The 142,845-nt window shown below is 39.5% G+C and overlaps 9 protein-coding genes and 1 non-coding gene across 13 annotated transcripts in view; 4 read left to right on the plus strand and 6 right to left on the minus strand.

Moving 5' to 3' along the window:
• Positions 1-6,323: 6,323 nt before the first annotated feature.
• On the minus strand, positions 6,324-38,202 carry LOC146473925 (uncharacterized). The gene is made up of 25 exons (XM_085117962.1): positions 38,094-38,202; positions 33,960-34,978; positions 33,216-33,406; positions 32,441-32,594; positions 29,389-29,492; positions 28,691-28,768; positions 27,599-27,772; positions 26,928-27,044; positions 23,320-23,412; positions 22,180-22,344; positions 21,606-21,659; positions 20,557-20,645; positions 19,754-19,911; positions 18,696-18,811; positions 17,818-17,927; positions 16,994-17,085; positions 16,566-16,693; positions 15,573-15,871; positions 14,479-14,559; positions 13,254-13,321; positions 12,998-13,140; positions 11,282-11,456; positions 10,456-10,605; positions 9,103-9,330; positions 6,324-8,810 (listed from the first exon to the last, which is right to left on the minus strand). The coding sequence occupies exons 2-25, from the start codon at positions 34,921-34,923 to the stop codon at positions 7,810-7,812; spliced, it is 4,932 nt and encodes a 1,643-aa protein (XP_084974088.1). The 5' UTR covers positions 34,924-34,978; positions 38,094-38,202; the 3' UTR covers positions 6,324-7,809.
• Positions 23,566-25,702, minus strand: LOC146473926 (uncharacterized). The gene is made up of 2 exons (XM_085117621.1): positions 25,324-25,702; positions 23,566-25,017 (listed from the first exon to the last, which is right to left on the minus strand). The coding sequence occupies exons 1-2, from the start codon at positions 25,532-25,534 to the stop codon at positions 23,828-23,830; spliced, it is 1,401 nt and encodes a 466-aa protein (XP_084973747.1). The 5' UTR covers positions 25,535-25,702; the 3' UTR covers positions 23,566-23,827.
• Trnav-gac (transfer RNA valine (anticodon GAC)) lies at positions 35,804-35,876 on the minus strand. The gene has a single exon. It is a non-coding gene; the product is annotated as a tRNA-Val (tRNA).
• Positions 38,203-39,155: 953 nt separating the features above from the next.
• Positions 39,156-43,136, minus strand: LOC146473928 (uncharacterized). The gene is made up of 5 exons (XM_085117970.1): positions 42,972-43,136; positions 42,724-42,864; positions 42,409-42,618; positions 42,128-42,301; positions 39,156-40,106 (listed from the first exon to the last, which is right to left on the minus strand). The coding sequence occupies exons 1-5, from the start codon at positions 43,026-43,028 to the stop codon at positions 40,038-40,040; spliced, it is 651 nt and encodes a 216-aa protein (XP_084974096.1). The 5' UTR covers positions 43,029-43,136; the 3' UTR covers positions 39,156-40,037.
• Positions 43,137-49,725: 6,589 nt separating this feature from the next.
• LOC146473929 (nephrocystin-4-like) lies at positions 49,726-99,862 on the minus strand. Of its 2 annotated transcripts, none has more exons than XM_085117973.1 (39): positions 99,633-99,862; positions 98,517-98,663; positions 96,977-97,043; positions 95,714-95,813; positions 94,321-94,379; positions 93,626-93,778; positions 92,936-93,003; positions 92,205-92,285; positions 91,832-91,888; positions 91,257-91,374; positions 90,730-90,872; positions 89,776-89,967; positions 88,360-88,610; positions 72,497-72,545; positions 71,910-72,028; positions 71,431-71,622; positions 70,280-70,345; positions 69,241-69,343; positions 68,583-68,726; positions 66,173-66,274; positions 65,223-65,334; positions 64,038-64,115; positions 63,120-63,255; positions 62,266-62,332; positions 61,470-61,532; positions 61,088-61,251; positions 60,198-60,256; positions 59,947-60,077; positions 59,050-59,139; positions 58,293-58,449; positions 56,592-56,677; positions 56,190-56,275; positions 55,454-55,513; positions 54,410-54,521; positions 54,143-54,254; positions 52,579-52,697; positions 51,882-51,977; positions 51,237-51,379; positions 49,726-49,883 (listed from the first exon to the last, which is right to left on the minus strand). In XM_085117973.1, the coding sequence occupies exons 1-38, from the start codon at positions 99,795-99,797 to the stop codon at positions 51,239-51,241; spliced, it is 4,245 nt and encodes a 1,414-aa protein (XP_084974099.1). In that variant the 5' UTR covers positions 99,798-99,862; the 3' UTR covers positions 49,726-49,883; positions 51,237-51,238. The 2 variants fall into 2 exon arrangements, with proteins under 2 accessions (XP_084974099.1, XP_084974098.1); XM_085117972.1 differs by having other exon boundaries at positions 61,088-61,255; positions 61,474-61,532; positions 99,633-99,860.
• LOC146473930 (uncharacterized) lies at positions 85,136-87,725 on the plus strand. The gene has a single exon (XM_085117971.1). It carries the CDS (start codon positions 85,351-85,353, stop codon positions 86,848-86,850), a length of 1,500 nt encoding a protein of 499 aa, XP_084974097.1. The 5' UTR covers positions 85,136-85,350; the 3' UTR covers positions 86,851-87,725.
• A 79-nt stretch (positions 99,863-99,941) lies between the features above and the next one.
• On the plus strand, positions 99,942-111,670 carry LOC146473931 (AP-2 complex subunit mu-like). Its single transcript, XM_085117974.1, has 11 exons — positions 99,942-100,184; positions 100,968-101,233; positions 102,990-103,072; positions 103,754-103,889; positions 104,673-104,823; positions 105,107-105,158; positions 105,634-105,710; positions 106,074-106,209; positions 108,141-108,238; positions 109,238-109,349; positions 110,638-111,670. The coding sequence occupies exons 1-11, from the start codon at positions 100,111-100,113 to the stop codon at positions 110,770-110,772; spliced, it is 1,320 nt and encodes a 439-aa protein (XP_084974100.1). The 5' UTR covers positions 99,942-100,110; the 3' UTR covers positions 110,773-111,670.
• An 8,704-nt stretch (positions 111,671-120,374) lies between these two features.
• On the plus strand, positions 120,375-124,920 carry LOC146473932 (uncharacterized). 2 transcript variants are annotated; one of them, XM_085117976.1, is made up of 5 exons: positions 120,375-120,529; positions 121,094-121,179; positions 122,668-123,085; positions 123,654-123,789; positions 124,706-124,920. In XM_085117976.1, the coding sequence occupies exons 1-5, from the start codon at positions 120,445-120,447 to the stop codon at positions 124,824-124,826; spliced, it is 846 nt and encodes a 281-aa protein (XP_084974102.1). In that variant the 5' UTR covers positions 120,375-120,444; the 3' UTR covers positions 124,827-124,920. The 2 variants fall into 2 exon arrangements, with proteins under 2 accessions (XP_084974102.1, XP_084974103.1); XM_085117977.1 differs by lacking the exons at positions 120,375-120,529; positions 121,094-121,179 and adding an exon at positions 122,189-122,319.
• A 2,274-nt stretch (positions 124,921-127,194) lies between these two features.
• On the plus strand, positions 127,195-135,049 carry LOC146473933 (dolichyl-diphosphooligosaccharide--protein glycosyltransferase 48 kDa subunit-like). Its single transcript, XM_085117975.1, has 12 exons — positions 127,195-127,381; positions 128,354-128,464; positions 128,778-128,864; positions 129,009-129,112; positions 129,765-129,859; positions 130,548-130,641; positions 131,548-131,651; positions 131,980-132,024; positions 132,814-132,961; positions 133,515-133,638; positions 134,040-134,146; positions 134,794-135,049. The coding sequence occupies exons 1-12, from the start codon at positions 127,216-127,218 to the stop codon at positions 134,947-134,949; spliced, it is 1,341 nt and encodes a 446-aa protein (XP_084974101.1). The 5' UTR covers positions 127,195-127,215; the 3' UTR covers positions 134,950-135,049.
• A 1,455-nt stretch (positions 135,050-136,504) lies between these two features.
• Positions 136,505-142,845, minus strand: part of LOC146473934 (forkhead box protein J3-like) — an 11,744-nt gene continuing 5,403 nt past the window's right edge. The window contains exons 5-6 of one of the 2 annotated variants that reach the window (XR_014866331.1): positions 139,725-142,608; positions 136,505-139,652 (exon numbers count right to left, since the gene is read on the minus strand). Coding sequence is in view for 1 of the 2 variants with exons in the window: in XM_085117978.1 (XP_084974104.1) it covers positions 141,941-142,608 (668 nt within the window). In the remaining variant the exon portion in view is untranslated. Of the gene's footprint in view, positions 142,609-142,845 lie in introns of both variants that reach the window. The other variant, XM_085117978.1, reaches the window with a different exon arrangement.

Here is a 142,845-nt window from a genome sequence, read left to right on the forward strand (position 1 = left end):
AATCTGCGATAAAACACCTCCCAACTTCAAATCGACAATCGCAAAAAAATGCAAAAATCAACGACGTTCGACGTTTACTAAGTAGGAGGGAACTTGATAATTCGCCACTTTTTTCAAATTGCAATCCGTTTCCATCCTAGCCTTTCCATCCTAGCCATCTGTGGCTAAAGACATTTAAAAACAGTTTTAATGCACTGGTATAGTAACTTGTAACAAAGCTAGACTGTTATTTTTGGCTTTCCACCGGTGAAAGTTTCAAAACCGACACAGCCCTTTTAAAGGATGAAGATTTGCTTTTGGTCACTGCTGTGTTTTCGGCGTTAAAACTGTAGTTTGTAATGGAAAATTTTGTACTTTTCTTAGTTTTGAACCCAGCAAGGTAGAATCTGGATCTCTTGACAGATGTCGCTGAGTAACGCGAAACCTTTACCCGCGAAAATAAAAGGCCTTAACTTAACCTTTTGGTGTAAAAAAAAAACCAAACAAAAACAAAAACAAAAACACAACAAGAACGTCGCCTCTGTCCAGTGCAGTGTAGTTTTCAATTCAGACTTTATCCACAGACTAAAAACTGCAAATCTACGGCTACAAGCTTAAAATTTCTGTCCGAAAAGAAAATTGTCACACATACCGAGTGTTTCTGTTTTGTTCCTCTTGACATTAGACAGGGGGAGTTCGGCGCGTGACAACTCGCGCGTGGCCACGCATTCAACATTCGCGCGTACGCGAGAATCAGTGCAGCCAAAATCGGCGCGTGCCGACAGAATATTACCTATTTCAGCCGGCCAAATTAAGCTAAATTTCTATAAGTGATACTGTACTGACAAGAGCACAATGGTTTACTGGATAAGTCCTGTCTCAACTGATTGCTTGCACTGGCCGCTGGCGCGTCGAACGTAAAGTATAAATAGAATACACTGCCTCAACTGCCGCAGGACTCATTGAAGTGTTGACGAATAGTACAGAACCGTGCTGACTCAGGCATTTCAAAAATGTTAGGTCACTGTCCCGAAACTGATCCATTGCGACGAACTAAAAAATGTGTTGAATCATTGAACAGTCCTTTAAAAAAAAAATACGTTCAGATTTCGAAAGGAATTTGCTTGTTTACTGCTGAAAAGCTCATATCCACTGGCATGAAAGTAGCACAACCCTGTGCAACCACAGGACAGCCGAGGTACAGCTCAATAGCTTTCATTTATAAATGGGGGTACTTTAGTACTTCAATTCACCATAGACTGAGCAACTGCGTACAGCATAACTAATAAACAGCACCACAGGAAAGTGCGGCTCATTGGATTTCATTTTAATGGTCACACTTATACATTTTAACCAGATTCAAAAAGCCGAAACCACATTTATAATACGCCAATTAAAATTTAGATAATACACTTAGGGGCCGTTCACGCGTAAAAATGTTGGCGAAACCCTTTAAATCGTCCCCGGGGGGAAGGGGGGGGGGGTACTCCCCTATATGGGCTATACGGGGACGTGCCGCTGGATAGGGTATGGTTTTTGGCCCCTCTGTCCTGAACAGGGTATATAATTTCAAGCGAGTCTTTCCCGGACCCGTTCTAGAAGGGTATGGTTGCAAGACTGCCGTCCAGTATTTGGCAATCCGAAATCAGAGACGTTAGTCTGCATTTATTTTAGTGAACAATGCTTCACGTCAATTGAGTTTCCACTTAAGGTTCACCGCTGTTAATGCGAAATTTTGGGATTTTTCGCCATCACTTCTGGGAAGTGTATTATTTTATCTGTTGTGATTGGTATTCGCGTTTCAATGCGTGGAACATCACGTCCGGTAAGTGACAGTGGGCCTTTAAATGTTATTACTATTACCAATAAACACTTGTGTAACACAAGAGCTAGATGTTGTACTCTGTCCTAAACAGGGTCTTAAAATTGAGGGCATTGTCCTACACAGGGTAGGTATTTAAGGTTATTTTCGTCCTAAACAGGGTCAGGGTTTAAAACCCCCAGCGGCACCCCTATACCCAAACATAAGTCAAATGCCCCCCCCGGGAAATCGTCAATGTCCAAAGAGAGAACCTGCACCAGAATTTTTTTCACTTTCACTAGAAAAGAAAAAAGGTCACAGAAATCGCCCATATGCTTTCGTTTTATTAATGGTGATTCCAAGATTCCTAGCTATTTCTTCCATCAAATAAAATGTTTGACCTTGAGAAGGGTAGCTTAACACTTGGGTTGGATTAAGGATATAAACGGTTTAGTAAACGATTACACAGCAGTATTTGACGCCTCTATGAGATTACTCCGAAGCACGAATTTTCAATCATGCAACAGGGTGCCTGTTGTTTTTTGGGTTAAATCTCTCGCGTTCCTTCCTCGATGTACGTTACCCTATATTGATAAAGAATCCAAACTATGCCCTAAGCCACACACAAAAAGACCGTTTGAATCCAGAAATTTGTTCGCAATTTGCGAAAGGTCACACACATCCGGCTCGAGTCAGATACGAGATTTATTTTTGGTAGACAAATCTGTTCTAATTGAGCGCAATTGAAGATGCAGACGTCGCATAGTCTACAACACGGCACCATAAACTTGACATATTTGACCCCGTTAGGCGAGATTGAAATTTTTCGTATTTATAGAAGCGGCGGTACTCTTTTATTTGATCAACGTCACTGGCGCGTTTCCAGACGGTCGCGGCGGTAATAAAGTCGAGATTGTTCTGAGGACTCCAACAATAAAATAGCCCTTGAACCCTAACCTAGCAATGAATTCAAGCCTTATACATAATATCACGTAGCAAGCTTTTGAAAGCGAACCGCGGCACGACAGCTTAAAAACGCTCGTCTCTGCCTTAAGACTGCTATGGGTTTGCATTGTCTGAAAACGGTATTACAACAACCGTCCCAGACGGTTTAATTCAAAAATTGATAGCCTGGGTAGAGAGCTACCACAAGTGTTTTGGCGCGTATAAAACCCGTCTATGGTGAAACATTAGAACCTCACAGACTATAATCAATACTGGCCTCCCCTCAGACGCGGTAATCCATTAAAATTGGCTGGAGATTCAAGAGGGCCAAAGATAAGGAAGAATTTTTTCGGAAGTGCCAAACGCGGAATGTTCGCCCATCTAAATCCGTAGTCCGGCCATCACGCGCGTTTCAGCTTCCGCGCGAACGAGGGTAGCGCGCGAGGCGTCCTCCTCGCGCTTTCTGCTTTAACACGAATAATAGCCGGGCAACCATTAACTTTTATCTGTCCAGCAAAGTCAAGCACAGAAAATGGATTTGTCATCTCGGTAGTGTATTCACTATTTCATGAGAACAAATTCAAACTGTTGTGAGCCAAGATTTTGCCACGCTATGAAGCCAACGTACATGACCTCTGACCTCGAAACGTGTGAGGAGACCATTTTTTCATTTTACGTTATTTTAAGTAGTCATCTCACCATGTCCGGTTAAGGGAGCTACGTGATGGCACTTCTAAGGTTGTTTTTTACTTAAAGCTGTGCTGTAATTAAACTCTTGCACACCAAAAACTGCACCGAGGAAAACGAGGACGAGGTTATCGAGTGATTTTCAACTTTTAGTCAAATTCACGTTTCAGTAGTGATCTTTTTCGACTTATGTTTGATAAGTTTAGTTGTAGCTTGGATGTTTTTTATTTCCATTAAAAGATTGTCAACGAATTGAGCCTCGTAAATGCGTTGTAAAAGCTGCTATTATTTACCATTTTTGTTTACGTTCAAATTTTAACGGTACATGTATCTTAGGAACTGTTTTATACGCTATGTCATGTACACTAGTTAACCATTAATCGTTTGTGTTAAGATTCAAATTTAAACTTTTAAAACCCGTTTTTTCTCTCATTGTAACTCCGTCCCTGAAGAAGACGAGTTGTACTAGTTGAAATATTGGCCCAAATAATCAAGCCCTTTGCTGCAGTGTCACCCGGAAATCAGTTTGAATTATCATCATCATCATCATTTATATTATTATTGTCATTCTTATTGGGAGGGAAAATAAACTACAGTCAGTTTAAAACGATTTTAACAATACAAAGGGGAAGAACTTGGAAAATGCAATACACTGATTTCGATCTCCTGGACAATCCATAGCTAAAGACACCTTTCATAGTTTAAGAAAAATGGGTATTACATAGAAAAAGACAATTATAGAGACGAAGAACATAATTCTTTGTAATATGGGAATTCACTCGTACCCCCAGGCACGAAATGCGAATAACCGGTGGATGATCATCATTAAACATTCGCAACAAACACTTACGTGGTAGCTCTCTACCCAGGCTATCAAACATTTCATAATGATATGCTCCTGGCAGAATAACATGCCTTAACTCCGTCCGACATTGTTGCAAGACGTTGGCTTGGCACTAGAGCAAGAGAACTGAACTGAATAACTTTATTTTAGCACGATAAAATCAATCTGCAGAGCTGGTGGGGTCATGCATTTAAGGCCTCAAGTTCACTATAGCCACCTCTCTTCTTTTCTCTCGCTAGAGCCGAAAAGGACCAAACCAAAATGCAGATGGATTGTACAGCATACATAAACAATTTTAAAACGACTGACCATTACTAGACCCTATAGTGGAAGCCCAACGTTAAATCTTCCTAAACCTAAACTTCAAAAATTCATTAATAATTTATAAGCCCATTGACCTATCAAATGGTCGATCACGTGCAGTGGTTTGAAAACCCGATAAAACCTCCTCCTTATTAGTATGCGGTGTTTAACGTTTTTCTCGTATGCCAATTTCCAACGTTCACAAAAGCATCATTGTTATGAACTCTCTTGACACACGCTTTTCCAGGAATTTTTTTGAAGCCGTTCAAAAAACTCACAGCACGTGTTTTATCGGGTCTAAAACCACTCGGCCGCGCCTCGTGTTTTAAACATTACATAACCCATGGGTTTCTATATCGGGTAGAAAAAATAATCGGAAGCAAGGCTGTTAGAGACTTAAGTCTTAAAAGGATTACTTCGTTGAGTTTGTGGTGAGAGCGCCTTACGGGATATTCTGAGTATTCAGATTTGTGGCACCTTCATGAGAGGATCTTTTAAAACACAAGGAGGTCCAAGAAAGGCGTATCATGTTGACGATCGTTAAATTTAATTAATTGCTACTTGATGGAGTTGAAATTAGATCGGTCCGCACGAGCTCCGTTAAGTGAGATGTACAGTGAGCGGATTGTGGCATCAGAAAGACATAAAATGGTATTGAGGAACTTGGCAAGCGGAGAGAAGACAAGCAACAGGATGGCATGATTGGAATGCGGTAACGAACTACAAAAACAGACAGAACAGTTTGGACAAAAACAAAAACGAAACAACTGTTGTTTGCATCAGCTTTATGATTGTAGACTCATTTGGTTTCATTAAATAACAAATTTGGACTCAAATATTTCAAACATCTGTTATCAGTGTGTCGACAAGGATAAGTTACCATTTACTTATACCTAATACGCGATTTACCGTAATGATTCGATTTAGCCCCCCTCCTATTGCATAACTCCAGTACGGAAGGCGTTTGATCGGGGGAGGGGCCCGTTCGAGTAAATACGGTTAACTCATAGTAAAAATTTTTTTCTTGTCACCTGAAAGATAAAAACTGAACACTGCTAGAGGACAGCCCTGCTATCTTCCAACTGAATAACTTTTTTTCGAACTTAACCATACTTAAAATGGATTTAAAGTCGTATAGTTAACCCTTTAAACCCTAACAATGTAATATCAATGCTTATTCAACCCCTGAGGTCACGAGAATTAAGGATATGATCACCCAAGGTGAATATGCTGGATATTTTAATAACTTCTCCCCCAGAACGTTTATAAGAAAAGTATGGGGACAAGACAGAAGAATTGGTTCTTTGATATTAAGGGTTAAAGGGTTAAGAATATGAGAAGTCCTATCTTGGGCTCAACCTTTGCTCCATGGCCTAAACAGACACTGGGAACAAAGTCATCTTGAGAGGGCCCCCTTAACTGTGTGATAAACAATAACAAAAAGACAGTTCTGCGGTTCCTTGAGCTAAAACTTTTCACTCAAATAATCAACGCAACCGGGGCGACCGTTGCAACATCTCACATTATTGGCCGAGAGAACGACGGAACGAACGAGACAACGCTCCTAAACAGAAAAAACAATGGAGTTGCAGGTTATAAGGGTCCAGTGATAGAGTTTAGAAAAGGTGCAAGTGTACTGACTCAACCGGTAAGCTTCATCCCGATACATGACAGGGATGAAAACCAGGAAGAAAATTGTCATGTAAACAGGCCCTATATACTATTAGTCTTTTAAAAAGTTCCCACTATTGCACAATTCCAGCGGAAATTTTTAAATTCCAGCTGTATTCAACAAGCCCCTCACCCGGTGCAACAATTTTACTTCGTGGTTGGTAAAGCGCTAAATCAAATCTTTACTGCAACTTTAGCTTTGAAGCAGTTATTTGTTACATTTAGCTTTCTATACTGTTACAGCTAATTCGTCTCACAATATCAACAAGGCACAGTCTTAATTCGAGCGCAAGTCACCGATTGTATACACTCAATGTCACTGTGATGGCGTCCAAACTTAACATAATCACATTTACCTGTAAAGGACCGTTTACAAGATTTCATCATTTGCAAATGTTGAAAGTGAAAACAATGTTGTGTGGAGGCCGTTCACTGAAATGGTCGGGCCAACAGTCGGTCTAAGAAATTCCGGCATTGCGAGGAATTGGGGATTAACTTTAGAACCTGTGCTTTTGTGACAAATGTTGAACGAACTGTTTAAACGGCTCCAACACCACCAACGTCTTGAAAGAACAAAGGATATGATGAAGCCATATTGAATGAAAGTTATTTGTTTCAACAAGCTTTCAACTTTTCTTTTCAACACTTTCGACTATGTTAAACGAATGCTGAAGCAAACGTTGGAACCGTTTAAAAGGGCCTCAAATTGTACCGCGGAGTTTGACTGGGTCCCACAGACATGACAGCTCTATGGGAAAACCAAAAAACACGATTACGTTTCCTTCAGACCACCCACATCAACTCAGACATTTCAAAAGAACTATCCTTTACCCACTATTTTAAGCTCCAATTCATAATTTGTTCGGATAAAATTATTTGACATCGGTTATCAGGTTTTTTGCCTTGTAAAAGCTGTTCTCTGCCGTGTTTGTTTTTTCAACAAGGCAGATTTTATCGTGAAACTTGGTCTATTTGCGATAAAACAGAAAAAATTGAATCCAAGAAAAGTCGATCCAGCTGGTTTACGAATTATTAAAATCACTGCTATGTTGGCATGTAGACATAAAATCCTCTATAAATCACTATCATGTCATAAGATGAAACCTTGGAACTTAACCTATCTTACATATAATTTTTTTCAAAAATTAAAATATGTGCATTTCATTTAAACTTTTCATCAAAAATAGCAAAATAAACTCGCGTTATTTCTAATACATATTTTTTTTCTGGCAAGTACATTATGGCAGTACAAGCCATTTGCATAGCTACATCCGACAGGCTCCCCAACTCTACCTTCATCCAGAAGGCGATAGAGACCAGCTCCTTCATTAAAACACAACAACGTCCAAGAAAAAGAGCTGGCACATCCAAGCAAAACGTATTTTCTGCGCGATCCCTGACCGGCTTTGTCATTATATTGGTTGTGTGTCTAGTTGTCCGGCTCTGGCGAAGGTGTCTTCTGTTCATGTTGCTGAAACATCTGATAGCTACTGATAACAGTCCCTTGCAGGGAACGATCACATCAGACAGTGAGAACGAATACATGAACTCTTCCGAAGATTTACCGGCAAATCCGATTCTAGCTAATCTGCCAGATCATAATCCTCGGCTCCTTATCGTTTTCGCTCGGCCTCTTTCGCCGCAAATCCACGTAACCCTCGCCTGCACTTATAAGGAGGACCGGAAAAGGTAGCCGTGGTTTCAAATTCTCCACCTTTGGAGTTGTTAATTTTCCGGCGACCTTGTTTGCGTGCATTTGGCTTCTTTCAAATATATTATAGCTATCGTCAAGGCGTGGACTATCGTAAATCACTTCCGGCGTCTTCGCAGCTTCCGGTGATTCCGTAGAAGCTTGGGAATCATCGAGGACCTCAACATAACTTGGAATTCTCGCTAAACCGGAAGTCAGTTGATTTCCAGTATCATTTTTAGTTTCCGGTTTCGATTCAGCTCGTTGTATCGAACTTAATGGCTCGTTTTTGTCTAAGGTAACCCCTTGAGCAGCGGCTTGTGATTCGTTTAGGTTCCCATACTCTCCAACAGATTTCACTCTTACTCTTAAATCCCCTGTTTCACTTCCGCTTCCGCTCGCTTGCCCATCGATTGTAGAAGCACTTCCGGTAGACTCCTCACTAACAGATCCAGTTCCGGTTTCTGGACCTTCACCGTAAGTCGCTCTCGGATCGTTGACCACAACAAGAGGAATTTGTGGAGGTTCGGGAATACTCGGAGTTGGGGGCGAACTCCCGAAGCCCTTGAATTCGGACAACATTCGGGCGAAGTCGTCCACTCGGAAGTGGGTCTTCCCGACAAAGTCACCGGATTGGACAGAGCTCGCGACGGAAGAAGGAGTCATGGTGGTCTGCTCACATCCCTCGAACCTCACAGTGAACGGGCCAGTACCTTTTCCTACGCTTGCTATTGGCATGCCATTCAACGTCTGCCTATCCTCCACAAAATTAAACTCATCATCAGAATGGACATCTTCGTCGGAGTAATCCTCCTCATCCTCTCCCCCTTGGTCGGCAATTTGTCGGCCAGGTGTTCCTGGGTTGTTAGATGTCACCTTTTTAGGGGAGGCTGTAACAGGAAATACGTAAAGGCGATCAAGTTTCCTTTTTAAAAAACACGAGCGTGGCGCAAACCTGCTTTTTGCTCGTCAAGCAATTTTCTCCCATCTGCGCACAAGCCACGTTCAATAAATTTATTCTCCCTACTTGCCTAGGTATATTCTTACACTAGAACGTGGGAGAATTCGTTTCCAATTCAAAGATCAATGCACTTTCATTTTTATGCCCCAACCCTTTTTGTTTCCCTGCTTAGATAATCATTTTCCACCTTGATTGTTTCAGAGAGGGAAATGGTTACTAACCTTTAATTTGATTGGCCAATGTGGGACCACGTGATGCATAGCCCCAGGCCCCAGAGACTCCTGGGTCTGTCTGCACGGATGCGTCTCTAACTTCATGCTCACGAAACAAGCCAACATCTGGTCTGTTTCCCTCGGGACCGTGACCCATCCCGAGGGTTGGGTTGTTCTTTAGCGGGTACATGCACCGCACACTGCTGCTGTACGAGTGAAAAGCAACACAAGCTTTGCCTGAGGGGAAAAATAAAAAAAACTGACTGAGAAAGCTCTTGTGATTTTGTCATTTTTGTTACAACGTTCCGAACCTGTTTCAGGCGAGGGTACAAGCGAGCGAGAAAAAGGCGAGGGTCAAGTTTGTTTTGTGAACATGGCGTAAACCTGTTTTTTTTTTTTTTTAACTTGACTTGCTTTTAGACACGTTAACCCTAAACAATAGCTCTCTTGATCCTTAGAACGTTTTCCTTTCTTTTGTACACTGATATGAGCTTTTCACTTGTGATGCCAGTTAGAAAAGGGACTTGATAGGAGTGATTCTCGCTAAGCTTTCGGTTCACCAGAAAAAAGAAGCTTCCCAAGTTTTACTTTCGGGCCAACTGAAAATAAAAAGAACGGATGGTTTGCAAGCCCCGCCGTATGTTTTGTTTGTGCTGCTATTGTTGTTTTTCCCCAAAAAAATGATCGAGGTTAAACAAAAACAAAACAAAGCAAGTTGTCACTTCCAAACTTGACTTGTACAAAAGTCGTGGTGTTGGTGGTTTGCATTGCCGCCATGTTGGTGTACAAAACACAAGAAAATTTGTTCATGTAATTTACATAAAAATGGAAGTTAAGTCCCAGAGGAAAAAAAATCTTATTGTTCCTGTACACCAACATGGCCGCCATGACGTCACATGCAAACCATCAATACGGAAATCTCATCTAGTTTTGTTGAATTCACTTTGGTGCCCAAGTTCAATAATGAACAAAAAATAAATGCGATGAAATGAGAAAATGTGATGAAGTCGCAGTGTTGCAACAAGGGCCTGGGGCCCGTTTCTCGAAAGACCCGGTAACTTACTGGGCCCGATAAGTAATTTTGGTGACAAATGTTTCTTAAAAGAAGTCAATTTTTGTTAGCTTTGAATACTAAATTTTAAAATCTTATTATTCTATGAAAACGTTGGCGAAGCACCATGTCTGTAATCGTTCTGTAATCGGCGAAGAAACATTTAAATTATATACTTAACGGGCCCGGTAAGTTACCGGGACTTTCGAGAAACGGGCCCCTGAATGCTGTTGCCTGTACTCATAGGCGCTTCACATTTTCTCACAAGATTCCCCATTTCATAGATACAAGCAGACAAAACATGCTCCTACCAGAAACAAGAGGAATTCCCTCCAGCCGGGGAAGAGGAAACACCAGGCTGACTCCAACACTTGTGCCCACCCACAGCAAACCCTCGTCCGCAGCCAGAGCCGTGACGTACACTTGGTCTAGTTTGGTCTTTTCCAGCTGAGAATCGATGTCTGAAAATAAAAGTGTAAAATACATTAGACATTTCAACTACACTAGATCTAAGGCGCGATCATTTAAATAAACGTTACGAAGCAGTAATTTCTATCTATGGCACCGTTTGTTATGCCGCACAGTTTGGTTTTAACACTGGGTTTGTCGACGAATGCTTCACATGTTTCAACCATAAAATTAAAATTTAACGAGGACAACTTTTTTTGCGGTGTTTTTCTTACGTTGTACAAGGCGGGCTCAACTTTTGAGTCCGCGGATGAAATCCTAAAGTGTAGCCATGCAAATGAAATTTTCTGAGCAATACTTTCCTGTAGTGCTGTTTATTATGCTAAACAAGGTTTTTCTACCTTAAAAAAACCGGGGATAAAATCCTTAAATATACCACTACGAAGTAAGATTCCTATAGTGCTACTCATTACTGCGCGGACTCTGAATTTCAACGCCAACTAAAGATTTACGTTTTTCACTGCTGTCAATCATAAATAGGTCGGCAACCGACTGACCGAAAAGAATACAGAAACCGACAAAGTGGATCGCAATCCGCCAATCACAGCGCACGAGCATGACCTTTAAACTTTTGACCCCGCTGAGCCAAACGTTTTTGTTTTCTTAAAGACGCAGTAAGCTTTACAAATGTTTCCAGCGTTTTTATCTCCTATTCTGTCCGCCTCTCACCTCGCTGCATGTTGGTGACAGGAGAAACGATACTGATATCTTGCACATGCTTCATTGTCTCACTGTGAAACAGCTTGATTGACGGCAATTTCCAGACAGACACCCACACACCAACACCATAACAAACGACATGTTTGATGCTGGTTTTTGGATTCTCATCCACTTCAATCACATGCTGCAAGAACAACAAAATGCTTTAATAAAGTTCGAAAATGTTCAGACCTTTTCCTTTTGGGCATAAAAACTTTCGACTTTATTCATCAATAAAGCCGCTTAAAAGGAGAGCAGTGTTATCACTACATTTTTCTTAGTTCATTAGCGATTTATTGATTCAGATGCCGAACGCGAGGTGGGCCGGGGGGACGGGTGGGAAGAAGGCCTATTCTTCCTTGCTTCCTCCCCTCGCGTTTCGTGTACGTATTTCGCGCGCTCCACGCTCGCGCGGGAGTCCCTCCTTCCCCACCCCTTTCAGCACCTACAATGCTCGCTAAGAAACTGCCCCAACATTAATTTCTCAGTTGTATCCACCGCAGTAAACCGTGCACAGTGCAGTATGCGATTACATCAGTAATAACACACATCCAAATGAGAAAAAGTGTTCTTAGTAAAAGGGAATTTTAGGAGTCATACAAATAGTTAATTTTGATGACGAGTACGATAGTCTCTTCAGCTGTTTATTGATTTGATGCCTCACGTTTCAAAAATCTTCATTCAAAATGCCTTTTGTTACAAACGTTTGGACGTTCAAAGTTTCGATGTTAAGTTTGGGCCGAAAACTTCGTCACACAACAGAAGGAGATGTAAGAATGCAGTAGTCATAACACTAGCATTCCGATAAAGAGTCTTAAAATCTCTACCGATTGGAGGTACTTTTTAGTGAAAATTTACTCAATGTCTTACATTAAATTGTAAAACTTTTAAATGAAGCTTTCAAAATCAACGAGAACTGAATTTCTGTTGAAGAACATTGTGTACAGAAAGCGATTTGGGGGTTTGGAAAGTTATTGGGCCTTTCGTTCGTGTGCCAGGTTCAACTTTATACAGTCAACTGTCGCTAAGAGACTATTTGCAACGACGATTTTCAGCGGACAGAAAAGCCATGCCGTGCAACACGAGCGCGCGGATGATTTTTGGCACAATTTTCATTGGATTTGGCGCTGAGAGGGTTTTGAAGCCGATTCAAAAACTCGCAGGGTGCTGAAAATAGTCGGCGTTCCAAATCGTGCACTTAACAGTGCAAACGGTTCGTTTTAAAGCAAGGTGTCTGTCTTAACTCTTTCAGCCCCAACACTGACCAGCATAAATTGTCTCCTAACCATATCACTACTTGCTCAAGCACAAAGGTTCCGAGAAAAAAGAAATTGGTCACCAAAGATCACTTATTTACCACTGAGTCACAAGGGATAATTGCAGTGTACACAAGCGAAAGTGTACAAACATTCAAAACATCACAACTATCTCTCTATATCACTCACGAATAGAAACTTTGGCAACGTCAAGCGCCCACGCCTGGTATCTCAGGAATCGCCTTCTTTCCTTGGGCCGATTGTATGTTAAAGCCACGCAATTTTTCAAATTATGACAATAGGCAACCCACCTTCCACTTCAAGTGTAGGTGGGCTGTGCTTTAGCGGTTACCTCTCTGCCTTGAATTCGGCAGACGGACCGAGGTTTGAGTCGTTGCCGGTGAACCATATTTTCACACAATTTACCTACCTTGACTACTTCGTCATCTTGGCTTATGATGAACAGTTTACTGCCACAGGAACACCAAAGATTTTCGCTCACAACAGCAATCGCCATAACAGGATTCTTTCCCAGACTCACAGCTTTTGGCTCACTGAAGTTCCATGTGCCTTCTGAAATAACACCAAAAGGAAAGAAGAAATGAGAGAAAACAAACAAAAAAAAGCTTTAGCTAGCTTGCATAAGGCCAAGCACAAAGAAAGAAATGGTATTATTCATTGTTCACCTTTATTGCGTTTGAAAATCACCACGCTTCCATCAGCTACCCCAGCGAAGATTTTCATGTTCACCGTCCTTCGAGAAATAAAGCAAACACATCAGCTGTGGGAAAGAGACTCCTTTTGCTACTGCGCATTGGTTCTGCGCATCTCTGAGATAGTGTCTCTTATTCCAAATGTATTTTTTGCGCGACTTATGACTATGAGGGAAAAGCAGAACATAGCAAGCGTTGCTGGAATCCAAAAAGAAGACTAGGGGTAACCATGCATTTTTCAGTGATAAGTAAGCGTCAATTTGGAAAAAAAAAAACGAGATACAGTGGAACCCCGATTTTACGATCGTCGATCTAACGATATTCCCAATTTAACGATCAACATTGTGTCCCGGTAAAAGTTATTTATAAATCGGGAGTTCGTTTACAACGATATCCCGATTAAACGATATGATTTTGCTGTCCCCTTAACATATCGTAAAATAGAGGTTCACTGTACATTGTTGCATGCTTATCTCTGACAAATGCGTGGTTAACCTTAAAAAGTATTTTGAATAGCCGTGGCAATTTATTGGAGTCGCTCCCGGATGGGTTTTTCCCGGGGCTGAGGGAGGTGGGGGGGAGGAATGGTCGTGGAGAGGGAGTTCTGATCGGTCAGTTCGTCACAAAGTTGGCTTATTTTGTTTACAACCCCTCTGTGTTCTGTTATTTATTTACCTCCCCCCCCCCCCCCCAAGTCCATGACCAGCATCAGCATACAAATTCTCCCACCGTTCTCCATGCATTGTACATTATTTTCTTGTGCTACTGCTTGGGAGAATTTGTTGAAACATCAACACATTTCAACTTTGGTAATTTCCTTCACTCTCGTAACCCGTATACTTGAGTGAGTAATTGTGTTGTAAAGAGAAACTGGATGGTGATTACTATTGGAGCTTAACCCTTTAACCCCTTAAACCAAAGATCAAATTCTCCTATCTCGTCCCCTTACTTTTCTTATAAAAGTACTGGGGAGAAGTTATTAAAATATCAAGAAAATTCACCTTGGGTGATCATATCCTTGATTCTCGTGACCTCAGGGGTTGAATAAGCATTGATATTTATTATTACAAGGAGAAATTTGACGCCGATCACTGTTAGGGCTGAAATAGCAGAGTGAGATTACCACAGAAAAGTAGTTGGCTCTCAGAAAAAAATGAGAATGGTGATATACTGAGTGTAATGAATAAAGAGATCTTACTTGATGGCCAGGACAGCATCAGGAAGCTTCACAGACATCACGTAACGCCGAGTAGAATCCACAGCATTGTAAATGAAAATCCTTGGAACAAAATAACAATGGCACTTTGATTCAGGACATTGTGTAATGAAGCATTTTCCCATTAAAGAACACAAGATGTAGATTTTAAATTTCCTGTTTTCCCTTTACAGCATTCCCTGGTAAGATCCTACACAGGATGACATCATAAGATCCCATACGCACCTAAATGGCAATAATACTACAGGACCCTACACAGTATGCTACAAGATTTTAGAGGATTCTGTGATTCTTGTAGGATCTAATGCTGGATCCTACAGCATCGAATACTCAAGGATCTAAGGAAGGTCCTTCAAGATCTTTGAAAACTTCTAGAGCTTCCTATCTTTAAGTATAGTCTTCTTGTTTTGACTGAAAACAGGAAAAAAACAACCAACAAAATTCTGACAAATTTTGACTGGAACTTCAATATGTTTGACCAAATACCATTCATTGTACACAAGTCACTAATGATTTAAGGGATTTCCTCTTCTCCAACCTATGCAAACCTCGAAGCCATTTGCAATAACGCACGATTTTCATGAGTTATCGCCAACACTGCACTTTTTGAATGTTGTCTCGTGACGTAAATGAAAATCACGTGATCGATTTTAACCAATGGGCGCGCGCGTATTTTGATAGAGAACTCAGATCGTATATTAATAACAATTAATCCACAAGTGCGCTTTTGATATGAGATGATAGATAACCAAAGACGAGTTGGCTATAATCATCTCATATCCAACAAGCATGAGCGCAATAATATTCTTGTTTTATTAAAAGCAGTCAAGAAAAATTGCTAGATCTTGCTGACTTCACTTCGTTTGAACAACCAGAAGATGGTCGCTATCTCTCCGGCATGAAACAGTGGCTCATATACCATGGCCACTAAGCCAATCAAATCCGTGGAATTGCATTATACAATGATTCAGTTAATAATAATAATAATAATAAACAATAGCTACAAAACCAATCAGAGCATGGGAATTTTAACAGTTATTGTAAAATCATTTTAGGTGAGAACTGCCTAACTTTACCTTCCTCCTTGTGTTCCTAGCCAGACGGTGGGGAAAGGAAAACCAAACCGCCCACTGATGGTCCCTTTGAACTTCTTCTCTTCTCCACAAGTGCGTTCAACATACCCGCCACACATGATGACAGAGTCACTGACATGGAATGACTCTACCACCTGGGGAGGGGAGGCCAGGGACACTTTGGCCACAGTCACGTGACCTGCATGGTCTCCTCCACCACAGAGTAGCCAGAGGGTGTCGTAGTTATCATGGATTCCTGGGAGAGACTCAGAGGTGTCTGGGACACTAACAATACCATGAACCTAAAAACATAAATGGATATACAATGGTTAAAATCGAACAATTCTAAATTTTCTGAAATAAGTAAACAAAAAACATCACCCGTAGAAAGCCGTGTTTTACTGCTGCTAAAGAGGCCGCAAACTTAAGGAAAGAGCTAAGCAAACTGCCTTGCAAGGCGATCAGTTTAGCTGGTTCATCATGTATGCGGTTAAGTTTTCATGAGTTTTTCGCCTTGCGAGGCCGTGAGGAAAATATCTCTCATGTTTGATATGTGAGATTTTGCCTTGTGAAGCAAAATTCTCACGAAAACTCAACCGCACACTTGAGGAAACAGCTGAGCTGATTGCCTCCCGATGTCTTGAAAGGCAGTTTACTTGAAGCTCTTTCCTCAAGTGTGCGGCAGGTTTAAAAGGTAAGAGCATTTTTGGTGTCTTTATACTGTTTTTAAAGATGAATGCATGACAGAGGCCACAAAACAACTGTGTGGCTGTGTTTGAGTACATGCAAACTATTCAACCTTAGTGGGAAATGATCATCATATCTCAACCTAAATGCCAGGGCCTCCTTTTCCACTAATCAAGACAGATTATAGAGAGGGACACCAGATTGGAAAAGATTGGAACGTCATACTTGTACTCAATCTCAACTAAGTTCATACTCTGATTCGAAAGGTCTGTACTGTCTTGTTTACTGCAACCTAAAATCCCTATATACCTTTGTTTTCTGGTTGAGCACAAAAAGACTTGAGTTGTCTTTGAGAAGCGGCATGTTTCGCCGCTGAATAGCCACACCTCCAGTCCCATCATCCTCTGGGAGATACCAACCGGGATTGTTCTCAGGTGCTGCAAAGAGTATTTAACATTTAAGACTATTGCAACACAATGTAGACCTGTAATATTTAGTTTGTCACAGGCCTGTATACACTCAAATAGAATGTATTGTGAACCTTGATAGGGATTCAAACTCAGATGCTCAAATACTTTGGCAGCTGCACAAAACACTGAGCTCTGGGGAGACTTGTGGTTCACAGCGACAAATGGAATGCAAAAGGTGCTTGTGGAATCTCTTATTGGCAGGAGTCTGAGTCTTGAAGAAATTGGAAATGAAATTAGCTGAAAGTAAGTAACTACAAGACTACTTACAGAGTCTCAGTTTGGATGTATTTAGAGCAGTGACCCATTCAGCTTTCACGGCTGGTGAATCCGTACTGAAAATGTAGTTAATGTGACCATGCCTGACAAAAAAAACAAAACAATTTATCACAGTCACTAAACAAACAAGTAGGTACAATGTAAGTATGTCATACTTTATGAAAAGGGTGGCCTCGTGGTTATAAAAGTATTGGAGGCATTTTTGGCTTTCACGTTTAGCAAAATCAAATATGCGGATTAAAAACATGTGAGACTTAATACTACAGTGTGTGACTAATACTTGATAAACCCAAATAATATTATTATTCGTTTCCACTCCCCCCACTGACACACCAGTTTTTTTAGAAACTAATCCCCTACTATATATGTGTAGTTATTAATAATAATTTATTTAGGAAGTGAAATTTGGGTGATCAAGAGAATGTTGCAATTAGAGCAGTTTCCAAAAGCAAAGTAATTACTCTGGCCAATTGCAACAGATGTAAACAACACAACGAGCCAATCAGAGTTCAAAGCAAATACATGTAACTGGTGCCAAGTGTGGGAAAATGCATGTGCCCATTGGTTGAGAAAGAGGCGAGAGTTTTGTTAACCAATCACAGAGCGTAGTAATGTAAACCTAAAGCAAACACAAAATTACTTCGACACTCAATAAATTGAAAACTGCTCTAAGCTGCATTAATTGAAAAATTATTAAAAACAAATTTCTTTTCACTGGCGTCATTTCATGTTACAGTGCGCTGTCTGCAGCCTACAGACAATTTTGCTTCACATGATTATGTTATCACATCTTAAATGTCTTAAATTCTTCTTACTTGGAAGGTAATGATAATTCCAGCCAGTAGAGGTTTGCTAGTCTCGTCTCCTCTTCTATCGTCCGCTGCACAGCTTTATGCCACCGTTGAACTTTTTCAGTATCCAGAACCTGCCAAGGAAAAATAGGTTTGAATACCTTTTTCTGGAAAAGATCAGTTTGTTGAATGTTAGTATGCCAAGCAGATTAAAATATAATATTTATTATTGGTCTGACTAAGATTTGAGAATTACCTACAAAAAGAATGGGTTAAATGGTACTATATTTCTAATATGATCTAAAGTCATCCAGTAAGCTTACAAATTGTATGCTTCTTTGGCAATATTTTTGTTAGGAAATAGTTTTTTTTTTAACAAGTGATGCTGTACATGTATATCACATCTATTGTTACAAAGTGAGGTGAAAATTTTGAGCAAAAGCAATACACACACATTTTCATGTGTAATACCTGAAACTAGCTGGTGAGCTGTTTCACTAAAGCTAAGCGTATCTACACAATAAACTTGACTTGACTTGACAGTTCCAGGTCTTTCAGAATGACAAATATTTTACGATTTGGTCAGTGGCTGGACTCCATTAAAACATTAAAATAGTTATGAGTGCTGGTTGTGCTAACTGTATTGCCTCACTTGCTCATTTGCAGACTGCCGGACTGTAGACTGCCAGACAGTGCCAGACTGCAGAAGGAAAGTTCCCTGCCACTAGTTAAAACAAGAGCACAAGGGGGGTGAGTCCAACAGTGACATGCCACCATCACCTAATGTGAGAAAAGGTGTTGGGCACAACCAGCTTGATCTTAGCAGTTGCTTAAGATCTTCGCACTGAGCTAGCCATGCATAGAGCTGGTAGCCAAAAAATCAAACAGAAGAAGAAATAAACCTGATAAGATCGCCGTAACGTTGCAACAAGTCCAGCTATCTGACCAATCACAGCCAAGTCCTGCTGAAGGTCTTCAAAGTGTTCACGGCAACCACTATACGCCTTTCGATACTGACCTGCAAAAAATAAAAATATATCTTAGTCTTACATCAAACAAATTTGAGAAACAAACCAGTACTCAAAAGTATAAATCAAAACTTGTAACAAAATGAATACATGTAAGTTGTGTACATACATACATACCTACACACATACATACATACATACTTACAACCTTTATTTATACACGATAAAAATATCAAAGCTAACAAGCTTGTGGGGTCGTGTACTAAAATAAGTATAAAAATAATTCTTACAAAATAAAAATTTTGATAAAAACGAATGAAGTCAATAGTTAAAAATACATAAAATTCTCCGATCTTTTGTTGATTATTTGTGGGGCTAAACCATTGAAATTAAAATCCTTAAAAGTGTGACAATTAACAACATTTTTCAAAAAGGATTTCAGGTCTGTGCACTCAAGTATCGATCTATCAGATCACCCTATAGCGTTCCAGAGGACAGCCCCTCTTTAGGAAATGGAGTTTTGAACGTATTTGGAGGTAAAACTCAGTGCTTTCAGCCCATGCTTGTGTACATGTATTACCACTGGAAAGTATACTGCTCAGTAGCTTGCCTATGAATAGTCACACTCTGACAACATTTCATACACAAAGTTTAAACACAGACCAGCATATATAGAAGAGCATAATGAAAATCCAGGATTGCCATAAATCCCTAACATTCCACTGGCCATAAATATAATAGAAAGAAATTTTTCCAGGGTTGCCACGGTCGAGGAAGAGTGAGGGACTTTTTGGTCAGGTTGGGGTAATTCTAGATTCTGCTCTCATCGTCAGTGAAAAGTCATTTTTCCATTTATGAATTATGTTACTGTGGTGTCTTTACTGCACAAGGATTTGTCACAATTTCATAAAAATTAAGTGAAAAAGTCCCTCACTCTTCCTCGACCGTGGCAACCCTGGAAAAATTTCTTTCTATTTTATTTAAGTTTATACCTTCTTTAGTATGGCTTATTGTTGTTCTGTAGGAACTGGTTAATATGTTAACTCCCGGTCCATACTCCACTATATTGACATCGCTCAGGGGCACATTCCACTTCAACTTGTATTTTGCTTTGGGGTCAATAACCAAGTGCATGGCACGATCTTTCTTCCTGAAAAAAGTTGATAAACCAAAACACCACTTCAGTGGACACTATGACTTGTACAGTGTCTGTGTTGTAGGTTAAAATGAATCCAGGTTAAAATGATTTCAACCTAGGTTGATTTGTATTTTGAATCCTTTGTTAAGATTGGGTAATTTACATCGGAAACAAAGGAAAATACAAATCAACCTACCGGTAGGTTGAAATCATTTTAACCTGGGATTCATTTTAACCTACAACATGTGTACGTAGAAAAGAGCTAATTTATTGAACTAAGAATTGATGACAAAATAATATACTTGGAATAAAAGGTTGTTGGTTTTCATTCAACCTCTTAGGCAACAAAATCAATAACATGACTTGTACACCAGTCAAAAATTGCAATTTAACATTATAATTTATGAAAAGCACGGTTTTACGGAAAAGTACTGCTTAGCAGCTTTCACTTTAGGATTAATATTAAAATGTAGGGCACATTACAAGTCCTTTTCAGCCGTTTTAATTTTTTGAATGGTACACTTAAGGATTTTATCTAAAGACTCAAAACTCCAGAAGTAAGAAATATGATATTGGTTAACACTAATCATTTTGGAATCCCACAAACACACACAAAACCTTTTATCTTCAGGACACATTAATTAGCACCTTGCTTACCCTTTAATGAGAGAAACACACAATAACATGTCTGACAGCATGATCACTCGCCGTTTCTTTGTCGCAAGGATTGATTCACCTTCAACAGTCTATAGAAGGTAAAAAAGAAAGAAAAATTCTGATCATCATGTAAAAACTGACAAGGTTAAAAGTCAAGGTGACACCCTTTTACTGCAACCTTTTTCCAGTCACCTCCAACAAAACTGACACTAGAAAAATGGGGTGTACCCCTGCATTGAATGCATGTAGATTACTTTCATTCAAGAGGTTGGCCAATTGCTAAATACAAATTAATAATTTGTAAACTGTTAATGTCCTGCATGTACAGTGTAGCTCCCACGAGTCTCCTGTAGCTCAGTGGTAGAGCATCCGAACTAGTAATCCGAAGGTCATAGGTTGGACTTCTGTTGGGAGAACTCAGATATTTTGCTTCTCCGAGTATGCTTGTATCACGGACTAAAAACTTGACTTATCAATGTTGACAGTGTTCTATTTGTTTGCTTTATCTCCTATGCAAAATAGACAAGAAATGATTTCACATGATCCTTCCACCTTTTGGTATAAATGAATGGTTCCAGAAAAAGAAATCTGTACCCCTCCATGGAAGATTATCAGAAATATTTCCAAGGAAAAGAGCGCTTCAAATGCCACAGTTTCTAAAGGAGAGTATGAAGCTAAATTGTATTTTCTAGAGCTGAGAAAAGTTGAGGGGGAGTGGGGGGTAGGGAATTCAAAACAGAATATCCTCTGCAGAAGGAGGCTGGATATTTTCCAGGACAAAACAATAAGTATCAGTGAATTGTTCAGGAGCTTATTATGTTATTTTTAATGATTAAGGACAACCCTCCCATGGGCTGGGACATCCAGCATGGAGTCATCATGCTTCAAGTTAGTTTATGGAACAGAAACTGTATCACACTAGTTTGTCTCTTGCCTTCAGTTCAATCCAGAGGACTGTAAATGACTCTTCCCTATTGCCTATGTTTAACTGATGCTCCAGCCCTGTGAATGCACTACAGAGCTCTTTTCAAATGTGAATATATACTTACACACTGTACGAAGTCATCCTGTCTGATAAAGTACCGGTTACCAGATGCAAGGGGCTGAAAAAAGAGAGAAAACATGAGTTTCTATGCAAACTCTGGACCACCTCAGTCAGGTGCAGATCCAGACTGGTTTCCACCGTTGTACAGAAAACGGTCAAATTTTTGACAATATAATACTATAGATATTTTAGAATAAATTAAAGAAAAATTCTCAGGTTAAAGTATGGAAAATGCCAGTCAGGGTGACTTGAGAACCCAAGAAATGCCACTTAAAGGAGTTAAAATTTAAAATTTTTCTGGGGGAGCATTCCCCTGGTCCCCCCCCCCCCCCACCCCTCCCTCCTGAACCTACTTGGAAAACGATTGTATTTATTCCAGGATGCAGGCCTGTCAGTCAATAAGCTCTTTGGGGTATTTGAGAAATTAATACAAACAATAGCTAATTGAGAGGCTTGCAAGAAAGGGGAAACAAGTAGCACAAATTTGGGAAAAAAAAGTTATCGAAGTTGTCTTGGTGTCGGTGCTAATTAAAAAAAAAAAAAAAAAATTCCATCCTTGCTATCATAGAGTGCAGTACCTTATGACTCTGTGCTATCAGCCCATCTAACAGCTTCACTTTGCTTCTTAGCTCTGCTTCTCTCTTCCTTTCTTTCAGATTCTCTGCCAGACATTCCAGCTGTGTCAGAGCAAGCTGCAGTGGCACACGGTCTGGATGATCCTTTGGTGTCACTAACAAAAGCTCCTGCAAAAAGAACAAAGCCAGAATCCTCAAAGACTGATCGAATCACTTGTTGGACAGCAGGAAAATGCATAACTAATATTTAACAAAATAATATCCTGCAAAAATCGTGAAAAATACCTCCTGATACTAAGCTCACAAGGCTGTACACCATGTTGGCTAAAATCATGGGATATTCTGCAATGTTGACTGAGCAGGAAAATTGTTTTATTTTGCAACACATTGATAACAAAGCACAGTTTTATTGCAGAAAAGCTGAATACAATCTTTATTTTGGCATTTTTCTCCCTGAAACACGAATTTACATATATCGCAGGATATCTGTTGACTACGGACGACGAATGTTCAGTGCACCATTGGACAATGTTACAATGTGTTGAATAATAAGCTGGGTTACTTGTGGACAGCATTCATCTTTCAATTGTGCTCTTGTTATCAGTTTTTTAAATTAGACTCAAATACTTTTTGCACAGCCTCAGGCTTACAAGTGGCAAACTGGCCAGGTTTAAATCCAAATAAAACTTCAAGTGATCTCTAATCTGTATATAAGCTGCAGTTACCATGACTTTCCATGACCTTTTCCATGACTTCTCCAAGTTTTCAATGACCTAAATTTGACCATTTTCTTGGAAAACATCTTTCATTTTGGGTATGTTTTTACTATTTTCTTCGCAAAAAACCCCAATTTATTTTGTACTTTTTAATAAACATCATTTTCCATGACTTTCCATGACCCACACCTAAATTCCATGACTTTCCAGGCCTGGAAAATGAAATTCTAAAATTCCATGACTTTCCAGGTTTACCATGGCACGTACAAACCCTGTAAATAATAATTATTGTTACTAAATTGCAACCATTCCTGGAAGGTGGTGAATGGCGTTAGAGGAAATGATGCAAAATTAAAGTTAGCATTTTCCACCTAATGCAAATTCTGAATTACCTCTGAGAAACATTTATTCATTACTAAAAACTTACCTGAAGAAGAGCTAATATTTGAGGAAACCTTTGAATTGGTTTTAACATCAAATAGTGAAGTGAATGGTGTTCACGGCTTGACTGTCTGCGAGCCTGAAAGGAAGAAAGATAACAATAAGAAAGATATTAAAGGCACGATTATTATTTTTTATTAAAGAAATAAAAAACGCGCCGAGTGCATTGTTGAGTTATATAAGCACGCGGGAACACTTGAGTGTTCTTAAAAATTCCCAAGTGCTTATATAACTCAACAATGCACGAGGAACAAGTTTTTTATTTCTTTTATAAAATATAAACAATCGCAACTCCTCAGACAAGTGCAAATTTTATTGAATCAACATCAAGTTTCTCCTTACACGTCAGACGCAATGTTATTGGTTCAAAATTTGACAGAAAACCAATGAAAAACGTTTTGTATCATTCACATGTGACGAGAATCATTTGAAGCGAAAAATTCTCGAAAAAGCTAAACAACAAGCTAAGGATTCTCTTCAAAAGTTCAAACACTTCACTTATTTGTGGATTGAGGGAGATTCAAGTTTATTTGAACCGAATTTATAGTGCATGAATTGAACATGCCACCCAGCATTTCACTGTGAATTACCGCGGTGTTGGAGGATGTTGATCGGTGTGATTCTACAACTGCGGATGACATTTCTCTTGGTTGTAGAGAAGAAACGGACTGAAATTGCTGGGAAGACATCTGCTGCATCTGTGTTGTCTGAATGGATCCTGTTAAAGCAGATGACAGAACATCACTGCACTTTCTGAGCTGAGTTGACGATGGCCGGGAATTGTAATGTTGGAGACTGGTCGGGTTTCTGTGGCCCGAAATGTGGCAAATGTGTCGATCTGCCAAGCCAGCTTCTGACCACAAGGTTATCGCTGTTGCCCGAACACAATGATTTGTGTAGACGGTGGACAGTACTGCCTTTTCGCTGATCTCTTTCATCATACTGCCCAGAGTGTTAACACCGAGCGGACGATTTTCGTACCAGACGGTTTGCGCGGCGCCGCTTGCTTCGGTCCAGTCGCGTCTAGGGAGCTGAAAGAGAGCTTCGCACTTTGGATTCAACTTGGACAGATACAACCTCAGAGCTCGATAACCATCGGTATCGCTGTTGGTCTCGTACATGCGAGCTGTTTTCTCGAAGGTCGCCGTGTCGTGAAGCCCACCGGGATGATTCTTGGTCGACTCATCGTGGGTCATGGTGATATGGCGCTTCCCTTCTTCATCCACCGCAAACTGAAAACTTGATGGTTTCAAGTTTCGCTGCCCTTCTCTTCCTCTTCGGCACCAGTAGAGAACCACATGGAACCACACGTTCCTCAGCAAAGACCATGGATTTGTCAGGCGCAAAACTGGGCCTTCCTTTAATTTCTTCAAATCGGCAACAGGAATGGCTTCTTTGTGCTGGACATTTTCCTTGCCTTGCTTCTTGAGACTCTTAATTTTGGCATTTAACATGCGGTTGGAATTATTAAATACAGCGGAACTTAGCTTTACACTTCTGTTATAAGGTGGGTTATTTAGATAACGCTCTATTGCATTTCTGAACGAAATTAGAGATGACTTGCTGTATTCTTCTCCTTTTTTGCTGCGAGCTTCTACGTAAAATTGCGCCAAGCTGCTGTCGAGTTGCTCGGTAGTCATTTCCTCCAGTTCTGGCTGTACAGGAACTTTTTGCGCACTCCATTCTAAGAAAAAATGTAAAATTTCGATTCAGGTTTAAGACTTATTGCTTACAAGTAATGTTATGAATGTTTTGGTGTATGATTTTACCGGAAAGTGACTTTAATATGACTTTTAATGTTGTAAACAATGAAGATTGCGGAGATAAATGTAACATTCGCGTTAATTAAGCGATTTCATTTTAACATGTTTACTGTTTTGTTCGGCGTTTTAAAAGTCTTACATTGTTCAATTAAATCGTTTTTCTTCAAGTGTTAGACATGTGTGTTCATGTGAACTACATTTACAAATATATTACTGTATTTCTTTACCTTTAAAAGCCTTTACTCCCCAGTTTGTCGAGCTCTTCGTCGCCTTAGCCTGGGTTTCCAACAAGAGCTGGTTTTTCTGTGTTTTGGTCACCTCGACAAAGCGTTTCTTTCCTGCAGTGGCAGCCTTATCAGACTCTCCTTCTACGTTAGTGTTTACCATATCATTAAGAAACTGGAAACCGCAGTCAAACGAGGGAAATTGCTCAGCCATAATGGCGGTCTGTCGCTGAATTTCTCAGATTTTTCACAGGCAAAAAATCTGACGTGTGCTCCGTGCATATGTACAATTATAATGCACGCACCATACGTATGCTTCGTGCATTGTGGAGTTATAAAGAACTCAGTTTGACCAATCACAGTGCTTGCTTGACCCTGGCTATTTTATATATTTTATAATAACAAATAATGACCTGTCAAACAGTATGGAGGGGGGGGGGGGGGGGGCGCAGGGCAGCCCACAGCATTTGGAAAGGTGATGGATCAAAAACACACAGCCGACCCCTTCAAGTCGGCACAAACTAACTGACCACCTCTTCAGTGAAGGTTGAAAATAAATTACATGACCCAACCCCATAAAAAAAAAATACGTGGCTGCATAATCCATTGAAAGCAATGAAATTGTGTCACTTCACATCCTCTTAACATCAAATTAAACTGTTCTTATGCTGTTACAAGGCACGGAATGTTTTACTGTGCAAAAGAGGTTTTAGCTTTGAAATGCACTCAGACGTCTGCTCTCGTATCACTCAAATTTTTATATTTATGTTGAAGCTAAGAGAAAAAATTATTTTCTTCTAAGTGAAAACATTATGATTACCACCCAAACAGTAAGGTTTGATAACTGCCAGCCAAACAAAACCAAATTAATGTGAAAAAAAGAAAACTTTTGCAGATATCGAGAAAGCAAAAGGGGCCTTTTACCCAGGAGGTAAAATTTAATTAGCCAACCATCTTTATACACTGTAACAACTCAGCAACTCTCATAACATGTTTTTTTCTTGTTTTCGTTTATTAGTATTTTTCATGTAAATTACTTTCCCCAGACATCCAGTTTCTGTGCAGTCACCGGCACCGGATAGTTGGTGTCACAGCACATTTATCAGCTTCAGACAAGCTGCTAATAACAATGTTATTCCTTTATGGTAGCTATGCTGAACATGAACTTGCCGCGCATTCAATGCACGCACAGCTCACTGGACTGCGGAGAAAAGTTGGGCCATCTGTTTGAAGACATTTTCGAATTCAGACCGGAATTGCACCCTTGCCTCCCTAAACAATGTAGTGCAATGTTTCAAATTATGTTTACACCTACATGTACCAGCATTAACATTGAGAGGGGATGGGGAAACTTAATTTACAAGTGCCCTGCTTGTCACATTAAATGGGCCTTTTGCACTAACTGGTCACATGGTACAAAATCCACCAAGAATGTAGTAGATTCGAACACAAAGGAATTCCAACCTGACAAGCTTGACTTTCCTTTGTTCTCGATGTCCCAGTGGGGGATGCCACGCTTTTTGCCATCCAGTATGGCGGATTTTTACCATGTGACCAGTTAATGGAAAAGGCCCATTGACAAAAGTTCCTTTTTACAACACACTTACTTTCAAAAACTGAGCAAATGCAAGATGAGTTCTGCAAGCAACTTTCACAGTATCCATGGCTTTGGGAAAGTTGTTCACATAACCACTGTACGCATCAAGAACCATGGATTTACAAAACTGTTGAAACAAATATTAATGAAAGTGGTCATTAACTCCTGAATAATGAGATTAATTTATACAATGTGCAGTTCCAGAAAATGTTCATGCCTACCCCATGGAAGGTCACTGGAAATTCCGAGGGGGAGGGAGTCCTCAATAGTAACAATTTTTAAAGGAAAGTATGAAGTTAAACTGACATTTCCAGAGAGGCGATGGGAGGAAGGTTTAGAACCAAGAAAGACAGTAGGCATGCATCTTTTCTAAATGTCTGTTTCCACTGGACCCTGGTAACCTGCAGCTACATTGCTTTTTAGCACTGGGAGCATTGTTCTGTTGTTCGTTCTTTTGTTCTCGCGTCTCTCTACTAAAGAAATTATGTGAGATGTGCAAATGGTGCGGGGTATGGATATTTGCTGGAACAAAATCTCCATCAGTGTACACTTGGATGAACAGTCCAGATTGCATTTTAAAACTGCTCCCTTGGTGAATAGAAAATGTGATTTATTATTATTATAGTTATTATTTTTATTAAATTTCAATTGCTTAAAAGGAATGCAGCCTTTTAAACTCACCAAGGCATATAAAATATCGCCTATTTTCTCCTCTGGTGTCCAGTCTACCATTCTTGCACTCAGTGCAATGTTGAACATGGCATGACACTGCAGTACTCTGTGAACATGCTGGAATATTAGGTCAATCTTTTTTGGTTCCAGCAGATCACGCTCCCTAATTGGCAGTTCATATTGCTATGAAAAAATAAAAAAACAACATTATATCTCAAACTTACAAGTTATTGGTAAATAGTTATCTCTAACAAAACAATTAAGTCTGCTGAAAATAGTGTATTTCCTTGATTAAATGCCCATCTTTGGTAAAGAAGATTGAAAAACAGGTGCTTTGAGGCTTAATTGGTCTCTGAATTTGCTATGTTGTTTCCTTACACAAGAAACTTTACTCTACATTCTCTCTTTTCACCCAGGAGTATATTAAATGGATACCAGCAACATACTGCTGGGGGTAACCCTGCAATGGACTACATGTAACATCCCATCCAGGGGGGAGCGGTAATACTCCTTGTCGCTTTCTGATGGGTGTCCTGTGATGGGCTAGTATGCTATTCAGGGATGAGTACAATGTAGTAATACTCCAAGTTGCTCTATGCTGGGTAGCCTGTGATGAACTAGCATGCCATTCAGAGTGGAACAATTACAGTGTATCTTGTAATGGACTAGTATCCCACCCAGGGGGGAGTAGTAACACCCCTAGTCACTTCATGCTGGGTATCCTGTGACAGACTACCACACCATTCAGGGGGGAGTAGGAATACTCCTAGTTACTTTAGGCTGGGTATCCTGTGATGGACTAGTGTCCCATCCAGGGTGGAGTAGTAACACTCCAAATCATTTCACGCTGGGCATCCTGTGATGGACAAGCACACCATTCAGGGAGGAGTAGGAATACTCCAAGTTACTTTATGCTGGGTACCCTGTGATGGACTAGCAGACAATCAATACTCCTAGTTATTTTGTGCTGGGTATCCTGTGATGGACTACTGTCCCATCCGGGGAGAGGGGTGGGGGGGGGGGGGGAAGTAGTAACACTAGCATTCACTCCATGCTGGAATCATATCCTTCCTTGACTGAGGTTTTTCAAATAATGCTCACCTTGCTGAGTTGATCCAGTAATCGCATGTAATCAGCTTCACTCTCCAACATAAACTTCACAATTTGATACCTTTTAATCTAAGGTTGCAAAAAACAATATTGTTACAAACTCCATTGTATCTTAAAAGGAAAAAAGGTCAAAATGCAGTAACTGGTAGTTTGAAGTCTCTGAAATCAGTGCTGTTCTGTCCTAGGCAAGAAGAAAGACTTTGCTGTTTAACTTGGTTGGCACATAGAAGCTGTCTCCTGACTTCATTGAATGGTTAACAACTTCATTCCTAAACCTGGCTGTTTTCTTTTCTTTTCTTTTCTTCTTCTTCTTTTTTTTGGTTCAATGTTTTTGCTCAGGTTGGATTATTTTATTTGGCCAGTGGCCATGAATTTAAGCAAACCACAACTTACAGCAAAGAAAACTGACAAACAATAACCATTACTCTTTCTTCCAATGTGTAGATGACCATTGCTGGGAAAATCTCTTCCACTTTTGGAAGATAGTTTTCTCAACATGACATAAATATCTGCTTCTTTTTCTGTTGTACATGTATCAGTTTGGAGTATGTACAGCGCACAACATGCATGTGAGGATAATGCGCAATGACTGAAATACCTCAGTCTATGTTTTCCCTTCTATTAAAGAGCTTTGTGTCAAAGGGTATGACAGCTCAGAGATGAGACTATCATTTTTTGAAATATTGTACCTGATCACAGCTGAGTCCACTAGGAATGGGCGGCATTACTGGCTGTTGATAATTTACTGAGTCCGTGATGTCTGGGTCCACATAAAGACCATCTGTTTCATCATCTGAAATAATACAACATATATGAGAAGAGAGCTCTAGTAACATGAAAATTGGGGATAGGGGCTTTGTCGGGACTTTCTGAAAGTGATCATCTTCCAGCAACACCATCTACAGCTGTACGACATTGTCTAAAATGGTACAACATACACAATTAATGTCCACATTACAACTTCACGCCGATTTAAGTGTGTACCCCAAATTTTGGGGTCGTTAAGTATTCATATATTCAAGCTATTGTTCTCTCTTTTGTCGAACAATTTCCGACAATAGAGCATGTTTCCGAAGATCGCAAAGCCTTTGAAGTAGGTGAGATATTTTATCTTTTGTGTTAGAGTTTTTTTGCTGGCCTGTGGAAGCTCCCTGGGGAGGCTAGAGAAATGAGTCACCATGATCACATCGACTCGCAACGCGCCGCTCCAGTATGGAGAGTTTTAAAAACAACTTCCCGTCCTGCAAACTGACGAATAACCAATTAACAAATTTCGTTCACTAAACGGATACATGGATTTGCCGATTTGTTTATCTGTCATCTTTAATGACAGCGATCTATAACAGATTCTCGCTTTTCAGCTCAAAGTTAGAGAATCGCTGAATATAAAATGTAAATAAGGTCAACTGAAAAGAGCGCGTGCCTACATAGGCCAAAGAGCCGGTGTTATTGTTTGTCAATGCGTCAATAAGTATAATCAGAATGCGACTTCCACGCCGAGTTTCCCTTTTTTTCTTCCTTTTTTGGTCTGATATTTTGGAATTTCTTCACTAGAAGCAAGTATTTTAGAAACATAAACTTAATTACGATCGACTACGTCTTCACTCGTTACAAACAAAGCGCACAACATCAAATACCAGTTTGCTTACAGTGAATTACAATTGAAACTCTTTTGACTCTTTCATAGCTCCTGACGTGCTTTCTTTAGGGAATACAAATCAGTGTTTTAGCTTTTTCGTAAAAAAGTTATCATTAAACAGATGGTATTGATTTCCACGCGTCGGTAAGATGATGATGCCATGCACAAATTTAATTAAGCATAATAACTTCGCCGCTCTAAGCACCGCTTAGGAAAAAATATCGAAACTCGGCTTACAGTGATCAAAACACCACGTTTAGGATCTCTTTTTAAAGCTCTCAAAAGACTCTTCGTTCACTGATATAAATAACAGCTTAAAGTATTTTGCGAAGAACTTAAAACCATCAAATGTCTGCAGTGATTCCTCGCAGTTCCTATTGATAACAAGAACAAAGGAATACTCTCGCAACTTCGCGGCTCAAGGCTGCTTAATTAAACAATTGTTCTTGTCTTTTGAATTCGCATCTTGGTCTTCCTGCAAAGTTCTCACCTTTTCTCAACCGAGTAAAAACAAGCTAATTTCGCGGCTGCCGAAGTGAATGCCCACAGGAATAAAGAGAGCCTTCAGGGAACAAAATCCAGCGGAGTCACCCATTTCTCAATGACACACTTAAATTGGCGTGAAGTTGTAATGCATTATGCTAACCACTAGACCACTGTGCCTCCACAGCACTTAAAAGGAATGGGGTCAAGCTTTACACTAATGACTATCTGGTTCATTGTACCTGGTTAGCTTAGTTGGTTGAGTACCAGACTGTGGAGCACTAAGCCCAGGTTCGATTCCTGACAGACCAACACTTAGGGCACGTATTTTTATTCACAATTCTGGGATGCGAATGGCCAGAATGTAAAATGCGCTCGTTTTTCTATTCCGCATTCTTATTCCGGAATGGACAGAATGCCATTCCATCCATTCTGCTCCCAGGGGCAGAATGAACAGAATGTTGCGAATGAAATCCAAGATGGCGGACGGCGAGGTGAGTGCTGTGGATTCAAATACGTTTCTACAAGGGAAAAAATCGGGTTACACTTTTGGACAAAATGAAACATTGCTTCTAATTTCATTTTACCAAAAGTACAAGCAAAATTGCTGCGACAATGGCTGCAATGGCAGCCTCTTCGTCGGCCGCCATATTAGTTACACAATGTTTACTCGGCTAGGACCGACGGGGGTTTTTTTATGCAGACAATCCGAATTATTCCTAGCATTCCGTACCAACCATTCTTATTCCAGAATTGTGGATAAAAAAACGCGCCCTTAAGGGTCTTTAAATAACTGAAGAGGAGAAAGTGCTGCCTTTGCTTTGACATCTGCAAATGGTTAGACTTCTAGTCTTCTTGAAACCCCACCCAAGGCTGTTGCCTAACAGGAGCACGGTAACCTGGGGTACCCTTGAAAATGCTCTGGGCGCCTAAAGTCTTTACAGCAGCACCTAACACTTCACATGTTGGGCTCCTAACTTCTTAGCTTTTGGCCTAGTGGGCTCCTTGAAATTTTTCTTAGGCGACAGCCTTGCCCCCTCACAGTACTTTCCCTTAATCTGACTCTGTGTGACGCAAAAGAACCACTAGGGAAGTAATAAATCTCTGGCCGTGACCACCCCCAGTGTCTATCTCAAAGTCACATTCACGTAAGGGAGAATAATCATAACTCATCACTTCATTTTAAACTGTAAACTGAAGCCATCTTGCAAGCAGTCTGGCAAAAGTCCCCCACACTGAGGGGAGTGGATAATAAGAAATTTCATGATGATTTGATTTGACTTGGTAGAAAAATACATAATACATATTCATCCTTGTAACAGAAGGACAAGTGAAAAAAATAGGGAGGAGAAGGCGATGTGGCTTACAGGTATTTTAAGTGTTCTAAAACACCCTTACGAAGTTTTACATTGTGTGGTTCCAGAAAATATTCATACCCACCCTGAGGAGGGTCATTGGAAATTCCGAGGGGAAGGGGGGGCCGCAAAGGCCAAAATTGTTAGAGTAAATTATGAAGTTAAACTGCAAAAAAACAAAGGGGGTGGGGGTACGAACCAAAAAACCCTCCGTGGGGGGAGTATGGATATATTTTGGAACAAAACATTAGGTATGATAATTACCTTTTTGGTCACGAGATTTAGGTTGATATGGCAAGCTGGATGCCTTGTTTAATCCAAGGCAGCCTTTAAGCTGACCTCTGAGTCCAGGCACTTTAAGAGATGTTGATGGCTTTTTGAAGGGTGAAAAGTTTGTAATTTCAGACACGAACTTGAACTGAGAGGAAAAAGCCAAATACGAGATCAGTATAATCATTTTATGAACGTTTGACACATTCTTCCTTCAGACTATAAAACAACACAAGTCAAAAGTTTGATACCTAGCTCATATAAAATTGATACAGCTCCGTTCCTTAATCTGTAGTTAAGATTGATATTGCAGACCTCAGTCAAAACGTACATGTACATGTATGCAAAGTGAAGATTTTGCCTCTATGTCCAAATTGCTCCACATTTTCTGTACTTTGGTATACAGACTCACTGATTATAATATATGTAGCACTTAGTTACAAATGCATTTAAATTTAGGGTGCTTCGATTGACCTTATTTCTGAATAGGGATACACACAATGATGACAAGAAATCCCTCTTAAATTATCAAGAATTTGCGAACATTTGAAAGAATGTCTTCCCAAATTAATTTAAGAAAGAAATGTAACAACTATTCTGCTTCTTCCTATTCCAGAATATGGTCAATCGAACGCAACCTTAAAGTATAAGCACAATACTTTTTAGCTTAAACCTAATCGTAACCCCACTGAAAACAGAATAATATTTACTACAAAATAAAATGTGAAAAAGACAGCAAAACTTCAGTCCACATTTCAACATTAGTTACCGGTCGTTTCCGTTGCATCACTGGACTAATTTCCACAGAATCATATGGATCCTCATCATCATCAAAATCTTCCTGTGTCCTCAGACTTGTTGCATCCGTCATGTCATCTTCTGTCTCGAAATCTGAACCCCATGGATCACTTTCCGAGAACTCGTCACTTTCGTCATCATATGATGGCATGACATATGCCTCTATTATGAAAAAAAAAAATCAATCATCAGTTATTTCCCGATCGAGCTGTATTGATTTGTAAAGTTGGATAAAATAAGAAAAAGATTGAAGAATGTTTTAAAATTGCAGACTGGCATATAAAAGGCCTATCTTGACCCAAAACTAGTGTTGCTTTTGAATTTTTACAGATGCATCTAGAACTTCTCTTAGCTGTTTCATACAATGTTCAGAAAAAAGAGTTTTACAATGCTCTGCAAAATGAATGCAAACAAATTTCAGCTATTGTTTAACCGAAAAATTGCCGATATTTTGTGCGAAGTTTCGTGATTTTTCAGCTGAGATTTTGAAGAGATTTCGGAGAGCTGCGCCAAAATTCAAGTACATTCCCCAAAATTTGCCAATCCAAGAACAATATTTTGAAGCGATTTTGCTTGTACCGAAGCAAAATTTTATATAATTTATAGAAAACTCTTAATCTTGAAACAAAAGTTTGCAAGGGTTAGAAGGGTCCCACTAGCCATTTGGGCCATGAATGGTCTAAGTGTGACTGTAACTCTTTTTTGTCTCTATTACCTTGATTGACTATAACCTCTTCATAAGTACTTCCAGTGTTGCTTTTCTGCGAGAAGCTTTCTGCGATACTGTCCTCCATCGGCACATCATCATAGAGACGGTCTTCTGAGCGTGAAAGTGCACTGCCAACCCTATTACCATCTCGCAAAATCGGAGATGTGACATTTGCGACAGAATTGACTTCATCCCCAGAGTACAGAAAATCATAAAATGATTCCACTCTTTTTTTAGAAGCACTGCTGCCTGGTGATGATGCATCAACGTACGAAAGAACTCTCCGGCTTGTGTCTAGTGTGTCAACCATTTCCACTGACAAGTTTGGAATCTCATCTTGGTTGGGGCTTGAAGTCAGCACAGGCTTACATACAATTTCTCTTGGCTTCTGCTCAGAGTGATCCCCTGAACCAGAAAGCTGATCATCAATAGTTGTAGAATCTGCTTCTGCATTGCTTTTCTCTGAAATATCAGGTTTTGGAGTCCCCACAGGTTTGGGTGGCTGTGGCAAACGCCTCCTTGGTGGTTTTGCAGGGTCGCCTCCAGAGCTTCCGCCCGATGAATTATTTTCTTCTTCCCCACTTACCTCTCCACTCTGTTCTTTAACTTCTACCTTCTTTTGACAATGTCGCCTTGGTGGCTTGGTAGGATGATCATCAGGTGAATTCTCCATAGCTTCATCTCCCATTTTTGCTTCTTCACTGATGTTGCTACCTGCATCACTTTTCACTGGAGTCCATAGTTCCTTGTCATCACTTTCTTTACGCAATCTTCTTTTATCTTCTGGAGATCCTTCATCAACAGCCTTCGTATCACAAGAAGCATCTTCCTTTTGTGATTCTTTCCCAGCCTCCTTATCAACACCTGCAGCGATGCTTTCTTTACTCAAATCTCCTTCAGATGCCAGATCATCATAAAAAACAGAATCCCTTTTACAGCCTGCGATGCTTTCATCCACTTCACTGTCCATGTTGGGCCTTCATGGGTCTTCCATCATGACAACAAATTATTCATGATTAAAAAAACTGAAAAATAATAAAATAGAATTTAATTAAGGAGATTAGGTTGCATACTAAATGATCTTTATAGATCACTGTTTTGTAAAGTCCATGTGAAGAATTTGAAAAATTCAAAGAATGATAAAGATCAAAGAATGATCACAATTTGCTGGTTGACTAAGTGTTCTGCAATTAACAAAATAACCTGACAAGAGACCTTTTGTATTGCATAATGTGTGTGGGTTCATTAAAAACATGATGAAGTTTATTACATTCCATCCACAAATCTAAGAATATTCCCAAGTCACTGTTACGCAAGGGATTTGAGGGATCATAAGAATAATTAAAATCACCTAACAAAAGACAAAACAAAATCACTTAAAAATTAAAATAAAAATTTTGATAATGCAGGAGGTCACTGTCACCTTCACTATAACCAAAATAAATGGTTACTTGACATGTACATTGTGTCTCAGATAACCTAAATGGCTGTGAAACAGTCAACAAACACAGATAATGCCGGAAATTTATATCATGTACTTTTAGAAATTAAAATAGCCATACCTCCATAGAAGGGATTTTCTCTAAGAGTAAAGACCTGCTCACCCCACTGGAAACTCTAATTTAGCTTCATACTTTCCTTTCAATGTTTGGCCTTTAAGGACCAATCCCCACCCCCCTTGAATTTTCCATCCCCTCTGTTGGGGTGATATGGATATTTTCAGGAACTACACATTTTATTGAAGGCATGAAAAATTCAAAGACTATCAACAAGTACATTGTAAATGCATGATCATGGTAGTTATGTACGCAACTTGCACAGTTGGGAAAAGAAAGCCTGGAAAATAATTCAGGCTTGAACGGGATTCGAACCCATGACCTCTACGATGTCGGTGCAGTACTCTACCAACTGAGCTATCAAGCCAACTGGGAGCTGGTCCCTTTGTAAATTCATAATATACCCAGACTCGTACCCAGTCGCTATTTACATGTTTTGTGGGGTGAGAAGATTGGAAACGAGGATAGATTGAGACGCGCGGGGTGTCATGGGAAGAGGCGCAGGAAAAATAGCGACTAGCAGATCTCGATCCAATATGGCGTTCGTCTGAAGAGTGATTTCTTTTTTGTTGGCTTGTAATGTCGTGCTGCCGTAAAGGCTTCTTCGCGGGAAGACAAAATATGACTGTGATACTAACCCTCGATCCACAATTCACTGAAAGAACTGTCCAAATCACCCACATCGTCTTCCTGCGAAGAAGCCATATTTACGGCAGCAGGACATTACAAGCCAACAAATAAGAAATCACTCATCGGACGAACGCTTTAGCTCGTTAAATACCAAACCAGAACCCACAGGGAATTTTGACTGCAAGAAATGTCTAAAATTACTCCGTTTTCTTGAAAAAAAAAAAAGCACTGCACGGTTCCATGCACAATTGCACGGATCTGTTAAACGAAATCTGGGAGTTGCTATTTTTCCTTCGCCTCTTCCCATGACACCCCATCCTCGTATCTAATCTTCTCACCCCACAAAACATGTAAATAGCGAGTGGGTACAAGTCTGTCATATACCCATACAGGTGATGAGATGAAAGTGAATATATGAAAATTCAGACATTTCAACTGCAGGTGAAAAAATGAATAAGTGAATGACCCTTGCAGTTATGTATGCAACCTATGTAGTTGCAAAAAGAAAGCCTGAAAAAAATCCAGGCTTGAATGGTATTTGAACCCAAATGAATCCAGAGATTCTGTATCATTATGTCAGCATGTCTCCTATTTAAGCTTACACACTGATCAATTCAAAACTTCAGCATCCTCCCCACCCCCTCCCAGCAGCCCCTAGGCATTTGAACTTTTGAAAATTAGGTTGTTGAGATTTCCACCTCCCAAGACCAAAGGCTGTTCAAATGTCCCACCATTAAGTGCTCCAAGACCTCTACCTTGAGGACAAGTTTTCAGCTGCAACCAATCACTATAAGTCTTTGCAAACAGTGATATATTTTGTGACACCTTCAAAAACTATTTTGAAATCCTTTTGAGTGCACCATCCACTCACAATGGTGAAATCCTGCCAACCAGGAAAAACCCATGTATGTATTCCTCTAGACTAAAAGAAAACCCCACCCTGATCAAATTTCCTATTTCCTGGGCACGATACACTGTCAAATGCCTGAGGGTATGCCCCCCCCCCCTGCCTGAAGGAAGGGGGTAGGGGGCAACTGTAGAAACCTATGCACAACTTTACGAGGATCCATAGTTAGTGTGACATTTTTAAATAGTTTTGTAGTAATTCTGATTTGAACCAACTTTTGAAAAGAAACGTATCATTTTTAATGACAGCAACCATCTTTCTCTTGCAAATGGTAAAATAGCCCATGGTCAGCTATTTCCCCAGGTAAAAGACTAAAACCATGCCTAATACATGGTAAGCCTTATTCCTCAAATATTTTAATACTATTAGGAAGCTATTTAGGGTAAAGGAACATTGCAGTCAGAATGTTGTTTCTATCTGTCCAAGACAGCAGAATTTCAGAACACCTTTATATGTTAATATTTACGTTCAACAAAATTCAAGACAAATCAAACGCCTCCGGGAGCTCTGAACAACTCCGGACTTCCTGTTGACTTGGGTGTACTGTCGTGACCATGTACGAATTCAATACTGCACATTTAAGCTTAATTTGCTAAGCTCATGCTTCAAATGTCCAAGTCCACATCTTAGGGCATAATTTGAAAACTTTACAAGAGAAAAGACAACGTAATGACAAATAATTAAATTGCAACCACAAGTCATTACAATTCATTTTCAACGTCAATTAGGAATGCCCGTGAAACTCGAGAAGTTCTATTCTCTCAAACACGTTCTTCAGCGCCAAAAACTTTATCTAAAAATTCTGCTTCGAAAACGTTTTTAGATAGAACCTTCACACAAAGCTACAATCTAATACGAAAACGAGGTTTTGATTTAAACGGAAATTTTGCTTGAGAGATCATCAATGTCAAATTTAGATGGCCGAACGTCGAGGAAAACCGTTTGCGCGCGTTATTACTTTGCCAAAAGAAGCCCTTCAAAACCACGCATAATGCGTCACAAACAGCTGAAAATACAAGAGAAAAATTACAGATAAGACCTAAGTACCTTTTTGACTGGATAACAGGTACATTCAGCACAGAATATCCACCAATATCGCCCCAAAACACATCCTGATCACATGAATGTAAGTATATCGAAAGAGCGGGAACTAGTTGGGGACTGGAACTAGATATAGATCCTCTAACGTCTAGAGTAGGGAGCGGAGCTAGCTGCCCGAAGCGGTAGGGAGGGTGGGGGATAATTTTATTTCAAGTCTCTTCTCACTGCACGGTGGCCATTACCATCGAAAATTACGTTGTTTCACCTTTAAAACGGTTGTCATAATCCACAGCTAAGTAAATATGTGAAAAAGAAGAATTTATGTGCATAGGGATGTTGTATCCCACACAGGAATGGGGGGGGGGGGGGTCTCCCCTGAATTTTGAGAGATAACCAAATCTACGCTTTTTTGGGAACAGTCCGTGGAACCAAGATGCATTTAACCCCAAATGCAGACCTCAATTTTGAGCTACAAGCAACTATGCGTTCTCTTGAAGAATTTTAAAGTCGTGAAGCACTGCAATTTGCATAATCTTAACAATGATGAGATTGACAAGAAGCGCATTGATTTTAACTGCAATCTTCAGCAAACTACAGTCAATATTATGCCTCACTGGTTGCAACCCCACTAAGCCTTAGGTTTCTATTTTATTTTTATTTTTCCCGAGAAGCTCAAACAGTACCTTTTAATGGCTGAGATGACTTAGAGTGCATGAAAGACAAGTTGTATCTTTTACGGAATCCTTCACTGCTGCACAAAGCTTTATTAACAAGTGGCAAGTCAGAATAACTTCAAGTCAAATCAACTGCAGAGAAGACCAGGTCCAGAAAGGGCTTTAAAAAAAATAATTTCAGTTTGTGATGTTTTGGAGTTATAGGATTTTAATTTCTCCCCCAAGAGATGTCACCAACTTCTACCCAGAAAACAAATCACTTTAAAGTGACATTTTGATGAGCAAAACTGTCAGTACCAAAGGTTTGACACACACCAGTATCATAAGTATACAAGACATCTCCTCTGCGGAGAAAATTCTTTACCACAAGAAGACACAAAAAAGGATCCAAGCATCCAGACAAAAAGACACTTTTAATGCTCTCAGCTTTGCTGCTTTGTAATCTTTGGGTCTTGAAAATGTATAAAAGCGAATCAATTTCCTCAACAGAGAAAGGTAAAATGTTAAAAGCTTAATAGATCAAGATCATGTAAAATGGGTGACAAATGGTCTTTGAAAGAAAGATGTGTCTTGTACAATTTCAGTCAAATTTTCCAGGCATCACAGTCTTTCTTGTGAAGCCCTGTAAGCCTCTTAAAAAGCTAAGAAAATCCTGGGTTTGCTGAATAGAATGCTACCCATGAAGTCTAAAAGTCTTAAATTTATCTTTTGCCACCTCTGGTAAAAGGAATAGGAAAGTGCATCACCCAATTGTGTGTATCTCTTTATACTGCTTGGTATGCTGTTTAAGTGTCAAAAAAGCAAAATACTTTGTGGCAAATACCATATAGCTGGGTGAAAGCGTAGCCACATAATTTTTTTCACGTAGAACATGTTTTGACATCAAACAGTGAGATTGGAATGTGCGTTGCACAAAACCTTTGACCAGGAAAACATTTGCTTTACAAACACCTCCAAAAAGTTGAGTTAATTTTAAAAGATTTATCTTAGCCAAGGTTAAGGACAGTTGGAATCGAAATTCACTTACAAGAATCTTACTCAAGTGCCAAAACTCACGTAATGGCTGATCAAGAACCCAAACATCACATGTCATGTTTAATACCAAACCAGGCCTTGTTTCTTGTGGTACGGCCATGTCTAGACCCCACTAATGGTACAAATGCTATATACTTTATGGCAGCTGGAAAAATGTTTAAATGTATATATAAAGACTGTACAATCAGTTCAATTCTGTACTGAAGTCACAAAGGGTAGAATATTAAAAATAGTGTGTGTTTTATGCTGTCACTTCTTCCTGGTGGTCACCATTGGTGGTTTTCTGTTTCTTCAGAAATTCTTCACCTTCCTGCAACACAGAGAAATAACAGGTAAGTAACAAATAAACTTCCCTTGTTGTTCAGCTTGGGCCCCCATTGTTCAAAGAGTTCATAACTTTATCCAGTGGATAAAAATTACTGCAAGGATCTTTCTTCTATTTAAAATGCACTCAAACTACTGGTAAGCCCCTCAGAAAAGTCGTTTCAAAATAAGAAGCCTCAGGCTTATTTTGGGAATTTTATAGAAAAGTAGAAATACAAAAGTTTCATTGCTGCCCATTGAGTTTGGATGCTGTCAAAGTTAAATAATAAAGGCGCTTAAAGTAACCTTCTTTTTCACGATGATATTATCAACAGTTTCTGGCCTCAAAAGTACAGTGGTGTCAGTGATTGACAAATCTGTCAAAACTATGACAAAACTTAGACAAATTATCGTGTTTGGCATGATGGGTTCCCCAAAACAGATTTTCTAAAATACAATAATTTGTTCATGTTTTGTGTTGTCAACTATTTTTGAGACAATAAAGATACTGTAAAATTTAGCATTACAATAGACCTCTTAGTGTTATTGCTATCGCTTTTACCCCGAGCAGATCTCAATTCCCGGCACACTCAAATTAGTTGCTGAAAATCGATCATTGGAAGACAATCAGTATATTCGCAAATAGTTTGGCCATTATTATTGATTGGTTCAATAATTTGATACTCACAACACAAACTCTTGTCACTAAAATTGATGACTGTCTGACAAAGAATACTCTCAAGTTCCAATGAGCAAACAGTACACCTGGCTTAAAAATGATTTTAAAGTGAAAGGAAAGGGACCCAGTTCCACATGAAATACCTAAAACAGTTTAAAACGTGGATTGGCTGCCAATCGATTTGCTGCTCACATTTTTATTGCCTCAAATTTATTTCCGAAATTAACAACAGGTCTGGATAGCAGTGGGCATGTTAAAAGTTTAAGAAAACCAACAACAATTTTGATTTATGAAAATGTTTCGACAGCTCTTCTCTATTGTCACATATTTGTTAATTATTCTGTTAAAGTTTTTTCTTGACATTTAGCATTTGTATGTACTTATTGTAAATTCAATTTGTACTTTGTTTGATTGACCGGTCTTTTATCAGGATAAACAAAGTTATTATTATTACTTTACAATAATTAAACTGAAGATGACAGAAAAGCTGTCAAAACGTTTTCAAAAATCAAACTGTTGTTTATCTTAAAATTGTTACTGATGTATAAAGGCAAGATTATTGGCCTAGTAAAATCGATAACGATCCATCAAAATCACTAAAAATCAATAAAAGTCTACATTCAAAATACAACATGGTTCACCTTCGAGTCTGGTCCCACTTGTGCATAAGAAAAATGGTGTATGAACCAAGGTGGGTGAGATGTAAAAATGAGCACAAGAGGCCTACTTTGCTTTCTTAAACCTGGTTCACTTGTGAGATAAGCGCAACCACGAAAGAAGAAAGAGTTTCCTTTCATGTGCTTATCTCACAAAATGTGAAACCAGCCGTTACTGATTATTATCAGCTGAAAACAGTCACATTTGCTGATTTATATTCAAATGTACTTGCCGTTAACTGAATTTTCATCACTCGTGCAAAACTAATCCGTGCACGTTTATAACCTACAAGCGTAGCGCTTTGCAAAGAAGTACAAAAAGCTGTTTGTCTCTTTAACAACAAAAAACATATTGACTTTTAAACAATACATATGCTTTTGAATTGAATGAAAGGAAGCCGCACCGGAGCGTGGTGAGCACATGCTGGATAGCGTGACAACTTTGTGAGCACATTTTCTGAAGTTGATCTACTTTCGTTTCGCGAATTCGCACATTGCAGGAAGCACCAGACAGCGTGAAATTTCTAAGCAATCAGAGCGACCATTTCGCAAAGCTCCCGATTTTTTGGCGAACGGAAATCATTTGCATACATCAAATTTCCATGTGACAATAGCAAACAAAACGAACACGGAATATTTGAGGACAAATGTCAACCGGTACCCGAAACAGCTTTGCAGAGTTAAGTTTCCTACCTCGATCGTTTCTTGCATTGTTCCTTTTCGCTTCAAGTCGGGCTTTTCATCTTCCTTGTCCCCATTCTGCTCGTCCTCTTCGCTCTTTTCGATCGCCGCTTTTACTGCTTCGGTTTCTCCACGTGTTCCGCCGTCTACCGTATGTCCGGCGTCTTCCAAAAACTTTTCGCCTTCCTGTGAGAGAAAAGTGCATTCGCGATCGATGAGCGTAAACCTGAAATAAGCTTGTAATTACAGCGCGCGAAAGATTGATTCGGGAAACAACGAATCGATGATCTCACCGTTGCAGTGACTACCATTGTCCCATCGCGCTTGACAGCTGGTTTGTCGGCACCGTTCTCTTCACAATCCCCGTTTTCTTCTCCACTGCTTTCGGCTTCTTCTTCTTCTTCTTCGTCGTCATCTTCATCGTCATCGTCCGCATCTTTCATGGCGGCTGTCTCCGATCGCGTTTTCCCGCGCTCTTCATCTCCAAGGAGATCGCTTCCCTCCTACATTTCAAGATGTAGAAAAGTACAAGCCTCAATTGTCTTCTGAATTTTTTTGAATGGGTGAAAGTGAATCTAATAAACAACTTTCGAACTTTTGATCATTACCTGAGCGGTCGCAGCCATGGTCGTAGTTCTTTTCAGTTTAGACGCAGAATCTTCTTCGGTTTCTTCGATTTCTTTTTGTTGAGCCCTAGTCTTCGCATCATCGTGAACTTTTCCCTGTTCCTCAAGGAAAGCCTCCCCCTCCTAATAAAAAAGAAAAAGAAATTCGTTCATCTTCCCTTAAAACTCTACAAATTCCGGCCCAATCTGAGATTATTTTCGCTCTTCCCGCGCGGTAATTTTCCATTCACCTTGGCGGTGACAGCCATAGTTGAATCCCTTTTGAGCGTCGGCGCTTCTTCGGCCATCCTGCGAAAATGAACTATCGAGAAGTAAAGAAAGAAAGGAGGTAAAAAGTCACAGCTCCGACACGAGACAAAGCCAGCAGCAGAAAGAGACAGAGGGGAAAATGTTTCGCTTTGAAAAAGAGTTGGGGTCGAAAATACACTTCAAAGCGCGCTAACCTCGCGCGCATTCTCATTGGCTGGATGGTTGTCAACAGGCACAATGCCAGCAATTCTCATTGGCTGTCCGCCATTTCAAGTGACTTCACGTGTCCAAAATTAGTTAGCTTCCTCAAATTTCCTGTCAGCAAAGCCTTCTATGCATATGAACACGAAAGCCCGCAAAAGCGCCTTGTTTGGTAAGATGATATTTACAACTGGTCTATTTGGCGGGAGAGTGATCAATTTAGCGATCAAATTTCTAAATGATGTCTCTATGCGGTTTTTCACTGATAATTATTGGACACTGAGCTTAAATACCCATCATTGAAGTTTGGGCATTTCTAAGCTTAGCACCTGGGGGCATTTTGTTAGAACAAAGAGCGGCCATAGTGGGAATACCTCTAACAAATGCTGCCATCTGGCGCTGCGATAAAAGGACTATTCGATTGGCCAAGAAACAGAACAATACAATGCAACAGCACGTGTTTTTGAGAGACGCGAAAGGTCCTGGGTAAAATGACGTCCAGCTTGAACAGAGAAACTTAACAACTTATCTAGAAATGAGGCTGACTCTTTTCCAGGGTTGCTCGAGCCAGTTAGTGGCCTCGTTTTCAAGCTCCATGGTTAATGACGAGATAGTTTTCTTTGTTTAGATTTTCTACCGGCTGTAGAGTGAGATTGAACGATAAACACGTAGGTAGTAAGGCGGTTACAGGTTTGACCGGGCGATTCCTGCCCCTTCTTCTTTGCGCTTTTATTTTTTCGCGTACGTAAGGACATTTTCACTATCGTCTGTTAGTCCCACCCTCTCCTTTCTCACTTCCGCTTTCCAACTTCCGAACATTGGATCTAGACTTCCGCGACATGAACCATTCCTTTGTATCCAAAATTAATACCACAGCCCAAGGAAACCCAAGGGCAAGGGTTGAACCTTTCCACGGGCCATTGCCATCTTTTTCTCAGAAATTACCAAAATGGCGAGGATTCGAGGCAGTGTTTTGCACTCACGTTGCTCGAGCCTCCATTGCGTTATGCGGGACAGGATTATGGCAAATCTGAACTACAATTAGAAGGCAACGTTTTATAAGCTTTCTTTATGGCTTTCTCTCCCCTGAACCATCCGGAATTATCCTCGTTTGTTTACGTTGTGTGACACAGTAAAACCTTATTTTCACAACTTACTTGCACAACTGACATGATTGATTGATTGATTGATTGATTGATTGATTGATTGATTGATTGATTGATTGATTTGAGCTTCAAAACACTATTACCATTTAACTATTGCCATTATTATTACCGTTTGACATGGTTTGAAGAAAGGAAGTTTTCTAATGGCTTAAAGTTTTATCCTTCTTCTCTGTGTGGATCATGATTTAAAAAAATATTCCAGAAACTTCGTAAATAAAGCCGCCAATTTCGGCAAACCGATTTAATTTGCATGATCTCAGATAAAGGAGCCTAGCAACCGCTTTCAGTATGACGTAAGAGTCACATTAACGAGAAATTTTATAACAAAATATTATGGAGAGGCGGCGGAGCGTGTTGAAACGTGGGGGAAGGGGGAGGGGGCTCATCTTTTACCCAGCCATGCGCATACCCCTACTCAAATATTCCAAAATGCCCAAACCTATTTGCAATCTTTACAGTGTCTAGTGTATCAGGGTATCCGAAATCGATTTGTGACAATGCATCAGTAGGCAGTTGTTCAGGCGGTCCTGCTTCATGGTGCTTCTTAGGTAGTTCTTGAGTCGTCTGAATGCAGAAAATATGCGCTCTGAAGTCGCGGATCGGCTACAGGTAACGTCAAATACATTCATAAGAGTTTGTGTTCCTCTCCTAAGAGTGTTTTGGTGACAGGAGTTTTGTTGAAAGCTTCGCACATGGTCCGTATAATTGTAAACTAACATACTTCGGGTAGCGCAGTTCACACTGCATCAAACGTTTTACGACATAGTAATCCGCCAAGCGCGATGCTGGTAAGACGATTTGTGAAAAAATCACGACATTGAATATTTTGCCAATTTTTATGTTGCGCTAGCGCCCCTGGCTAGCGATATTGTCGGCACCAAAACGTGGGGGGGAGGGGGGGGCTACAGCCCCCCTGCTCACGCCCCCCTGCTCCGCCGCCTATGTTATGTTGTCTCCCAGATCCTGAGTTGCCAGATAGTATTGTGGCTTTTTAAAGGCATAAAGCTGATATAGTTGATTGGTTTGGATGCTTAGGCTGAAAATTTAAGTTGCATAAGCGTTCTAAGGAAACGGAATCTTTAATTACGAGCTGTTTTTTGCTTTACGAAAATGTTAAACGACTTTTAGTCAGTTTCGCAGTTTTGACAAGAAATTTGCTCCTCCGAAAATGAAAGAAATCGTTTTGCCAGTATTGCAAAATTTGGGCTGACATTTTGTCCGGAGAAAAGTTTCGATTTATTTGACTTCCCTCATGTCCCTAATACTTGATCACCTTTTCAACCTATGATCAAACTTTTTTCAGTTTCCTTGGCTTCCAACCGACAGCAGCTACCATAGCAACAGTGACACAAACCCCTTCATTTTAAATAAAGTCGATTATCTCGTAATCATCTGCTAGGACACTTACAATAAAACTTTCAGGATTTGAATTACTCAACCTAGACAACTTGTGGGGGACTGGTTTCAGAAAAATCAAACTACAACCAAACTTATAACTTTTCATTTCTGTCCAAAGGTCTTTTTTCATAGCAAAACGTTTTAAACGTACATTGAGCTTCTTAATTAGGTGCCTGCGATTTTAAAATGATTGCGAAAATAAAGCACAATATATAATCGAAAAGGTCGTAATTTGCATAAATCGAGATATTTCAAAAATGTCATTGCAGAGTTTTCTTTTAAATTGTAAGCCGTAAGAATAATATTTTTTGACGTTGGAGCAAATTTCAGACCGTTAAGAGCGATTTCGGGTATCACGCAAATAACACTGCCTGTGTCGTTCTTCGTCGTAGGGTAAAAGGAAAAAACTGAACTGTGATTAAACGACGAGTCCACAAAACACTATCACACTCTGCGCATATTATATGAAGCCTCATTGCTTTACATCGAGAAAATGCCCAATTTGTTTCGCTGCCGGGCTTGAGGCAAAATTCTGTTTTCTGTTTAAACGCCGTCCGTTGTTTTTGCGCCCTGCAAGAGATTAAAAGATAAATACCAACTACGAGCCCAACTGCCGGAACGTAACCCGGGTTTCTGTAGCATGCAGTAACTAGGAGTATTGCTACTCCACCCCCCCCCCCCCTCCTCCTCTCCCCACCATCGCTACCTGGGTCACCCCCAGGAACATGCTACTGGTACACCAGGCTCGAACCGCTCAAAGCCCCATTAGCACTAATCCTGGGTTGACTGTGCACAAAACCTATAAATTGTTTTGGTACTTAACCTGGATTAGCGCAAATCGTGCTTAGAACAACCCGGCCGAGGGCTCAGTTCTTCAAAGCACGATGAAGCTAGCCCCTAGGGTAGCCTGAAGTTTAATTCCAGTTTCTTATGTTCGATAAAGATTTTTCCAAAGATTCTTGCCCTTAAGTTGTGACATTGAAAAACGTTAGCTTAAAATCAGCTTTGAAAAACATTTTCACCGAGTAAGATAAACACCTTGGTTAACTTCAGTAATCGTGGATTAGCGTTAATCGGGTCTTGAACGACCCGGGCCTGGGTGAAGAGAGACAGTGTGGAGACTGAAAGTCAGTTCTTGTCCAAGGAAACAACACAGCAATGAAAAGACCAACTAACCTACAATCACGGCTATAAACCTTGAAACAACTGATCCCATTCCCGCTTCCCCTTAATGTTGTTTCCTCCACAAAACAAGTTCTATTGCATCCCAAACCTGAAAGAGGCTGGTCTGGCCAGCCGAAGTGTTTTTAAAATGTATTTACCCGTTAATGTATCGGCTTTGCAGTATTCCTTGGACTTCTCATATTTTACTTTTATCAAGTTTAGCCGATTAGATCTCTCCCGAGATCCTACGTTGACTACTAGCAAGATCTTTGTCCACGGTTTCAGTTTTTGCAGTTTATTTGGTTCTATTCTAACAACGGTTACGATAAAACAACATTGAATCAACATTGGGTGGGGGAGACGGATGTAACCAGCAAACCACCACGCTTGCACACCCTACAAGAAAGCAAATGATTTATCCAAGATATTTTGTTTTCTCGGCACCTATCGTCGATCAGAGAACGTGACCAATGCCTAACATGTTGAGAGTTTTTTTTTTATTAAAAACTGGACCATTGGATAATACAATCCCAGAGTTTTGATTGGCTAAGCGGTCATGGGATATCAGTCGTTATACCATGCCCGAGAAATGGCGGTCATTCTTTAAAACGTCTCTTGGTCTTTCTTGCAAAAGAGAAGCGATAGGCAAGTTTTATTTTCCGACTATTACATGTTTAAGAGGAGAAACTGTTTGTTTTTGTTTTTTTCGATCGAATTGCAGATCTATGCAAACGTTCATTTTACACATTCGCAAGAGAAAATGTTTTACCTTCACACTGATTAGCTACGGTCGTCTACGCGAGAACGAGACCTTCATGCGTGAAAACGAGGTCATGCGCTATGTACCTGAGTTTCCTGCATAGCCGACACTGATTTGCTGCGGGGGAGTGTGGGGGATTTAACGGGTTCCCTTCCCGGGTTAATTGGTAAATGTTCTCGAGTACTCCATTAGCAAACAAATTACATTTAGTTAAAAACCTCAATGAATTGGTGATTTTTTTTCTAGTGTAAAATTGTACTCTGCTGGCAGAGCTTTCTGTTCGTCTTTTTTGTTTCCTTCTTTCGTAGTTTTGGTCGCATCCGTTCAACAAAAAGATCCCCAGAGTTCACCAGCGGCTGCTTTTGCCTTTCCAAAAATCCCAGCTGGCACATTTCGTACACTGCTGTTCCTCCTCAAACAGCTAAGCGAATTAAATGGAATTTTCCCATGATACGAAAGTTCGAGGTGACATCTCACCGAAGAATTTCTTATTTTTCATGACAGTTTTAAAATCATAGGCAAGTAAAAACTAACGATACAAAGTTCTGACGTTTCGGCGACGTCATGACGCCATTCTCAAGGAATGAATCATATAAGCGAGTTCAACGGAGTAAGATCTTAGATTTACATAATGGAGTAATTTAAATAAATACTTTGGCGCGGATGGAATCTGTTTGTACATCAGTTCAAGCGTGGTCTTAATTGTTTGATGTACAGCATTTCGTTTATTATATTGTAAACAATCAAATTTGTTCCTGCATTTTTTCAGTACTTTGAAACAGCTAAGGAGGTCTTCAGGGACTGCGCTCGCGTGATCGTTATCATAATGTTTACGCACAGAGGATGAAGTGCTGTTGTGGCCAACAACGCGCGCATGCGGATGACCACGAGTATAACCAACATAGCTACCTATATTGTAATTTTAAAAATCGGAGAATCAAAGGGCCGTTTACATAAGCGATTCTAGACCACTCTAGCTATTTTTTGCGTCCAATTGCTCGTTCCTAAGTTCAAATGGAGACTGAGGACGATTTTTTAAATTTTCATTTAATCAGAGATTGGAGTCCATCACAAGAAAGATCACATTAAAATTAGTCAGTTACCAAGTTTGAACTACTGTCGTTACACGGAAAAGGGCTTTCAAATTAGAGACTTTGTATGGATTTGGGGGACACCGTCTCAGAATAAGAGATATTTGTATGGAATTTGGCGACCTTTGACAGCCCCCAAACTTGGGAAACTCACTAATTTTTTTTGTTATCTTCAGCTAGCGATGGGGTTCATCTCTTCATATGACGAAATTTGAACAATGTGTAAACTAGGGCCCAGTCCCTTATGAGCTTCGGAACGGGCAATTTTGTGCGATTTCAAATCGCCTGCGATTGGGAATAAGGTAGAACGAATGAAACGTGAGCATGAATCACCACAAAGATCAGGGTACCCACAACACAGCTTTTAATTTATGCGTCGACATGCACTCTGCGGCTTCTCGCAGCAAAATCGCATTTGTTTACACGGCTGATCTGACATCTCGCTTAACGTCGCTGTTAAATTCGCATCAAAAACATCGCCCCGGGCTCGTACTTTTTTGGGCTTTTAAAATTCCATGATTTTCCATGACCTTTTCAAGTTTTCTATGACAAGAAACGTTTTCGAGTTTTCCAAGATTTTTCAAATTTTTGGCATTTTACAGTCAAAATGCGCAGTGTAAACTTTTATTGCTTGGTTCCTTTTGGGTTTTTTTTTTAATTTTTCATCTTCGTGCTTTTTTATTCCCTAAAAAAAATGTGTTGTTAGCAATTTTGTACCGTAAACATTATTTTCCATGACTTTCCAGGCCAGCAAAAAACGAAATTATAAAATTCCATGACTTTCAAGGTTTTCCATGACCCGTGCAGACCTTGATCGCCCTGTAAAAAATGACGGCCCTTGAGTAGATTAAAGATTCCAGCGAAACGAAGCATTAGGTCGGTGTCTCTGTTTTAATCAAAAGTCGGTCTTGTTTGGCGGGATTCATTATATCAGAAGTAATAAAGACAAGGCTCGTTTAATTAATCATAGTAGTTTATTTTTAAATAAATATTTGCATGCGCGTATGAAACTAGGCTGTCGAATTAAATATACAATTTACGATCTGTGAAATTATTCTGCGGCTTCGTCTGATCTGACATCTTGTTTGACGTTAAATCTGTTTCTTGTAAGTCCTGCAAATTGGAAATAGTGAAAAAAAGAATGAAAGTCAACGCAAATTTTACAAATGCCAACTATCCCTTTGAGGTCTCCCAGCATCCAAACCAAATATTGAAAAACAGGAGACACTAGTGTACTCGAGAGCTTTGGCTTCTTGGCAACCTGGACGAGTTACGTAAAACTTAACGGTGGGCGTAAATGCTATCGTCAGACGTTAAAATACTGAATGTGACTAGGCTGAAGGTCTGGCGTTAGCAGTTACGCCCGACGTTAAATTTTATGCAACTCACCCCTGGACACAAGCATGATACAAGCTGATAGAATCTGTTTAAACAGCAATAGTAGTCAACTTATCTTTGGCCATAATTTTACAATTATTCCACGAGCGCGCGTTGGATATGAGATGATAGATAGCCAACGAGGGAGTTGACTATGATCATCTCCTATCCAACAAGCGCGAGTGGAATTATTGTTTTATTAAAACAACCAAACAACCAAATCTTGCTGATTTCGCTTCATAAGAACAACCAGAAAACAATTTAATAGTCGCTATTTCTAGGGCATGGTATAATTGCTGATATACCATGGCGTTTCGCCAATCAAAACTCTGGATTTGCATTATCCAATAATCTCGTTTAAAAATGTCCTTTATTACAACCATTTTGAAATCACTGGTGATTCTTACAATCCGATTGGCTCTCAACAGTGCGATTTATTCACTAATCACAGCACTATATTTTTGCTTTAAATCGCATCCTTTTAACTCATCAAAATTGAAATGAAACCGGGTTTCCTGATGTGGATAAATAAACATTAATATTGACAAAAAAAAACTGTGTGATTTTAAAATGGCTGAAATAAAGTGGTAATTGAACTTCGCGTTGTGTAATTTTGGTCTGAAATCATACTTGTGATTTCATATCCAACTAATCACAAGTACGATTTCAGACCAAATTGCACTCCACTCAGTTCAATTACCATTATTTATTTTCATCATTTGCGTGTTCAATCAAGCAGTGATATGGTATGGAGAACTCCGACACTGATCATTGTTGAGGCTAAAAGGGAATAAGATGCTACGCCAGCCCACTCTCGGTCGATTTAGATTTCCAAAGAACGTAAATCATAAGGGTTGACTTCTGAAAGAGCAATCAAGATTTCTGATTTTGCAACATCAAAACAAAAAGAATTCAAGAGCGGCGAATGCAACAAGGAAAAATTAAATCGTTCTGAAATCTCAGCCTTGGCACTGTTCTTAGTATGTTCTTAAAATTTTGGATGATTCCAGCTTCAACGTTCTTACAAAAAAGTAAGTTTCTTTATATACAATGAACTGAGTGTAACACAAAGGAAAGCGATTCACGCACCGTCAGGTGTACACAGCACTGATGCTGAAGGTTTCTTCATTCTTGTCTTCTGCGTCGTTAATAAAGATGAGTATGTCAGCTTTCCCTGGGAACTGCTGTGGACTGAAGCGAAGTCCGATACTGTGCGATTCCCCCGGTGCAACCTGCAAATGAAAAAAAAAAAAAAAAAAAAAAAGACACACATTGAATAACCAATAAACAAAAATTCCGGCCATTTCGTGCTTTTTTTTATCTCTTTTGTTTTCCCTGAATGAACTAAAAGTTCATTGAGTTCAGGTGAAATGATATGTGCTGTTTGCATACCGCCTTCCCCGGCTCCTCCCATCCAGGGGAAAGGATGGGGGAGGGGGTAGGAAGAAGGCGGAGGGTTATTCCGTGTATTTAAGGTACGTGGGGACTAAAGAATACGTTATTTCAGCCTATTTGCTCTGAAAATAGGGTACTTACATTAAAGCTACTATTATTTGAGAATTTTACGCAAATTAAACTATTTTTTGTGAAACGCTAAAAGTAATTGAAGCATTAATTCCTACGCGCTCAATGTTGGGTCAGGTTAGCTTCCCACGCAGCTGTTCTTAGGAAAGTCGTATTACCCTTGGGAATGGGAGGCTACAGTCCTTACAAAAGAAGCTCCCAGGGTGTTACCTCAATGATTTCCTCTTTGAACTGCAGCAAGTCCGGTCTGTTGCATTTAAGGTGGAACGTCCTTTTTGTCGGATAAGGGTTGGTGAATGATACACGCTGAAAAGCACAACAGTTTCAGAAATTAAACAAATACACGACATGCTTATACAGATTCTAAAAGGACGATGACGAATATCAACATCCACGTTTTATTGCTCTAAAAAATCAAATTACTTTAAACTACGGCATGTAAACTGCAGAAATATAGAAACTTTTATAAATTTGCTTTCGTTTTCCTCTGGCTTTTTCTTTTACCAATATTTAATTTGATATAACGAATTAATATTTGCTTATCATTTAAAACGTATTAAACAAGTTTTACTTGTATCCGACTTAAACGTATTTCTTCCTTTGCTATCCGCTTCGATAAGCAATTTGGCCGTTTGTGAGTAGCAAGAATTTCTGTAAAAATTACGAAAACTAACAATTAAGTAGAAGCCGAAGTTGAAGCGAAAAATATTTTACGATTAGAGCTAATGCTCAATAAAGAGCCGTTTAATCATGCGCTTTGTTGACGAGGAAACTTGCATTAGTCTATTTACGACACAGTGAAGTGAATTTAAATTGTTTGTAATGAAATAGAATTATTTGAGACAAAGCGTCTGAAAGAAACATTTCAAAATACTCATTTTCACAGAATACAACAGAGAGCTCTCACCTTATTGGAGCCTTTTCCTCCTCCGACTTGAATTTGAAGTTCGAATGATTTAGAAATGACAGGCATTTGACAAGAAGCGTACACCAACCACGTACGAACAAGCTGATGAAACTCCACATCTAAGACGCGCAGTTAAGGACGAGTATTTTAATTCCATTTTATTATTTTCCACAGTTTTATTGAACGGCAGTTTCTATCAAAGCATCCAATTACGGTGCTATGCGTCATAAGGTACGGTCGCGCACGCACGCGTATTGCTACTCGTATTTCTACTCCCCCTGGATGGAATGCTATTCCACTATATCGCCGGTAACCATTATACACCTGGGTGAAGAGACACAGTGTGGAGCAAAGTTTCTTGTCAACGGGAACAACACAATGCGAGAGACTAGGCCCTTCAGATCTATGTTCACCGCGCTAACCACTAGTGACGAAATCACCACTCCTTAGCGAGAGCCATCTTGCATTTTAAAAGCAGAGGAAGACTGGGGAGAGTAGAAAGTGCTACCAAGGGGGTGGGTATTAGGCTCCCTAAGATTGTACAATTCCAACATGGTGGCTACAATTAACCAAGATGTCCTCCGAAAACGGTTGCATTGCAGGCTAGACAACTTTCAATTTGGCAGCTTTCTGGTGCCTTTCGTTTTTAACTTGCCAATCAAATTTCAGTACGATTCCCACGATAACGATCGTAACTGCCGTGAAATTCCGCTTACAAGCCCCCCCCCCCCTCCCCCGAAAATAATCTCAGACGTAAACATCCTTCCGATGACAATTCCTGCCGAATATAAACCCATGGATTGTTAGCAAAATGTGCTAAGGTGTCAGCTTAGTGATCCAAGCTTTTTCAAGCGCCTTTCTGAAACACAGAATTCCGTCCAATGATGAGCCTCTCTGAAAACAAGAGCCCATTTCCGAGTTCCTTGGAACCTCGCTATGAAAGCGAGGCTTCGCGCATAGTTTTTGTTATGAAAATTAGTTTTCATTCATACACAAAGCTCTGCACTCAAAAATAAGCCCTTAAATAAGCACCTTTGAGCAAATGTGAACCCAACGCTTACAGTAAAGTATAAAGTATAAAGTATCAATGGTAAACCGCGCAACAAAGATATTACAATGGCCAATTAATACAATGTTGAAATAAATGTGATTGTATATTTCCAGCCTGGTGAATGAATGAGAATGATGTATTATTCCAGAAAGTGACAAAGGCATACTCGGAAAAAAGACCTTCCGATTACTCTTTTCCGAGTTTGCCTGCGTCACTTTCTGGAAAAATACATCATTCTCATTCATTCATGAGGCTGGAAATATACCATCACATTTCTTTCATATACCACACGTTCGACATTCAAATCCTAGCAGTATGCAGGATGTTTGTCCCATGAACTTAGTTTAATGGCCTTAGCTCCCACGAGTCTCCTGTAGCTCTGTGGAAGAGCATCCAAACTAGTAATCAGAAGGTCTTAGGTTCGACTCCTGATAGGAGCACTCAGATTTTTTTTCCGAGTTTGCCTGTGTCACTTACATCATTCTAATATAATGTTGTTGTAGTCAAGGATACCAACTACGTTCACGTACATAAACCGCGCTGTCCCGGACGAGCGCGGGCGCAGCGTGAGATGAAGCTCATGGACGGCATTTGCCATCAACATGATGGGGTCAGACGGTAAAACCTGCAACAGAAATACAAACAAAAACAAATCATAACAAATTGGCCCAGAACTTTTTTTGTCGATCAACGTTGCGATTGCAACGATTTAAATATCGGCAGTATCGGATCGATTTGATAAAACTGGTATCGCCTGACCCTCATCAATAACGCACTTACCTGTAGTTCCTCGGGGTGGGACGAGAAGCACTGTACAAGGCGACTGGATTGAGTTCCACGTAAAATCACCGACAAACGGCTGCTCTGGCCCTCTACGGCGCTCATATCAATTCTGAAACAAGATAAATTAAACTTGCAAAACGATGCACAGAAAACAAAACTAAACTAGAGAAATTAGGGTTTCTTCCTCTCGTTCGCCAAAACTCCTTCACTGTAAGGGTGCCTTGTTGCTCTTCATGTTTTACCATAAACACACACTTGGCGAAGGCCTTCCTTTATAATTCCCTTCAAGAATCTGGAAGCAGAAGCCTGTGTCATCAACGAAGCTGTAAGTCAGCGCACTGATAGCACGTGCCGCACGTTTTAATTTTCTGCCGAGTTGGTTTTGAATTCCTGCGTCGCTGTTTCCCGAGTTCTCGAAACAATTCTTTTTTGAGTTTATCATTTAGTTGACTATTCTCGAAACCTTCGTTCAATTTGGTTTTTCAAAGATTTTTGCACGCAACGTGCATTACAATTCCATCGATTAGCGAATCCGGTGAACTTCTTCCTTATATGGTACGACAAGTTTGATTGACAGAAGACCTTTGCCAAGTGAGTCTCGATTTCAAAGGTCGGGTAGCACTGAAATGGACGGTAACTTAGTTGAGGTAGCCTTTATAACAACCGTCTTTACACGGGGTGCGTACATCACAAGTAGTGGTTTTCAGAACGGTCTTGTAAAAAGTGAAATTAACAAATAATAACAGAAATAATCATTAAAAGCTATACAAATAAGGAAAAATCAAACTCCATTTGCGGTCTTTTCTGTTTAAAAACAGCATTCATCAACATGATGCTGCTTTTTTCACCTGCCCAGTAAAGATGACCTCTGATGAGGCCTTTTAAATGTTCGACCACGACACTATTTTTTACCCCTTTTAAATTAACCATACCGGATGATCACCACGAAACACTGATTCTCCTGCTTTGAAGTATTGAGTATTTCGCGAAGGGAATAATATTATGTGAATAAACCGTTTTTCTTCTTTTTATCCCACGTACCTCTGTAATGAATGAACATACAACTGCCACGTTTGACATGGTTGCGAAAGAAAAGGATCTCTGGGAAAGAAAATAAAAAGAAAAATGGTTAACCTGGGCAGTTAAAATAAAATATACCGGATAATGTACTCAGAAGGAAAATGGGGAGGGGGGGGGGGGGGGGGGAGTGGAACTGCAAAGAAAGACCAAGGAAAGGGGCCAGGTGGTGGATTAGCAGACTGGAACTCCATCCTCCACCTGAATCCACTCCTTACCGCCTCTCCCCTCCCCTGGAACGGATTTAAGGGAGTTTTTCTTGTATTTTATTTAAGTCTTTGTAAGCGTCTTTCGAGTGGTATTATGCACTCAATCGTTTTAAAAAAATCTTCTTAAAGTCTGTCTTCCGAAGCCTTAACTTTTGTTTGGTCTCAAATGCTCCCTTAATTGCTTTAAAGCTAGCCTCCCACGCAGTCCGGTTTTCAGATGGACAGTATGGGGGGGAGCTAATACGAGTCCCCTAAAAACGACTGCGCGCTGCGTGAGAGGCTACTGTAAAGCAGAATCTCCACAAATGTGAATTTTTTCATTGGGGTGAGGGGTGGGATTAGGGGGGCTTGCGCGCTCGCCACAATTTCTTCGGCCTCCTCTTTCTGGATTCGCCCCTGCTGCCCTACCCCCCCCCCCCCCCGCCTCCCCCGCCTCCGTGGATGAAGGCATTTGAACAGACGTACTTAGAATATTCACTATTTGAACTTACATGTACAGAAGAACGAAGAACCTCTTGACAGAAGGTGAAGGTCCACAAGCGATCTTGAGAAACACATCCTGTGGTTCACCAGAAGGCTACAAACACAAACAGTATCTCAGGTCATTGTTTGCACCAAATGTGCAGTTCATATTCCTTAATTATTCTTGGAGAGGTAATAAACTGCACAACGTGCAATCTCTAGTGATAAAAGTAGGCTTTAGTACTTTATCTCTTTTGATAAATAATTGAAGAGTCAAAGCTGTTATCAACGTAACGATAACTACAGAAATGCAACACAAGTTGCAGGCTGCAACATATCTTTCAACACTGCCAACAACAGAAGACTAGTCTACTTCTCCTGCAATGCTATTTTTCGTTGCAAGTAGAAATTGCTAATGACTTAAAACTCACCAATTTCCTTGCTTCACAAACAGCATTCACATCACTGCATCGTACGTGAACTTGAGGTTGTGTATTTTCGTCCAACACTGGTGCACCTAAGCAACAAACAGTGAAACATTTCTGGACACTACGAAGTAAATTCCAACACAAGTTCCCTAAACTAGAACTCAAGAGTAAAGTAGTTTGTAAACCGCAATGTTCAGTTCTTGTCACGCGTCACTGGCACGAGACAATGGATATGTATTCAAGCTTTGTGGAGGAATCTTGTTTAACCTCGAACGCTAGGGTTTGTGGGCTTGATAGACTGTTCACGGTCCTCTATATTCCTGCGTTAGTGCCGAGTTAAGTAGAACGAAATCTGGGAGGAGCATTCTCCACCCTCCAACCCCTCCCCCCCCACCCCCCTCAGTAATTTTTTAATCTCTCCAGCGGTGAGATTCCGCTTGGCGTTCTATCCATGATGGCGGCCCAACAAACTGCGCCCACCACACGGGAAGGAAGGAAAGTGTCAACAGTCTATAGGATCATCAAGCCCGAGAAACGCTTGCATAGGAGATTATACGATGTTAAAAAAAAAAATTGCAGAAAGAACCAAAGAACTAAAGCTGCGTTCACATTAACACCAAGACTTATTTAGAGAAGTAAAACCTCTCTTGGTAAAAACAATTAGTCAGTAACATGTTCTTCCTAAACTTGTTCGTAAGTGAACTGAATGTTCATATTAGGTGTCTGTTTTAGACACGTCACATGTCTGTTTTATAATTTACGCGGTTTCACGTGCATGAGATCTTTGTCATTACACTGTCTTACACCGAAAAAAAAAATCGAGTTCGAACTTGCTGTTACATTCATTCCGGCTGTGGTTTAATCTCACTTGTCAATCCCTTGTCAAGTATTCATTTCCTCACTCTCGGCCGCAATGTTTCTTTAACGGATTCGTCTTACATTGGTAGCATACACCAGTAACGCCTGAGGTAGTTCAGTTAAATTATTCTCAGAATTACAAAGTTCGATCAAACTTGTTAAATGCACCAACTGGTGTGACTTTCCAAAACGACACATGTTAATACTGTAAAAGTTGTGTATTCTTCGGGATTTTTGGTATCAGGCAAAACATGTTTTGCCCTAGTGCGAACGCTTTAAGTTTGAGAGTGCTTTCCATTTGTCAGAGCTGGAGGACTGATTCTTCGAATTCTTTAAAATGGCACATTCTGAGAGTAGCGTGCACCATTCTGAAGCAATTAACAAAAGTGGCTTCAAAAACTCATTAATAATTCATAAACCCATTGACCTATCAAATGGTCGATAATACATCACGTGCAGTGACTTTATATCGATAAACCTCCTCCTTATTAGTATGCGGTGTTTTATCAGCTGATAAAACACTCCTCATTAGTATGCGGTGTTTTTCTCGTATGCTAATTTCCAACGTTCACAAAAGCATAATTGTTATGAACTCTATTGACACACGCTTTTCCAGGAATGTTTTTGAAGCCGTTCAAAAATCTCGCAGCACGTGTTTTACCGGGTCTAAAACCACTCGGCTGTGCCTCGTGGTTTTAAACCCGATAAAACACTCTTGCTCGTTTTTAAACATTACACAAACTGCCGTTCAAATTGGTGCATCCCGTTTGCAAAATAATTGAACTGACAGATGGTAGGTGCCCTTAGTCTTAGTTGTGATGATTGACTTTGTTGGGGCGTTATTACCTGGTAAAGATCGCCAGGGCGGAAGTCTAATGGTCTTCTTTAAGAACGATTGCTCTGCGTGATAAAATCTAAATGTCCTGTCAATCACATGAGGTCGAGGCTCCACTTGAACCGTCAGTATGGCGATAGGACACTCGTCCTTGTTCATGAAAGACACCTGTGGGGGGAGGGAAGGGTAGAAGTGGTTAGTTTAAGTTTGTGGTGATCTAAGCCATGTCTTGCATACTGTACTATTATTATAATGAGTTGGAAGCTCTGCACTCGTTTTGTCAGAGTATAACACATAGTAAATCATATTTTTTCAGACCTTTGAGACAAACCTTAGAACAGAGGTTATAAGGAAGAATGTTCTTTTTATTTTTTATTTATTTTTATTTATTTGACTTCGCCTTCAAACTTAAAACTACAAACAGAACTACGATTCTTTGTAGAAATTCCCTGCGAACTGTATCAAAGTTTTTCGTTTTCAAATTAATGAGTGGGGTCCGTCTATCCACCATTAAGAATCATCCTCCTCAAAACTAATAGAACCCCTGTTAAGAAAGTACCTACCCCAGCATGTGCTCTCTAAATTCCTGAACAAGCTTGTGTGTTAGATAAACCTGCCCCGAACATTTAAAATTCCAATTCGATCTAAGTATTGTCTCCCATTAGCCATCTGTGTCCAATACCGTTGATAAAGTAAATTAAAAGTGATTTATTTATTTTTATGACGGCGTTTAAAAACATGCCATTCGTCCAATCCGGCAATCTTTACCTTTATTTGCCGTGGTTTCAAATTATTGTCTTCTGATGAGCTTGTCTTCAGGTACGTCTGGGTTTGCTGCTTCAGTGGATGAGACGGACCCTGAAGGAAGGAAAAGGCGAACGTTACTGATGTGCAAAGCACAGTCAAGAGGAATATAACCAGTTTTAAGACCCATCCGGTGACTGTAGCGTCTTATTTCGACTTAAAGTATCACTACTCCAACAAACATAAAGTTCATCGCCCGGCTGTTCGAAAGCCGATTAACGCTAATTCATGATTAAAAGTTAACCGAGGTTTACATCTCGCTTATTAAAAGCGGGTTTTGAAAGCTAATTCAAAGTTAATGTTAAAGACAAGTCTAAAAGTCAAAACTGAGGGACAAAATCTTTGGGAGAATCTTTGATGATTAGTCATTAAATTCCAATCAAAGTTCACGTTAATCCAGGATTAGTTTAATCGGCCTTTGAGCAGCTGGGCCATGAGAATAAAAGACAAAACGAACAAAGTAAACTTTGACTTTTTAAACAAATTCTCTCAACTCACAGAGATTTGACACTGAATTGAGTTCCTTTAAAATAAAATATAAAATAACCTTTATTTACCCTCGGCAGTGTTTAGAGCACAAGTGCTAGTGGGGCCGAGCATTAAACTTCATAAAGAAATAATACAAATTGAAAATAACTTGGTTAAAAATCCCAACTGGCAGGAGGCAGACTAGCTGGCTACTTACAAGCGCAGCCAAGGAGTTGAACTTGGGGCTACCGAGAAACAACTCCAGCTAGCGGTCAGAGCGGGACTTGAACCCGGGACCTCCGGATTCCAAGTCCGGCGCCCTAACCACTCGACCACGCTGCCTCCTCCTCCTTCGCGAACAAGGTTATTTTACTTTGAGTTCTGTCACTGTACCTGTTCAGGGACACTGTGGTCCGCTCTGAAGGTCTGGAACTTAAACGGGATGTGTACAGTTTCTTTGGGCCTCAGGAACACCTGTGGATAGGGGCTGCTAGAGGAGGTATCAAACATGTTCTCTTCAAGAGCTGGAACAAATCAGGATATGATAGAGTGAACAGAAGGCACACAACATGACCGTAAAGAGGATACTCAGCAGAAAATTGCGTAAAAGGCCTAGGTGTCGCATGAAAGCACTCAGGTGTTACCTGAACGAGTCTCGGTTTTCCTTTTAAAATGCCTCCATTCTCTGGTGTCCGTTATAACTCTACAAAACAAAGCTAAATGCATTAACATTAAAAAGAACAACATATAACAAAATTACGCTTCTCACCCCATTTAGTTTAAAAGCATCCTCGGAGACCCAGGGGCAGTCAGTTGGGAGCGACCGACTGACTGACCCTGGGTCTTCGAGGATGGTACAATCATTGATACAATCATTGATACAATGATACAATACAAATGATACAATCATTGCATAATTGTATGAAAGTTAGTATTACCCTCCCATCCCCTACTGTAAAGGCGTAGTGATCACGTAGGCAAATTTAAAATCAAGCCAATGTTGGACAGCGGTCACTTCAATATGCGGGTGGGGGGGGGGGGTGTGGAGGGGGGAGTGGGTCCAAGGACATTGCCATGTGCTTTGCGTTGCACTGCTTTGCCTGTACTGCTTGCTCGATTGCTCCTTTGTTTTAAAAGCTTGTATGAAGATTGGTGATTCGAGAACTGCCCGTGAAAAAGACCTAATGTATTAGTTGACATCTACATTACCTCTCTAGCCAAGGAGGGCTTATCGTATTTAAGGGAGAATGGGCACTTAATCGAGGAAATATCATAACGCCTTCCACAATAACTTTATAACAAAAGATGAGCAAGTGGTTGTCTCAGGGAAATATTCTCCGAATTTTACGCGATCAGATTTTAAGCTAGAGAGAGTCTATTTTATTGAATGGATTCAACAAGCGACAAAGAATGTTTACTTAACAAATACACATTTTTTCCTCTCCCGTGTTCATGCATTTCGGTTTTTTTTATAATGCTTGACGATTCACGAGGACACAGGAATTACTAGCAGCCTTGACGTATGTTGACATACCTAAGTTCCCTGTCATCGCAGTGAATGGTGACATTCTGGTCTGTGGAGTAAGGATTTCTGAGGACAAATTCAAAAAACTCTGCTCTTCCAAATGAAGGATAGATTGTGTGGCTGGTGGTGATGTTTCCAGCCAAAGAGGACAGAATCTTCTCGTGCCTCAGCCTCTCTCTAAATAATAATTTAAAAATGGAAACAGTGAAATTTGACAAGAAACGTAGCCTACATGAAGACATCTCTTTTTTCATTCCCTCATTTCTTTTCATGATGAAGGAAGGATGTAGTTTCCTGAAGGCTTCCTTCAAATTTCGAGGAGAAATAAGATGTGGGTTAATCTTGGTTGAAATATCCAGCAACTGGCTGGAGATTTCACGACAATTTTCACTTGCCTGTAGAGCTGAATGGTCTTTAGATCTCTTGCTCTTTGTAACTTTTCCTCTTTTTGAATCTACATTTATAAGAAAAGAGAAACAATTACACACAAGAGGCAAGTCTTTCATGTTCTGGCACTTTGAGAAAATGCCCTGCAAAAGGAGCAGTTGGCAATACTTGAGTGCCACAATCAGCAAGCCTTACGGTTTGTTATAATGGACGGGATGATAAAATAGTATTAATAACGAAAGTAATGCCAAAGGAAACGGTTGAGTCATCTCGTCTCGGTTGCAAATCGATAATGACCAAACTTAGCGAATGGCGTCATTGCCCAGAGGTTTGGCTTCGGAGAAAACTCTCTCCTGGAGAACGAGAAGATCTGAGTACGAGATTACCGACTAAGCCTGCAAGCGTTTCTGGGAGATTTTCAGCGTCTTTCGCCTTTTGATCGCGCGAAAGTTGGGACGAGGGCAAAAAAATGGGAGCACGGGGGTCAAAATACAAAAGAGATAGAAAACCACACGGGAAAGCTTGCTACGCAGGCTAGGGCAGACTTCATGTCTAGAGTCCTTAATTGTGGGTCACACTGCGAGTTAAAGCTATCAAGGGAAAACTTTAAAGCGCGTCTTTTGAAGGCTGCTTATAATCTGGCACACCCGCAGACACCGTACACAAGGACATAGTGGGTTGAAAATGTTTAACATGAAGGAGACGAGTGGAAGGAGGAACTGCATATCACAACAAGCAGTGTTTTCGGTGTTGAATGTGATGGAACAAACCAGAAAACATGCGCCAAAAGCTACACTTACTATTAAATTGCCTGTTGAATTATCAGCTACATGTGTTTGCCGGACGGCTTGCATCCTTTCAAGCTTCCTGATGTAAGAAAATGGCAGAGACAAGGTTTCGAATTATCAACAGCAAGGACGTGTTTAAGCACAAATTGCGCTCATGCAATGCATATTAAAATGTTTTAGAACACATAAACGCATGGCGTCCTATGGCGTCCCACGTCCTCGGGATGCAAGAATCTGTATGTACATTCCACTTAATGGACTTACAAATCTACTCTGAAAAATCAAAAGCTTGTAAAGCAAACTAGATGAGATTTCTCCACTAAGTAGTGGCTGACGTATGATTGAATGATTGAACAATGCTGAACGGTCACGCGCAAAATGGGCTGATAATGGCACTACAGAAAGGCAAGTCTTGATTGAGACCCAAGTTGGGATTCAGAGGAAAGGAAGGGGGGGGGGGGGGGGTTCCAAGGACACTATATTTTTAGGAAACTGGTCATAAGTTTGTTTGAAGAGGACCTAACTTGTCTGGGATGGGGGAGTATCGAGGACACCACCTAACTTATGAACATCATCAACAAAATTTTATTGGCTTTACAATTGGAGTGAAACAGAAATATTCAGCTAACAAGAGTCAGCATTGCTAGATAAACAAGAAAAGTGATGATGGATAGAGAGGTGGCTATGCAATAAAGACATAATCTTTCGATAGTGAGGAAGGGAGGTGCAGACAGACAGGCAGAGACCAACATCAATTTTGTGGTTTGGTGGGTCCTGTTTTGACCACTTCCCTTAAACTTGCTGCATTCACACATGACGACCAAGATTTACAAGAAACGGTGACTAGACCAAATTTCAAAATTCACCTTTTCCTAATGGCGTCTGTTTCTCTGACAGGCTGGTCATCTTTAGCTATCTTCTCATGCCTACTGAACAGCACTGCAGCCAGTTCAGAATCACAATCAGCCATCTGCTTCGCTTTGATTTTGGTGGACTTGTTTCCTGAAAATGATTGAGGTATTAAATAAACAACGACGAAAATTGTTATCCTAATCAATACTTGTAAGGTTTCCCCAACCTTCAGCAGTCATCAGCCAAAACATTACCGATTTTGCAGTTGACATTATTTTCTTTTCTTAACACAGCTGAAGAGTAGCCACAACAAAACGTAATCTCTTACAACGAAGCATAACGTTAACATAGAAATTTTACCAGAACTCAATGGCACTGGTTGGTAGAATACAATGGAACCCCACCTTACGAACACCTCGTTTTTGCGACCATTTCTTTTTGCCCCGAAACAATTGAAGGTCCAGTCATTTCTTTATTTTTTCAGCCTCCTTAATCCGACCACCCCGTTATTACGACCACATTTTCACGGCCCGAAGGTGATCATGTTAAGGGGGTTCCACTGTATATACAAAAAACTGGATCGTTACTTTCGATTTTAGACATTTGAATGACAAAATAGAGAGTACGTGAAAAAGCTGCCAAAACTGCATATACAATAGTGGAGGCTCGGGGAAGGGAACTGAGAGAGCAATAAAACATCCACAGGCCGCTCAATTCTCCAACAAGGAGCCTACAAACCAGCTATCTACAGATAACCGGCAAAACAGCCCCCTGTGAGCTGCAAGTGCCACAGGAAAGAAAAGCACCAAACCTCGTCCCCAGGTTCTTCGCGATATTCAAAATGGCGATACGAAAAAGACTCTGAAACATGCTGCAAAAATACTCCATTTATCGACCCTAGGGACGAAGTTGGAGAGCACTCGACTACTCACCCGCTACACCATTCAAATTTCCTGTTTCTCTTACTGTTTCCGATATCACAACAGTAGAATGTTTCTTGGGTACAGCGCCTAACAAACAACAGGAGATTAAATCAATAAAGTGATGGTAATGAAAGCAACTGGACTTGTGGGATGTGATTTGATGAAACGGCCTGCCTCTTCCATGGGCTCTTGACTTCTTAATCAGAAATCAAATAGATCAACTTTGTTTAACCAGGGTGACACTTAACAGTCTGTCACGACTGACAAACCTGTGGCCCTCAGATTGCAGATCGAATTGAAATTTGAAAAATTTTGGCTTTGAGGACTCAGAGAAAAACCTTTCGGAGCGAGGACGAGAACCAACAACAAACTCAACCCACAAATGACGCTGAGTCCGGGAATCAAACCCGGGCCACATTGGTGGGAGGCAAGTGCTCTCACCACTGCGCTATTCCTGCTCCCCTTCCTCTCAGGAAGTGAGAGCGAGAAATTGGCCGTGAATGAGGACTGGGAATTATTCTGCACTATACTGCTTCCACTTTGTCATACTGTGTAAAGCCTGATAACATTTCTGTAAAAATCTGTAAACAGATGTACTGTTGTAAAAGGATTGTTGCTGATATTGTTGCAAACAATCTCATTTACCACTGTCACAAAACTCGCAATTTTCTACTTGCTCGATTGAAAATGACAGCAAAAAGCTCAGTGCGTTCTCCTAGGATAGCAAAGCATTGTCTTTTCTTTTGTGAGTGCAAAACAAATTGATCTATTCTCACAGCGTACATTAGCCCTTCGTCAGAGCGAAATGCACGAAACGTCACAGTCAGCTTTCGAGTCTCTTTACGGTGGACAGATTACCTTGTTGCCAAAATTAATAAAACCAAATGTTTGTTTCCAAAGATAAATTCTGAAAACTTTTTCATGTCATGAAGGAAGAATGTTGGTTTCTGTATGGTTATATACCTGTATGATCACAAAATTGCGGAAGTTGATCACAGTCAATCACTATGGATGGATCACGACTTGCTGGTGACCGTAAAACAAGTGAATAATGAAGAACTGGAATATCACATCTAATCACTGTTATATTTATTTTACGACCCACCATCTCTCGCATCACCAGACAGGCCTGACTGATGACAGACTCAAGAGAACAATGAAAATCAAGCATACAACTGATAAGGCTCTACTAACCAAGCTTTTCTTTTGGTCCTTCACTGGGGTGTCCAACGTTGGCTACACGGAGATGTAACTTGCCTTCTACTGCTGACTTGATACCAAGTGGCCGAATGGTGCCAGTACGAGTCTGAAAATCAAGAAATTTGTATGGTAAGATGGCTGGGTAATTGATGGGATGCGGTAGGAAATGCTAGAGAGAAGGCAAGCCTACTTCTACTGCCTAACAAAAATTCCAGTTAGCACAACGTTCAACAGCTAAATAAAAGCCCAGTCCATGTTAGTTGTCTGAGCTACCAACAAAGATTCCTTGAGGGGTTTGAGTTAGCCTCCGAAGAAAGCATTTTCTTTTGGCGGGTTGGGTGGGGGGAGGTCAATGCAGAAGAGTTGAATTGAAAGCAAAAGATTGAAAAGAGACAATTTTTGTGAGGTCAAAAGGCAAATAATCTTGAAACCCACAAAAACGCTTGCTATCCAGGGTAGGCCTGGGTTACAAGGCTACATTTCTAGAGATGCCCAGCAATAGCCTTGGAAGGTTATAACGCATTTCCTAAAAGGGTCGATGGTTCGATTTTGTAATTTCTACAGAATCTTTACCATGAAATAGCCCAGAGGAAGGCAAAGTTGGTCCCTAATGTGGGTCAAGAGAGATTTGTAACATTGAAGCTATGTCTATACAAGATTAAAACGTGACAATGTATTGTACACAGTGACACTGCAAACTACATCATCATTCATCTGAATGGTGTTACAAAATAGTTATGGGACCGGACCAATTCCCGTTGGGCACTCATATTTTATTTCTCTGGTATTCGTTACCACATACTTAATACTACATATTTCTTTTTTAGTTGATGACAGAGCTTAAATTGATCATCTTCCATTCTTTTGACCACGAGACAAATATAGATGACAAACTAGAAATTATTAAATTTCATTAAAATCAATAGTTAATTGAGTGCCCTTACCATGTCTCCAGCTATTGCAGGAGATTCTTCAGAATACTCAGTAGAAACCACATCCAGCTCATGAGCAACAGCCACAGCTTCACGACCCTGACGTAACAAGTGCTGACATGAAAAGAAAACAAGACATTTAAAATTTAGCAACTTTGCGGTCACTGACTCTATTGTTGGCTTCACACTACAAGCTAAGTTAGTTTCAAGTAAGCACTTGATTCAAGTGCACTTGAAAATCTCAAGTCGCACTTTAGAAAACCTGGTGACAAAGTATACACTTGAAGCACAAGCTGTCAATCATCGTTCGCGGTAAAATCAGAAATGCGACTGCTCGCCGGAAAATCATGAAGCCTTTACAACGGAAAAACGTTTTGCGTTGTTTACTCTTTATTTTGTCTTTAATTTTAACTCAGAGAGTTTTAACATTGCAGGAAATGCATAGGTACTTCATTGTTTACGAGTACTTGGCGACAAAACAAAAGAACGGGCGACATCTTCTGAACTGAAAATCGATGGTTCAGGCTGTCCGTAAAGATGAAATTCAAATAAGATCGTAAGTTTAAATCGGCTTTTCCTTCTTTTTTATGTTTACTTACAAAAAAGACTGTTCCATGGAGTCCTCAAACTGCGAGGCGTATCTCCAACCATCCATTTTGATTTTTTTTTTTTTCTTAAATTAATTTTAGTTCACGGCAAAATGTTTATCTGTCCTGGCACCGCAGCACGTGGCTTTCAATTGGTTTCCCTTTCCCTATTGGTCAAGTACGTTCTCAAGTGTGGTGTTGGCCATACTTGGCGGCGTACTTCGGCTTCTTTGAACTGCGAAAGTTTCCATGGTCACTAAGTAAAGTTCAAGTTGGTAGGTTTTACCCCTTCACACTCAAAGTAGGTTTCAAGTGCACTTAGATTATACTTACAAGCTCTAGTGTGAAGCCCCCTTATATCCATAAGTTTTGGTTTTGAAACGGAAGAATTACAACCCAAATTTCTCTCGAATCTCTTTACCAGCAAGGGGTTTCTAAAACAACTATAACGTTTCGACTTCTCTCCAGACATTATCAAGTTCAATTAAATATAAGTTAATTTTTATTCTGAACAATGAATCTCTTTATGTTGGCCAAATTACCTTATAAACTCTGCTGATAAAACCAAGTATTCGTTTTCACTCTCCCATTAACACAGCACCACAGTTTCTTTAGAAACTAAGTAACCATTTAAAAATTTCACATCTCTTGGTTCTACTTACTATTAACCTCATTACCAACTAAAATTACACAAATGAAAATCTGAAGAAATGTTCTTTTAAGAAATTATAATACTTTAGCAAAATACTGCAGATACTACTTTCCACGTTCTAATACTAAGATTTTATGCACATTAAATAGTGGAGAAACAGCGGCATCAAGGTTAGCAAGGTAGACATCCGATTTGAAGGTCAAGGGTTCGAGACCAACACCTCCAGACAGTCTTACTGTGGCAACTTAATGTGGCAGCAATTTTCTGCACATAGCTCCCAGGACAGACTATTGAAAATAAGAGTACCCTTTTGCAGTCAATCAGATTGTGGATTTCCTCTAAATCTTTAAACCCATAATGAACAGAATGTTAAGGACGAGAGTGTACAGTGTAAGAGTAAGAAGCAAGACAAGGGAAACAGTTCGAATGAAAGTCCACGAGAGAGCTTGCGAGTTTCGGAACAAACAAGGTTGTTCCATTTTGTTGTTTTAACTATCATATTCCCTGCAGTTTCTTTTAGATATTTTTTAACTTATTGTAAAGCACATTAGATCATATAGAAATAATGAATTTTGCACTATATAAATATAAATTTATTTATTTATTAAGTCTCCTCGTAATACCAATACCGGAAGAAACACAGAGTTAATGAGAATAAAGCAACTGATAACCAGTGAATAAAGATAAATTGCCTTTTTGTTTCAACAACATAGTAAATAGACCCTTCTCCAAAATGGCAGCCGAAAATTCGAATAAGTTAAAATTAAAAACGTATACCAGCACTAGAAAGGGCACTTTTACTTTAGTAACCCTGCAACGTTTCAGCGTATCAAGTGTAATATCAGCTGAGAAAATGTAAGTTGAAAAATGAAAAATTTACAGACGTTTATATGACTGGGGGTATGACATATACCCCCAGTCATAAAAACGTCTGTAAATTTGTCAAATTGCATCTTACATTTGCTAAGCTGATATAACACCAAATATGCTGAAACTTTGCAAGGTTACTAGAGTAAAGGTGCTCTTTCCAGTGCTGGTATCAGTTTTTCATTCATTTCAGTTTTAACTCACTCAAATCTGTTATCACCATTTTGGAAATGTACAGGGAGGCAAGTAAGGAGACTTTCTAAGTTGATATCATGACTTAAAAGTGTTCTATAGTCAGTGGGGTGGGCTATTGTACCTTGAGCTGCAGTGAAGTGGAGCCTATAAGAAGAAGCGAGTCACCATCCCAGACATCAATGTGAAGTGCTTGGCCCAGTAGATACTGACTAAACACACGTCCCTCTCCTGGCTGCATATATGAAGGGTCCAGTAAATACCGCAACTGCAAGCACGCAATACAGGTCATGTACATTGATCAGGGAAGGTAAAGTAGTGCAGGGCAGCTTACTTTATTGTTCTTGCAATGATGACAAAATTACATCCAAACCTATAGCAAGGAGTCACCCTTCAACAGTTGTTTAACTCAGACCTAAATAAACAAGACACTTTTTAGAAGTCTTTTAAATTTAAGTTCCACACACAAGCATACCCGGACTCTCTCCATTATAAGCCCCCCTCAAAACCTACATGAAGTTTCACAGCCTGTGAAAAGTGCCCCTCCACTCACCTCACTACATTTCCCTTCCCTCCCCTCCCCTTATTCAAATACTACGCTTGAAAGATTTACTCATACGTAATTAATTAAACTTTGAAATTCCAACAATCAAAGGAGCAAGGGAGGGTGTATGGTATCACATCCTGCCCAGTGACTACTGATAAGTCGTATTATAGGATTTCATGGTACATGTATATCAACCAAAATAATCAGCGCTCCCGATAAAAACTGTAAATCTCACCATCAGTCCAGGAGGTTCATCTGATAAGGATCCATCTTTCTTAAACTTTTGTAACACACATGGGATTCCTAGAGACTGACTGTCTGTGTCTTTAAGGTACACCCTGTTAATTAACAACAGTGGAGTTTAATTTCAGTTCAGACATGTATCGAGTTATGTTCCAGGGCACTTCATTGGGTGAAAAAATGTTGAAAATTAGTGTGTTAAATCAATGTTAACCTAGGAAATCCTAAATGCTAAGACTAGAGTTGTAGGTGATACAAAACTATACATAAATATTGTTCAGTAACACAACAACAACAACAACAACAAGAACACCAGATAACTGTCACATATTGGACCTGGAACCTGAAAGTTTCACTCCTAATCTGGGGTTGCAGTCAACTACAACAACATCTGGAAACAGTTCTTGGGGGAAGCAGGGATGGCGCAGTGGTGAGAGCACTCGCCTCCCACCAGTGTGGCCCGGGTTCGATTCCCAGACTCTGCTTATATGTGGGTTAAGTTTGTTGTTGGTCCTGCTCCGAGAGGTTTTTCCCCGGGTACTCCAATTCCCCCTCTCCTCAAAAACCAACATTTCCAAATCCCAATTTGATCTGTAAAGTGTCCTCAATTAGTGCTCTGCGCAAAATACATTGATACTAAATAAGGTTACTTATTTTCAATTATTTTTATACAAAAGTCCTTTCCAGTACAGTGTCCTCCCATCCAAACACAGCCCCAGCTACCCATTGTGGATCAAAAACACATCATTCATTGCCTTGTGAAACTGACTTTATTGAAGAAATTATACCAATAAAAATTACCAAAGAAAAACATATCTTGCACACAAATAGGTAGACATGATATGAGACTTTAGTGTCTTTTCCAAAAATTTAATGTTGAGTCTATGTTCTAGCAAAGAGAGAAACTAACTTGAGCTTTCTCAATACTAAACTTGTGACTTTATTTTCTAAAACTTAAAACTTGGAGATGCACGTTACATGCTGCTGTTTTCAACGCTGATACAAAAAATCTGCTTCAATTAACATTTAATTACCTTTCAGTAGTAACTTGAGGAAAGCGGTAAAACTGAAATGAGAAAAAGGCTGTTCTGTTGTAGCACCTAAAGAGATTTTAAAAAAAAAGAACGGGATATAATATAGCTCTGTAATTATTAATATCTGCAAAAGCAACTTTTCTGAAAGGATTATAAACTCCAAGGATTGGCTGTTTCTCTTCAAGGCTTTGATATAACATGAACGTCTGGGACACAGCCAACCCATGCCAATTAAAACCCCTTAAAATAAAGATTAAAATAAACTGCCCCCACTTTACTTTGCATTTCTTTGCCTCTTAATAATAAAATTGATGTCCACAACTTTGTTATAAGCCTTTGAACTGTCGTGATCAGAGACGTAGACCAACAAAATGGATCAAAATTTGTTCTGCAATGAAGCTTGGGACCTTAGACAATATTCTCTTCAGCATTAATCAAGACCTATTAGAAAATGACTATGTAACAATTTGCCCTAAAACATACAGGAATTCTGCCTACACAACCCTCTCCAATTTGATCACTATTATTGCTATATATGCTGAGGCTTCCCAAATTATTCTGTGCAAAGGATACAGCATTGCCAAGAGAGGGAGCTGACATGTACATGAAAGGCTACCCAAAAGCACTTAACATTATGGCATGGACTTAGAGCATCGGGACTGTTGGATGGGAATGTTGTTGATCCAATCTGCCACTTTAGAGTGCTAGAAGTAATATGTGAAAAATGAGGGTGTCCTTTGTCAGGGGGTCCAAACACCGAGAAACACTCAGGTGAAAGCACATGCTGTTATTGTTACAAGGTGTTTGGAAACCTTGATGCAGCACAAAAAGTCAAGATTTTGACATGATGTCCAAAAAGAAAGTTCTGAATAGAGAGCATCGACTTGAGCTGTTTTTTTACACAAAAATAAGACAAGCCATGCAGTACCGATGAGTGGCAGTTATCACCGTTCATTGTTAGAAAAGGAAATTCCACAATGCACTCAGTTAGTCACCTGCATTTTTACAAATCTTTGCATTTACTGTAAGCCCCCATTAATTTTTAGTACTACTCTTTCCCACAAGAAAAAATAATTAATAGTTGGTTCATGGTACCAAATTAATCAATTATTAACAGCCATTTCACTTTTAAGGATATAACATGTACACACCTTGAAAGTGCAAGAAACTGGATGATAATCTCATTACCAAGCAGTTGATCCATCCCCTCGCTATCCAAGTTAAATGGCAATTCCTCTTTGGGATCAATTACAAGAGGAGGATTCCCACGTTGATCAACAATGGATGGAAATCCAGCGCTGGACAGTCTGGCATAGGAAGCACGAGATACTGTTGTCGGGACACTAAGAAAAGGAATAAAATACTTTTATTTGCCAATAAAACGATGAATGAAAATCCTGAAATGTCATTAAAATATACATACGAAGCAGTTTTGTACACTCAGGTTCATTCAGACTGATTACTCTTTCCTGGATACTATTGAGATTATGACAAAAAATAAATAAAGTTTATCATCATGGGTTATGGCAAGATTTCTTAACACATGGTTAGGATCAGCCAAAATGTAACAGCTGATATGAAAGCCCCAGCCTTGAAAGAGCTTTTATATCCAGTCAATTAATACACATACCTTGGGTGACCTGTTCCTGTTCCAGTGAGAATCAGAGGTGAGTGCACAGTGCTGTATGGCATCTCAGATAAGTGAGTCACAGGAATGGGAGCACTGGGACGCATGCTGGAAGGCATGTGCTGATGAACCAAAGTAGACATTTTTTAAACAGGAAGTCATGGTATAAAAGGGGTCCAGCCTAGCCATTCAAACTTTCAGTTGACAATCAGCTGCCTTTAGTTTGAATTTGTTACAGTTACAGTGGAGAAATTAAACAACTTTTTGCTGCTACCTGTGTCTTTGTTGTTAGTCTTCGTGTCTGACTCAATAAAACATGTGTCTGTGATGTTTTCTCTGAGAGCCCTCTTAATATGGACACCCAGACAAAAGTTCTAATTTGTTGAAGTTACAGTTACAGTGGAGAAATAAAACAACTTTTTGCTGGCATAAAAATGTCTGCTTTAATCTTTGTACCGACAAAACATGTCTGACGTTTTTTGAGAGAGCCCGCTTAACATGGAAACCTGGATGATACGGACATTTTAGCATGTCCCCTTGGTGTCCATACTAACCAGGTTACACTGCACCTTACTTACGCATTAATTTACCTGAAGGAATGGATCTCGTGGAGGTACCACTGGGAAATCCTCTGATAGCCTAAAATAAAAAAACTAAGGTGAAACCCTTTCTCAGACCTTCACACATGGGAAAAAAGTGAACGCATTTACAGCTAAACCTATCGTTATCTTCTTATATTGCACACAAACAAGGGGGGTGGGGGTGGGGCGACCAAAAGAGCCATAAAAGGGGGAAGCAAGCAAGGGAGATAATGTGTATTTCCTGTAAACACTTTTTTCGTTACTGATGTTTTTTCCTCTCTCAAGCCTAATTTAACTACCAGAGCTCTACAAACAGTGTTATAAATTCTACCTCCCCCCATTTTATTTGTAACTGTAGAGAGGTAGTGGCCAACACGAAAGCCTTGCTCCTTTGGCCACTACGCACTTCTTCCCTAGAAGGTAAAATCACTTAAATAAATTGCCCTGCCTGTTTAAATCTTTTCTTTCTATAAAATATACTGTATTTCGTTCGAATAAGTGTGAATAAAATTGAACTGAATTGAATTGAACAAGGCAATGGGAGTAAACCAGGAGGAACCAGCCAAGAGAAGTAAACCAGGGGGAGCCAGGGAAGGAGAGTCAAATAGGGGGAGCCAAGGAAGGGAAGTCAAACAGGGGGAACTAGAAAAGGGGAGCCAAACAGGGGAAACCAGAGAAAGGGAGTCAAACAGGGGGAACCAGGGAAGGGAAGTCAAACAGGGGGAACCAGGGAAGGGGAGTCAAATAGGGGGAGCCAGATAAGGGAAGTCAAACAGGGGGAACCAGAGAAAGGAAGTCAAACAGGGGGAACCAGAGAAGGGGAGTCAAACAGGGGGAACCAGGGAAGGGAAGTCAAACAGGGGGAACCAGGGAAGGGAGTCAAACAGGGGGAACCAGGGAAAGGGAGTCAAACAGGGGGAACCAGGGAAGGGGAGTCAAACAGGGGGAACCAGGGAAGGGGAGTCAAAAACAGGGGGAACCAGGGAAGGGGAGTCAAACATGGGAAACCAGGGAAAGGGAGTCAAACAGGGGGAACCAGGGAAGGGAAGTCAAACAGGGGGAACCAGAGAAAGGAAGTCAAACAGGGGGGACCAGGGAAGGGAAGTCAAACAGGGGGAACCAGGGAAGGGAAGTCAAACAGGGGGAACCAGAGAAAGGAAGTCAAACAGGGGGAACCAGAGAAGGGGAGTCAAACAGGGGGAACCAGGGAAGGGAGTCAAACAGGGGGAACCAGGGAAAGGGAGTCAAACAGGGGGAACCAGGGAAGGGAAGTCAAACAGGAGGAACCAGGGAAGGGAAGTCAAACAGGGGGAACCAGAGAAAGGAAGTCAAACAGGGGGAACCAGAGAAGGGGAGTCAAACAGGGGGAACCAGGGAAGGGAAGTCAAACAGGGGGAACCAGGGAAGGGAGTCAAACAGGGGGAGCCAGGGAAGGGGAGTCAAACATGGGAAACCAGGGAAAGGGAGTCAAACAGGGGGAACCAGGGAAGGGAAGTCAAACAGGGGGAACCAGAGAAAGGAAGTCAAACAGGGGGGACCAGGGAAGGGGAGTCAAACAGGGAATACCAGAGAAGGGGAGTCAAACAGGGGGAACCAGGGAAGGGGAGTCAAACAGGGGATACCAGAGAAGGGGAGTCAAACAGGGGGAACCAAAGAAGGGAAGTCAAACAGGGGGAACCAGGGAAGGGAAGTCAAACAGGGGGAGCCAGGGAAGGGGAGTCAAACAGGGGGAGCCAGGGAAGGGGAGTCAAATAGGGGGGAGCCAGGGAAGGGGAGTAAAACAGGGGGAACCAGGGAAGGGAAGTCAAACAGGGGGAACCAGAGAAGGGAAGTCAAACAGGGGGAACCAGAGAAAGGAAGTCAAACAGGGGGGACAAGGGAAGGGGAGTCAAACAGGGGATACCAGAGAAGGGGAGTCAAACAGGGGGAACCACGGAAGGGGAGTCAAACAGGGGGAACCAGAGAAGGAAAGTCAAACAGGGGGAACCAGGGAAGGGGAGTCAAACAGGGGGAACCAGGGAAGGGGAGTCAAACAGGGGGAACCAGAGAAGGGGAGTCAAACAGGGGGAACCAGGGAAGGGGAGTCAAACAGGGGGAACCAGGGAAGGGGAGTCAAACAGGGGGAGCCAGGGAAAGGGAGTCAAACAGGGGGAACCAGAGAAGGAAAGTCAAACAGGGGGAACCAGAGAAGGGGAGTCAAACAGGGGGAACCAGAGAAGGAAAGTCAAACAGGGGGAACCAGGGAAGGGGAGTCAAACAGGGGGAACCAGGGAAGGGGAGTCAAACAGGGGGAACCAGGGAAGGGGAGTCAAACAGGGGGAACCAGGGAAGGGGAGTCAAACAGGGGGAACCAGGGAAGGGGAGTCAAACAGGGGATACCAGAGAAGGGAAGTCAAACAGGGGGAACCAGAGAAGGAAAGTCAAACAGGGGGAACCAGGGAAGGGGAGTCAAACAGGGGGAACCAGGGAAGGGGAGTCAAACAGGGGGAGCCAGGGAAAGGGAGTCAAACAGGGGGAACCAGAGAAGGAAAGTCAAACAGGGGGAACCAGAGAAGGGGAGTCAAACAGGGGGAACCAGAGAAGGAAAGTCAAACAGGGGGAACCAGGGAGGGGGAGTCAAACAGGGGGAACCAGGGAAGGGAAGTCAAACAGGGGGAACCAGGAAAGGGGAGTCAAACAGGGGGAACCAGGGAAGGGGAGTCAAACAGGGGGAACCAGGGAAGGGGAGTCAAACAGGGGATACCAGAGAAGGGAAGTCAAACAGGGGGAACCAGAGAAGGAAAGTCAAACAGGGGGAACCAGGGAAGGGGAGTCAAACAGGGGGAACCAGGGAAGGGGAGTCAAACAGGGGGAGAAAGCCAGGGAAGTCAAACAGGGGGAACCAGAGAAGGAAAGTCAAACAGGGGGAACCAGGGAAGGGGAGTCAAACAGGGGGAACCAGGGAAGGGGAGTCAAACAGGGGATACCAGAGAAGGGAAGTCAAACAGGGGGAACCAGAGAAGGAAAGTCAAACAGGGGGAACCAGGGAAGGGGAGTCAAACAGGGGGAACCAGGGAAGGGGAGTCAAACAGGGGGAGAAAGCCAGGGAAGTCAAACAGGGGGAACCAGAGAAGGAAAGTCAAACAGGGGGAACCAGGGAAGGGGAGTCAAACAGGGGGAACCAGGGAAGGGGAGTCAAACAGGGGATACCAGAGAAGGGAAGTCAAACAGGGGGGACCAGAGAAGGAAAGTCAAACAGGGGGAACCAGGGAAGGGGAGTCAAACAGGGGGAACTAAGGAAGGGGAGTCAGACAGAGGGAGAAAGCCAGGGAAGTCAAACAGGGGGAACCAGACAAAGGGAGTCAAACAGCAGGGAACCAGGTAAGGGAAGTCAAACAGCAGGGAACCAGGTAAGGGAAGTCAAACAGCAGGGAACCAGGTAAGGGAAGTCAAACAGGGAACCAGATAAGGGGAGTCAGACAGGGGGAATCAAGTAAGGGGTGTCAAGCAGGGGGAATCAGGTAAGGGAAGTCAAACAGGGGGAACCAGTAATGTGGATTCAAACAGGGGGAACCAGGTAAGGGAAGTCAAATAGGGGGGATCAGATAAGGGAAGTCACACAGGGAACCAGATAAGGGGAGTCAAACAGGGGGAACCACACAAGGGAAGTCAAACAGGGGGAGTTAAACAGGGGAAACCAAGAAAGGGGAGTCAAATAGGGGGAACCAGGGAAGAGGAGTCAGACAAGGGGAGAAAGCAAGGGAAGTCCAACAGGGGAAACAAAGCAGGGGGAGTCAAACAGGGGGAGCCAGGCAAGGGCAGTCAAACAGGGGGAAACCAGGAAAGGGAAGTCAAACAGGGGGGAACCAGGCAATAATTAAGAGAGGTCAAACAGAGCAAACCAGAAGGGGAGTGAAGGTGGGGAACCTACTATGTAAATTGCACAAAGGGAACCAAACATTGGGGTAGGTTTAGGGAGTGAAATTGATTTGTCGGTATTTAGCTGTGTCCTTTGGGTAACTGTTCCTTTTTGTGTCTACGGCTTCTAGAGAAGCGTAGACACTATGTCATCGGGTTGAGTGAAAGAGTGAAAGAGTGAAAGAGTGTAAGAGTGTAAATGCCACAGGAATCCTAAATGGAATCCTATCGGAAGCCGACGCTAATCCTCGACTGACCGAGATCTAAGCGATTGTATTTCCGGATCAGGACAATGGCGACAATACGGTAAATGATGTTTTCTGATGTTGATTTGCTTTTTACAAATAGTTTACAGTCAATCCAGGTCACGCGTGAACAGTATTTCCAAGAATGAAATAAACATTCGAATTTCTCTTTGTAATGTCCGACGTGTGAATGGAATGTTGGACATTTCGCTGGAAATCGTTCTGAAAAAGACGCATTAACTGAAAAAAAGATTCAAAATACTTGGGAAACAATTGTTATTCTTGAAATATTCAATTTTGCAATGTAAAGAAAAATTCATAGCTTTATACCGTCAATAAGCTAGGGAAATTTATACGGGAACTCTGAAATCTCGTTTGCGATTTTCAAAACTGACATGTAAATTTCAAAACTCCGTTCAAATTTCAAAAATATCGTTCACGCGTGACCTGGGTTGACTGTAAGTGATGATTTGAACAAGAATTCTGTAACTTCTGTAATTTTCATCGCAAACATACCCGAATTTACTGCGAGTGATCGCTTTGAACAAACACGCCCGGAGTGTCTTCAAATTTTACATGCGTGTTTGCACGCACGCAAAAAAAACCGAAAGTTTTTTGCCTCTTATAACAAATGCATCGTTTATTTCAATAAAATGTTTTGTTGAAAAAGCTTTTTGTTGATTTTTGTGTCTTTGTCAATTCATATATGCGTTTGAAAAGCGACAGATGCTAGATGCGCAATCAAGGACAATTTGCATAAGCGGGTTGAAATTTGATATGCCAAAGGTCTTCATCAACACGCCGTGAATTTTAGCAATTTTTGCGTTCAAGTGTGTTTTTCGGCAAATGATTAATAGGTAACCATATTATTTTACGTCAGAAAACATTTGTTTTTAACCGCTCTACGAAAAAGTTAATTTATGCGAAAACTATGGAAACACAACAGGAGTCAAAGAATGATACTTGCCACACATAAGTTCAGTATAGATTAATTAATAGTTTCTGTTGCATTTTATGCCTACGTTTCAGATTAGAACTTTGCTTTCAGTACTTTATGTTTAGAACTCTGCTGCATTGCTTTCAGTACAAAGTTGTGGTTCACGTTGTAAGATTATATAATATATTGTTTATGTTGGAATAAAGTTACAGTTCTCTTCAAACAAAATGTTTGTGGTAAACAATACCAGCTTAATCTCTTCTCACCAGTATTCTGTGCAACATTTTTACAACCATTTTTTTATCTTTATCCTATTTCCACTCCTCCCTCTTCGTTTTCTTTTCAGTCTTATTTCCCTTTTCTTCAATTGTTTTATATCACATTTCTACACCAGTGCTGCAGTAGACACATGCAGTCTGAGACTGCCTATTTTTTAATGGTTTGAGAAGCTGTGTCAAACACTGTTTGATTTGATTTTTAAACATCTCAAGTTCGGTCAAAAAAAAAATCAGCTTCTCCTCGCTTTTTCAACCAACTTCTCAAATGAAACACTCTTACAGTCTTACAGGTGTTTAATATTTTCCACACATTTCTTAGAGATAATTAAGCAACAATTATTGTAAAAAATAGTAATACAAAGTAATCATAATGTATGGCGTTTTTTTTACAAATGGAAACTTAAGTATCTCTGAAAAATGCATGGTTACCCCAAATATTCTTTTTAATAACAAAAGCACTTGCTAAGTTCTACTTTCTCTGCATAGATTAAACCGTGCGAAAATATCCCTGTATTAGTAGGCACCACCCATAGGAAACCCAAGTATCTTAGATGCACAGAACGTCTTGAGATGCACAGAACGTTTATCATCATCATCATCATCATCATCATCATCATCATCATCATCATCATTATCATCATCATCATCATCATCAGTGGAAATTGTTCTTTTATCTTCTGAACCAAACCATATGAATTAGCTTTTATATATAAGATGTTGATACTTTACAATTTTATGACAGCAAACTGTTAAATTACTCAGGTTTTAATTGAATCAAACTGTATCTAGTAGATTTTATTCTTGTAGATAATAAAGTTATTAATAGATTATTTAAAAATATTATTATTATTATTATTATTATTATTATTATTATTATTATTATTATTATTCAAAATATTGAAGAAGAAACTAACTAGGAAAAATATTTCATTTCAATTCACACATACACAGATTTTTATTTTCTCACAGGCTCTTTCTTTAAGAAGGACGTTGAAAAAGGACCAGTAAAACTAAAAATTCAAAGGAAAAGTTCACCAAATTTTTTGATTATTAAGATCACATTTTCAAAACCACCTTGACAGTATTGATGTTTTCTTTTTCTTATGCATTATTAATGAGTTTGGAGTTTCTGTATTAGTTTGTTAGGAACATCATGTACTGATGTGAAAAAAAAGCCACGCAGGCTTAATAAGCAGCTACATTTTATTTCCACTATATTTCTCGTAGATTTTTTAAACCTTTTCTCAAGGCCAACTGAACTAATTGAATAGTTTAAAGGCCGAGTTTCACGGATAAGCGCATGCGCGAGCAGCCCGGCTCAAAAATAAATTGTACGGGTCGACACTAAATGAATGATTTTCCAGTAATCAGAGACCCATGTATGCGCAAAGGATTTTGGGATCGCCAGGGGGCAAACATTGCTAGTCGCTAGAAAGAAATGTATGGCGTAAAGTTGTTTCTTTGTCAAAAGCAGTGGTTTTGGACAAAGAGTAACGCATTTTCGCCGTGATTTTGTGAGAAGCGGAGGTGACTAATGTTTGTGCGTGGAAATTGTAAGTTTTTGTGTGGTTGATGCGATAAAATCTATCGATAAACACTCTTGCGTAAGGTTGATTGTGAAATCTACAGAATCTACATCAAGTTATTGTATAGAAAAGGTACAAACTTAGGCAGCTTAGGTGTAAATTTGAGGGGACTGACTCAATAAAGCTTTTCAGTTGTAATTATGTGTGTCGAGATTGTTTTCTTTTTATAACTTCATAGCTGCTGAAATTTTACCCAAACAAAGGAGCTGAGAAATTATTGTGCGAGGGGATGGAAATTACCGAGTGGAGGGGGAAACCAGTGATAGTTAACACGGGGAAATCTCCCCTGGCCAGAGCAACGAGAATGCTAACTCAGGATAATTGTCTAATCATTCTGTGGCGTAATCAAAACACAGGAGGAAAATACTAACTAAAGCTCCCACTACACAAACCTCACAGTTACAGAGCGGATCGGCGAAGCGATATTAACAAAAACACAACCGTGACTAAAGAGGACTTAAGCCCTCAATTTAACGCATTGCATAGCTTTCAAACAATTAAGCTACAATGATAAGAAAGGATCAAAAGACAGATAGCCGTGATAAGAAACACAACATCTTGCGACAACCGCAAAAGCAAATGGCCGGGCTCAGCAACACAAAAGGTGCAAGATACATACATGTACACCGTTCAAATCCTATCCTTATAGTGATAAAAACAGAGGCTATATCGTCACCGGATGCATTGAAATGGGCCATACCAAACCTGAACCAAATGCCACAAAGTACATAAGAACGGCAGTCGCTAAACAGAGACAACGAGAGTTCTAACAAGATGCCTGCTTTACTGGCATTACGCGTGATGCTGGGGCTGATTCATTTTTTCCAACTGTATGCTTCCTCGATTGATAAAACTATCCTTGCTAATGGAATAGTTTGAGTCACGACGATCGCGTTACGTTGTTTTCCTTGTGTAACGCGACTCAGACTTTCACCGGAAATGTGTGGAATTCCATTACGATAACGTAAGCTTCTCAATGACCTCTTTTTAGTCTCGCGTCGTGGTCAAGGACTGTCAAACAAAGCACGATTCCTTCGCCATGAACTCACCAATTTCCACCGTTTTAAATGTCGAGTGCTTCTTAAAAGTTATTCTTTCGATTTGCCGCTTCAAAATGGTGAAATTTCCGTTTGAAAACGGCACACTTGAGTCCAGAACATGTTATAAACAATATGGCGCCAAATTTAATCCGTGTCAAATAAATAGATCAAATGATGCGTTGACGTCACACAGGTAGGGGTGAGTGGGTCCCCTCCCTGGCGATGTAAGCGACAAGAATGGATTTTGATTGGCCTGCTTCTGTTAAAGACAATCAGAACAATACACCCCGAGTAGGAGAGGGGTGAGTTTAATGAATAAATTAATGTACCGATTTGAAGCTACGACGAAGAAAAAGAAATCGTCCCGTTTTTAGACACGGTATGCCCTCTCAGGGCATCCCGCGTAATAAACGATACGCATAACCCAGAAATGACCTTTGAGATAAAAATACAAAACATGCGACAGTGACCATCACGCAAATCCTACAAACCATAAATGGCATTTAATAAGAAGAAAATCAAGCTCTTAAAGAAAATTTACGGGGGACACCGCTCATTTCATAAATAAGAGGGTGTTCTCAAAAAGATATACCCGTGAGGACAAAACTAAAACATGCACGTGAGCGCGAGGGCTTGTCAACCCTATATTTATACACCTCATATAGCACAGTGATCACCACCTGGCATAGCTTGTTTTATCGGCACACATACAATTACAACTGAAAGGGCTTTATTGAGTCAATCCCCTCAAATAAATACCTACGTTTGTATTATCTTGAGACTATTGCTCACCATTACTTGGTGTAGATTCAGTAGATTGCACAATCAACATTTCGCATTTATCGATAGATTTCATCCCAGTTATAACACAAAATCTTACAATTTCCACGCACCAACATTTGTCACCTCCGCTTCTCACAAAATCACGGCGAAAATGCGTTATTTTTTGCCCGAAATCACTGTTTTTGACGAAGAAACAACTTTATGTCATACATTTCTTTCTGGCGACTTGCAATGTTTGCCCCCTGGCGATCCCAGAATCCTGTGCGCATAACATAGGTATCTGATTACTGGAAAATCATTCATTCGATACGAGCAGTGTATTGATTACTATAGTAACAAGGACATGTGTTACGGTTACCTTATGTGAAACTACTGCATGCTACAGCATGATGTGAAAGTACTGTTACTGAGTTGAAGTAGAATAATGATTGTACTCCAATACAGATAATTGCTTAGTGAATAAAGATTATTACATAGAAAGCAATGGAAGAGTGTGTGTCTCCTCACTTAAGTAGTAAATGACTACACAACATGGTGGAACAATCTGTAGAAATCGCGCCCGAATTTGGATCATCCGCTCTTCGTTCTTCACTTTTTATAATCTTTGTTTCCTGTTGTAAATATAAGTTCGATTTTTGTAAGGTTAAAAGTGTTTTAGCATCCGAAAACGACATTTTTGTCGATGGATCGGCAAGGAGACGTCGCGGCCGACCGGCGACGGGACGTTCTGTGGACTCTCTGGAAGCACAGAAGTTAAAGCGGACAGAGTGGAGTGGATGTAGAAATCCTGTGTGGTTAACAAGATACGTCCACCAAACGTGGAAAATTGGTAAAGAGATAAGTCTGTTTAAAATAGACAACGATTTCGCGACACATCTGCTTTCGCTGGAAATGGCAAAGGTCACCAACTGGCTTTGGATGAACTCGCGAGGATTTTCTAGATTTCAATCGTACTGTTTGTTCATATGGAAGTCAACTGTCAAAAACGGAGAATTCGAAGGACAAACAGCATCAAACATCAGTGTTTTGCTTTGGATGGAAAAAATTGTACAACACTGAGACGCGAAGCGAATAAATATGAGATCAAATGTGCGAGTTAGTTGTAGTCGTCTATTAGCGGGCTCGAATAGCGGGCAGTAGAAAAAAAATCCAAAAGATTTGCGGCAAACTACAAAACCTATTGTAAGGTATTCATTTATCTATAAAATTATGGTCATTGCGAATGGCAAACGCAGTTTTGATTTGTCACCATGGCAGAGTTTTCTCAAATGCATTCCGGCATCTCGGAAGGACGCTCAGTGTTGTTGTTACTAAACGATCGCATCGCTTCTTGAAGAGGCCCTGCCAGGGGGGGCTCCCGTGTCGCTTGTCTGAATTTTAAAATGTCCCGTGTCGGTGTTTTGTCAGTGCTTCATGTCGCTGTCGGAAATTTAATGAAAATAGTTTGTCCTTGTCGGAATTTAAGGTTAGGAAAAACGGTGCGTGATGCGGAAAATAGATCGCGAGCCGAGGTTCTTTATCACCTCAGACCCACACACGCTTACCTTGTGGAAAGGTCTGCTAATGATGCAAATCAACGGGAAACGTATATGGACGAAGGCTTCACCACTCGCGAGTCACGCCATACTCTGGATCGCCCTTGCTCGACTTTTCACTGTCTTTATTTTTATTGGTCAAACTTTCCCGTTGTTGGCCTTTACATCACACTAAAATTAGCGTAAAAACATATGAAATCACCGTTCTTTGTCATTAATTCTCAGCCTTATTGTCACTGTCGGAGTTTTGTCGAGAAAAGTTGTCTTTTGTCGCGCATTTATTTCATGCGCTGTCGCTACTTTTTGGGCCATGTCGCTTGTCGGAATTTACCCTGGCAGGGCCTCCTTGAAGCTTGCGGATTTCTCGTTCTTCGCCCTCTCGCTGGTCTAATAAAATCAGGCTATCGAGCGTGCACACTATAGTAAGTAATAAAATCAGGCTATCGAGCGTGCACACTATAGTAAGTTTATCACTGAATGCTGATGAAATACTGGATTTAAGCACGTAGGTTTGAGGGAGCTTCTCGGCTTTTCGAATCGCGCGTAATAAAAAGAGGTCGATGCCGCCAGATATCGACATTGTACTAAAATAAAACCGTATACGTTCGCAAAAGTTCTGGCATTCTCACGAAGCGGCGCTGCAAAAATCTCCATGTGTTTTACATGGACAGCCTTTTTGTTTCCTTCTGAAACGTGACCGAAACACTGGCCGGTCAGTTTTATTTTTATGCCAGCAAGTTATAAGACTTGCCCGCCGTATCCCGCCGGTGTTGTGTACTCGCTTCTAATTGGTCCACAGGGAGTCCACAAAAGTTGTGAAAAAGAAATAAATTAATAAATTATTGACTTACGTTGTTCGTTTCTTGCGGTTTTCTATAGTGTTCATTTGCATAAAATTTACGCGACAGCACTAATGTCGTGTACTGAGTTGTGCGCGAGCGGATCTAAGCTCTGCTGACTTTACTATATATATATTGACAAGGGAGGCAACTTTTTCGAGAAACAATTTGAACACACTCAGCAAAATAGCTTTGAACGTTCCACTCGGTTCGCTGTGGTCAGTCATCGCTCCCTGTTTAGTCACAAAATGCACGATACCGGAAAAAATTTTCGGCCGACTTGTCGTGCAAACCTAAAGTTTGTAAATAAAACCAAAGTAGAATGTCAGTTCGCGCAATTTGTGACTAAACAGGGAGCGATGACTGACCATAGCTGTCGCGCAAAAACATCTTTGCGAGGTAGGGAGAGGCGACATTTCGCTCGTGATGGCGCGTAAATCTGTGACGTCTGCGCCAAGGTAACTGGCCGCAGCTGTTGCGAAAAAATACACCGAGCAAAACTACGATAACGGAGCTAAAATGCAGGCTCAAAATTGTTTCTTCTTGGGATTCTGACAGGTAAGTGTGTTCCCAAATTTATCCAGCTTTCATTTGATAAGAATTTGGTTGCAAACCAGCGAACAAGTGGAACGTTCAAAGCTATTTTGCTGAGTGTGTTCAAATTGTTTCTCGAAAAAGTTGCCTCCCTTGTCAATATATATAGTAAAGTCAGCAGAGCTTAGATCCGCTCGCGCACAGCTCAGTACACGACATTAGTGCTGTCGCGTAAATTTTATGCAAATGAGCACTATAGAAAACCGCAAGAAACGAACAACGTAAGTCAATAATTTATCAATTTATTTCTTTTTCACAACTTTTGTGGACTCCCTGTGATTGGTCCAAAAACAATTGGCTTGACAGCGCTTACGTTATCGCTCGCGCACGCGCCGAACCGTGAAACTCTCAAAAAAAGATATTGTTTTGTCTACTTTCTGTTACGCTACATGACGTCACACCGGATGTTCTGACAATTTATACAATGACCAGTGTAAAACTCGCGTTGTGATTGGCGGAGCGGAGTTTGTGATTAGAGTATAGACGCACGATTGACGTCATCGAGTGGTGTGACCGGCGTACGTGATCAGAGTCTAGAGTCCAGCCAGAGCGACTAGTCAACAAAGTTTTGCAAACTGTTTTTGCGAGTAGCAGTAAAACAAAGGCAAATTTTCGCAAGAAAGGAAAACTATCCTATGAAAAATTGGATGAAGGCCGCTGAGAGTGACCTCAACCAGGTTTAAAGAAAACTAGATCTTTGTTGTGTCGTGGTAAGAACATCGGTCACGCTACTCGCCTGCGGCTCGTAGCGTATTTCTTTGTTCTCACCACGTTTTGACGTCATCTGTGCGTTAGCAGAGTGACGCACGGGAAAATGGAATCTATTTGTTAAGTAATGACGATGCGCCAATGACGATGTGCCACAGAGACCACGCTTCCAATATTATTGAGGACACCCGCTGGACCGCAAGTTAGCGTCCTTAATAGCGAGAGTCCGCAATAGCGGGAGTTTATTTCAGTCAAACGTCTGTACTCTATGTTAGCCGGGGATTTAGCTGCTGTCCGTGCTATCGGAGTGTCCGTGTCCGCTACTGCACAACAGATCAAATTAAAAATTTCGCTTCAGGCGAGACGCCATGTCCTCGTCTAAATTCAGCTGCGTACGTTCTTGAATCTTGGTTAGAGCTGTATGGCTTTTGCTTGGAAGGGGATGAGTGAAAAGAGTGGAAAAGGTAATTCCCTTGGGAGAGGAGAAGAAACGCCAAGCACTTCTCCAGACGTCGATGGATTGGAAGGTGAATTTGCAGAATTCGGCATTAAAGACCAAACACCTCAGAAACAAAACGATAACACTAAACGAAAAGATTGTAGTGAGGTACAAAGAAAACTTTTCGACGATTCAAAAGAAGAGACTGATGATGAAGAAGCTACAGACGGTGATGGATTGCTGCAGAATCACCCGTGGAATAGCAAAGAGCCAGATGGTCAAAATTTAAAGATGGCTGATACTGTTGGAAAGTCTGCTGATTACACTGTCTCGGGAAAATGGCAGCGTGGTGAGAAAAACGTTGATCTTAAAAAGATCTATTCTAATCTTCCAGCGTTTGTAAGTGAGATGAAAGGGCTAACAAGTCGGGAAGAGCTGGAACGCGTATTATATAGTAGTAGCCTAATCGAAATAGTATCGCTGAACGAGGTTGGAAGTCCACACATGAAAGAAATTGTTCAGAAGAAAGCGAAAGTCAAACCACAAGACAAGCGTTCCCGGCCTGGTAAACAGCGCGAAGAGTTCATGGCTTATTCTTTGCCACTGCCAGAAGATGACGCAAACCAATTTCAGTTACCGCAAGAAAACTATTGGTACCTTGACTGCGAATACATGCTAAAGATGTATTTGCCTGAAAATTCATTGCAATGGTTCAAGACCGAAAGCGGGGAGCCCATCAGAGAAATTAAAGAGGGCAAGGAGGACAAGAGATGGGTTTTTATTCCCTCTTTCCGCCGAGCAAACATTGCTCTGTTGGATTGGCCACAAGATAACGATGAGATTGTAACACTAGAGTCCACCCTTCGAATACTTGTTGTAAGGCCATCCGAGTTTGAGGAGTATGTGCAGTGCTGTGGCCGGTACAACTTCCCTGTCATCAGCCTCCCACAAGACGAGATTGGGGCCGGTTACCCGAGATTGTGGATCCAAAAAATTGCTCTGCGTTTAAGGTTGGATTTCATTTGGATGATTGACGACAGTGTGAAGTGCTTCTATGAATATTACCCGAAAAAAAAACCCCCTAACGGCTTATACAAAAAATACAGACGCCGCCCATTCGGAAGCGTTTTCAAGCGTATTGAAAACTTCGTCAAAGAAACAAAAGATGAAGGACGTCCCATTGCAGCCATGAGCCCAAAGCGATTTATGGGTGGAACTCCGGTAAAAGATCCATTTGTTTGTGCACCTCCACGAATCGCTGTGTTTCTGAACATAAAGGCACTGAAATCAAAGGAAGTATATTACCGACCTGAGCTTCAAGTAATGGAAGACATGATCTTTGGATACGAATGCGAAAAGAATGACCTCAAGGTTTTTATTGATAACCGTGTTCACCTTCAGGATCGTCAATGGAAAGATACAGGAGCTAGGAGTCCATCCGTCCAACAACACCAGCCAGAAGCAGCCAAAAGCAGCCAATGATAAGTGAAACTAAGAAAACCTTCTTCATCTCAGCCGGTCAAATTTATCAGGACAAATGTATGCATGTTTACAGATTTGGGCAATTGCAACCGAGGACAGCATTGAGATAAAGAGTTGTGAAGTTAATGTTAGGATGCTGATTCAGTTGTGATTTTGTTTAATGTAATAATTTTCGGTAATGTCAGTTTGATCAAATTCAATATGAGCACTTTTGGCATTTTTTCTGTTTTCCCCAAATAATGCAAGGAAGTTGTGCTATAATCAGGTTTGACACTGCCGATCTCTCCGAATCTTGACCACAGGCTCCTCTAAGACTGAAGCTTGAAACAGAAACTTAACTGTCATTGTTCTGATACGTCCTTGTGAAGAGAGAGTCACGTCCAAACATGTTTACAACAGCACAGCAAAAAGAGGTTGATAATCAAGGTACAGTAGCTTTGAGTCCTGGGCCCGCTTGCATAAAACATCTTAAGATAAGCCCGAGTTTTCTGTAGTCGTTCTATGTCTTCCGAAGGATTTCAAGAGGACTATATTGGATTACTCGGCTGAAGGCAGTTTCTTGAGGATAGGGAAGACAACAAGAGCGCAAGAAAATCTTTTGAATACAGGGAACAACTGTAGAAAACCCCCGGCAGCCTTCCCGCTAGCTAAACATAGGGATAACAAATGTTTTAATGTTTATAAATCATTTCCTCGAACTCAACTGAGCCAAACTTATTAAAGAGGGACAATGTTAGAAAAACCCTGGACACTATTTGAACCGTTAATCAGTAAGTTTGAGATTTTGTCTGCATTAGATTAAGCAAATTATACTCAATACTTTCTGAGATTCCAAGAAATATTCTGACTTTTCATAAGATGAAATTCAACTGCAACCTTTATAGCCTCCCACGCAGACGTTCTTAGGGGTTCGTCACGCGTTCCTGCCCCACTCGTGGGGCAGGAACGCGTGACGAACCCCTAAGAACGTCTGCGTGGGAGGCTACAACCTTTAGGGATTAGGTGCTAGTTCTGATGCTTTGTGATTAGCAGGCTATCCATCCCCTCTTTGGCTCAGAATTAGTAAAAAAAAAAAAAAAAAAGAAACAAAGTGACAGTTGAACATTTCAGAAGAAATGCCAAATGTTAGGCCCATAAACCAGTCAGTATATCAGTCAGACACATATTCCATTGGAATTTAGCACTTCAGAAAATTTCGTGTAAATTAGAGGAATCTCATATTTGTGCAGATAACTTGATAAAGGAAAGCTTTTTGCTCTAGACAAGTATCATGCACCATTAATTTGTTAAAATAAAAACATATCTAGTAATACAACATAATTACACATGTAACAATTTCAGCCGCAGGTAAAGAAATAAAAAAAAAATAGAAAAAAAATATAAATGGAGGTGAAAGGTTGAAAAGTCAACTAACTAGTGACTAAACAATAAATTAATTGTGTTAATCTATACAATGATCATACAGTTGTAGCTCCATTTTAAGTGTATTTTAATAAGAATTTCTGTTACCTATTTGCCGGTGGGAGTGGTGGTCTGGATGCTACTCCAGGTGTAAGCGGCATTCCTGGCTGTCCACCATCCACCATCCTTCCAGGAGAACTGAACATTCCTCCTTTGTGATCAAAGGGGCCTGGAGAGGGTAGGCTAGGGGATGTGGAGACCATAAGCATCTGTGACCCTTGGGTGGAGGAACGTACACTGCTTGTTCTTCTGCGTTGCTGAGTGAAGAGGAACTTAACAGTCCCACCAGACTTGGGTGCCTAGAACAGAAACGTATGGTAGATTTATAGACCGAACAGTGTTCAATTGAGTGTCTTAGAGTGGATTTCAATTGACTGTTGAAAGAACTTAAGTAATTGCTATCGTTTTGCTTTAGTTTGCTCTGTGATTGGTTAGCAAACCTCTTTCCTCAACCAAAATCAAACCCAACCCTGGCATGCTTGCATGCATTTGCCTGCACTTGACACTCATTCTACAAAACTCACGCCACTTTCTCAACAATGGGAATCCAAACCAAAACCAATCGTATTTTGGCCGCACGCATTTTCCCATACTTGGCACCAGTTACATGTATTTTGATTTGAATTCTGATTGGCTCATTGTGTTGTTTACATCTGTTGTGATTGGTCAGAGTAATTACTTTGGTTTTGGTTTTACGACACTCAATTGGAAACCGCTCTAATGCCTTGTAGGGTTTTGGGTATACGTACAAAATCCATAGTGTACCTACAGCTAACACTGAGCAAGTCTGGAGCATTTTTCTGACATTTTGGCCAAAACTAGCAAAATACACCCCTTTTGCACAAAACCTTTCAAATGCTGACACACTGAGACTTCTGGACTTGAAATCCATTGGTCCCAGGTTCAATTCCGGCTCTAACCGCTAGCTGGAGTTGTTTCTTGGTGGCCACGCTTGTAAATAGCGAGCTAGTGTGCTTTTTGACAGTTGGGATTTTAACTATGTTATGTTCAATTTAAATTATTTCTTTGTGAAGTTTAATGCTCTGCCCCACTAGAACTTGTGCTATAAACACTGATGAGGGTAAATAAAGGTTATTTATTTTTTACTTTACAGGGTTTCTAAGGCTTAAAATTTACAACTTTGTCATGGCAACAAGGAAAAAAACATAAAATACATGCTGCTAATTAGATCACCTCATTAAATTCCATCAGGTCATATAACGTTTTTTTTTCTGTCTGGACAGTGTATATTAATTTAATATAAACACAGTGACTACATTTTTGGCCTTCCATGAAGAGACACCTCTTCAAAGCAGACACTTAATTATGCTCCCAAGATTTCAACTTATTTCTAATGTCAGCAAAATGAGACGTGACTGTAAATGTTCTTCTACAGAGTCCTTGTTCCAACATTTTGCATTACATTGCATGCATTACAGCAGGAAAACAAAACAGAATTCAAACCTTTATGCCAGTTCGTAAAGGAGGGTTTTCAGTATACACCAGTCTGTGACTAGGAAACCCTTGACAGCCTCCAGTGAGTTCGACTGTCGTCTCTCTCTCATCACGACTTCCACCATCAAATGGAAGCCACAGCGCCCAGCGTAATGTTACAGTTTGGTTCTGAGACCGCATTAGACTCCCAGACAAGGATGGCTGATACAAATAATGATAGAATTATAAGTATTCAGACAGACAGATAGGAAAACACTTGTTTCAAGGTCTAAATGCCATCAATGATGTATCATTTTGCCAGTTCAGATTTTCCCAGATATGGCAGCAGTGCCTGGTTTTCATACATGACACTAACCCCCCTCCCCCCCCCCCATGTTGTTTCTACCAGTGTTAAACACAAACTTGGGATTTTACACTCACAGTGACATCTTTTTCTAGCAAAGCCAGATCACATTTTCCAACCAAACAAAAGTAATGAGTAGCAACCTCATCTGGGTTAACTTTTGGAAATATTTTCAATAGTCAGGGCTGTATATAGGTCCCATGATCACAATAACCCTCAAATTATCCCAAAGACAAGAGTGACCAACACCTGGAATGACATTTTAAAGTCATCAGCATACAGGACCTTCTTTCCTGCAGTAGGGCTTTCTACAGGATTCTGTAGCGCCCATCATAGGATAGGGGGGGGGGAAGGGGGGAGAGTCCTGCATGTATCCCCTCTCGTCTTAAGAACAAATTTCCAAAATTGCCAAGGATAGATTATTGCGACAGCAGTTTGAGCAAAATAACATATAAGAACGACTGCTAATTCTCTATTGTCTTATTTTATTAATATATTGGTCGCATTTAATTTGTCTTACAAAGTTAACCAGTATTGCATTGAATGCAGGTAATATGATAGCAAGCTATTCAAGGAATACTAACTAAAGGTACAAGAACTTACAGAAAGCTGTTACTGACCTTTTTCCCCTTGGTCCCAATCAATGGCTGAGCAAAGGGTTCGGACATGACATACTCCAGTTCAAATACAATAGCAAACAGTGGGTGGTGAACAAGTTCCTTAAGCTCCAGTCGACTTCTAAGAACCAAAGAAATAATTTTACCTGACAAAAAAAAAAAAAAAAAGACAGAAAAGAGAATATTTGCATTTAGTAAGACACAACCTCTGAGCCTTCCATTATTCACAACAATATTAAAAACAAAACACAGCATTCCAGGTAAGAGAGGTGTCTCAGGGCAAAAACCTGAGAAAGCTGGATTTGGAGCTCTTGAATCACGCCTATTGACCCCCCTCAAAATGTTTCATTGACACCCTGCCTTTGAAAGTTATCTCGACTAGAACACTACAAGACACCAAAGGCAGATTTAAACCATGACATACTAGATCCCTGCACAGAGCTGAATGGAAGATCTCCTGTCTGCAAACTGGTTTTAGGTGTATTTTGAATAATTTATTTTTCTACAAAGTTGCTTAGAACTAAATCTACCTCGTAAAGATGACTGGGATGCTGGTGACTTTTTTCCTGATTTTCCTCCTTCATATTCTGGCTCCAGATACACAATGTGAGGCTCACTTACAAACTTCCAACCATTATGCACTGAAACCTGTTTAGCAACAATATACAGTGTATTAACACTGTACATAAAACACCAATGTTCGGTGGAGATGGGGTGGGAGGTGGAAAATTTCTAGTAATGCTCAGGGAAAATTATTTATTATAAAAATAAATTACACAAATGTGTGAAAGAACAATATTTCTGTGCCAGTAAAGATATCATGTATCTAGGATTTCCAAAGACTTCTATCAGGTTCTGTAGATCTGCCAGGATGACAATAATCTTAGATTGGAAACAGTGGGTAGTAAGTAGCATTAATTTTGTATAATGTATGGACTAAATTTTTTCACAATTCACTAGGCCAACATAAAACACTACAACTGTGAAAAAGTCCCGTCATGTATATAAAATGGAGGAGAATGAGCAATAAATAAATAACTAAAGACATTCTGCAGGTCAAACAATGCATATTGACTTAAAATCTGTATCGCAGTTACAAACAAACCTTGAGTCTCCTCTCAACAATTGAAATTTGGAGTCCATCATCAGGAACTATGTTGTTCTGAAAAATATGAACTCCATTAAAAGTTGGTGCATCTAATTTTAATTATGGCTTGAGCAGCTAGTTAAGAAAATGCTGGATTTAAAGAGGCATGGCACACAGCAGGATTATTTACAATCATGGCAGTTTAATGGTTGCGCTTTATCAAAAATATCAGGTTACAAATTAAAAGATAATTAAAGGGCTTCCCGCAAAAGGGGCCTATATTGCTTTTTTGGCGAAAATTTGATTTTTTTTTCACAGGATCTCACTAAATCTTTACCTAATTTAAATACTTTGGTATTAGTAGGCACTGTCCTTAATTGGAATTGTTTACCTTATGGAGCCTGTCTTGATTAAGAATCTGTCTCAGTTCATCCTCAAACTCCTCAATTGATGGATACAGAGCAATGCTTAACTACAAGGAGAAACATATATCCTTTACTTACATGAAACCACTTTATGTGCTCTTGCAAACAAATAATATTATAATTAAATACATGTAATTATTAGGCAAATATATTTTCATTAAATTTATTTCAATAATTTTCTCTTCAAATGAAGAATGCAAAATTCAAACTGGATTCAATTCATCCACCAGGCACAGGTTTTCTGTGTGATGGTTATAATCTGTCTCCCATTAGGTCACCTGCATTTTTAGTCTTTCTCCTTTTGTCTTTACTTCAGCTCAGTCGGTCTTTTTCCCTCATAGCTCAGTTGGTAGAGCAATGGACGATCAAATCTGGAGGTCATTGAGTTCAATTCCCGCTGAGGTCAAAGAATTTTTTCTTTGCCCCACAAGCATGGTCTCCCATTTCCTTACAAGGACTAGCACTCAGTAGGATTTTCATGGGTTCACCTTTAAAACACTTTAACATACACTATGTACAGGGTGTATTCTCTGTTCCATCAGATGTAGATAGACCTCTTGTTTACCAAGGTTTTAGGTAAAAGGATATCCAGGCAGATACACTATGGACAGACACTTTTGAAAAAATTCACTGAAAATTAAATCAATGATATGTGAAGCCATCAAAGAAATTTTCACATTTTGAAATTTCTCTATACCTTATTGATAAAACTTGCAGTGGTCCTAGCCAACCTGGGTTTCTTTAAAATGTCAACCATTCCAGAACCTGGTGAAGAAAATATAAACATATATCAATAAATAATTATTCCTCCAAGAGAGGTTTTTGGTTTGAAAACTCTGAAAATTCCAGCTTAACTTCCCCCTATTTCTTAAAAGTTTTCAATTGGCTTTTGACGAACTACTCTCATTGGAATTTTCAGTGAACTTCTATTAGGTAGGGATGGACAATTTCTGAAACTACACTGTAAGACAGAACTTATAATAATTATTTATTAGATACTGTACAATCATATACTTTATTAAAAACAGAATTACTTTTAGTTACTACATGTAGTAATAATCAAAGATTAGGGAGTGTGTTCGATGATCTTCATCCCAGGTTCTCTCTCCTTTGCCAAGTTTGTGATGATGTCATTCTCCCCTGCAAAATCTGTGGGGGATGCCAGATACATGTCCCAAGATCCATTTGTTGATTCTTTAGTCGATTGATTGTCCCATACAATCTCGACTCCAAGTTATTAGGAGTGCGTTCTTTCTACGTCGAACCCAATTAATAATTTGCTCAATGAATCAATTTTTCATGAGTTATTGGATCTGAGATGTTATAAAAACACCAGAAGCATATTATATAGTGTGAGAATTCATCACAGAAGTCAGTGGAGACTAACCATCAGGTTGTGGTTCCAAAATTCCAGGCACAAAGTCATCACCACTCAAGAGAGCATTTTCAGGAATCAGATGAAAGACCTTCTCAAGAGGTGGGTGGACTTGAAGGACGTAAGTTAAACTGCAAGCCTCCACAGGAAACAAACTAGATGATTCTACACAAGCAAGAAAGTAATTTGAAACAAGACAAAAATTAATCAGGGTACATGCAGACTCTGGTTAAATTTCTCTTCACTACACGTCTTTGTGGGCACAGGGAATAACTGACCTACAGTGCATTTTAGATAGTTTCTTGTTGTTGCCTTCATGTTTTACCATTTGCCGGGGAAAGGTGAGGGTAAGAGGCAGATGACGTAAGATGTCCGTGGGGAGAGGAAGAGAAGAAGAGATATGAGATGGAATGGAGGGAATAGGATTGAAAAGGGTGTGATGGAAAAAGGGGAAGGGAGGTACATGTGGCTCTGCTTATTAAATTTTGTCCAAAAAATAAATCATCTTACTAGTATAAGCTTTTGACAAGGCTTTGTATATACATTTTACTGTAGATACTTATTTATAAGTAATTGTTTTAATTAAAATCATAAATTTTTCTGTTATATATAAAGTTCTCAAGGTGCAATAAATTTGTTCATAATTGGTATGTAAAAATATAATTTATTATTATATTTTTCAACCTACAGTAATTAAATGTACATACCTTCAATTGTTTCCGGAATATTGACCAGGCCAGCAGGGGAGCCATAGTACAAAGGAACACTGATTTGAAACAAAATTCAATACCGACAGTTACTTTACCTGGCATTCTGTGGCCAGGGAAAACTACTTGTTCCCTTGAATTTGGGAGAAAGCAGGAGGGACAGTCAGGATTGAGAGCACTCACCTCCCACCAATATGAGTCGGATTTAATTCCTAGACTCAGTTTTATCGCTATGTTGTTGCTGTTGATTCTCACCCTTGTTCTAAGAAGGTTTTCTATGGGTACTCCAATTTTCCCTCTCCTCAAAAACCAGCATTCCAAATTCCAATTTGATCTGCAATTTGAGGGCCATAATTTTGACAGTCGTTGGACTGTTACTGGCAGGGTCAGAAATTAACTTTTTCTTAAGGGAGCCAACTGGCGACTAACCCAAAAATTTTGGTCGCCAGATGGAAGGGTTTGGTCGCCAAAAGCAAGTGTTATTGTTTTTTGTTGTTGTTGTTTTTTTTTTTGGTTTCTTGCTTGCCATGCCACGATCGCGGCTTCGCCTCTTAATTTGCCGCAAACTAAAGAAACCAATCTCTCTGGCCAGGGTATAATTTACCTTAATTTAGAGTAAAGCACAAAATTAAACCTTTCAAGAAAATGTTATCATTTAACACAATAAACATAAAGCTATAAAAGGAGACTCACAAAAGCTGTGTAACGGTAACAGAGCCCTACATCTCAAAAAGCGTGTTTGCCAATGTTCTTGCGAAGGCTTTGGATTTCTTTCTCTTATTACTTCCATTTAGTTGGAAGTATGCTGGTATCCTATTAAGTTCTATGTTCAACACATGGGGGCCCTCTTTCTATACCTAGACTCAACTAAGAGTGCAATTAAAGTATCTGTTCTTCGCTGAAACGGAACGAAAACGCAACGGCAATCAATAAGCTAGTGCCAGACCCTCACACTTTTTTATTGCTCAAACCAGTCCCCTACCACGCAGGACTGTCACTATTTATAAAATAAGGATTTATTTTTTATTTATTTATAAACTTATAAAAATCGTCGCTTCGTTTTACTACAACTGTCCACGGGAGCTTTATGTTTTCTTTTAGAAAAAAAACCCTTTTACCTTGGAGTGTCAATTGCCGATGGGACGAAAGTTTAGTCGCCTGCTGGCGACCAGTTCTAAATTTCTGGTTGCCAACACCTATTTTTTGGTCGCATTGGCGACCAGTCAGTCGCAATTTCGGACCCTGACTGGTCACCCTCAAAGTGGATTTAATTTTCCTAAAAGCCAAAACATGTCTTGATTCAATACATGCATTGCAAATACTGTATTTAGTAAAACCATAGCATCATAGTCGCAGATTTAAACACTGAATACTTCTAAGTAACTCTCACTACCTTTTTGGCACAGGTTGCCTCAAAGTTGTCTCGGTGAGCTCAGAGACTCGATCAAAAATTCTGATTAAAGTCCATCCACATCCAAAACTCTGACCATTCACTGGTGAAATTAACAAAGAAAATATTCATGTTTCCAAACAGTTATATAGCAATACATTCAAGCTGTTCTGACAAGAAATCATTGTGGACACACAAGCGAGTGTTTCCACTTCTGTTTCAATAATTATTCACCCAGAATTTCCTGTATCTATACAGACAAAGGTTAAAATGAATCCCAGGTTAAAATTATTTCAACCTAGGTTGATTTGTATTTTCCTTTGTTTCAGATGTAAATCACCCAACCTTAACAAAGGAAAATACAAATCAACCTAAGTTGAAATCATTTTGACCTGGATTCATTTTAACCCACACAACATGCACAAAATGCTTTGTTTTCATTTTTCAAACCAGTTTAATATTTGTTTTCCTATGTACATGTACAGTATTCATTACCATAAGCTGAGACACATGGAAATAAATATCATACTGGTTTGAAAATTTATAAACCAAAAATAAAAAATTGAACCACATATACATGCACGAGCATTTCCACATATTCGTCCACTAGAAACATCATTTTTTACTTAATATTAATTTTTAGTGTTTTTTTCAGTGTACCTGGCTGATGTCTATTGGTACTAGTGTTATTAAAATATCTGGGAGTAACACCCAAGTTGTTATGATAAAAAAAAACAGACTGAACCATTTTTTAGTGTATTTTATTTCTTTGCAGCAAGATCCATGAGGTCCCAAGGGGCTACTTTGAAATGAACTAATTATATCCTACGTGTACATGTACGTATTGTTTAGAACTATTAAAGAAAGTAAATAGAATACATCTTTTGAACACAGCTCTATGAATCCAGCCCTGATTTGCTGAATAAGTGATAATTAACCTTTTGGAGATATGACCAGAAATGCATGCTAATGAGATGCATGAACTGTATGATAGACATTACAAGGTCCCTTAACTTTAATTCTTACTAAAAAATCAAATAATTCTGTCAAACATGAAGTCATACAAAAATGACAAAAAGGTTTGTCTTATATAAAGGCTTCAAATTCGGGGTTACAGCTGTACGTTCATTTATAAGTGTTTTTTTTTCTGACATGATTGCTTATACCCGAGGTTTATAACATCACAATGCTTGATAATTGACCATTGAAAATGCTAGTTTATATGCAAAGGAAGTTAAAAAATAACTACAAAAAAGCAACTCTTACCTTCTCCCGTAACTTCAATCACCCCGACACAAGTAATGTCATGCAACGATGAGTAGAAATAGACTAACTATTTTCGAGGAGGAAAGAAATTAAACAAAGTCAAGAGTTTAGTTCTTTCAAAGATATACCATAAATCCTGGTTATAAGCACGGTCCCACCTATATGCCCCCTTGGTTATAGGCCATCTATTTGAATGTACACAAAAATGTCATTCCGGTGATAAGCCCCTCCCTTCCGAATATACAAATGTAGGCCCATCTTTTTTAAAACAACCCCCCTCCCCTCCTCCTGCTAAAAAGAGGTATGGTATTCCTTTATACACGGTAAGTAACCCTGCTTATAAACCCCCACACCTTCTTTGACTTGTTACTTAATTCACAGAACATGTCAGAACAAGTAGAGTACAGAACAATGATTCAAAAGTTTCATAAAATGATTTTTTACCAGCAATATCTGAGATTGAGGTCCAAACTTGAGAATGATGATTATTCCAGAAAGTGACGCAGGCATACTCGGAAAAAAGAAATCCGAGTGCTACTATTAGGAGTCGAACCTAAGATCTTCCGATTACTAGTTCGGATGCTCTACCACTGAGCTACAGGAGACTCGTGGGAGCTAAGGCCATAAACTAGGTTCATGGGACAAACATCCTGCATACTGCTAGGATTTGAATGTCGAACGTGTGGTATATGAAAGAAATGTGATGGTATATTTCCAGCCTGGTGAATGAATGATGATTATTCCAGAAAGTGACGCAGGTTTTGAGTGTCGAACGTGTGGTATATGAAAGGAATGTGGTGGTATATTTCCAGCCTGGTGAATGAATGATGATTATTCCAGAAAGTGACGCAGGTTTGTCCCATGAACCTAGTTTAATGGCCTTAGCTCCCATGAGTCTCCTGTAGCTCAGTGGTAGAGCATCCGAACTAGTAATCGGAAGGTCTTAGGTTCGACTCCTAATAGTAGCACTCGCATTTCTTTTTTCCGAGTATGCCTGCGTCACTTTCTGGAATAATCATCATTCTCATTCATTCACCATTAAATTAGGTTCATGGGACAAACCTGCGTCACTTTCTGGAATAATCATCATTCTCATCCATTTACCAGGCTGGAAATATACCATCACATTTCTTTCGTAGGTCCAAACTTGTTTTGTTATGTGCCAGTTTCAGTCAAGGTGAGAGTTTCGAAATACATGTAAAGTACAATTTGTTATTGATCAGCCTGTTTCAAAACATTTATTTTTATTCTACTTATACATGGGAGTACCCCTGTCCCCTTCCTGGATATAAGCCCACCCAAAACCCCTCAGCTACAAAATTGTATAAGCTCAGAGCTTATAACCAGGATTTTACGGTAGTTTGGCTGGCCTTTTGGGGGACTTGAGATTCCAGTAGACCTAGTTACCAAGAGTGTAGATTACATGTAAAGCTGCCTTACCTCTAGCCTCCCTCACAGACGCTCTTTTGGCTCATCACACAATCTTTCCTCCTGATTGCATGACAAGCCAAAAGAGCGTCTGCAAGGGAGGCTATCTTACCTCATCACACTTGACGCTGTGCCTTCCATTTTCCAAACCATTGCTTGGAAAATAGGGTCCTAACCATGTACTCCCAAAAAAACATCTGTTAGCCGCATCATACAATGTTAATCGCAGCTGGAATTCTACACCCTGGGAGTTGACATCCTGAAAACATTAATCATCCAAAGCCAATACAGTCAACATCTGCCTTGCTGACACCTCGCTATTACAGAAATCCCATTACAGTCAACTCCTAATAACTCAAAGTGAAACCTTCAAGGGAAATCAGAAAAAGGTCAGAGTTTCCAGGAGTTTGAGCTATTGGGGGATGGGAAAAATTAACTGGAAACTGATTAGGAAATAGAACAGTATTTTGTTCCCACATTTGGTTGCTGTTCAAAAAATAATGTGTTATATCAGGTCTATGAAAAAAAAGAGTAAAAAACAGACTGGTGTTTTGCTAAGAGAACAAAACTCCCCACTAGTTCCTTGCAAATTGTAGTTAATGAATTACACAAAGATAACTGGTTCATGATTCAACTTCATTGTATGATTCATGCTTCTCAGATCATGCAGTGCTTTCACTTCAACTAAAACTTGAAGCTGTTAAACCTTAGGGAAGATACCTGCCAGGTGTATATTCCCTAAGTTTTCCAAACCGCCAGTGGTTTTGGAACCAATTTGATGGCTGAAAAACGATGTTATTTAATTGCTCTATTCCCATTGATAAATGACGAAATCGATAATCGATGAAAATCAAAAATCACAAAAACTTGCGCGTGTGATTGTTCATCAATTATCAATCACTTAATTGATCTTGATTGTCATCGATTGTTATCGATTTTCATTGATCATCAATTTCACTGATTGTTCAGGTCCTGATGATTGGCAGGTATGTTAATTCTCCCCTGTGTGTAAAGTTAATAATTAATTTTTTAACTTTATCCTTACTAGTCTAAATAAAAAAAGTCATAAATTTAATACATATATATCGTTTTGTGTCTTGCAACATTAACATAAAAAGCCTCATTACCTAGTATGTACAATCATGAAAGGAAAGGATGCGTTTCTCAACACATCAAAATATAAACGATTGTAGTAGCTATAGCTACAAGTAGCTATTTGAGTACTTACAACAGCTTGAGGGAGAGAAATTCCGATTACTGACTTAAACAACAAACGGAAAGGAACATTAGGTTTTGATTGCGATACCGACGTTCTTCTGTTTGGATGCACTGGAATGAGGCGATTATTTTCGAAGAATTCCGGCCAATTTTCTTCCTCATCCGCGTCCGCCATAACAAACCATGGCGCCAATTTGAAATACACATTCCAGCCTCACTTCCAAACACACCGCGAGCAAAAGAGGAAAAATAAAAGTCTGGGCTCTAAGGTTTATATCCAAATATGGTAGGATTTTCCTTATATGGCTCAAACAGGGTGTCTCTCCTCCTGTAAAAATGGCGGCCTGAAGACAGGCGAACACTTGTAAAGTTTGCTCAAATTCCAGGCTGTTGTTGAAGTTAATTCCTGTGGAAATTGCTTTTTCTATCACTGGGACATTGGCATTTGATACTGTAGAAGTTATTCTAGCTAGGCTTTGTAATTCACTATGATTGGCGGTGTTTTCGTGTACAATCACAAAGGAGAGGTGTTGATATCTCGAGTTTACCGAGATGATATTGGGTAAGTTGTTCATAAGCTTTGATTTATTATGAAGTTAGAGAAATCAGTTCCTCGACGCGTCTGTTAATCGAGCTAAACATTTAATGATTTGTGTAAATATGAGTGGTTTGTGAAGCATAGGTGAAGGGTTTTCAGAGAAGTAGACAACTGGTCAAAGTTGGATGAAGTTGTACATGTGTCAAACTCCAAACTACTGGGGCACCACTACATGCAACAGCGCCAACTTTATTTTTACAGAGTTAAACTAGATGCGAAAATTCCACACCATCTGGGTATATACAAGGCTATTCCATTTGGGTCATGTGGCATTATTTTACCATTCATTGAAGAGGGTGTACTTCAAAAGCTAACTCCACACAAGTCTTACAAAATGCTGTGTAGTTCTCTATTTTAAACACAGAGGAGAGTTTGCATCATGCAGCTGAACTTTCCATAATTGATAAGAACTTAATGCAAGCCTGCAAATAATTTTTGTCAATAGGGAGGTCATTTGTTAGGCCAGGGACAAGCTTTGACGGGACAAATAAAAATCAACTGGTTGATACAGATAGAAAAACACTGTCTTACATGTTTGGCCACAAACTTCAAGTTAAATGATCTTTTCATCTGTGTCAGAACTGCATGGTCAGAATGTCTGACCAGGACACGTATTTGCCGGTTAAAACTTGAAATTTGCCGGACAAATGTCAGATGACCAGCTGTTGTTTGCAGGCTTGTAATGTCATGTTTAGGTGGTTTTTATCAATCAATCCTGAGAGCTTTGTATTTCCATGTTGTTTTTAGCCGAAATGCAGTGGATGCCTTTCGTGTTAATGTCATCCATGCTAGAGGCCAAGTGCGTTCCCCAGTCACCAACATAGCAAGGACAAGCTTTTTCCACATACGACAAGGAAATGTGTGGTTAGCTGCTGTTACCAGGCAGAATGTTAATGCCGCAATGGTCTTTGAGTTTCTGAATCGCACAGTGGAGATCATGATTTCTTACTTTGGGAAAGTCACTGAAGAAGGAATCAAGAACAACTTTGTCCTGATCTATGAGCTTTTAGACGGTGAGTCCAACATGTTATCCAGTGAACCGTTAATAGCACTTTGCCACTCTAGGAATTGTTAGAACATTACTGGAAATACCAGCCAGTCATTGAATTGCCAATGCTATCAATTTAGCAGTTCTTTCATGTGAACAAGTTCAAATGTGCTTTGAGTCTAACAATGTGAGGTGAGAATGGACACCGACATGTAATGATGCTTCTAGAAGACTTTATTAGTCCATTTGTGATCTCACCCCTCCAAACCGAGCAAACATCAACATGAATGTGCATGTATTCTCATTGTTCTCTGTAATTTAGTATCCAACTGCGCTTTGTACTGTTCAAATAATGAGCGAATGAGTACAAATATGATGTGAGTATTTATACAGCTAGTCATTTGTATTGTATAAAAAAATGGTTTGGTTTTAGGCACCCAATGTTCAACTTCTGGCCAAAAGCCTGTATAGAAGATAAAGCTGAAGGTTTAACATCACTGTCCAATGAACTGAGACAAGATGTTGAGTGCAGCCAATTCAATTATTGTCAGTGATTACACAGGTTACAAAAATGAGCTAACTTTCAGTTGTCAATCAATAACTGCTTCGTCAAGAAGGAACCTTATTAACCCAATAACGGCCACGTGTTTGCCACGAATAAAATTACTTCACAATTAGCATATTGTTAATTATTAACCTAATGTGCAGTAAAAATTGACAACTTACTGGGTCAAAGAAACAGCACTCCTTTGGTCTAGAATAGCTAGAATTTCTAATTGTCGAATAAAATACCCTAGCTGCGAATTAAAGATTACTCGAAAAACAAACCTGAAGGTAAAAATTTCGAAAATTTCGATGAAATTTGATCCTTGCGCCACATGGCAGTAATTTGATCTGCTCTCGAGAAGACGTGTTTGTTTACGCAAGATTAGGCAGTTATCACGTTTCATCAATGAAAATAGAAAAACAGGCAATAAAGCTTTTCTAAATGAAAAATTTATTCAAATAAGTTTTTGTATTGGTCTTAGAAGAAAAGGCGTATAAGTTTTGCCGCGAGGCGACCGACTCGCAAACGATTTGAAGCAATTGCGAGTCAATTTTGAAGCGAATTTATCGACCCGTGCGGAGCACGTTTTTCAAAACTTTTCCAAAAACTGTTCGGAATATGAAGAATCGATCAATTAGAAAAATATTTCAGTACAAATTTACAATCAAACCTGTAATTCTTTGTGAGTTGTATTGCGAGAAACACTTGAACATCACCAAGAAAGTCCATGGCGAAAACAATGATTTGAGATGTCCGCCAGCTCGTCGCCTCGGTAAAACTACAAATTTTCCTCGAAGCATAATTTCTCCGCCGTTAATGCTTGGATTTCCGCTGTTGAAACTGTCGAGTATTCCTTAAAAGTTCCACTTTCGATTTACCATTTCGAAAAGTTGTGTCTTCCTTCTGAAAACGCGAAATTGGCGTCTTGAATATTTAAGCCTGAAGCGCGCGGCCCGCCATGATGGCTGAAATCCGATATTTTTCGGACGACAAAAACCTTTTTGTGTCTAGACTCCCCTAAGGCCTAAAAATATATGCGCAGTCGGTGGATTCTGATTGGTCAGTCTTTTCAAAAGACAATTAGAACAATAAAGGACAAATTATCCCTTCTGGGGGAGGTAGAAACCCTTGCGCGAGCCCGCGAGGATTCACGGCCGGTTTTGGCCGGTTGGCCGTTATTGGGTTAATCATACATTGGGCTGAATCAATGTTCTTGATTTTGGTTTAAACACAGAGATTGCTGATTATGGATACCCCCAGAAGACAGACACTGCTATTTTGAAGACGTTTATCACTCAGCAGGGTATCAAGACACAGGTGAGTGAACTTGCTTTGCCATAAAGTGCCAAGAAGGCCAGAGCAGAAATAAAGCTTTTGAATTTTCGACTTGGAGAGAATGGGAAAAAAACGTCAGTACAAGAAGCGAGGTAATGCCAATGGCAAAGGATAACACTACAGGGAAGAACTGTGTAATAGCTTTCATTGAAACAATCTTTTAGATTTATTTCACGGGCTTAGATTTATTTCACAAAATTTATAACAACCTTGTGCAACACAATAAACACTACCAAATAAAAGTTCTAGCACTCCTCAGTAGCTTTCATTGAGTGGTCACACTAAAATATTTTATCTTCAGACCCAAATGCTAGAGTTATACTTGTATGTTCTATGACTCAAAGCTGTGAGTCATCTCATCCTAAAGTTTGATGTGTTGTTTCGTTCTTTTTTAATGTTCTGCTAATGAAAAGTTCCAAAATTAGATACTGTGGCACTCTACTAATAGTAATAGGACTGAAGGGATTATTATGTGTACGACAGTAAATGATGACAGCTACAGGAAGGACCAAACACTGGGATGACTGTCCTTACTACGGTTGCTGAACACTGTCATGCTTTGTTTGTACAGAGGCAGTAATCTGTGCAGTCAAACCAATAAATGTATTTCAAATGACATAAATTAATGTATGAAACTCGTTTGTTTTTTATGGTTCAATGCAGACTCGTGAAGAACAAGCTCAAATTACAAGTCAAGTGACTGGACAGATTGGTTGGAGAAGAGAAGGGATTAAATACAGAAGAAATGAACTGTTCCTTGATGTACTGGAGTCTGTTAACCTTCTAATGTCTCCACAAGGTTTGTCTTACCATTATCAAGACACCAAAAATGTCACGATTTATACATTTAAAGGCAGTGTCTGTTTTCAAGAGGTCCGTTACTGTATGCTTGTGCAAAACCTTTCCCCTCTACACTAATGATGGCAGTAAGTGATGATAACCATTCTTGAGGACCAGGTTCTGGTATGACTGTCCTTACTACGGTTACTGATATCATCTGCCATCTACTCTTAGGTAAAAAATGCTTATACCGTGTTTTTCACTGCTGCACTTCCACAAGATTTGAATTGTCACCAGACTAGAAGCCAGACGTTGAAAATGGCCGTTGTAGGGGCATGTTCCATTGTAAAAAGACCCACATTATTTCCAACTGTTGTATGCAGACAATAAATATTTGTATCCTAACAAAGCATGCTTCATAAATAATGTTTGAACATTCAGCAGATAATATCATGTTGAAAATCCATCACCTGTAAAGAAATCGCTCTTGGTTTGAACATTTTCTTTCCTCAAAAACAACACTGACACTTCAAGCTCTGCCATGTTTGGTTTCAATTCTTCCCGTAGCCATCTCACTCCCATCATTACCTGGAAGACATTAACAAGGTGGCATCCACCTGCTATTGCAAATTTATTACCTCATTTTACAAATCTTAACAAGAACTCTGCCAACTAATACAAAGTGAAATATTCCGAAAACAGTGACAAGATATATACTGATGTTTGGTTTAGAATCATGTTACTGTTCATAACTGGTGGCTTGACTCCCAGAAGCCAAAGTTGATTTCTGCTTGTTTTGAAGGTCAAGTTCTCAGTGCTCATGTGTCAGGCAGAGTGGTGATGAAGAGCTTTCTGTCAGGAATGCCTGAATGTAAATTTGGGATGAATGACAAACTAGTAGTAGAGAAGCAGAAAAGTGGGGTGGCAGACTCTTCCCTTGACCCACAAAAAAAGTAAGTATTAGTAAGGGTGCTTACCAACTGTCAGAGCTGACCCCTCATAGCAGTCAGTTCACAAATGGAAAAGACATCACTTATGAGCAGGAAATATTTGTTCCACCTGTCCTTGAAATTCTTGCAAAATGACACATGCCAAATTGTCATGGGGTATTTACATGATACTGCTGTGGCTTTCATTCTTTGAATTATCAATAAAGGAGGAGCTGTTATAAGATGAGAATTTAGTTTGTTGACATTGATGGTTTCATTGACTTCTCTTGATCTATTTTTGTCTCAGAAATACAACAAGCAAATCAGGAATAGCAATTGATGACTGTACATTCCATCAGGTACATGAACTGTCAAATTGTCTTTATGCACATGTCGTCTGGTCTGTGCAAGGTTTTAATAATTAAGGGAATCATGTCACTGTACATCCAGTTAATTCATGTCAATTTGCTTCCTTATTTCTTTCTGGACACATCTTCTACATCATAGACCTTTATCACTTGGCAGCCATGATGAGTCTCAGGAGAATAAAAAGCTTTGTTTTTGCACGGCAAGCCTCGCACTGAATTCAGGTCTGGACAAGGCTTGCCATGCGAAAACAAAGCTTTTTATTCCCCAGTGACTCAACATGGCCGCAGAGTGATAAGGGTCTATGAACAGACTTTTTGCCATCTCCTCTAAAACTTTATTGGAAGTTATCTTCTCAATATTTAAATTTGGAAATGTATCATACCCATTTTGCTAGAGTAATCTTTGGAATCTGCTTTTTTATTCCACATTTTGATTGTGTTGTATTTTATTACTTTTTGTTTGCAGTGTGTAAAGCTCAGCAAATTTGAAACAGAACGTGCAATAAGCTTTATACCACCTGATGGAGAGTTTGAGTTAATGAAGTAAGGACATGAGCGTAACAACATTTATTGATTTTTGCCATGTGCTAGACATTGGCTTGAATTGGTCATCACGTTCAAAGTTGCTAATAAAACTGACTCCATCCGTGCTAAGTTATTTACATACCGGTAATTAAAAAAGGAAACAAAAATTTTGTTTCTTTTTTAATTGTTATATTGGTTTCGCTCCTTTATGTTCAAACCACGAAGGAGCAGTCACTTTGTCTTGATAATGATTGTAGTATCATTGAAACGTCCGACAGCCTTAGTTGTTATTTTTCTACTGGTTTTTCAGTAAGCCTCCAGTCATGCAATAACTTTCAGTAACCAATGTGTTTTATGCTTGTTACAACTGTACTCCTTCAGGTACCGCACCACCAAGGACATCAGTCTGCCATTTAGAGTTATTCCGTTGGTGAGGGAGGTAGGCAGATCACGAATGGAGGTTAAAGTGGTTATCAAATCTAACTTCAAACAGTCAATACTGGGGCAGAAAATAGAGGTGAGTGTCTCACTTCATGATTTACTTACAATACATAAATCGCTTATGTACCTTAGCCATAAAGCTGTCAAACAGTTAATATTGGGACAGAGATAGAGGTGATGGTGTCACTTGATAAATCACTTGCTAATTTTCCTTTCAAAAGCACTGCAGATGAGTAGCACAATCACCATGCCCATTTGGGGGTGGTAGGAAAACTTTCATTGATTTATTCTATCAAACACCTTCAATAAAGCTAGATTTTTGCATAAAGCTGTGGTTGACATTGTTAATTACCATAAAAGTGTAAAAAGTGTAAACTATATTTTTATTTTTGAAAAAATAACGGGAAAAGATGAGAAAATGAGCAAATTTTGACTGTAACGCGTAACACAATCTTCGCGGTAAAAATTTTCAAAAACATATTTCATAAAAAAGGAAGCTTGTATGGCCAAACGGATTATACCTAGTGATAACACACAATAAACAATACATTTGGGCAAAATTTCAACATTTCAAGTTTATTAAAACACATTTAAAGGATTCATCTTTCTGGAGTATCCTTCCTGTAATGCTGCATTGAAGAATTTAGAGGTTCACTATGTTGTTGTCCGTAGTAGAGCTCAAGTTGATATCTGAGGGAATAAAAACATATCAACTAAATGCTCATACTTAATGTTTTAAGAGGGAAAAATCAGTCAAAGGCATCGACTATAAGCGGAGAAATGATAGCTCAAAGAAGTCGCTACGGTTTATTGAAACGCAATTACGCAATAATATTTTTTGAGAACTCACCTTTTCATTCACCGCCGTGATCCAAACAAGGTACAATCGGGTTATGAAACCGAGCAGATCTGAATGCTCACAAGTTTCCCTTGTTATTTCCATACTCTCATCCTCAAAGCTTTGAAAACGGTCAAAATATTACCTTTTCATTGAGTCGCTACATTTTTCGCGATGTTGACGCCATATTGAAAGCGGAGTACAGCCATTAACCCCACTAAGAGCGTTTGGAAATCTGCAGTTTACTTCGCAAAAACGCCATGCTTTCGTGTCGAAGAAAAAGCTTAGTAACCTCTCCTGATATGAATGTTACAGGGGAGGCCTGAGACATTTTTCAGGGAAATTAATTTTTCCGGATATTGAGCAATCTTCATGTTGTAAAGAGGGGTAGAAAGACAGTGTTAAGAGTGCCAGTAGATCTGAATGAGGAGAAATTAGCCTCTATGTAGTCCAAAAGATCTGTTTAGAGGTCAAAACATTTCATTTTTACTTTTTACTTGCACCAGTGAACACAAAATTGATAATTTGTAGGAAAGACCACACCCGCAAGGGCTCATGGGTAAATAAAAAATTCAGTTAAACAAGACAAAAATGTAACATTTTCCTAAAAATCAGTAAGATTTGTAAGTATGAGTTTCAAATAAACCAAAAGAAGTGATTATACCCCAAAATAAAAAATTTCATTATTTTCCGGCATGTTACAGAAATGGGTACGGTGATTGTGCTACTCATCTGCATATTTCCTTTTGGGTTCACGTAAGGCTTCGGTTCAGAGTTATTTCATGAAACTGGCAAAGAAAAGTGAAATTGAAATGGTTGAGAAGGTGATTGAGAGTGAAGAATTTTTCTGAAGGAAATGAAATTGAAGGATATCTATTTCTTTTCCCTGTCTGACTCATGGCAAAGAGTTATTTAGGGTTCTTACAGGTCCTAGGCTTTTGTTTGAAAAGCGCTGTACTTTGTGAAGAGTTTGTGTGATCTGGAGAACTAAAAAATCTTCAGTAAAGCCAAACAGAGTTTTGAGAAAATTGTTTCCAAGAACAAGTATCGATATTTGTGTAAGAAAGTAATCCCTTTGAATCAAATTTGTATGGTTTGTTTTGAGATCTTTTTAACTGCATACACTATAAGCTATCCTTGGTGACTTGTTAACCGATCCAATTTGACAGGTGAAGATTCCTACACCACCAACTACAGCTGGTGTACAAGTTGTTTGTATGAAGGGCAAAGCCAAATACAAGGCCAGTGAGAATGCTATTCTGTGGAAGTAAGTGTAGTTCAGACTGCTTATCTTCAAGAATGTAAATAATAGGTGAATGTAAAGTGGCCCCCTGAAGACTTGACTTTGGTAATTTTCTCTGAAAACTGTTTCTGGTTAACTCTCTTAATGTTACCCAAACTTTCCATTATGATCCACAAAATTTTACGACATCCCTGGGCCCAGTTGTTCAAAGCCCGGTTTAAAAGCTACACTGTAATCCTGGGTTAACATGAACCTTGACTCAAGTTTAATCACTAATCAATAAAGATTCATCCAGAACAGTTTTGTCGCTAAGTTTTGACTTACACTTTTCTTTACCATTAGCTTAAAATTAGCTATTAAAAATGTTTTTAAGGAGTAAGATGAAAACCTCAGTTAACTTTTAATCGGGGATTAGCATTAATCGGACAACCGCGCCCTGATCTTGTGAGTCTCTTCATAAATACTTTTCTTTATTTTTCAATCACTTTTGATGTGGACTGCATTATTGTGTTAAAGGATCTGTGTGATTTTGGGATGTACATGTAGTAACCCAATATATGTTCTTATGTGTAACCGTTATAAATGCCTGCCTGCAGAAATGGGGAGGCAAGCATTCAACTTTGTACCTTAACACAGTACAAGTTGAGCCTATCAGCAACTGTGCACTGCCCAGTCCACAGTATTGAAAAAGATGGGGACTGGTAACTTAACCTTATTGTTTGCATATGAAAACCCTAAAAATCCACAGAAAAGTTTAAAAACTTTAAACCTAGAAATTATACACAATGTTGTTAGTACAGGGACGAATTTCAGTTGGGGGGGGGGGGAGGGGAATGGCTTTCTATGTGCCCTGTTGGTTGTGTTAGGTTCGCAAGGTGTTGTGGTAAGATGTACAGCCGCCATCTTTTTCCATATGGTGGATTGGACGCTGTTTGCTGTTTTTCTTCGTCATTTTTTTTTTTTTTTTTTTGGCTTGTTTTTTGATTACTGGCTTGTAAGAATAATCGTTGTGTTCATTTTCAGAATAAAACGGATGGGTGGTATGAAGGAGTCGCAGATCAGTGCTGAGATTGACCTGATGGCCACAAAAGAAAACAAGAAATGGGCACGGCCTCCGATATCTCTCAACTTTGAGGTAAATAAATTCTTCATCCCCGCGTAGAATAGGCATGGGTAACACTTAAACTTGTGTCAGTCTTGGTCAACAGTCTTGACAGATGCATTTTCAATGATTTGAACCCTGAAATTTTCCTAGTCTGTGAAATATCTAAGTCAGTCTAGCTGATCATATTGAACATATTTTCTGTGCATGAGGACAAAACAGATCTGTGTCCATATACTTGTTTGTGAAGCTGTCATCTTATGTAATTTGCATGCATACTTGCATTTGTGTACTGGTATTTGTTTGCAATTTAAATGAATGTGAATCTATTTTGAAAATCATATAGTAGACCACGTTTTAAAGATTTTATAGGTGAAATGCAACTGCAACTATGTATGTAGTTTTAGCAATAAAGTTGCATTTACAAAATTTCATCTTGAACAGGAACTGTCCCCTGTTATCACAGGTGATACTGTCATTTATTCAAATCTCATTTATGTAGACCTTTCTTTTTGCAACTTGTAGATGACTGCAGTGGTCTTTTTACTTGTATGTTTATCGTGCACATCATCTAGTCTCGACCATTAAAGACAAGCAAGACTATGTTCTCATTCTACCATGTGAAAACTCGCACAGATCTGAACTACATTACTTGCAAAAAATTGCGGACGTTTAATTTTCGGACACTTTTTCCCTCATTTCGGACAATTTTCGGACAAAAATTTTGGACATTGCGCTGAAACATGCCTAAAGTAAATTTACAACTAAAAAACATGAATTAGACTGAAATAACATCTGTGAAAACGATAGTTTTACTGTACCTTCAAGGTTTTACAGCCGGATACACCAACGAGAAAATAACACAAACTCAATCAAGCTTATGCCTCAAGCGGTGTCTCAAATATTTTCCTTTCCAGTGATAAAAAGAACGACTGAGCAAAGCCGCCTAATCCAAATTCTGGCTTTGAATATGTGATGCCGTCGCCCAGAAAGTACTTTTAAAGTTTTATACTATACTGTAAAAATTTCGGACGGTTTTATTTTCGGACACTATTTTTGTCCGAAATTAAAATCGTCCGAAATTTTTTGCAAGTAATGTATAGCACAGTACAGTGTACATCTAACACAAAATTTGCATAGATTCATTGATTCAAAAAGATCTTTCAAGTATAAAGGTGTTCACACTGTGCCCTCTTGGGTAGGTTTCTTGCACAGACAGACTAAGTTCAGAGTGAACAGAGCAAGTTTGTTTATAGATCCAAAGTTATCTGGCACAGTGTGAACACGCAAGTATCATTAATTTCCCTTTCTTTGTTGACAGGTTCCATTTGCTTGTTCTGGTCTGAAGGTTCGCTACCTCAAGGTGTTTGAACCCAAACTGAATTACAGCGACCATGATACCATCAAATGGGTGCGCTATATATCCAGATCAGGGCTGTATGAGACGAGATGCTAAAACTTCTTAATCCAAATATATAATCCATTCTTTTTTTGTGCCAGTTTCTACCTGGTTTGGTATACCGCTATATTCCTTTTGTTTTTTAAGGAAATTTAATGTCACTCATAGTAAACTGTTATAAATGCCTGTTGATGCTGTTGTTCAGTGAGCAAAAAAGTGGAGCAGTTTAATTGTCATGGAGGAAATCATTTGAGCCACGTTCCTTGGATAAATACTATGAGATTTTTTTACTGTGAGAAGCCTCTCCCTTTTGTAAGGTGCCTGTGGAAGTGTTTAGGTATTTCAGTTTTACATTTGTCGTTGAACTGTTGTTAAGAAAACAGAGAAGCTGCTTGTTGCCGATAAGTAGATAACATGAATCCTGGGGCCCATTTCTTGAAAATCCCGATAACTAACAAAGGCCCATCAAGTATTTTTATGCAAAATGTTTCTCAAGAGAAATTCAATCAGTTAAAACAAACAAATGTTTGTCATTTGGCAAGTTTGCACCAAAAAGTATGTGCAACCTGTAAGATATTGATTTCAAAAGGATTATTGGAGCGATAAAGTTATCAGGAACTTCTAGAAAAAGGTCCCTTAAACGAGCTGATTGCTCATTGTTGTGCTACGTGGCTAAACAAAATACTACTACTACTATTGCACATGACGAAAAAAAATGGTTTCTTGCAAACGTGCAAAAATCTTATCTCAACTCTGTAATTTGTGGATTGTTTCTTTCCACCTGTCAGTCAAAGCACTCCCTCTGGATCAATTTTCTTGCTGTTGCTTTTCACTCTCTTTTTGCTTGTTGAATTTAAAAAACCTGAACTGTTAGTAACGGTAATTCAGTGTATGTAGATAGTGATTGTTAGGATTCTTAATGAATAAATAAATAATTGCTGCCATTTACTGTGAATGCCGTGTCGTTCATAATGTTCGTTAGTTTTACATGATTAAATCAGACGTATCCAACGAGATCGTTAAAGGAAAACACTTAAAATGTTGTCTCCTCTGTTCTCCGGTCGTTAATGGCCTTTTAAAGGTATATTTACGTTATCTAATATAGTATGATCTGTTTCGATGCTTAAACTGAAAATTAGCAGAAAGTTTTTAGGAAACGGAATGGTTTTTTCCCGAATGTAGAAGCTTTTTTTGGTTTTAGGAAATTGCTAGGTGACTTTATTTCGAATTTTAAACGAGATATTTGCCCCTCCGAAAACAAGATAATTTAGTTTTCCTCTGTTACGAAATTTTGAGCCGACACTTTGACAAAGAAGACTGGTATAAGATTTTTTAAACTAAACCCGAATTTCTGAGGGGATTTGAAGACTTTGCGAACAAATATCCACCGAAATGAACCTGGTTAAATATACAAGAGCTAACATGGAGTTCCTTATTCAGTCAATTTGAATGGAGTTTTAAAAACTTGAGCACAATTTGCTGTTCAAGCTGATTTACTTAGCACGTAATTCCTGAGGAACTAGTAGGACCAGATTGAACTTATGTGAATTCTAAGTTATGGAAGGAACTAGTTCTCCAGTGCAATTCCTAGTGGAAGGCACGTACTAGAGTTTGGCTTTTACACAAGTAATCAACATATTTACAAAGATCACATGTCTTTAATCAATTTTTCAAATTTAGGTGTGGAGGGTTACCTTCATTCCTGAATCCGAAAACACTGATCTTTGACTCAATTCACAATAATAATCCTTGAGAGAGTGTTGTCCGAACATGTTAAACCTTGTCACAAACTCGCAATGGCATAACTTGCTTATTATAAGCTCATTTATAACGACCGTAATATCAAGGAGGAACACCACATTTTTACCCCGTATTTAATTTCGTGCCACTTCTCTTGTCCTGTATCTCGAGATGCGCGGTAACAAAAGTACGCATTGTCCTTAAGCTGCATACATCACAATAACTGCAATACTGTCTCTTATTTAAAAAATGGCGACCTTTTATAGATACGAGACTGAGTACGAATACGACTTTCAAATTTCAAACCTGTCATGTTCCCAGTACTCTCGCTCTTTCCTGTTGCCTTACCGATCAAGCCATCGGCCTAAGTGGAGGGGGAGGCATTCTCGTCCCCAGAGCCCCAACGGTTTTTTTTTTTAATTGTTGAACGAGTGGCTCTGAGTCCATCCAAAAATATCTTTTTTTTCATTGGCTGTCGAAAACCTGATGCGCTATAAGGTGAAAAATGCTACGCTTTGCGCATTTGAGCGCAATGGTAATTTATCACACTGAGCGTGCGCTACCGGATGTCGTGAATTTAACTACATCCGGTAACGGCTGTTACCAGGCCCTACGATCTAACCGCTGACCAAAAGATCGTAGGCTCTGGGAACGAGGATGAGGGGGAGGGGAATCCTTTTCTTTCCTTTTCCCTCGAATTCGTTCGTTTGCATTCGACTAAAAAATTCAGCCGAGTCGTAGGATGCAGTGTTCCTTTGCCCTTCTGCACTTTCCAGTAGCCTATTTCTGCCATATTGAAAGTGTTAGTTCCCAGGGCCTCTTCTCTTAGCTGACTTCCGGCCACTTCTATTTCCGCTTCCTCATCTTTTAGTTTTATCGAACATCTTTTAGTTGCATGATTCAGGAAAGCGATGTATGCTCCATAACATCGATGTATGACATCCAAAATCGATGTATCCCGGACGAAATTAATTTATTTTATTTTACAACTTTTATTATAACGCTTAACAATAACGTAATTGAACAAAACATTGATGTATCCATGTTCGATATTTTGGCCGCAGAAAAGCCCCATAACAAAGCCTCTGGTCTCTGGGAAAAGAAACAGAAGCGTTTCCGATAGTTTTAAAAATTATTTATTTGCCCTCGGGCTCAAAATCCAAGAAACTTATCTATTTTAGTTAATTTTGTATTCTAGCCGGAAAGCAAGATTAGCATAAGCAAGGTCGGCTTTCCAATAAATTCTCAGACATAATTTTTCAACCAGTTAGTAGTGTTAACATTTATTTGTGATAGCTGGAAAACAAATTTACTAATCCACTCTTGCTGTCTCAGATAGAAACGTTTTTAAGCTCAAAATTAGCAAACTTGGCAGCAACACCAAAGGAAAAAATGACAATGAGCGCAAGTTTTAATCCTTTGGAATCAACGGCTCCTGGTCTTTTTGCCATGAGCTCATCACCAACGCCAGCTAAGCGCCTTTCAACAGCTTTAACCTGTGCGCTGTCACGATAAGCCTCGTAGAGCTGAGGTGACTTCGAAGATGAATCAAAAGACGGTGAACTCGCAGGTCTTGACTCTGTAAAGCCAACTTTACTGAAGGAGTCATTGGCGTTGCCGATCTGCACCAAAGTCTTAACAACATGCAGTGCCGGAGCAGATTTCCCTGTGGGGCGTGTCTCGTCTTCACCTTTCCCCCTTGCATTGGTTACAGCTGAGCTCATTTTTGGCCAAGTGAGTTGTTTTCCAGTCTTCATGCTTGTGTCTTTCGCGCCTCTTGTTGGAAATAATGCAGATCCCATAACGACGTCTCACAGATCACATTCGCCCCGCTCGTTCAGACACTGGATAGCTCTCTTGCGGTTCAAGCTACTCTTGTGCTCCATCCGAGCAAAAATGTTTGGCCGTAAACACTAAACACTATTATGATTTGAGAATGCTGAGTTGATGGGGGGCTGATGAAGCCCCTGGAACGTAGCTACAAGTTTTCATAATGACTTAATATGGTATATCTCCTTCTTACTCCAGGCTGTATTTATTCATATTAGCATGAAACTCCTGCAAAGAACTTTTAGATATTCTCCAGCTAATGTTACAACCTCAGTGAAAAACATATTTTTTTCAAGGGTATTAAAAACATGATCTATAACCTTTTTCTTACAATTAAAATTGAGCGATGATAAAGTCCTACTTCATATCTCTAAGTTTAACGATTTAAATAAATTCCTTCTGCTTTCGTGTTTACTAACTTCGTTCAATGTGATTGATACTAATAAAGTGAAGCGATTGTCATCAAAATTGTCTTTTCGGCCTAAAACCTGTGAAAAACTGATTGGCAGATTGGGTCGGACCAAAGTGGCCTACGCGTGCAGGTGTTCTTATTCCTAGAGGCAGTAATTTTAACAATTTCATAAAAATGTTATGTTTTGATGAGAAAGTTAAAGAAATGCAAAAAAAGGTCCCGTGAGTTAAAATTGCTAGAATGAACTCAACCGGCGAACTCATTGTGTTTTTTTCCTCGGATCTTTTCGATTTTATGGTCGTGAAATCAACGGTAAGCTTGCTCAAATTAGAACTGAAAAATATAAGTCCTAATGCACTAACGGGACAAACTTACCGGAGCTCATTAAAATCGAAAAAATTACCTCCGGCTGTTTACACTCGGAATCTGTGATCGCAGTTTATGTGCGGTGCAGGTTATAGCATCACCAAGTTAGGTCACGTTTGCCGTTAATGAAACTGCATTTGCCCTCGGCACTTTTTAATTGAACCTGTGCGCCCCCAATGACGATAATTTTCTATTTTGCAAAAAAATAATTTCCCTCGTCTCCCTCGAATTCGTTTTGCTCGCCACCCCCCCCCCCCCCCATAAAGCATACTCAGGTTATAGACAACGAGACTATACTTTTAATTTATCCAAAGCACGCGGGAGAACTTACACGATCAAAGGAAAGTCATTCAATAAACTGCCTGACTTCCTTGATCAAACGGAAGTCTTCCTAACTGTCACGTGACATTCCTCCGTTGATGACGTCACATAACTTGTTTTTGAAAACGGGGACCATTTATACTCCAAAATTTTGAAAACGTTTGGTATTAAAATGTTTAGCACAACGTTGCCCAAGTAATTCCGCTTTTAAATGTGGTACTGGCTTATATGATTCACCTTTGAACGTATTTGGACATTTATCATGTCACGTGACCTATTTTCTTTAATTAACTGTTACTGTTAACATGTGGACATCATTAAAAGGCAAAATGATGAAGCCCTTGCAAGGAGTCATTAAATAAGCAACAAACAAGATTAATATAATGTAGCTTTCTAAAGCCCCATTTTATGTTAGTAAAGATTATAACGGTTTTAAGTCGTTTTCAGGTCACGTAACTAAAATATGATACAAAACATGTGGATAATTAATAAGGATACCAGTTTGCCAGGTTTCATGGAGAATTATAACAAATGTTTCCCCTTGCAATAAAAATATGCCTAATTATTAAGCTGGTCAGGCCTTAACACACTTGAGAAAGGTTGCTAATGTTGCCATTCGCCGAGTTCACATGTACGATATTTTACTTGTCGTTGCGGCAACACTAAATAACTAATTTTAATATTATTTTTCAGCATTGGTGGAAAATCGCCAAAAAAAATCCCTCAGTAGTGCTGTTTACAACGTTCAGTGGCCACCATGCTACACGATGTAGATATTAACAGAGATCTGGGCAATAGTTATTTGATTCTCCACGAATTTTATTTTACACTGAAAGCTTCTGGCCTCTGGGAAAAGAAACGGAAACGTTTCCTGTAGTTTTAAAAATTATTTATTTGCCCTCGGGCTCAAAATCCGAGAAACTTATCTATTTCAGTTAATTTTGTATTTCAACCGGAAAGAAAGATTAGCATAAGCAAGGTCAGCTTTCCAATAAATTTTCAGACGTAATTTTTCAACCAGTTAGTAGTGTTAACATTTATTTGTGAAAGCTAGAAAACAAATTTACTAATTCACTCTCGTTGTCTCAGAAAGTGACGTTTTTAAGCTCAAAATTAGCAAACTTGGCAGCAACACCAAAGGAAAAAATGATAATGAACGCAAGTTTTAATCCTTTGCAATCAACGGCTCCTGGTCTTTTTGCCATAAGCTCATCACCCACGCCAGCTAAGCGTCTTCCAACAGCTTTAACCTGTGCGCTGTCACGATAAGCCTCGTAGAGCTGAGGTGACTTCAAAGATGAATCAAAAGATGATGAGCTCGCAGGTCTTGACTCTGTAAAGCCAACTTTACTGAAGGAGTCATCGGCGTTGCCGATCTGCACCAAAGTCTTAACAACATGCAGTACCGGAGCAGATTTCCTTGTAGGGCGTGTCTCGTCTTCACCTTTCCCCCTTGCATTGGTTACAGCTGAGCCCATTTTTGGCCAAGTGAGTCGTTTTCCAGTCTTTATGCTTGTGTCTTTTGCGCCTCTTGCTCAGGAAATAACGCAGATCCCAACACGGCGTCTCACAGATCACATACGCCCCGCTCGTTCAGACACTGGATAGCTCTCTTGCGGTTCAAGCTACTACTCTTGTGCTCCATCCGAGCAGAAATGTTTTGGCCGTAAACACTAAACACTATTATGATTTGAGAATGCTGAGTTGATGGGGGGCCGATAAAGCCCCTGGAACGTAGTTACAAGTTTTCATAATGACTTAATATGGTATGTCTCCTTCTAACTCCAGGCTGTATTTATTCATATTAGCATGAAACTCCTGCAAACAACTTTTAGATATTCTACAGCTAATTTACAATTTCAGTGAAAAACATATTTTTTTCAAGGGTATTAAAAACATGATCTATAACCTTTTTCTTACAATTAAAATTAAGCGATGATAAAGTCCTACTTCATCTCTCTAAGTTTTATCGATTTAAATAAATTTCTTCTGCTTTCGTATTTACTAACTTCGTTCAATGTGATTGATACCAATAAAGTGAAGCAATTGTCATCAAAATTGTCTTTTCGGCCTAAAACGTTTGAAAAACTGATTGGGAGATTGGGTCGGATCACAGTGACCTACGCCAGGTGTTCCTATTCCTACAGGCAGTAATTTTAACAATTTCATAAAATGTTATGCTTTGATGAGAAAGTTAAAAAAAATGCAGAAATAGTCTCGTGAGTTTAAATTGCTAGAAGGAACTCAATCGGCGAACTCATTGTGTTTATTTCCTCGGATATTCTCGATTGTATGGTCGTGAAATCAACGCTAAGCTTGCTAAAATCAGAACTGAAAAAATAAGTCCTAATGCAACAGTGGGACAAAATTACTGGAGCTCATTAAAATTGGAAAAAATCACCTCCGGCTGTTTACACGCGGAATCTGTGATCGCAGTTTGTGTGCGGTGCAGATTATAGCATCACCAAGTGAGGGGACGTTTGCCGTAAATGAAACTGCATTTGCCCTCGGCATTTTCCAATTGACTCAGTGCGCCCCCAGTGAGGGTGAGTTTTTATTTGGAAAACGCCGTTCCTTCTCTGAAGAATAGACTAAGAATAAAACACGTAAAGTCATCCACCCTATTATAAATCCCGATCAATCAGTATTTAACCAGTTGAATAATTCTAAGTGCACAATGTTTGAACTTTCTTGCTTGCCGCATAATGCAGCAAGAATAAGGAGGCTTTCGTTAGCGCCGTTGCCAGCATGCGCAGTGTGTATCTCCAGTCTAACATGCATTTTGATCTTATATTTTCCCACACAACTCCGCGAAATATTGCTAGAAAAGCCTCTAACACGTCGAAAATTAAATGTTATGAGCGGGATAAAAACTAATTAGAGACGGAGAAGAAACCATTATTTGCTGCCGAAATTGCAGCACATTGGTGAATGCAGTCGCAACTATTACGCTCGTAAATATTCGAAAAAGGAATGAAATTGTGTTAAAATCGGTCTTAAGACCGAATTTTGGGGATTTCCCTAACACTTGGTGTAAGGGCTAACTAACATATAAGTTTCTTTCTTTTAAATCCATGTGACAGTATTAAGAAAGGGGAACCGCATGATTCTGTTTTGCCAAAGGTATTTTGGCTCAGGTAAATAAAAATTCGTGGGTAAATAACATGTATCTCAGTATCAACCGCCTAAAGATTCTGTGAATTTGCTAAAATGGATGATCAACATTTGCTATTTTACTTGATTGATGATAATGCCAGATACAGGATTAAGGGAGGGGTGGACGAGGTGGATAGTGTTTTTCAGCGTTGTTTCTGTCACACAATTTATACACTCAGTTTTAGTTTTTATTTATTTTTCTACGTTTTCGTCTGTTCTGAGAGAATCCTTTCCATGGTTTAGTTTTAGCTGTCCTTTTCCCCGTGAAATTAATAAGACAAAATAACCAAGCAAATCGTGCGTACTGGAAAAGGCGAGAGACTTGATGTTCTCTTTCTTCTATTCCTTCGTAAAACCTCTTCAAATTTAGGTAAAAAAAATAATAATAGTAGATTAACCATGCAATATAATAATAATAATAATAATAATAATAATAATAATAATAATAATAATAATAACAATAATAATAATTATAATGATAATAATAATAACAATAATAATAATAATAATAACAATAATAATTTATTTATTGGTGCATTACATTAAAATCTCAATGCTCTTACAATGTAAAACAATTTAAGAAATACAATATTAATTAAGGCAAATTTTGATAAAAGTAGATAAATTAAATGAATGACATACATACAAAGACAAGATACTCAAGTTCATTATTAAATGAAAACGTTTTAAGCCTAACTTTAAAAGTCTCAACTGATGGGGGGCTCCACACATCAAGAGGGAGACTGTTCCATAGCGCTGGTGCACAAGATGAAAAAGCGCGACCCTCATAATTCTTAGTCCTGAACATTGGTCTGTGCAGTTGCAGGTAGTCATTAGCGTTAGATTAATAAGTTCCGCCAAGTAACTGGGTGCTAAGCCATTTAAAACTTTATAGGTAAAGAGAAAAGTTTTAAAAATAGAACGCTTGCGCACGGGCAGCCAGTGAAGCTTACGGATAATTGGCGTGATGTGATCCACTCTCCTTGTTTTTGTAACTAGTCGAGCCGAGCCGAGTCGAGTTCTAAACACGTTAACGTTTCCAGATTTCTTTATCTGGGAGACCATACAAGAGACTGTTACAATAGTCCAGTTTAGACGACACAAAGGTGTGAATCAGTTTTTCTGTGCTAGGTTGGTCTAGATACTGACGAATTTTTCCAATATGCTTTAGAGCAAATGAAGCAGACTTGCAAAGATTGCTGACATGAGTAGACATCGTAAGCACTGGTCAAGAGTGACCCCTAGATCCCGGGCATTGACGCTTGTCTTGATCTCAGAACCATCAATATATATTCGCTGCAGCTATAGGTTGACGCCGTAGATAACGAGATGAAAAATGCACAATGTCCGTTTTTGATGAGTTGCACAATAATTTATTATCAATTACCCAGGATAAAATATCCTGTGCACAAAGCCCTACGGCCTACTCAAACAAGATGATTGCTCAGATCTTCGCATAACCAGGTACATTTGCGCGTCGTCCGCGAATATCACAGAATAAAATAGAAAATGATAATTACAATAATAAACTTAATTATCCTCCTTCTTTGAGAGGCTTTTCAGTGATAATGAAACAATCCATTCAGAAACAAATATTTCAAATAGAACATAACATACACGGTTAAGAATCCCAACTGGCGTGGGAGGCGGACCAGTCGGTTATTCAAAAGTGCGGCCGAGGAGTTGAACTCACGGCTAGCGAACTCAAACATGAGTTTAACTACTTTTGACTTTACTAGTGCGAGTTGGTCACGTGAATGAGCTTTTCAACGGGAAATCTGGGAATGAGTCTTATCGCGCGCACCCTGCGTCATAAAGTCTTATTGTGACGTCAAAATTCACTTTGCTCTTTTTCGCGGAATAGATCAGTTGTGTATTTCGCGCAAGAAGAAAAAAGTCTCGCCATGAGCGAGAAGGTCATTGTATTGATGACTGTGGTAGCGGTTTTCGTACTGTTATCAAATGCAACGCTTACAGCTAAACAAGAAGGTAAGGGATAAGCTGGTTCCGTTTTAAGAGATGAAACTTTTTACTTACCTCTCTCTCAATAGAGAACCTAAGAAAGGCGTTTTTTATTTTTTTCATTATCAAAAAAGTAGTTTTCCATCAAATGTTACCATTTTTTGTCAGTTGATCATGAAAACTAAACAAAGTGAAAAAAGAGTTAATATCCCTTATCAGTGAATAAGGAATTTTTATACTGGCGGCACGTTTTTGCAAACTTTGCCAAGTTAAAGGTTTTTTTTCAAAAAACAAAACAAGTTTGGTAACCATGGTAGTCTGTGTAAACAGGAATTATGAGCGCGCGCGTGACAGTGTATATTCGGCTGTCTTTACACACGTAAAAACGCTCGCGTGACAGTGTACATTCTTTTTATTTTTTGCAATTTTCAAAGCAAATTCCACTTACCGCGGTATGAAAAAATATAATACATGTTGTATTCTTTACTCAGTTTTGGCTTTTTACATTCATTAAGAGCATGCAAGATACTTAATTCAGGTTTTCAGTGCAATGCATAACATGACATCACAATTATAAAATTGTTCTCGCAGACATTGAAATTGCGGTTGAGAAGAAAGCTTTCTTCATTAACGACTACAAACATGACACCAGTATGGCTGGAGACTGGGCAAGAAAGGTGAGTAATATGTGCATATGCTTTTTAACACTAAGGAAATCAGTATCCCAAACTATAAGCACCATAGGAGAGTACTGCTTAGAATCAGTTTCATTCTACAGAATGGTAGCACTTGAAGGGAGGGGTTCACGATTCTGCGCATGTCCATGAATCAAAATACTTCTTCGCCTCAAGCCTGTTTGATTTAATTCGTTGTTTATGAACCATTCGGAAGGAAATAGGTAACTCGGGTGGTATGACTGCGTTATTTCGCATGCAAATAACGGCAAACACATCAACCGTGAAATATATTCTACGGGTCAACACTAACTACAATATCGACAATATGAGTACAGTCCACTAGTATTTTCTGTGAATTTTGGTCATCAGTCATTTTGCTTGGACTAATTATAGATTGTGATTACTGAAGTACATGTGAGTGGGATTTTTAAGGCCATAAAGTTGATAAGAAAGAGAAAAAACATTTAGATTTATGCACATGCACTGAAATGTGAACCTCTCCCTTTTAAGCAATAGGCTTTTCCTTACAACATTAGGAAATTAGATCAGCAACATTTTGAGGGTCTAACAAAGTTGAAGCGCGGTCAGCTTTACATGTTGGATGATGTTGAGCCCACATAGTTTCTTGAATTGATTGGGGGGGGGGGGGAGGGGGGGTTTCCTCCGGCGATTAAACATGTTTCCCATTACAGCTTTGTTGAATTAGTGGCACCAAAGTTGGATCGTACCGTTTTGATAGTCGCCGTATAGCAGGCTACACTGCATGCACCGAGGTTAACTCCCAAATCCTCGCTCTATTTTAGAGTCTGTTTCGGTAGGTTGGAGTCGGTGAGAAACTGAGAGAATGAATATCATCTTGGATGAAGCCGTATTTCGAGTTAGCTAACATCAAACTATCGTAAATATAATAACAGAAAATCATCTGTATTAATTTTACGCTGAGCCGTATACGTATCTCTGGCAAGCGCGATAGCCCGTTGTTAACTTACGTTTTTGTTACAGAATTACCGCGTGATTATGATGAAGATCAACTTTCTGGACCTCAAACTTAATATGAGACGGCTGGTTAAAGATAAGAAAGTCTCTGGAAACGTCACCATGAAACCGGATCGCAACGACAAAACCAAACACGGAACTGAGGTTCGTAATTTGAATTGTTTTTGATTGGGACTAAGAGATCGCTAAAGGAGGAGACTAAATAATAATAAAAATAATAATGATAATGGTAATGATAATATTTAGTCAGGATGCTCTCGTCACTGGCCGTAGTTTTCTAAGTTAAGCTTGACGGATCGTCAAGAAGATAAACGCATGACCCTCGGCAAAAGAATCTATATATAAATCGCGGGAAAACTTCTGTGCTAAACTCTCCTTTTGTTTGTCCGCTACCTTTCTCAGAATTTAAGCGCCTGCAAAGGCCTTTGCATCTGACGTTCAACAATTGAAATTATTAACAGTCAGCCTTCTGCTTTTTGATTTCATATTCAGCCCTACAATTTTCAAACATGTGCCGCAAATGGAACGCGCCCAATGAACAACGGAACTTGCAAACCTCGACCCCTTGGTTTCATGAAGAGGGCATTCATCACATGCCAAACAACCGCAGCGCTCGTGGCAAACTGGGCAAGGAACGGAGCAACATGGACTTGGGACAGAATGATCTGGCTTGCAAAGAAGACAATGGACGGAGTGATCTGTTTGGCTGAGTGGGCACTGGACACAATGACATGGCTGGTTGAGAAGGCATGGGACGGTGTGATTTTGATGGGACAGTGGACTTGGGATGGTGTCACGTGGCTCGCTGCGAGAATTTGGTGTGGATTGTCGTGGCTGGCTAGTCAAATACGGAATGTTACTACATGGTCTGGAAATGTTATTGCAGAATTATATGCTGGATATCTAGAGAGTAAGTGAAGATTATTCTGCAATGTATCGTGGTTAAGTTGCTATGACGACAATTCAGACTGCGCATGCCTACTAACTGACTGTGTAGTGACAAACTTTGTGCAATGGAAAAATAATGTGATGGAATGTGTTAAGCCTGGTGAATAAATAAGAACACAGGACATACTCAGGAAAAATCCGAGTGCTCCTATTAGGAGTCGAACCTAAGACCTTCCGATTACTAGTTCGGATGCTCTACCACTAAGCTACAGGAGAGTCGTGGGAGCTAAGGCCATTAAACAAGGTTCATATTAACGTATTCCATCACATTATTTTTCCATTGCGCATATGCCACAATGACATTCCAATCCTAGCAGTGTGCAGGATGTTTTACCCATGAACCTAGTTTAATGGCCTTAGCTCCCGTGAGTCTCCTGTAGCTCAGTAGTAGAGCATCCGAACTGGTAATCGGAAGATCTTGGGTTCGAACTCCTAATAAGAGCACCCAGACTTTTTTTCCCGAGTATGCCTGTGTCATTTACTGATTAATACATCATTCTTAATCTCAACTTTGTTATCCTTTCTTACAGGTCATGTGACATATGTTAAAACTTGCTTTACTGGTTTGACCTGGCAGGATGGCAACTGCTTACTGATCGCTGGTTTTGTTGTGCGTGTCTCTGTCTTGCTGTTAACAAGGACTATGAAGGTCATTCGACAAAGAAGGTGAGTTGTATTTGACAACATCCGGTAACGTTAATATTATCTTTAGACACTTGGAGTAGTTATTGTTTCCTAAACGAGTACGGTGGTATAACTTTTAGTTTAAGTTTAAGCGAGTTAATCCGCATCAGCCTCGCTTTCTTAGTGAAAGATATTTTCAGAAAAAGTGATTCGCCAGGACAATGAATTATCGCCAGAAACGCGAGCTTGCCCATTACTCGTAGGCATAAAATCATGATCTCAAGCATGATAGGCGCACGCCAGATACCTTTTGAGGTAGTTTTGCTTGATCAGTGCATGCTGTGCCTTTCGGCCAAGGATAATATCTTTAATTGTTTCTTATACTCAACGCAATGTGTAATGTTGCTGCGGAAGTTCTCTTGTTATATGTTCAGTTACTCCTGCTCAAACAATACATATTAATAAGAACTGACCAAATAGACCCATATTTGAATTCTTTAACGCAGGCAATTATGGGGTGGGTGGATAGCCTTTCTTTTCTCTTTCATAAGCATGATGATCTATTCATTAAATTGCATATTTCGGAATACTAAACGCTAGTGAACAATCAGTGACTCTGAAAAAATGTGCGTCAATCAATTTCGAAAGAATCACCTTTATTACTTGAGCCTGACAAGCTGTTCAGTCGGGACAGCTGTGCCTCTTAATTAATGTGGGCAGCGTGGGACGACAGGTTTACAGCTGAAGTGGAGAGTGGGTTTAGGAAAACTGTGCAAAGTTCCGAGTACATTGATAACCACCGTATATTGCGAAGACAAATTGCCATGCGATAACATCAATAAACTGAGAAGTTTCATGTCTTTTGACAAACTGAACTCGCGAAAACGACTTCGCTGAAAGCAGCTTTTGCGGTAAAAATAATTTATGATTTAAATCTTTTCTGGTTTTATCTTTACAGAATTGAAAGACAAGCTCAGTTAGCCAAGGAAACCGCTGAACGTTCAGCTGCTGCCGCGAGAAAACGTAAACGGGCGTCAATCCTGAACCAGAAAAACAGGCACAAGAAGAGACTAGTTTAAGGCGCACTGATGGAACTGAACATTGTTTTGCAAGATTATTGCAATTTGCTTGAGATGTCTGTTTTGTAACTTTTCTTATTAAACTTGTTGCCTTACTAAATTAGCCTGTTTTGCCTGTATCATGAGGAGAAATCCCAGGAAATGTACTGAGCAATCCTTTATTCAACAAATCCTTTCCTGAGATCTCAGAGACGTCTATTCCATTCAAACATCCCAGCTGTATTTAACGCTTTGGTTCAGATCTTGGCTTGAGCGAAAGTTGATGCCGGTTCGGTTGGGAAAGGGCAGTGAATAATCCATGTCATGGAATGTCGCCCATAAATCGCCCCAACCTCGTCCCCAAGAGCTTTTTCCTTATAAATTTGTTGCTGCGCCTCCCAATTTACAAAGAAAGAGGCCTGGAAACGAGGTTAAAATCACCTCCATAGACAATGCTATTCTGGAGCTCTGGGGACCAGTGCCCATTGATTGAGCTCCCCTTCAATAAAAGTCAAGGAAAAACGCCCGTGTTAAATCAAATTCATATATTCCAAATTTTTCATCATTATTGTAAGTCGCTTCTTTAGTGTCGCTTGTCGCCTTTTGTTCATGCTTTCAGCCAATCGTAATACCTGTCATCCCACAAGCTTCCTTTATAAAGTTTACTAAATTAACATTGATAACTTTGTTCACATCACTTGTCCATTGTTACAGTCAGTCCAACAAAAAGAAGAATTAGCCTGGCTTGTGAGAATGCGCGAAGAATAAAGTTTATAGCATATTATACATTCAAGTAAAGCAGTATTCGGGTTGACAAGTTATTCGTTTTTACTAACGGTTAACTTCTGATCTTGGCGTGAACGAAAGTGAAAGCTGCTTGATTCGCAAAGCTACAAGACACCATTGCATTCGAGTCCACCGCGTTTCAAATTCCCTGACTCAGCATTTCACAGTACGATAAGTAGTTTTTTTTCTCCTGTTCTTGTTGTTTAATATACTTTTTACAATAACTGTCCAAATTCCCGCGCGCTGATTGGCTCGTAGCTATTGTCAATAAGAGTACAGACAGTAAAAATGACGTCAGATGTAACGCGTGCACTTTCTCAACGAAAAAAATAGCCAATTCCGCTCGTACTTTTTCCATGTTATTTTAAAAAACAAATCAACGGCAGTTTTCTATGTTCTATACTCTTTAAGACCATAAAATGTCGCCATAAAATGTCCAAAACTTGGCAGTGAAACCACTCGCCTGCGGCTCGTGGTTCCACTTGAGTTTTGAACATTTTTGACGTCATTTTATGGTCTATCAGAGTATTGACCATAGAAAACTGCCGTCGATTTGTTAATTACAGACTAAAGGTCTTACCGGGTAGTTTAAGAAGTTTTCGTAAAGCGTCACCCTTGCAATCAAGTGCGCGCAGTAGAAATTCTGTGCTTGAATCGCTCAATGAACATCAGCACGGCTTAACGAAGGAATCTGTTGTGGAATATAAATGATTTGTATGCCACTTACAACAGCTCTCACATTTTCAGTGAAACATGTTTCCTCTTGTTTTCTTGTTAGGAGGGGACAATCCAGAACAGTTCGGAACACGATGCAACTTGTTAAAATCATGTTTATAAAATGCTGTTTATAGTCATGAAACAGTCAGAAAACAACACAGATAATGTGCTTTTTATAATAATTGTCCAAATTCCCGCGCGCTGATTGGCTTGTAGTTATTGTCTATAAGAGTACAGACAATAAAAATGACGTCAGATGTAACGCGCGCGCTTTCTCAACGAAAAAAAAAAGCCAATTCCGCTCGTGCTTTTTCCATGTTATTACAAAAAACAAATTGACGGCAGTTTTATATGGTCTATACTCTTATAGACCATAAAATGACGCCATAAAATGTCCAAAACTTGGCAGTGAAACCACTCGCCTGCGGCTCGTTGTTCCCGAGTTTTGAACATTTTTTGACGTCATTTTATATGGTCTATTTAACAACTATTCCACGAGCGCGCGTTGGATATGAGATGATGCGCGCCGAGTTGGCTATAATCATCTCATATCCAACAAGCGCGAGTGGAATAATTGTTTTATTAAAAAACAATCAAGAAACTTTGATAGATCTTGTTGATTTCGCTTTGAAAGAACAATTAGAAGACAATTTAATGGTCTCTTTTTCTCGGGCATGGTTTAATGGCTCATATACCATGGCCGCTAAGCCAAACAAATCGCTCGAATTGCATTATACAATGGTCCAGTTTTTAATAAAAGAGTATAGACCATGAAAACTGCCGTCGATTTGTTAATCATAGATTTCCTGGGTCACAGACAGCGCGACTCCTCCACGCGCGTGACACTGGGACGGGAACTCGTCAAACATGAAAACGAGGCAAAGCTCAATCCTTCCTTTCTTCCAACATGGCGCTTGTGAGGGACACGTGTCGATCTTCAGGGTTTTTCGTTTCTGCTCTGGTTGTTTTGTTCGCTTGCTTTCATTTAACGGAAGCAGGAGGAAAAGCCCTTGTTCTTCTTGATAATTCCAACACAAAGGAAACTCACTCCATCTTTTTTAACTCTCTAAAAGGTAAGAACAGACTGCAGACTTTGCAAGCCCAAGAACAATGGGCAGTTTAAATTTCTCACGAATTGTAGGCTATTAATTGTTACGAAAATTTCAAGCTCAAATCATTGCAAAGAAGGTTTCTTGTATTTTTGTTCTGTTTTGTTTTGCATTTGTTCTGAGAAAACTTGTTGAGTACTCTTGTTTGGGTGTCTGCAAATCGAGAATAAGCTTAGTTGAATTATTTTGGCTACTGGCATATGCATGGTGAACTTTATCCTCTCTCCTTGAATAAAAAAGAGTTTTGGTTTGTGGAAAATAAAATTGAGACAAAAAAATCAGTAAGAAAGGTTTGATTGTTCAAGTGTAAAAACGAAATCTTAATATTACTAGTTAGAATAAAATTATTGTAATTTTTTTTTATTTTTGCAATGATTTGTTTTGCCCATAACTTATTGGCTCATAAATATAAGCTTAACCTGGGGTATCTGACTGAGCAAAACTGAACATCAAAGAAAGCTCATCTGCAAGTTTGATAACCCACAAAATTTATGGTATTGGTTAATTCTTAACATTATTTGGGAAAGATGATTTGTTTTTGTTTGGAGATGTTCAATTTACTGGTAAGTTTGAATTTATTGAGGACAACATTGGAATTTTAAACTCCTAGTCTATGCAAAATTCAATAAGGTTGCTATAGCAAGACACAAGTGAAATAAGGCTGATATTTAATCAAAATAAATATGCATTCTTTGATAATCAATTTTTACAAGCTGTTTAATTACCAAATAATAATTTATAGTTGCATGATTTACATGTGGTTTGATTTTGCTTAATTGCAGAATGTTCAGTAAGATAGGTAGGTAATCTAAATATATTTTATCAGCCATGGGTGAGGTGCAGGAACTGCAAGAGTAAAGTTGATGTCAACGTCTTTTCCTAGCGTGTAATGTGAGTAGAAAGGCTGAAGCTAAGATTGATAATTTCTTTTGTTAGAAAGAGGATTTGAGCTGGTTTTCCGCTCTGCTGATGATGCAAGTCTTACCCTTGTGAAATACGGAGAATTCCTTTATCAGCATCTCATCATCTTTTCACCATCAGTTGAAGGTGAGTTAAATATTATTTAGATGGATTTAAAGAAGACAAAAAAGTATTGCATGTATGATGTTCAAATAAAATAATTAATGAACTACAGTTGACTCCCGATAACTCGAACCTTCAGGGGAAATTGAAAAAGGTTTGAGTTATCGGGAGTTCGAGTTATCGAGGGTAAAATTTTATAGTAAATGACCTGAAAGGAAAGGAAAATTGTTTCGAGTTAGCATGAGGCTCGAGTTAGCGAGGGTTCGAGTTATCAGGAGTCGACTGTAGGTTTCTAATTTTATGTTATGCTAACAAAATATTTCTGTCCTAATTTCAGAGTTTGGTGGTTCTCTGAATGTACGAGCTATCACTGATTTCATTGACGGAGGAGGAAATGTGTTGGTTGCTACAAGCTCTGCCATTGGTTAGTAAACCATCAATACTAATAATAATTTCCATAGCAGCTCTACTGTTGGGCTATTACTACATGTATCTACATATATGATACTCCTCAGTTATTGGTGACTTTGAAATAGGTTAAGAAAAGTAACAATAAGATATTTTGCAGGTGATCCCATCCGTGAACTTGGAAGTGAATGTGGTGTGGAATTTGATGAGGAGAAGACTTCTGTCATTGATCACATTAACCATGATGTCTCTGACTTAGATCAGGTAATGCCCATGTTCATGGAATTGGTTGTAGTTTCCCTTGAAAAAAATTGCAACAACTTGTATTTTAAGCCTGGTTTTTATACGTATATGTGAGGAAAATCCAGATGATCATGTATTTTGCTGTTTTCATACAGTCCCAGACTTTGCTGACTTATGAAAACTGAAATTAAGGGAAATCAGAAATGGTTGGGGATAAATCAACCACATCAAACATACTTCTTTTTTCTCAATCCATCCCTGATTTCTTCAATAGTTAGTCATTGTTCCTGATACTTGGAAATATAAGTTTTGACTAATACCCTTGCTCATTATTGGCCAGCATTCAGTTGCCCTATAAAGCAAACAAGAACTGAAATAAATTAGACTTTGTAAACTAACATTGATTTTCATTATATCAGTTTTGATTTTTCACTGTTTAGTAGTATTGCTATTCATTGTTACACTGCTGAATTTAGTTATAACACTAACATTATTAACAACAATGTCAGTTTCCATAGTTGCAGTATTATTGTTTATTGTCACAACCTCATTTTAACTTCATATTTACTGTCTTTCATTGTCCTGGCATTGGTTTTGGCTAAACTGTATTGACTTCCATTGTGGCAGCATTTATTTTTGTTGTAACAATGTTGATTTTCATTGTTACCTGCAGCACACCCTGATAGTTGCTGATCCTTCAAATGTCATCAAGGCCAACACCATCACTGGTCATCTAGTCACAAATCCTCTGCTATTCCAAGGAGTTGGGTAAGGTTAAAGTCTGCAGCCTCTTATCCATCCATGTTATTATGCTATACATTATTATCAATCTTAGAATGGTAATTATTGTTAATCAGTCATTTTGAGCTTGAGCTCAGATAAAAAGCACTCAACACGATAATAATCCATTGTGCATATGCCACGCATGACATTCCAATCCTACATTGTAGCACTATCCAGGATGTTTGTCCCATGAACCTAGTTTAATGGCCTTAGCTCCCACGAGTCTCCTGTAGCTCAGTGGTAGAGCATCTGAACTAGTAATCGGAAGGTCTTAGGTTTGACTCCTGATAAGAGCACTCAGATTTTTTTCCGAGTATGTCTGTGTCGACCTAAAATCACGTGGAGGAGGACAGAGGAAAGAGAGTGCAGACAAGAAGGGTGGACCAGCTGGGCTGAAGCCAGGACTGCAGCAAAAGACAGGACTGGTTGGAAAACGAAAGTTGCAGCCTTATGCGCCTCATGGCGCAGAGAGAACTAACTATGTCTGTGTTACTTACTGAATAAATACATCATTCTCATTCTCTCTTATTATTACTATAGTATTATAAATAAAGAAAATGCGCTCAGCATTATAGTGATACTTATTATAATTGTTATACTGTTGAGTGCTTTTTATTTGAGCTGTTTAACAGATGCACTGTATAATCCAAACATTTTCTGTTGCTTTTGTCAGAATGACTGCCGACCCTGACAATCCTCTGGTGTTGGAGGTCTTGACAGCAGCATCTACAGCTTACTCCTACTACCCTGATGTCAAAATATCCGAGGTACGTATAGCAAAAGATCAGGGCTTGTCTGAGAGGTTAACTTCCTTATTTCTAGCACTAGAACAGATTCAATATGTTTGCATCCAAATTCAGGTTTGACTCTTAGGCTCTCTTAACTCTGTACTGTAGTTGTATTTGTCATTCTTTTTGTTTTGTATTACAGTCAATCCACGTCATGCGTGACCAGTATTTTTGAAATTTGAACAGAGTTTTGAAATTTGCATGTCAGTTTTGAACATCGCCAACCAGATTTCAGAGTTCCCATAGAAATTTCCCTAGTTTATTGACAGTATAAAGCTATGAATTTTTCTGTACATTACAGCATGAAGTATTTCAAGAATAACAATATTGTTTCCCAATTACTTTGAATCTTTTGTTTTTGTTAATGCGTCTTTTACGGAAATGGAGTTCCAGAGAAATGTTCATCAATCCATTCACATGTCAGACATTACAAAGAGAAATTTGAATGTTCTTTTCATTCTCGGAAATACTGGTCACGTGTGATGTGAATTGACTACAAAGTCCCTTATGAAAAGGAAAAGACAGAGTGATGTTGATGAGTATGCAATTTTGTCCAGCAAGCCAAAGAGATTCTCAGAATACTGAATTAATATTATTTTTATGTTCTGCTCAGACACATTACTCCTTACAGTCGAACAACTGAACATCTCACTAAACACAAAAGGATTAATTAACAACAAGCATTTTCTTATCTAAAAGATGTTTGATCCGATTGTAAAGTAGACTAGGAAAAGAAGGAAAAACGGAGGGTAGTTTTTATTTTGGGGTGCGGGCACAAAGACTGTACACAAAGTTATGACGTAATAACATCAGTCTGTAGTTAATACAACCTTTTGCATGCTTCATCAATGTTGTTCATCAATACCAACTTTCTCATTTTTTTAGTATCCCCATGCTGTTGGCAAGAGCACACTGTTGATTGCTGGTCTTCAAGCCAGGAATAATGCCAGAGTTGTGTTCTCAGGCTCGCTGGATTTCTTCAGTGATGAGTATGTGCACAGTCAGTTGCAGTTTATCTTTATCTCAGGCATTACATATTGGTATGACCTAATCATTAGCAACAAGATTCGGTAATGGTAATAATTTTAAGGTCTCAATAGACCATATTCGTATTCTCGGTATGGAACTGGATCGAGCTTGCAATGGAGGCTCATGCGGGGGAATATATTAGAAAGTATTTGCATGTGAAAAGATTCCCCCGCATAAGCCTCGTGTGCAAGCTAGTTCCAGTTCAACACCGAGAATACGAATATGGTCTATTTGCTGTAGAACTTGAATGTCATAATTTTCTTTGTTGTGTTTCACTACTGCACACAGGTACTTCAACAGAGCTGTTCAGAGTTCAAAGGCTGGCTCTAAACAGTAAGTATGCCCTCGGTTTTCTCTTGCTCTGTTTATTGTAGTTTCTCTATTTGGAAAGGTGTGGACAAGCACGACTAGACAAGTGTGGCTTACTGTTCAGGCCCCAGTTGTTCAAAGGCCAGATAACTTTATCCGCTGGATAAGGCACTCTTCAGCGTCTAAAATATACTTCACGTTAAATGTTGTCCAAGGTTTTCGTACATTCCCTAACTTAGCAGTGGTTCTAGAGCGTGCATATTTGCTTGTGCACGAGGAAATACTGAAATCTTTGCACATGTTGAAACTGTTGGATAGCGACTTGTCCACTGGATAAAGTTATCCGGCCTTTGAACAACTGGGGCCAGTTATACATGTACATGTACTGTAGATGGGAAGTTTTTTTTTATTTTTACACTTCTTTGTAGCATCATAAGCCCAACTAATTACTATAATTGTAGTTTTTAGTAAGAGCAGGTGCTAGGTGGTGTAGGTTTTGCTTGAATTATGTTTGGTGCAAGAGGAATGTAAGAGAATTTGCCTCAGATTGACAAAATACCCAAATCCAGTTGGTGATCCTGATCACTCAGATTACTAATAGAATGAAGAGTGTTTCAAGCAATCTGGATAACATTGAACAACAGCTCCCCCTAACCCCCCCCCCCAAAAAAAAATTTTTCGGCCTCCGGTCAGTCAAAAAAAAAAAAAAGCAAACATGAAATAGAGCAAACAAGATAGAGGGGGACAGTTTGAAAACCAAGCTGAAAACTTGGTTATTGTTTAAAGTGTTGAAATAGCTTTGCTTGATGTTAGGTATTCTAAATCTGGAAACCAGGACCTGGCCATTGCCCTGAGTGAGTGGGTGTTTAAAGAGAATGGTGTCCTTCGTGTTGGAGAGGTTAAACATCACCGTGCTGGAGAGGCGTCGCCACCTGTGGCATACACTGTTGAGGAGGATGTGGTGAGTGGTTAAACAGTGTACACTGTGTTATTGCAGGGATGGAGAAAATCATTAATGAGGTGTTCAAAGGGAGGACAATGGGCTTGTTCCCAGTCACTCTTGACTTTGTCAATGAAAATATGACCCTTTGCAGGCCATGAAATTTTGGTTGCAAATGGGGCAATCATATTAATGGGGTAGTGTCAAATTATGATAGCCAATGAAAAGCAAGGAAACACAGAGAGAAAACAACTGAGGCAGGCAGCATGAATTAGGAGCCAGGGCAAAATATTTTAATTGGTTGAAAATTCCCTTAATAAAATAAGTGCAATTGTACACAAAATAATTTGCATGGGAGGTTTGTTGTCAGCATGTCACATACAGCAGAGTCACAACATCTAAACTGATGCTATGAAAATGTGATGGTAGAGACCAGCCATGAAAAGTTCCAAGGCTATCCGCCATACCAGTGTGTGAACATGTGTATGAACCCTATGACATGTTTACCCCTTCACTACCAATGCTACCAGTGTAACAGTAACATATTATCTTTTATATACTTGTATACCTGCAGGTCTACAGCATCAGGATTGAGGAGCTGGTGAATGGAAACTGGGAAGCCTTCAAGGGAACGGACGTGCAGCTGGAGTTCTTCAGGATCGACCCATTCATCAGGATCACCCTCAATAATTCAAATGGTTTGGAATTTTTGGATTTTGAGTGAAAACTTTTGTCAGCTACTGAGCAGTACTTTAGAATGTTCTATGGTCTAACTTTTGAGTCTTTTGAAGAAGTGTTGACATTCAAATTAAAGCTGTCAAACAGTGCTTACACGTAACCCAGTTCATTTCCTTGCGTTTTTTTAATTCTAAAGTACAGTATATTCTATATCACCTGTGTACTTATTACTTAAGCACTCTTAGATGGCAGTCTTGCATACAACTGTCCAAATTCCCGCACACTGATTGGCTCGTAGCTATTGTCTATAAGAGTACAGACAGTAAAAATGACATCAGATGTAACACGCATGCTTTCTCAACGAAAAAAGTCAATTTCAGTTAAAAAGTTGAGCTGTGCCTTTCCTTTTTTTTGACTGCAGATGGTCTTTTTGTTGCCAAGTTCAAGCTCCCTGACGTGTACGGTGTGTTCCAATACAAGGTGGAATATAGTCGCGTGGGTTACACTTATCTCAACAGTAAAACTCAGGTAATTCTCATTCATTCTAATGGTACCTCTTGCTTTCTACAGAGGTAAAGATCCAGGCAATATTGTACTTTTTATTTATGACTCTGGGTAACTTTGTGCAAATACAGCTGTAGTTAAAACTGTTTTTGTTTAAGACATTATACGCATTTACTGGAACAAACTTGAGTAAGCTAACTTCAGAGTACTGATGTGAGTTGAAACCTTGAATGGCTAGCACTAAGCTAGGTGCTCAAACAACTGAACTACAGAAGAGATGAGTGGCATGAATTCTGCAGAGTACTGTCAGTGATTGGTACATTATGTCAAAAATGTCTTTTAGAAAAGGCTTGAAGTCATCTGCTTCTAATGGTGTACAGCAGAGTGAATAATGATAACCAACCCAAAATTGTCTTTCCAGATCTCTTTTTGCTGTTTCAGCTCAGATTCCCTGGAGTGTTTGCATGTGGCCTTGAATTCCTTCAGGAAACATGGCTCCAATTTTATTTCTGCTGTTTTGTGCTTCATTTTGTAATAAAACAGAAATCTTGGGTCACTTATGGCCTCAGTCCTTTAATTATAATGATTACAATGATAATAGTGAAGAATACAAAATAAATTTTGTATAGAAATTCCTGGCGGTTTCAAGAAACCTATGTTTGATGTTTCAGGTGTCTGTGCGTCCCAGGGAACACACACAGTATGAGCGGTTCATCCCGTCGGCATATCCCTACTATGCTAGTGCATTCTCCATGATGTTAGGGTTGTTCATCTTCAGTTTCGTGTTCCTGCATCACAGAGACGAGGGGAAAAGCAAGGCAGAATAACACTACACTAGCAGGCTCCACTGAGCCATCATTTAGCACCATTTGTAGAATTGCTTTTTTATGAATAATTAAACTGACAGAACTAACTTGTTACCTGTGACCATTGTGTTTTATGTGATTCGACTTCTTTGATTCACAGCAAAACTGAACTTAAGTTTTCACTGAGCTAAGGGAAGTTGGAACTCTCTGAGTTTCCTCACTTTATTTGTATATCCAATTTCTATTGCCTTGGTCTGTCTCAATGTGTTTTTTTGTACCCTTTGACTTCACAAGTTTTGTAGACTGTGACAAAAATTTGTGATTAAGGTGGTTGTCACAGGCTTCCATCTATCATACTTAGTCTGATCAATTCTTCCATTGGTGAACAAGTTATGGTCATTGTTTTTCTCAACATGAGCTTACCATAGCAACAGTATAACCCATTAAAATACTCCTAATTTTAAAAATAAGACCAGATTACTTGAAAGACCTTTCAAAATGAAGGATGGAGTTTTTCTTTTTGCCAGGCTTTTCTTCTTTCAGCTATATTCATGTTTTTATATATTGAATTAGCTGAGTGATGACATCATTAGTGGTTCTCCAAAAAAACAAATCACAGAATCATCAATATCTCTGGAAATATTTGGTTGATGTAACTGAAACTTGGCCCACCTTAAGAAAGGCTGAACAGTCCACACAAACAGAGACTGGCAAGGCTGTGTTCAGGTCAGTAGTGTGAATAGAGGGGTGTTTCACAAGGAACAGTGTTAGGGAACTAGAACAACAATGATGGCAGGGACAAGGAAAACCTTAGTCTCCTTCGCAGCCATCGTTTGGGCTTGTCATGCAACGCACTCCCTCCCCAAGCATGTTGCGTGACAAGCATCCTGCATACTGCTAGGATTGTATTATTCACTTATTGAATAAATATACATAATTCTCATTTATTCACTGGGCTTGAAATATTCCTTTTGCACATATGACATTCCAATCCTTGCAGTATGTAGGATGTTTGTCCCATGAACCTACTTCAATGGCCTTAGCTCCCACAAGTCTCCCGTTGCTCAGTGCGGTAGAGCATCCGAACTAGTAATCGTAAGGTCTTGGGTTCGACTCCTGATAGGAGCACTCGGATTTCCTTTTTTCCGAGTATGCCTGTGTCACCTACTTGAATAATACATCATTCCCATTATTCGCTTAGCTTGAAATATACTATCACATTTATTCCAAAAAAAAAAAAAAAACACATTTTGGAGTTTTTGATATAACATCAAATTCCAATGACACTTCTTCTTTAACAAATCTGTAGTTCTTGGACCATCCCGAGATTCTCCATACACACGGTAGCCAAAGGTGGTACCCTCCTAATTAATGTGGCTTTGCTCCAAAAGCACTCATTCCATGAATTATGGACTACATAGGTACCAGAGTTTTGCAATTTGTTATTAGAATTTACAGCTTCTGTATGTACTTGAACACCTGCATGAAAGTGCAAGTTTACACCCTAAAACTGCATGCTTATATAACTCCCCTGGGGCGGGGCTGGTTCTTGTTCAGACATGATTTATTTCGCCAGTTTTCTCATTTATAGTCAAAATTTATTGGCCTAGAAGTTGGCAACCACCACACCAAGTTCTATGTTACAAAAAATATTATGAAAAAATATACTTAGTTTCCTCCGAGTGTGTCTCAAAATCAAAGTCTAGTTTCCACCCAGTGTGTGGGTAAAAGTAAATTAAAACTTAAATACCTTCTCTTTGGCCAAATCATGACCATCCGTCAAGTCAGCACAAAATCTAAGCCACATTTTTATGTCCTAAAATATTTTCCTCTCCTGACCCCTGCTGTTCCCAAATCTTTTCATGTTAAGCTAGATGCACAATTGCAAGTTACCTCAAAATAATACCTTAGGTTTTCACAAGCTAAGGGAACAATCAACCAGAGACAAACCTTTTTCAATATAGATTGACATTTCACTATCTTCTGTGGAAAAGCTATTACAATCTTTCCAGTGAGTAAAATTTCTAAAAATACTGTCGTAAATGTAATTTGAAGGAAAATATGCTGTATTATTGACCCGATACTTGTGGTCTGCTAGAAAGAAAAAGAAATTAAAGTACCACAACAGTTACAGTAACTTTAGAAATACGAGTTCTACTGAAGCTCACTTATGAAAGTTCACAGTAATTTGACCCCCCAAAAACTACATTTCTAGAAGTGAACCCTTTGAAAAGTCAGAAGGGTCCAAAAACTTGTCATTTGCACAATGTTAATCAACAGATTTTTTTTTTTATAATATTTCTACAAACATAACTACCAAGCTTGCAAAAAGAATTAGAGAATTTAGCAGCAATCAAACTTTATGGACGGTGCCTGTTAATACAGAGGTATTTTTGTATGGTTTACGACTATAAATGCGGGAAAGCAAATCATGACAAGGGCTACTGAAATGGAAAAAGTAAATTGGGAGAAACATGCATTTTTCAGAGAAAATTATTTATAAGCAACAATATTCTAAGAGCTTTAAAATAAATAACAATGTATGGCTTTTTTTTCCTGATAAATTTGAAGCTTGATTATCTTAAGTTTGAAAAATGCGTGGCTACAGTACCCCTAACTTTCATTTTGGATTTCAATAACATTTGCTAATATCTTCTTCTCCTACAGTCATAAACAGCGCAAAAATAGTTTTGAATAAGTAGGCACCATCCGAAGAAATTAGAGGTTCTGTGGCAAAAGGAGGATTTCATACTTATCGCTGGCCAACGAAGGTATTAGGACTTTCAAGAAACTGGCCTCTGGTGTGTTTGGGAGGTTTGACTCCTTGATTCCTTGGGGGGAGGGTCATCCCCTATATAAGCTGTTGCCCCAAAGGTACCCATGGTTTTTTTTTTTTTTACTGTTTTGGTCTGTAATAGAGTATGGAATTTTAACCATTTTGGTCTGAAAAATCTGAAAATGGTATAGATTCTAGAGGCCAGGTATGAAAATTAAATATGATCTGAAATAGGGTTTGGATTTAAACCATTTTAGTCTGGACATCTGAAAAAAAAAATTCTGTTGAGTACCCCCCCCCCCCCCCCCAGGGTCTTTGTACTCCTTAACTTGGACAAGACTACATTGAATTTACTATTGCAAAATATTCAACAACTATTTTGAACCCAGTCAGTGGGCTATGCAGCATAAGGTCAACTTATGCCTCTCTCTTGCCTCGGTTCACTTGTCATCATGGATTACTGTTAAAATTATTGGCTTTAAAACAACCAGGCCCAGGAGAATGGAAGCATCTGCCACTTTCAATCTGTCACTTATTGCCTCCTTCAATAATATTTGCCTGCAAGCTTTGGAAAAAAGACTTGGGAGTTAATGGGTAAATACCATGGATATTTTCTTTTCAAAAAAGCCTCCATTGTAATCTACTTTCTGTTTAATACTGGTGCGTAAATAAGAATATGGTCCATTTTTCAACTGGCTATTGTAGCTCTTTCCATGGAGGCCAAAAGAAAGAATAAGAAATATCCAAAAATATAGAAGCATGACATGGTACTCATTTAGTTCTTCATCACTGCCTTACAGTTAGGCTTAATTTCCTCCACTCTCAGGGTGCTGGGGAGAATTGCAGCCTCATTTCCCCAGGAAAAAGCTGGTGACGAGTCTATGTTACAGTATGAGATACTAAAATGTGAACGTCTCAGTCTGAATACTTATTATTCACCTATTAAATTAGAATTCAAGGATAAGTTCTACAAAACCAACTCGTATTCACTTATTTAATAACCCTTTGAGCCCCAATAACATGCATATTCTCCTAACTGTTGTTAGTGTATTTCTTATATTACTAGTTGGGAGAATTTGCATAAATATCAGCTGGAGACAATTTAACTTTGGTGATCAGTCTTTATTCCCATGACCTGAGCGTTTGAATTAGCAGCAATACTAATGGGAGAAAGTTGATGCTGATCACTATTGGGAAATTTAGCATTAAGGCATCAAATTCCCTGCTCACAGTAGCTTCTTTCTGTTTTACTTTGAGCTGGAAGAAAAGGAGAATTGGATCTGACTTGAAACAATGTTCGACCTAATCGCCATCCACAATGTTTTTATGGACAAAATGAACCAGTTTATGAAACCAGCTGCCATGAATTATTTGGTATGCATATCATTTGAGGCACAGTGATGACACACTATATAATTTCACCACTGGTGAATATTATCATGGCAGTATCATCTACCATCCATGTCCTAAAGTTGTTTGCGCACTTCTAAAGCTGTGCTAAATCCAAACTGAATAGGCACCATTACCAGTCAGAGCAGAGACTCCTAAATTCTCCCTCACACAAAAAAAACAACAGAAAAGGAAACTCTACTGGCAGGAAAGAACCTGAGTTGGTTTTCTTTAAACATTTTCCTATTGTCATTTGATGGAAAACCTTCACCAGTTTGTCAAACTTTACACCGTGAAAAGTATCAATGTATGAAACAGTGGAGAAAATAAATGTGCAAGTAATATGTACAAACATTAAATTATTCACAAAACAAACCATGATCTGGACAGAAGCCAGTATGTTACACTACAGAATTTTTCTCACAACTTTAATTCTCTCACAATTCGTTGCAACATTGTGAGACAAGTTGCAAAGAACATTACATAGTGTAACATGCCCTGAAATGAACATGTCTTACAATGTTTTATGTCAAAGCAGGACAGGGTCAGTCTACTTTGGCTAGAGTTTTAATCCATGCAACACTTTCTCGCAACAAAAATGTTGAGACATGTTCATTTTTGGGTATGTTACACTGTACAAAATGTTTCGTGTAACTTGTGTTGCAACAAAATTGTAAGCCAAGTTGCAAGAAAAAATTGCCTACTTATGAAATAAGCTCTAACCCATGATTAGACCAAATTCTTTCTGTGCTTTAGAGAGCAAAGTGAATATAGAGTCCGATTACAGGTCCTTATTACCACACAAACTCCAATATATTATAATATTATAAAATTCTTACTTTGTTCCAATGGAATGCCTCAGAAGAAGAGGTGTTACTACTCTAACTGTGGCCAACAACCAGAAATAATCAGAAAAAACAACAAACACTGTTTTGAATTGGTGAACACAGAATGCTTCAGAATACTTTTTTCTCCATCAGTGAACTGGTTTTTTTTTTCACATTCCACAAACACTGAAAAATGTTTTGACACAGATTTAATCCTCAAGTTGAAACATGGCTTAAGTTTTTCCATGAAAGCTATCAAACAGTGTGTTTCAAACTTTTGAGTCTATGGATGAAACCCTGAAATGTGACGATTCATGAAAGCTATTAAACTATCCTTTCCTGTACGTGACACCAACAATGAAATCCTAAAGTTAGATGAGTTTTTGAATGTTAGATTCCTTTGGTGCTTTATAAGGTGGCTTCAATATTATTTTTGAGTCTGTGGATAAAATCCCTGCATGTAATTGATTCAAATGAAGAGTCTTGAACAGTACTTTCCTGTGGTACTGTTTATTATGCTGGTTTCAAGTTTTCAGTCTGTGGATGAAATCCTAAAGTGTGAAAGGCCATGATGCAGTTCCTTCCTGTAAAGTTCTGCAGTTTCTACCATGTATAAAGACAGTAGTAAATTCATGCGTTGCCTGTTTTAGAATGCAACAAGGTGGCGTGACCACAGTTACAGCAGTTGCACAGTACAAACTAAGCGCATCGTCTTACAAAGACTACCAGTACAAGAAAGAGAAACTTATCAAAAGTTACCTAGTCTTTTTATTCAAATAATATTAATATTTTTTTTTTGCTAGTGCTATGGATGGAATAATGATGTGCCTGTGCTGATAAATGCAATGTGTTAGCATTTGTTTTACTGAACAACAAAAATGTTGTTCTTTTTTCTTGACTATATTAATCATTTCAGTAATAGTCAAACAGTTTTCCATTTTTTCTGTTCAGTCGGAAAAAGACTGTGTTACTAGTTGTCATGACAACTTGTGTTCTGTTACCTGGCAACATTTAAGTCACTAACACAGCACACTAATTTAGGAGTTTACATTCCACTTAAATGTTCTTGAATGTGTGCCCCCACCCCCCAACCCTCTGAATAAAAGTATATGTACACATAAGAACTTCTAAGATAAAAATAACAACTTTTGTTCCTCTGACTGCAAAGAATAGGATCTTTTCTTAAGGTACACGTTTTAAACTTGTGGTGGAACTACAATGCTGTTGCTGTGATCTCTTTTGTAAAATTAACTTTGGGAATTTGATTATTATTGAACATAGAGCTTTCTTAAAATCTTTGTCTGGAATAGAAAGTCCTTCATAAAACTGACTTTTCTAGTTGTTTAATATGACATCTTTTAGTATGATTTTGGCAACTAAAATAAAGTGGTAAGTGCAAAGTTTGTTCTGAAATACTATTGAAACGGCAGGCAATTAATGGTCTCATTAAAGTTTGCCTTGTCCCACCAAAATGTACATGCAAAGAAGATACAGATCAAGTGAGAAATCATACAGGCAACAGAAGTTAACTTCTGGCCTCTTTGAGTATACCAAAAACCTTACAAGAAACAAGTTTACTGCTCAAAATTCATGCAAGAAAATGTCATCTTTTTCAATTTTGTATCTTGGCAACAGCTTGGTAGTTCACCCTCTAAGCCCCAATATATCAACATTTATATTCTCCGTACTGTCCTAGAAATATTTTGTATGCTACTAGTTGGGAGAATTGTTTAAACATCACAGTATTTTACACATATCTGTGGTGATTATTTCATGACCAGTTTGTCTGATCAAGTGTCACTATTATATTGGGGCTAGGGGTCAAGGGCTAGTCCCATCTAAGCTTGCTACCCCTGCCGCATTTAAATACATTTACCTCACAATACATGTTATGTACATGTCAAATTATGTCTAGTCAATGCATGTCTTGAAGTCCCAGACTTGTCTATCTGTCTATCTCGTCCCTCCCATCCCCAGATAATTAAAATCAGAGAGTTGTTACAAGTCATTCCAACTGTGTCTAGAGTAATGAATCCCAATCAAATTCCTCATCGTCATCCTCATCCATTCCACCCGCCCTTCCTCCAACCATCGTAGGTTGGTTCATTGGAACCATGGTTGGTTGATTAACTGACGTGACTTTGATTCCGGGTATAGAATGCACTGAGCTGCCGCTGTAACTTGCTGAACTGCTGTAGCTCTGTTGCGAGCCCTGCAATGGGGAGCCAGTTGACGCAAATTGGTGATTGCTTACTTGCAGTATTCCTTGGGGACTCCCCATTATGTTGCTGTTATTGGACGAAGATGGGCTAACACCACGTACTGCAGGGTTTGCATCAGGAAGAATGCCTTGCTGATGAAGGTATTGACTAAATGAAAAAGCAAAATCCTGCCACTGATTTTGGTCCAAGCCCATGTTCTGTAAATCGGCTGTCTTCATGCTGTCCATGAAGCCTTGCCATGTGCTCAAGTCAAAGTTCTGAAAGCTTCCTGTGTTCAGACTTTCTAAGAGATGTTCCATGTTTTGCATGATGCTGTTCTGTTGCTGTTGTTGTTGTTGCTGCTGCTGCTGCAGGTGTTGTTGCTGCTGCTGTTGCTGTTGTTGTTGATGCTGTTGTTGCTTTTGCATTGCTGAGGTGTTGAGGTTCTGGCTGTTTCCAAACAAACCTACATTCATGCTGCCTCCACCTGTAATTTACAACAATTCAATGTTTACCTTTAACCACAAAAATCAACACAGATACCCTCCCCACTGTCTTCCATATATTTCTTATGGTATGGGTTGGGAGAATCAATTTGCCTAAAATTCAAGCCATGGTCACTCTTGGGGCTGAAGGGTTAACACGCTTCTCACCATGTCCCAACATTACAGACAATCATTTATGCTAGGCTACACTGAGAGCTGCCTTCCAGACAATGGATTCC

The sequence above is a fragment of the Pavona decussata genome, unplaced genomic scaffold (assembly GCF_977016875.1).
Source record: "Pavona decussata unplaced genomic scaffold, jaPavDecu1.1 SCAFFOLD_92, whole genome shotgun sequence".
NCBI classification, from domain to species: domain Eukaryota; kingdom Metazoa; phylum Cnidaria; class Anthozoa; order Scleractinia; family Agariciidae; genus Pavona; species Pavona decussata.

Excerpts from the sequence above, each read along its gene's own strand:
- LOC146473932 (XM_085117976.1), top strand. The coding sequence starts at position 120,445 with ATGAGCGAGAAGGTCATTGTATTGATGACTGTGGTAGCGGTTTTCGTA. Across the intron at positions 120,530-121,093 it reads GCTTACAGCTAAACAAGAAG|ACATTGAAATTGCGGTTGAG; the intron begins GTAAGGGATAAG and ends TTGTTCTCGCAG. Across the intron at positions 123,790-124,705 it reads AAGGTCATTCGACAAAGAAG|AATTGAAAGACAAGCTCAGT; the intron begins GTGAGTTGTATT and ends TTATCTTTACAG.
- LOC146473925 (XM_085117962.1), bottom strand. The coding sequence starts at position 34,923 with ATGGACAGTGAAGTGGATGAAAGCATCGCAGGCTGTAAAAGGGATTCT. Across the intron at positions 19,912-20,556 it reads TGTGTTTCTCTCATTAAAGG|GAAGAAAGATCGTGCCATGC; the intron begins GTAAGCAAGGTG and ends AACTTTTTTCAG. Across the intron at positions 15,872-16,565 it reads TGCTCAACCAGAAAACAAAG|GTTCATGGTATTGTTAGTGT; the intron begins GTATATAGGGAT and ends TTATGTTTTTAG.
- LOC146473933 (XM_085117975.1), top strand. The coding sequence starts at position 127,216 with ATGGCGCTTGTGAGGGACACGTGTCGATCTTCAGGGTTTTTCGTTTCT. Across the intron at positions 127,382-128,353 it reads CTTTTTTAACTCTCTAAAAG|AAAGAGGATTTGAGCTGGTT; the intron begins GTAAGAACAGAC and ends TTCTTTTGTTAG. Across the intron at positions 129,113-129,764 it reads ATGTCTCTGACTTAGATCAG|CACACCCTGATAGTTGCTGA; the intron begins GTAATGCCCATG and ends TGTTACCTGCAG.
- LOC146473930 (XM_085117971.1), top strand. The coding sequence starts at position 85,351 with ATGGCTTTTGCTTGGAAGGGGATGAGTGAAAAGAGTGGAAAAGGTAAT.
- LOC146473926 (XM_085117621.1), bottom strand. The coding sequence starts at position 25,534 with ATGGCTGAGCAATTTCCCTCGTTTGACTGCGGTTTCCAGTTTCTTAAT. Across the intron at positions 25,018-25,323 it reads GGGAGTAAAGGCTTTTAAAG|AATGGAGTGCGCAAAAAGTT; the intron begins GTAAAGAAATAC and ends ATTTTTTCTTAG.
- LOC146473929 (XM_085117973.1), bottom strand. The coding sequence starts at position 99,797 with ATGGCGGACGCGGATGAGGAAGAAAATTGGCCGGAATTCTTCGAAAAT. Across the intron at positions 60,078-60,197 it reads GAAAACCGAGACTCGTTCAG|CTCTTGAAGAGAACATGTTT; the intron begins GTAACACCTGAG and ends GATTTGTTCCAG. Across the intron at positions 54,255-54,409 it reads CCCACCCCGAGGAACTACAG|GTTTTACCGTCTGACCCCAT; the intron begins GTAAGTGCGTTA and ends TTTCTGTTGCAG.
- LOC146473928 (XM_085117970.1), bottom strand. The coding sequence starts at position 43,028 with ATGGCCGAAGAAGCGCCGACGCTCAAAAGGGATTCAACTATGGCTGTC. Across the intron at positions 42,619-42,723 it reads CCATGGCTGCGACCGCTCAG|GAGGGAAGCGATCTCCTTGG; the intron begins GTAATGATCAAA and ends CTTGAAATGTAG. Across the intron at positions 40,107-42,127 it reads CAATGCAAGAAACGATCGAG|GAAGGTGAAGAATTTCTGAA; the intron begins GTAGGAAACTTA and ends TCTGTGTTGCAG.
- LOC146473931 (XM_085117974.1), top strand. The coding sequence starts at position 100,111 with ATGATTGGCGGTGTTTTCGTGTACAATCACAAAGGAGAGGTGTTGATA. Across the intron at positions 103,890-104,672 it reads CCTTCTAATGTCTCCACAAG|GTCAAGTTCTCAGTGCTCAT; the intron begins GTTTGTCTTACC and ends CTTGTTTTGAAG. Across the intron at positions 108,239-109,237 it reads GAGAATGCTATTCTGTGGAA|AATAAAACGGATGGGTGGTA; the intron begins GTAAGTGTAGTT and ends GTTCATTTTCAG.